The sequence below is a fragment of the Pristiophorus japonicus genome, chromosome 13, assembly GCF_044704955.1.
Source record: "Pristiophorus japonicus isolate sPriJap1 chromosome 13, sPriJap1.hap1, whole genome shotgun sequence".
In the NCBI taxonomy this organism is placed as follows: Eukaryota; Metazoa; Chordata; class Chondrichthyes; family Pristiophoridae; genus Pristiophorus; species Pristiophorus japonicus.
In genome coordinates, this window is record NC_091989.1 from 66,371,239 (window position 1) to 66,515,417 (window position 144,179).

The window sequence follows — 144,179 nt, forward strand, 5'->3', positions numbered from 1 at the left end:
TATCGCTGACAGCAACTTCTAGATTTTACGTTAAACTGCACATGTGTGTACTCCAAAAGTTGCTGTCAGATTTCTTCCATTATAACAGTGAGTGCTGATAGCCTCACCATTATTTTCATGGCAAATGCCAGGTCAATGTGTTTTGTTGAACTTTAATACTGTCCATGAAGACATGGCCCATAATTTGCTGTCAGTAAGAGCGACATTAATAGCGCTCACCATTATTGATATACAAATACTCCACCAACTTCAGACGAGGGCTGAGACGCAAATAAACATAGAAATCCCAAAGTTGCTGACAGAGATGCACCACTTCCCTGTTAGCTTTGCAAAAAACAAGTTTTACTGTCTGCTTCACCAATGAAATGCATTGAATGGCTGAAGTTGCTATATGTGTGCAAACTAAACTTGCCATAAATCTGTGGAATTCACTGCCTCAGAGAGCCGTGAAAGCTGGGTCATTGAATACATTTAAGACAGTTTTTACAGCATAACATTAGGCACAGTCACCGGCTGAAATCTTAGCATTCTGTGTCAGTGTTATTAAATCATGAGTGTAAATGGTGAGTTAATAGGCACCATATGAAAGATAGTAGCAAGAACATACAGTTTCAAATGGAGACCACACCATGAAGTGAAAACAGTGGCCCAGAATTAGCGGTCGGAGGCTTCCCTCCGGAGGCCTCTGACTGCAAAAATGTCTTCGAAAGTACCTGTTGTTCCCGGAGTTTCAGAGACTTCTGGTCCTTGGTCTCTATGCGAAGGCCTGCATAGAGGCCACTCAGTTGTAGCAAACGAAAAACAGTAAGAATAAAACCAGACAGACCACCCGGCATCTACCTCGGCACCAGTTATGGACACGACAACGGCACACCCTGCCCAGTCGATCCTGCAAAGTCCTTCTCACCAACATCTGTGGACATGTGCCAAAATTGGGAGAGCTGTCCCACAAACTAGTCAAGCAACAGCCTGACATAGTCATACTCACTGAATCATACCTTTCAGCCAATGTCCCAGACTCCTCCATCATCATCCCTGGGTATGTCCTGTCCTGTCGGCAGGACAGACCCACCAGGGGTGGTGACACAGTGGTATACAGTCAGGAGTAAGTGGCCTTGGGAGTCCTCAACATTGACTCTGAACCCCATGAAGTCTTATGGCTTCAAGTCAAGCATAGGCAAGGAAACCTCCTACTGCCCTCCCTCAGCTGATGAATCAGTACTCCTCCATGTTGAACACCACTTGGAAGAAGCACTGAGAGTATCAAGGGCACAGAATGTACTTTGGGTGGGGGACTTCAATGTCCATCATCAAGACTGGCTTGGTAGCACCATTACTGACTGAGCTGGCCTACCCCTGAAGGACATAGCTGCCAGACTGGGCCTGTAGCAGGTTGTGAGAGAACCAACACAAGGGGAAAAACCTACTTGACCACGTCCTCACCAATCTACCTGTCGAAGATGCATCTGTCCATGACAGCATTGGTAGCAGTGACCACTGCACAGTCATTGTGGAGACGAAGTCCTGTCTTCGCACTGATGACACCATCCATCGTGTTGTGTGGCACTACCACCGTGCTAAATGGGATCAATTCAGAACAGTTCTAGCAGCTCAAAACTGGGCAACCATGAGGCGCTATGGGCCATCAGCAGCAGCAGAATTGTATTCCAGCACAATCTGTAACCTCATGGCCCGGCATATCCCACACTCTACCATTACCATCAAGCCAGGGGACCAATCCTGGTTCAATGAAGACCGTAGAACAGCATGCCAAGAGCAGCACCAGGCATACCTAAAAATGAGGTACCAACCTGGGGAAACTACAACACGCTAAAAAGTGGAAGTAGCATACTATAGACAAGGCTAAGCGATCCCAAAAACAATGGATCAGATTAAAGCTTTGTAGTCCTGCCACATCTTGTTGTGAATGGTGGTGGACCATTAAACAGCTAACAGAAGGAGGAGGCTCCATGAATATCCCCATCTTCAATGATGGCGGAGTCCAGCATGTGAGTGCAAAAGACAAGGCTAAAGTATTTACACGCATCTTCAAACAGAAATGCCGAGTGGATGATCCATATTGGCCTCCTCTTGAAGTTCCCACCATCACAGAAGCCAGTCTTCAGCCGATTCGATTTACTCCATGTGATGTCAAGAAAAGGCTGAGCGTATTGGATACAGCAAAGGCTATGGGCCCTGACAACATCCCGGCTGTCTTGCTAAAGACGTGCTCCAGAACTAGCTGTGCCTCTAGCCAAACACTGGCATCTATCCAATAATGTGGAAAACTGTCGACAAAAAGCAGGACAAATCCAATCCGGCCAATTACCTCCCCATCAGTCTACTCTCAATCATAGCAAAGTGATGGAAGATGTCATCAACAGTACTATCAAGCAGCACTTACTCACCAATAACCTGCTCACCGATGCCCAGTTTGAGTTCCACCAGGACCACTCGGCTCCAGACCTCATTACAGCCTTGGTTCAAACATGGACAAAAGAGCTGAATTCCAGAGGTAAGATAAGAATGACTGCCCTTGATATCAAGGCAGCATTTGACAGAGTGTGGCATCAAGGAGCCCTAGTAAAACTGAAGTCAATGGGAATCAGGGGTGAACTCTCCACTGACTGGAGTCATACCTAGCACAAAGGAAGATGGTTGTGGTGGTTGGAGATTAATCATCACAGCCCCGGAGTTGCAGGAGTTCCTCGGGGCAGTGTCCTAGGCCTAACCATCTTCAGCTGCTTCATCAATGACCTTCCCTCCATCATAAGATCAGAAGTGGGGATGTTCGCTGATGACTGCACAGTGGTCAATGCCATTCGCAACTCCTCAGATAATGGAGCAGTCCATGCCCGCATGCAGCAATACCTGCAAGACATTTAGGCTTGGGCTGATAAGTGGCAAGTAATATTCGCACCATACAATTGCCAGGCAATGACTATCTCCAACAAGCGAGAGTCTAATTACCATCGCCGAATCCCCCACCAGCAACATCCTGGGGATCACCATTGACCAGAAACTTAACTGAAGCAGCCACATAAATGCTGTGGTTACAAGAGCAAGTCAGAGGCTGGGTATTCTGCAGCGAGTGTTTCACCTCCTGACTCCCCAAAGCCTTTCCACCATCTACAAGGCACAAGTCAAGAGTGTGATAGATTACTTTCCACTTGTCTGGATGAGTGCAGCTCCAACAACACTCAAGAAACTCGACACCATCCAGGACAAAGCAGCCTGCTTGATTGGCATCCCATCCACCACCTTAAAAATTCACTTCCTCCATCTCCGACGTACCATGACTGCAGTGTGTACCATCTACAAAATGCACTGCAGCAACTGACCAAGGCTTCTTCAGCAGCGCCTCCCAAACCCGCAACCTCTACAACCTAGAAAGACAAGGGCAGCAGGCGCATGGGAACACCACCACCTCCACGTTCCCCTCCAAATTACACGCCATCCTGACTTCGAAGTATATCGCCATTCATCCATCGTCGCTGGGTCAAAATCCTGGAACTCCCTCCCTAACAGCACTGTGGGAGTACCGTCACTACTCGGACTGCAGCAGTTCAGGAAGGCAGCTCACCACCACCTTCTCAAGGGCAATTAGAGATGGGCAATAAATGCTGGCCTTGCCAGCGATGCCCACATCCGAGGAGCGAACAAAAAAAAAAAAGCCAAAATATTCCAGCAGTGTATGCACTTTGTATGCATCACTGGGATCACGTGGGCTGGCCCCACCTAACAAAATAGCGGTATTCCTATTCATAGTTACGGTGATTGATTCACCATAATTATGAATGGGAATACCCCCAAAACACACTAGCACTTGATACATTTAAAAAAACTTCACATATTTAAAATTAATCAAAAATTGGATTTAATTAATTATTTAAAACAAAAATTTAATTTTTTGATTTTTCTTTTATATACTTTAAAGGGTCTACAAATAAACTTACCTCAGTTAATAGGATTTTAAATGTTTAAATTATTGAAAAAATGTCTTATTCTGTGTTTTAAAAGTCTTACATTGATAAAAGCAGGTCTTAGGCCTGCCTTTATCAGTCTCAAGAATTTCAAGGGCATTCGCTGGGCAGGAGTTGGGTGAATAGCCTGACTCTCTGCCCACGGAGGCCCTTTACTTCCGGATGTATGCGGTCTGTCGGGGATTCTTGACAGATTGCAAGTTCCGGGTTTAGGCGCATGTGCTTCGCGTGACTAAACCCAGAACTTGCGCACCTCGTATGTGCCCGTAGGGACCGCAAATTCAGGGCCAGTATTTTCATAATGGGAATTTGGCTAAAGTTAGTATTCGGAGCAGAGAATGCAGAAGGAGTAGATTAGTTTAATTGAAATTTAAATAGATAAACATAAACTTACTATAAATGTTAATTAATTTATAGTTAGGAATGGCAGGAAGGGACAATGATGTATGGTTCCTGCAGGATGTGGGAGTTTTGAGTCACAGATGTTAACTTGGGAGCATACACAGCTCCTGGGAGGACAGACGCACCAACGTTAGCGTCCTCGACCAGGCCAACATCCCCAGCATCGAAGCACTGATCACACTCGACCAGCTCCGCTGGGCAGGCCACATTGTCCGCATGCCTGACACAAGACTCCCAAAGCAAACACTCTACTCGGAACTCCTTCATGGCAAACGGGCCAAAGGTGGGCAGAGGAAACGTTTCAAGGACACCCTCAAAGCCTCCTTGATAAAGTGCAACATCCCCACCGGCACCTGGGAGTCCCTGGCCAAAGAACGCCCTAAGTGGAGGAAAAGCATCCAGGAAGGCGCTGAGCACCTCCAGTCTCATCGCCGAGAGCATGCAGAAACCAGGCGCAGGCAACGGAAGGAGGGTGCGGCAAACCAGTCCCACCCACCCTTTCCTTCAATGACTGTCTGTCCCACCTGCGACAGAGACTGTAATTCCCGTATTGGACAGTTCAGTCACCTACGAACTCATTTCTGGAGTGGAAGCAAGTCTTCCTTGATTTCGAGGGACTGCCTCTGATGATGATGATGATGATGATGATGACACAGCTTTGGAATGTATCTCCAACTGAGATTATTTGAGCTGGCGACTTCAGAACTTGAGGCGGATTTGGAGACAATCTGACACATCGGGGAAGGAGAGCAGTTTCTGGAGCAAGTGTTTCAGAGTGCAATCATCTTACTGAAAGATAAGGTGTGAGCAGTGGTAGAGGACGGAGTGGTGACTATCCACAGGTCAGGGAAAATGAGGAGCACGCAGATCAAATTACCCTCTCCAAAAAGTTTGAAGCACTGACTTCCTGGGAGGAGGATAAAGACTGGACAGGACCACCAAATGGATTACAATAGCACTGATAAACACATGATGGCACAAGGGGATGCAGGTGATATTAGCAATTTAGTTAGTAGTGCAGTAGTAATAGGAGGCTCAATATTTAGAGTAGTGGACACTACCTTTTGCTGTCCAGTCTGAAAGTCCTGGATGCATTGTTGCCTCCCAGGTGCTTGGATGATGGGACATTTCAGAAAGACTGGAAAAGTTTATGGAAAAAAAGGGAGATCAGCCAGTCACTGTTGTCCATGCGGGAGCCAACAATGTTAGAAGGGAAAGTCCTGAAGCCCTTCCCAACGGATTTAGGACATTATGAAGCAAGTGTAGGAGTAGGACTTAAAGGGTGGTAATCTCGGAATTATTCCCCCAACCACATGCTAGAATAGGAAGACGAGGGAGTTCAACACATGGCTAATACAGTGGTCAGGAAGAGGGCTTCATTTTTATACAGTATTGACACCAATCTAGGGAGATGGGAGATGTTCCCCAAGGATTTGACAACATATGAATATTAAGGAGGGAAAAGGAAATCTGTGGACAGATTAGGGAAAATAATTATTGCTCTCAGAAATTTTACTTAGCAACTCATTGATTGGGACAGGGAGGGAGTAAATGGAGAAAAGTGAATGAAATTCCTAAAATCGAGCAGTATGTTCAAAGGTGGAGGGGTTGCCAGGCTGGTGCAAGTAATGAAACAGATCAGGAAGATGAATTAAATGTGGGTGACCACAATCTGATTAAATTTAAGGTCCAAATAAAAAGGGAAGAAGTTAGTACAAAAACAAGAGAACCAGACTGCAATAGGACAATGAGCTAGCTCAGGTAAGGTGGAAAGAGAAATGTTTCACAAAGGTCTGTGGATTAACAATTGGATATTTTTATAAAGGAGGTTGCAGGATACATGCTTGCTATTTTTTTTAAAAAAGGAGACTACTTTGAGACGTCAGAGTGCCATGGATAAATAGAGGTTAGAAACAAACTGAAATTGAAGAAGAGGGCATAGTTTAATTTTCTAAAGTAACACTGACTACACGTTTGATAAAAATAAGAAAGAATACGAGAAAGTAAGAGAAGAGGTTATGAACTGGATAAAGAAAGCAAGGGTGTGTATGAAGAGACAATCTCACAAATGTTAAATATATGCTTTAAAAATATGAAATATATCCTTAAGAGTATCTCATGAACATCAACCCAAACAATAACTGACAGGTGTATATTGTTTAAAGCATGTTTACACAATGTAATATGTAGCTTTCTTTACAAGTTATTGATAGTTTAAACTTAAGGAGTAAAGGTACACTGTCACACACTTTTACTTTTCCGGTGTACCATATAAAAAGTGCATTTTTCTCTTTAGTTTTCAAGGATTTTATTCATGCTGTTTCTTTTTTATTCATAGTGAGTTTTATTTATAAATTAACTTTTGTGTTCCTACTGGAAAACCATATTGAGAAGTACTCCATTTACCAATATTCTATATATTGTTTATAATATATACAAGGAGTTACTATAGAAATTGTAAATGCTTGTTTCATTGAACAGCACTGCAGTTCTAGATTGCTTACTATTGCCAATGAAAGTATCTGTAAACATTAACCGTCAGATTCTAGGTGCGTCACTACCAATATCCTTTCGGGATCTGCAAAGGTCAACCCTAATTGTATTAGCTTCAGAGAGGTACATTTCTGTCAAAACATGAGTTGACGCTACAGTTTTCTAAAGTAACATTGACTACCTTGCCAAGTTACGCAAATATAGAGTACCTCAATGTCTGGGATATAAGGTTATACTGGCATCACAGTGTGCTCATCAAATGTATGGGCTCATTTACAGGGATCAAAGTGTCAAACCAACAGAAAGATTTCCTCACATATTAGAAGCAAAAGGTTAAATAATATCTAATACTTGGGCCATTATTTTCAAGAAAACGCTGGTAAAAAAGCAAAAGTATTAGTTGGCCAGGACACTGGGAGAACTCCCCTATTCTTCTTCTCATAATAGAATGCCATGGGATCTTTTACATCCACATAATAGGGCAATCTCAGTTTAACACCTTGCCCAAAAGATGGCACATTCGACAGTTCAGCACTCCCTTAGTGCTGCATTGAAGTATCTGCCTTGATTATGTGATCAAGTCCCTGGAGTGGCCCATGATCAACTAATGACACTTTTCTCCTAGTTAATTTTCTCCCCTTCTATTCTCTCTTGATAATAACTTGCTGGATTACGATTCTGTGGGTATTGTCCACCCTACAATATCCTAACCAAATGGTCATCATTCACATGTGAAACCCGATAGCAGGCTATTCCACCACAAGAGCTCAATATGCCTCTCACGTGACGCCCACACATGCACACTTTCAGATGAGCTTGCTGGATAGCAATGAAGACTGGAAGCCCTGGTCAAGCTGCCCTACCCTAATCCAAAGGCACTGAGGCCAGTTGTCATGTCCCTACATAGTTCAGCTACTTCAATACCAAACCTATGACTCAGTAATTCATCGGATAAACTCACAGAACCATCAGAGGAATTCTTGAAGTTTTCTTGTTTGGAGCAGGGCAGATCCTGACCAACATGGTCCATCTGCACATCTCAGCCAAGAGCTATAGAAATTCGCTTAATTGACTTCTACCATCAGTCCAGTCTCAGATTCAATCCCAGGTACTCTGGTCAGAAATTGCAAGCTTCCAATGCTTATATTTGCCATGGAGCTAAAAACAAATACTTTCCCACCTTGGGGCTAAACAGGCTATTTATCCCAACCAGACCATGTTGGTGTCTATCCTCCACATGAGCAGTAATCCTAATTCCATGTGCCCGCCCTGTTTCCATATCCCTTTATTCAGCTTTCCTTCTATCATGTTTTCATGTATTTATATTTGTGTTCATGTTTTGGGCTGGATTTTAGGGCATCTGCCACCCGTTAGCACCCTGGAGGGATGGCAATGGTGACGGTAAGCACTTCTGGGCGGGTGGTCAGCTTCCAGCGCCCCGCCGGGACTTTCGGTGCCGCTTTCGATGGGGCACGGAGCAGTACCGCCCCGAAGAGGTGAGCCGGTGTGCAACGCCCCTGGTTGCGACACCGGCTTGATTTTTGGTAACCGCCTAACCCTTAGCACTCCATGGAGCACCCTGCTGGGACCGCCTGTGTGCACAACGCCTCCCTTAGCGCCGTGCCCCACATTCAGGGCCCAGCTGATGAATTTTGCGGACTTAGGCGCAAACTGTTCCTGGGTGCAATCTTTACCGCCCCGCCGTCATTACCGCCCCGAAATGAGCAGAACCGAAATTCCAGCCCAAGTTTGGGTAGAAACATAGAAACAGAAAATAGGTGCAGGAGTAGGCCATTCGGCCCTTCGAGCCTGCACCACCATTCAATAAGATCATGGCTGATCATTCCCTCAGTACCCCTTTCCTGCTTTCTCTCCATACCCCTTGATCCCGTTAGCCGTAAGGGCCATATCTAACTCCCTCTTGAATATATCCAATGAACTGGCATCAATAACTCTCTGCGGCAGGGAGTTCCACAGATACTAACTGTTAGAAGGGGATTCCTTTTATTCAATTTTTAACGCAGAATAAAAGGTAACATTTGATCAGACATGGGAACTCCACTCATCATACAGCTGGAAGTTTCAATTTCATACAACTGCTTTAGGGAGCATGAAAAGGCTCTTGCAAAACTTATTTGACAAATCATGTTTATTGGAACTTAATGCGATTGACAGGAAATGAGTCTAAATCTTAAAGAAGGAAAGATTTGCATTTATGTAGCGCCTTTCATGACCACCGGACATCTCAAAGCGTTTATAGCCAATAAAGTACTTTTGAAGTGCAGTCACTGTTGTAATCTAGGAAACACAGCAGCCAATTTACACACAACTAGCTCCCTCAAACAGCAATGTGATAATGACCAGATCATCTGTTTTTGTTCTGTTGATTGAGGGATAAATATTGGCCAGGATACTGGGGATATCTCCCCTGCTCTTCTTCGAAATAGTGCCTTGGGATCTTTTACATCCACTTGAGAGAGCAGATGGGACCTCAGTTTATCATAGGCAGTCCCTCGAATTGAGGTTAACGTCACAGGTGTTTCAATGTAGGACCTAAAATTCCAGGTCCAAACTAAATCTTGAAGATGGAAGATGCCTGTGCGTGGATTTTTTTTAACATGTGGTGGCCGTTGCACCCCAGCCACCTCATGGGCTTGACAAAGCTAGGTCTTGGTCCAGTGGCAAGGATTAACCAAGACGACTGCAGACCAGCTCTGCTGCACGGATTTAATGCACACACATATCGCAGTGTGGGTTGCCCCTGGGCCCTCGCCACTTCTGGGCCCCGAACTCACACTTCTCCTGGGCCCCGATCACATCACTCTACAATCTCTCACTTCTCCTTCACCCCGACCTCGCCGCTCCTGCTGTACCTGCCCATGTTTCAATCACCGACCTGGATCTTGGTGATGTCCCTCTTCACTGCCGTTGCTCTGCTGCTCCGGCACATGCTGCCCTGGAGTGGTATGCCACCACATCTCATCTGAAAGACAGCACCTTCGACAGTGCAATACTCCCTCAGTGCTGCACTGGAGTGTCAGCCTAGCTGAAGTCTCTGGAGTGGGTCTTGAACCCACAACCGTCTTAACTCAGAGGCGAGAGTGCTATCCACTGACACTCCGCAAACGATAGGGACAGTTTAAGGCCCTCCTACCACTGTACACCGAGGGGCTCGAACCAGTATAAAAACCCCCTCAAACTGTATATTAAAGATTTGCTTTAACGCATAAAAGTTAATCTTGTACATCCCTGCAGAATCTGTGAATCAATGAATACATTCTTCTGGCTGAGGATAATAGCCCCCTAGGCAGGCAAAGCAGACATAGATCCTGGTACACGATATGTGAAAGTTGGAATAACATACAGATACGAGACACTACTTGGATTTTCTGTACAATTCACGCACTTATGACAGAATTAGAGATAAAATCAATTATATATTACATAGAATCACATTAAATTTACAACACAGAAACAGGCTATTTATCCATGTTGATGTTTATCCTCCACATAAGCAGTAGTCCGAGTGCCACTTGCCCATCCTGTTTCCATACCTCTTTATTCACCTTTCCTGCTATCATCCACCTAACATTGCTAAATTTTGGCATGATCCCTACTTCTGTCACTAATTCACAATCTTGGGTGTGAAAAAAAATCTATACCATTCCCGCCGCACCCCCCTCCCCCATCATTGAAAACAGTCTGTTTCTACTCTGTCCCATTATCATAGTGTGGATCCCCTAACTGCTCACAATACTCATAAGGTTTAGTATTTGGATCACCATTATATATTGACTATTATATTTTATACCTCTTGCCATTAAAAAAACAATATTTCATTAGTGTTTTAAGGTCTTTATCCACTTGAAGTACTGCTTTTAATATCTTATGAACCTGAATCTTCAAATCTCGTTGCTCTTCCACTTCACTCAGCCTTCTCCCTTTCAAAGTATAATTATTACTTTTTTTTAACTAAAAAGTGCCACCTCACATTTATTGGCATTGAATTCTATCAGCCACTATTTGCCCATTCCATCATCTTATGTATATTAGTGTCAGCCGTGGCTCAGTGGGCAGCACTCTCGCCTCTCGGCCAGAAGGTTGTGGGTTTAAGTCCTACTCCAGGGACTTGAGCATATAAATCCATACTTATACTCCAGTGCAGTGCTGAGGGTGTGCTGCACGGCAGATGAGACATTAGGGCAGATGGGGCCCCGGTTTATCAGGTGGATGTAAAAGATCCCATGGCACTATTTCGAAGACGAGCAGGGGAGTTATCCCTGGTATCCTGACCAATATTTATCCCTCAATCAACATAACAAAAACAGTCCACTAACCACTCTGAGTAACTCCTACTCTCTATTTCATTTCTTCTAACCAGTTTTAATGAAGTTTTATACCCTTGCACTAATACCACACCCCTTAATTTTCTCCAACAGTCTTCTACATGGTACTTTGTCAAAGGCTTTCTGAAAGTCCATGTACATCACATCCACTGCATTTCCCCCATCCACCATACCTGCCATGCCCTCGAAGAAATCAGGTTTGTCAATCACATTCATCCTTTCTGAAATCTGTGTTGGTTGCTTGTATTTATTTTCTCTTCATCTAGATATTTCAAGTTTTGTTTTTATTTGTATTTTGTGTGTCAATCCCTATATGTTGAAAATTCTATGCATGTGAAGTATCTAGATTTCCAAGAATATAATTAATGTAAAAAGGAACACAATGATATCACAAAATAATGGTCTCCAGTAAGGTAAACCAATAGTAGTACTAATACAAGCTATGTGCAACCTAAAACCCAGACATTCTAATGCTTCCTAACATGGTCATTTTATGCATTGAAGACATATAAGCTACATTAGAAACTGCTTCTTAAGTGATTTTACAAATGCATTTGTACAACAGCTTGCTTGATGCTAAATGTTGGCTCTTTTGACCAATCATGTGCCTAAAACATGTGTGAACTGATCACCATGTTTAAGAGTAAGTATAATCTCTGTTTGTCCAGTATGGAGTGCAGTGTCTCCTCAGATGGACACTACCCAGTTCAACATAGATAAATGTGAGGTATTACATTTTTGTAGGAAGAATAGGGAGGTCACTTATTACTTGGAGGGAGCGAGTCTAGGTGGGGTGGAGGAGCAAAGGGATCTCGGAGTACAAATACACAAATCACTCAATGTTGTGACACAGGTTAACAAGGCCATAAAAAAGCAAACCAAGCACTAGGGTTTATTTCTAGAGATATAGAATTCAAAAGTAGGGAAGTTATGCTAAACCTATATCGAACCTTGGTTAGACCACACTTAGAGTACTGCGTACAGTTCTGGTCGTCATATTATAAAAAGGATATAGATGCACTGGAGAAGATTTACAAGGATGATACCAGAAATGCGAGGGTATACATATCATGAAAGGATGAACAGGCTGGGTTTCTTTTCTCTTGAAAAAAGGCTGAAGGGTGACCTAATAGAGGTCTTTAAAATTATGAAAGGTTTTGATAGAGTGCATACAGAGAGAATGTTTCCACTTGAGATGAAGAGCATAACTAGAGGCCATAAATTTAAGATAGTCACCAAGATATCAAATAGCAAATTCAGAAGAAAATTCTTTACCCAAAATGTGGTGAGAATGTGGAGCTCGCTACCACAGGGAGTAGTTGAAGCGAATAATATCGATGTATTTAAGGGGAGGCTAGACAAGCATATGAGGGAGAAGGGAATAGAGGGTTATGCTGAAAGAGTTAGATGAGGAAAGATGGGAGGAGGCTCGAGTGGAGCATAAACATCGGCATGGACTGGTTGGGTCGAGTGGCCTGTTTCTGTGTCATATATCCTATGTAATGTAATCCTATATAATCTCATTCCAGAGAGGTTGGGCACAGGTTGGTAAGAACCAAGGAATAGGCACCTTCGGCACACTGCAGTGTTAATGCAGCTGTTTCATTAGCTAAAGCCATACAGCTTGTATATTAATATATATATTATTCCTCTATATTGATATAGCGCATAGTACATCACTTGATAATGTAGAACAGTCAATGTCATATACCTTTAGGTCCTTTATCACCAATTACCTTGTTCTTCATCAATTTCAAAGTATAAGAAGAATGCCAAATGTGTCTTTGTCAAACTGAGAGTACATAATGAAAGGTTAATGAATGCTTGGCACTAAGCTTCAGTAGTAACTCAGTCTTGCCTTTCTTGAGATTTATAAACAGTTGATCATATTTTTCTTTCCTGGGTTATAATATTTAACCACTTCATTTAATTAAGCAACCTATTTGCCAACTATCTCTTATACTTAGTATATTTTTGAGATAGAACATTAATTTATAAATGCAGCATCTTTTGTGCACTGCACCTCAATCAATATTTGAAGTGACATTACTTGATCCAAGAGGTATAAACTCTATCAGCTGTCAGTCCCTCTGGTGGAATTTCAATCCAGCTGCCTGACACCCCTATTGATTTGACGTCAAATGATTAATAAAAAAAACCGCACTTGAAATGGTTTGAGAAATGCCAGAGCGTTATCCAAATAGTTCATTAACTCGCGATGACCAAGAGACCAAAAACTGGATCAATATAAGTCTTGGATCAACTAATTATTTCTGCTTTTCAGTGCCGATTTCAATACGTCTACTCACATTATAACCGATTTAATTCATGGGCATATATCCTGATAAGTGTTTACCACAGACCTTTAATATTTAACAAGTCCTAGTGTGTTGTGGTATAATATAATTTAGTCTTCTCCTGATATGGTCAGTTCAAGGGCGATTAACCAAGGACACCTGTATATCTTGACCAGAACAAATTAGGACACAAGTTAAATCCAAATATATTACAGTTACAACATCGTAACCACATTCAATCTGAAATTAAGCCTGAAAATCAAGTCCCGCTTATCAGAATTGATCTGAAACTTGAACATACCAACACAATACAAAAAATAACACGGGTTAAAATATATTTTGAAATGATGATGCAATTATTTTAATTAGTCCAGTTACAACATCGTTTCAGCAAAATTCAACATTGCAAAGGAGACTAAAATCAAATAACCTTTCTTTATAATACTTTCATAGTTTGAGAGTTGTGTTGTGTCACAGCATTTCAGTAAAGCATTATTATAGTATAACAAGTAAAAGTAGCATTTCACTGGAACGTCCTGCATAATATTGAACTTATTCTGAAGTGTGCTCGCAATTCTTCATTTCCGAACCTGCTCTCTCATCTCTTTGCTGCTTTTTTAGGAGACAAGGCATTGACGTCGTTGAGCAGATTGAAACGGTGATGCTGACATGTTGAGAAAGTTGCCGGGTCAATGGGGTTATCTCTGGTTAGTCCATCATTTCCCCGACGCTGTTCTCCTCGTGTGTGCCTTTGTGGTTTCAACTCTTCTATCTCCAAGACTGACAAGTGGCCCCTTTAGAATCACCCTTCCTGCCAGAGGGACTTCTCGCAGAGCATTTAAAGAGTGCAAAGATCAGGACCAGAGCATACCACAAGAAAGAACAGCCACTTGCTACCAGACCTCCAAGTGGAAGTTGAGGAGATAGAGATGAAGGTGAGTGAGCCTCTAACTCGCTGTTATGGACTGATTCATTGAACTGAATGGTCGGCTATGACTTACTGAAAGCTGGCTCGGACTGATTTAAACAGGGGAAAACTACGAATCGTTCTGTGTTTAGATCACCTTGCTGGGCAGGTTTTGCAGAAAGTACAAATGACTCTCTCCAGACTAGATTTCCTTGTACAAAAAAAAAACAATAGGGGATTCAATGATAAGAGACTGAAGAAGTAGATAGGTTTACTAAAACTGCAAAAATCATGTTGCGTGTTTTATTTTTTACTTTGTTAGAACGGTGTAGGAAGTAGTGTGGAAAATCCCCGCGATGTTTACTGAACCTTTCTCTCTTCCTGCACAGGGTCTGGGGGCTGTCACAGCTCATACTCTCCTGCTCTTCCTTGTGTCTTCATTCTTTGTACAATCCAGGAGCGCCCCACAGGTACAGAGCCAACAGTTAACCGCGCAGATGCTCAATTATTTGAAATCAATTCGTTTTCACGGTCACACTTCATGTTCCAGTCTCTGTATGTATAGCTGACCAGGTTGTACTTCTTGTTTTGGATAGGGTCACTTTCAGAGACGTAACTGGACACCTCAGGCAATGTTGTATTTAAAAGGAGCACGTAAGTTATCGTTGATATCTTATTGACCGACTCTCTTCACAATGGCAGTCTAGTGCTCCAGAGTCTAGTGCACGAGTTTGTATTTTACCTTTAAATACTTGTTTAACGGGGATTTAAATGTGTACATTGTACGTGTCATTCATTTCTACTCTAGGAGATAGATGAATGAAAAGATAAGCTACAGAGACGAATAAGTGTAGGGCTATCTAGGTAATTAAAATATTGCACAGTTCCCATGCCTTAATATTGTGAAATGTACAGTACATTAACCAAAAATCAATCAAAACCAAACCATTAGAACTGATAGTTTATTCATAGCTATGCAATATTGGGATCTTGAGATGGGAGGATAATGCCTTTTTCAGAATGAACTGAAATGTACAGTTTGAGGTTGTTTATATTAACTTTAATTTTTAAACACATTAATTTAGTCAATTTTAGTTAACTTCCTATAATAAATGATTGTAGATGTTTTTGACCTTGCTGAGTATAAATTGGCTGCCGCGTTTACCTACAGAATAGCGACTGCACTTGTAAAGTAACTCAGTAAGTAACCTGAAGTGGTTTGCAACCGCCCAAGAAGCTGAAAGGTGCTACATAGATTTAAATTCATTTCTAACCAGGCTCTGCCCTGCCCGCATCAAGCTGCGTATACCTGACTGAATACAACTGACCAAAGAGACGGGTAACTGGGAGTCAAGTCTTAACATTTCTTGTCGAAATTGTCCAGTCAATATTCCTAAACTCTTGGCTAATAGAATCTTTCACAATTCACATAATCAAGTTCCACCGTTGAAAGCGCGCCTTCGTTCGCGATAAAACAGTCGAGGTCACACTCGAGAGGATTGTAAATTTCTAGAGAAACAACAGGAAATAGCAAAATTGATCTGCGTTTCAAACTTGCTTTCAAATTATCATTCCAGAGGGACGTCGCTTCATTGCGGATGATGGAAAAGATGGAGACCTCTATGAAAAAATAGGTATTGGTAAGCGCCAAGATAGAACTAGAGAAGTATTTGGTGATACATGTCATAACATTTTAATGATGCTTCATGGTTTACATATTGGCATTGCTCAGGTATTATCCTTTCGTCCCCGCAGTCCCTTTACAGGTCAATAACAATTCTTGTCTTTTATCAGAAACTAGAAGCCAAAACACCAACCCATTAACCCTATCAGAAGCAACGGCTATACTCCTGGCTTCCATCAGTCAGGCACAAGGCGGCAAGTATTTTTGCAACTGTCCTCTAATTGGGGTATGTCGGCTTACAAACCTGTAATATATGAACTTACCCAAAGACCAGCAGACCATTCACTTGGGTGTGCCATCTGGGGTAGTACATTCCCCAACCACCAGTGATGCTAATTCCTGGGGAGTTGGTATTTCATTAGAAAAAAACATTTACAACGATCGGTTTACCAATTCACGATTGGGTGTCGGTACAACAGCTATGAATTCTGAATGAAGTAATCTGATACTGAAGTCATTCTAGTATTTTGCTACTGTTTCTAAATGGAATTTAGTACGGGACACTTTACAATGATCAGTAAAAAGGGATACACTTCAGGTTGTGCTTGGATCAGGGATTATAAATTAAGTGAACAGTGTTTGGTATAATGACTTATTATGAATCAGATAGACACCTGAATTTGGGAATGGTCATTTTGTGATTTCATTTTTGATAGAAATTCATCTTGGGACTATACCTCAGCAAAAGACCCAACTAAGCCCATGAGAAAACACAGGGTAAATTTCAGCAGGGAGCTATGCTGAAAGGGAACAAGGGTTTGGCGAATGGTAATAAAGGGTAGGAGCACTATCTCTATCCTGCGCTTCCTTGAAGTGGGTGTCTGCGCTAGAGGCAATAGATTGACCTTTTGGAGTATTTCTCCGATACTTTCTTCTTCTCACTCAAAGACGGTGACTCATACTGGGATATGGTGCCACAGCTGCCAATAACTCTCCAGTATCTCATGTGAGCCGAGGCGATTGTTGTCAGACCCTTTGACAATCACTGCAGGGCCTAATTCTGACCTCCAAATACTCACACACACACACTTTCCAGCAGAGTAAATCAGACTAAAATCAGAGACACACAAACTGTTGCTATCCCCTCACCCCTTCCTCATCCAAGTCCAAGAGCAAAGAAAGAAAGACTTACATTTATATAGTGCCTTTCACGACCAATGGTCATCTCAACGCGCTTTACAGCCAATGAACTATTTTTGAAGTGTAGCCACTGTTGTAATGTAGGAAACATAGCAGCCAATTTGCACATAGCAAGCTCCCACAAACAGCAATATGATAATGACCAGATAATCTGTTTTTGTTTTGTTGATTGAGGGATAAATATTGGCCAGAACACAGGGATAACTCTCCTGCTCTTCTTCAAAATAGTGCTGTGGGATCTTTTATGCCCACTTGAGAGAGCAGACGGGGCCTTGGTTTAACATCTCATCTGACGGCACCTCCGACAGTGTAGCATGCCCTCAGCACTGCACTATCAACCTAGATTTATGTGCTCCAGTCCCTGGAGTGGGACTTGAACCCACAACCTTCTGACTCCGAGGCGGGCGTGCTACCAACTGAGCCACAACTGACTAATTGTAGTGCCCCAACTGATGCCCTAGATGGCTAGCTAACTCATCACAAACCAGGAGTTAAACCTGGCATCTTCCTGATCTGTAAGCCACAGCATCACACTGGCCAGTACATTCACCCACTGAGGCATTGAGGAAAAATGTATGAAACTATAGATTTAAAAAGACCCCATGGCACTATTTGAGAAACAACAGGGAAATTCTTCTGGTGCCCTGGCCAACTTTTATCCCTCAACCATCAGCAATACAGATTAACTGCTCATCGATCTTATTTGGTGTTTTGTGGGACCTTGCTGTGAACAAATTAGCTGCCACATTTACCCACAAAGTAGTGACTGCACTTGAAAAATAATTCATTGGTTCAGAAGTGGTTTGGGACAGCCCAAGGACCTGAAAGGTGCTACATAAATTCAAATTAATTTCGAACCATTCTTTGTAGGCAAAGTCTGAAGAATGTCTGGCCTACTGGTGGAGTGTTGAATATCACAGATTGAATGCTTAAAAGTCAGCAAAACAGTTATATCCTTTAATCTATTATTTACTTTCTTTAATGTGTTGCTTAATTTGTGGTCTTCCCCACCCCAGTTTATCTTACTAAATATTGGCTCGATCCCAAATTTTTTATACAAATATTTTTTCAAAGCACAGTGATTTTTTTTTTACAGCCTCAATTTTAAAACAAACCTGTTTTTTCATTTTATTTGAACACTTACATTTATTAGTTATAAAAATAGTGGAGATGGGGAAAAAAGGCTGTTTGAGTCAAGAATCATCCAAATGGGTAACAAAAAGTCTGCTCATTTTCCCAATTGGCATGGGAAGGCAGGGCTCTGTGAATATGGCCATGTTCGCTGACCAATGGCGGGAGCGGAGTGGCTAGAGGCAGGAGGTAATGTGATGAAATCTCTAGGAATACATCCAAAGTTGGCAATACTACTTCACATTCTAATTGAGTTAAACACAGACTCCTGTAAATTGTCACTTGTATGTCCTTTTTTTAAAAAATTACAGATGAGGACGAGGAAGGTGAACAGCAGCATTTTTGGCAAGAGAACCGAAACTGGAGAAAATTGCTCTTCTAAACTCTTGACGCACTTCTAGAAAGAGTTTTTTTTTTCCATTGAGCCATTAGATTTCATCTTTGTGCAATGCGTCCCTGTACCAAATGGTTACACAAAAGTGTGTGTAAGTTATTGATTATATTGTACATGCTAATAGATATTGCATCCTTTACACAACCTGTTTGAAATGTAGAATTGTTTAATGAATTAAAAGTCCTTTAGCTTCTTGAATGCTAATCATTACTGTCGAATAGCAGGGCTTTCAAAGTTACATTTTCAACTCTATTTTATCCTCATTTAGATCAAATATCTGGACTAGTAATTTAGAAAAAAAAACATGTTTGTTCTCTAAAATGGTCAGCATTTTTGATACTGTTTCAAATGACACTCAAATCTTTTGTTCGCAATATGGAGCCTGGTTTTGTATAATAAAGAAAGTCTGATGACATCCACACAGACTGCCATTTTGATATAGCATAACCACAAAAACTAAAAATATGTGCGAGGATAGTTTTTAGAATTACCTGATTTTTTGGCACGGTGTAATTTTTAAACAGTTGCAGAGTCAATGTGCACTTTAGTGGAGGTCAAAAATCTAAGTTAAAGAATAGTCATAGATTGGTTACTGCACAGAAGGCAGCCATTCTGCCCTTCGAGTTCATGCTAGCTCTCTGTATGAGCACTTCAGCTAATGCCACTTCCTTGCCCTTTCCCCGTAGCCCTGCATTTTTTTCCCGCTTTTTTTTTAAATAAAAAAGGTACCAATTCCCTTTTGAAAGCCACAATTGAATCTGTCTCCACCACCCTTTCAGGCCGTGCATTCCAGATCATAACCACTCGCTGCATAAAAGTTTTTCCTTCATGTTGTCTTTGGTTCTTCTGCCAATCACCTTAAACTTGTGTCCTCTGGTTCTCAACCCTTCTGCAAATGGAAACGGTTTCTCTCTATCTACTCAGTCCCAACCCCTCATGGTTTTGAATACCTCCATCAAATCTCCTCTCAACCATCTCTGCTATAAAAGGAGAACAACCCCATCTTCTCTAGTCTATCCACATAACTGAACTCCCTCATCCCTGGAATTAATCTTGGAAATCTTTTTTGCACCCTCTCAAAGGCCTTCACGTCCTTCCTAAAAAGTGCAGCACCCAGAATTGGACACAATACTCCAGTTGAGGCTGAACCAGTGTCTTATAAAAGGATCATCATAACTTCCTTGCTTTCGTACTCCATGCCTCTATTTAGAAGAGCAGTATCTGGTATGCTTTTTTAAACCGCTTTCTCAACTGGCCCTGCCAGTGATTTGTGCAGAAATACCCCCCAGGTCTCTGTTCATGCACCCCCTTTAGAATTGTACCCTTTAATTTATATTGCTGCTCCTTGTTCTTCCTACCAAAACGTATCACTTTGCATTTTTCTGCATTAAATTTCATCTGCCACTTGTCTGCCCATTCAACAGCCTGTCTATGCCTTCTTGAAGTCTATCACTATCCTCCTCACTGTTCACTATACTTCCAAGTTTTGTGTCATCTTCAAATTTTGAAATTGTGCCCTGTACACACAAGGCCAAGTCATTAATATACGTCAAGAAAAGCAGCGGTACTGACCCGTGGGGAACACCACAGTATACCTACCCCCAGTCCAAAAAACAATCCTTCCCCACGACTGTGTTTCCTGTCACTTAGCTAATTTCATATCCTTGCTGCCACTGTCCCTTTTATTCCATGGACTTTGCCGATTCACAACCTCAGGACATCCCAAGGCACTTTGCAGCTGATGAAGTACTTTTGAATTGTAGTTACTGTTGTAGGCAATGTGGCAGCCAACTTGTGCACATCATGGTCCCACATACAGCAATGAGGTGTTGGTTGGCCAAGATAGTGGGGAGAGATCCCCTGCCCTTCTTTGAATTAGCCATGGGATCTTTAACATTCATCCGATTAGGGCAGATAGACCTTGGTTTAACATCTCATCCAAAAGACGGCACTTCCGACAGTGCAGCACTCCCTCTGTACTGGAGTGTCAGCCTCAGTTGTGTGTTCATGTCTCTGGACTTGAACCCATAACCTTCTGGCTAGCAACTGAGCCATAGCTGATAACTATAATAGGTTATCAAATACCATTAACTGTAGACAAGGCTGGGAAAAATGTGTTTAATATTGACATTTTATCATAAATGCAACAGCTTAAACATTTCATGACAGTTATTGCACACTGAAGTAATACATCGTCTGTTACATCTGATTAATGTCTTCAATCTTGTAACAATATAAACTAGCTATCCAGTCCAAGTCTTGATGCTTTGTGCCAGAACATACTATTTTTTTTTAAAATAGTAGCATAAGCCTTAATGTGGTTTCTGCACATATTTCAGTAATATTTAGTAACAATAACACCAACCAACTAAATCAATAATAAAGCTACCAAGATAAAGTCAAGGGGCAACTGGATATAGTAATAGAGGCACTAGGGCATTGGGTTAAGAGATGATTCATATAGGTCCTTCAAATTCTGATCCAGAGCTGGAGACACATTAGAAATATTGAACAGAATGCTAAAATTACAAAACATTAATTTGCAGTCACTGTACTTTCCAAGTCAAGATTATGGGAACTAGTCAACTTTAATAGAATTCATCAAAATAACTCTGAACACTTCACTATATCTAGGTGGATTTAAAACAAAAACAGCTACGAGAGAAACTACTGCATTGGGTATATTAAAATGGTGCTTGTAAATTAAACTGGTTCCATATCTGAAATCTGATTGCGGTATTAATGATCCATTTTGCACAAATATAAAACAGCAGCCATTAAAAGCCATCTGTATACACCATCTGTATGTTAATCCCATTCCTACTGAATCACCTTTGGATTTTCACACGTCAGTCAGATTCCTAGAAATAGAAAAAAGGGACCAGCACCAGTGATTACATGGCTCATTGAGAATTCTTATTGCCTTTTGCACTGCCCAAAGTACAGTAGCACATTTAGAATCTAATTCTAGAATAGGAACCTGGCGCTTTTGAATATAGTTAGAGCCTGGGGGTGACGATTGTGCTCGAGGCATCTGCCCACCTAACTCATGACTGAGCACATTTCCCCTTCTATCCTCTAACGGACAGAAAACGATTTCACAAAATCGGGTTTATTTCTCTTTATTCTACACATGTGCGTGTTGTAAGTGAGGGAGACTATTTCCCTGCCAAGTACATCTCAGAACGAATAAGCCAAGAGGTGACTTTCTGTTTAATGCCGACAGGATACAAACAGGGCTTTGCCAGACCTTTGATTTTTTAAGATGGAGACAATAAACCGGGTATAAAAAAGCTTCCTCCCCCTTGCAACATAAATAGTACATTGATTGGATTTATTTATGTAACTTTTGTTAGTGCTTGGAGCTTAACTTATTTTAAGTAGTCATATTGGGTAGCAGCAGCAATGAATGCTAGTTTGAACAAAGTGATTAGTATCTAAATAACACACTTAAATGATACTGATGCATGAATGTTGGTTATTGAATGAATTTTTGTAAACAGATAATTCACAGTTGCTGTATTGTTCTTGGAATGAAAGGTCTATAAACACACCATTCACCATTTAATACTTTTCAGTGATGGTGTTCATTGAGGTGAAGGATCTTTAAATTAAAATTGAACACTGCCTTATTTCAGGCATCATTAGCTCTTCTCTACTGTGCACTATCGTACAGCCAATTACATTAGTATAGTATTTTTTATTTCCCACATCAATTATCCTATGCCCCAAGGGAGATGGCCAGTTTGGTGTTAAATTAGGAGGATTTTTTTTGCCTAGTTGGAACTGTGTTGAGTCTGACAGACCAATTTCACATAGGGCCTTACAGCCAGATGAGCGAAATATTCAGCCTATCGGTCTGCGTTGTATCCAAACTCCGATTAACTTCACTGCAAAATCCAATCCCCAGCATTGCTCTTGATTAAATTTTAAAAAGAGTTTCGCTTCTCACCTCTTGCAGCACAGCTGAACTGACCTTTGATAGTTTTGTGGCTAGGGTTCAGACGGAGTTGAAACACTACATATTTTTAATTGGATAAATTTCTACCAAAAGCTACTTTAATTATAAATTCAGCTACAAAAAAAAGATTCTAAAATCACAAGTTGGAAAGAAATAGCTTATATAAAAAGTAGAAATGTTCCTTAGTAAAAGTACTAAGAACAGATGTGACTTGTTGGACTGAAATGCTTTACTTGGTTTTAAGAACAGGATCAATATAACCATTTAGTTTTTGCAATTGTAGGAATATTACCTTTTGCAACTATTTTTCTGCATTTTCTCAAACCAAGTGCAATATATTTCAAAACTTTCAAACTGAAATTCCCAAGTTAGAGAATACATCCTTGGGTTAAAAAAGTGGAAGGTCTATCCAATCATCTTGGTGGATGGTAGCAACTACATTATTGTAGAGGTGCTCATTTCAAATTGCATTTCTCCCATTATAATCAGCAGTAGTGTGATTGAAGTCAGTGATAAAAGATGTGATGAAATCAGTAAAAGTACAAGAGCAGATGGCCTTCAATGAATAGGCCAACCTGTACACACGCCACAACAATGATTATTAATGACATTAGCATCAAGGAATAAAAGCAGCGTTTCCAATTACAAAAAGTACAAAATTACAATCTAGTTGTCTTTTCTAGGACTGTGTAAAATAGTTAGGATAAACTCCAACCTCAACAATGAAACACCAGCTCAAATGTCAGATGCTGGAAGTCCTTTGGTGCACTGGAGACGGAGGCCGTTTAGTGAGAAACAAGCATGATCCACCACACCTATATTTCTGAAACATTAAATCACAGAAAACACGATTGCCAATGAGAACCATGAACGAACTAAGGGAACATGACTTAATACAATTATAAAATTCTATATTGTATAAATAGTCTAATAAAATGATCCATATTTATAGAAATTATATATGTGTGTTACAGAAATCAAGGGGTGGGTTTGCAAGTTCACCATTACCTTAAAGTGGAAATTCATTACCAGAAATAAGTTCTAAAGGAATGAAAGCTGGATGAAGTGACCAGATGTATAGGAGGAAAGAATGTTTGGTCCTTTCAGCACCAAATCAGTGTATTGTGGCAGGGGAGGATATTTATCTAATATTCATGGCACCAATCTTTTTTTTAAAGCTACGATAATAATTTGAAAATTTACAATTTGTTATACACATTTGCACATAACTTTCCCCCTCAACAAAATTCCAGCCTCAATACTGTTGAGTGTGTGACCGCTGGCTTAATCACGGGGTATAGTATAACCAGGCTATGTGGATTTAACTTGCCACTCTTGCATCTCTATTTTCCATCATCAAGGTATTGTAAACATATTCCAAATGGTAAAGTTAGCCATCTACTCAGTCTTGGTACTCTTCTTGTGACTGGTTCTTCCCTATAGGAATTGAACCAAGGGAAACTGGTGCTTTAATGTTTCTTCGATCCTTTTCAGCCTCCTCTTCCTCATCGTATCGCTCGTCATCATTCTCCTCATCATCACTCTGGTGTGGGCTTGAATGCAAGGACACGGAAGGGGATGGGGGCACAGATGCTGGTCTGGGATATCTGAAACCTTCAGTCTAGTGTGGAAAACAAAACAAATAAAAACAAACAAACAAGTCAGCCTATGCCATTATTGTTTTTTTTTTTAAAATGAGGTCGATGTGGCAGGTAGTTCCTGGAACACTGCCTTATTACAAATTCAAACTATACGCAACCGTACAAAAGTCAGACTTACCAATGGTGGAGCAATTGGGTCCATCTGGAACTTTTCTGGGAAGGCTTTGCACAGCGCAAGATGGCGGGCATGCATGTAGTACTGATGATTAAAAGAAATTATACAGCATCATCATTGACTGCTAGAAAATGTAACAAAGATTATGGAACCCAATACCACAAGTGCTGTGCATGTTAAATTACCTTGTATCAGAATGAGTTATTTCTCTATAACTTGTGTGAATACCAAATAACATTTTGAAAAAAACTACATTGCAATAACTCTTCGAGTACAATGGTTAGGGTTTTAGGGATCAACTGTAATCAGTTTTGAAAATGCAAGGCTGGAGACAAAAATTTACATTTACTAAATTCTACAACAGGTTTCATTTTTTGCCCCTCATGTTAGCCTCTTTAGTTGGGAAATTAAGACGATCAAACTAATCTCTACTATTTTTTTTTTAAAAACAATGCTAGAAGAGCACTCTGACCATTTTTTTTTATTCTTCCAAAAGGCCCAGCCAAGGTCAACAATTTCCCCTCCACTTCCTAGAATAGGTTGCCTTTAACAATCTTATGTCCTCTGGTCTTGCTGCCCTGGCATATCTGAAAGCACGGTTCCAGATTTTCTCCCTTTGTCCTGTGAAGTATCCTCACGTAACGGCCCAGAAATTGCCTCCGACCTGAAAAATGTCTCAGAATTTACCCGGTAGTCCCAGAGGTACGGAGACTTGTGGTCCTGGGCCTCTACATAAAGGCCCACGTATCCCAGGCAAGTAAGCGCTTCATACATGTCCCTGTGATCATGTGGGCCGGCCCATCCAATCAAAGTAGGGGATCCCCATTCACATTTATGGCGAGTTCTGTATATACGGAATCACCATAAGTATAAATACACAAGCAATTAATTTAAAAAATATATATATATAAAAAATTTTTTATATAATATATATATATATATATATATATATATATATATATATATATATTCTCTAATAGAATTTAATTTAAAATAAAAGTTAATTTTTTGAAAAAGATGCACATATTTTAAAGGGTCTGAAAACAAACTTACTTAATAGGATTTTAAATGTTTACATTATTGAAAAAAATGTCTATCTTTTAAAAAGTCTTATGCTGATAAAAGCAGGAAAGGCCTGCTTTTATCAGTAACAAGAATTTCAAGGACATTCGCTGAGCAAACGGCCCAACTCTCCACCCGCGAATGCCCTTTACTTCCAGATGCGTGCAATCTATCGAGAGGTTGGGCCTATACACATTGGAGTTCAGAAGAATCAGAGGTGATCTTATTGAAACTTAAAATAGAGAGGGCTCGACAAGGTGGATGCAGAGAGGATAGTTCCACTCATAGGGGAAACTAAAATTAGGGGACATAGTTTTAAATGGGCAGCCATTCAAATGGGAGATGAGGAGGAATTTCTTCTGTGAGGGTTGTAAATCTATGGAATTCTCTGCCCCAGAGAGCTGTGGAGGCTGGGTCATTGAATATATTTAAGGCGGAGATAGACAGATTTTTGAGCGATAAGGGAGTAAAGGGTTATGGGGAGCGGGCAGGGAAGTGGAGCTGAGTCCATGATCAGATCAGCCATGATCTATTGAATGGCAGAGCAGGCTCGAGGGGCCAAATGGCATGGTCTTGTGTTCTTAATTCATTTCAGATATATTAGGAATAGGTGGGCACCTTATTGAATATCCTCCATTTCCATCCAATCTGGATCTCCTTACAGTTTGCCTTGTGCTTCCTTCTCTTTAGCCGGTCACTAATTCACATTATTACCCATCACAGGCACTGACCTTATTTTGTAAATGAGTCTCATGCAATATTTTACCAAAGGTTTTTTTTGGAAGGACTTCATAAACTATATAGCAAGGCTTGTGCTTTCTTTCATCAACCTGGGATGTCACCTTCTCAGGAAAGTCTTGAGGTTGATCAGGCAAGATCTATCCTTTCTACAGCCATGTTGGCTGTTCTTTATTATTAGGTTATTTTCATACAGATACTCTATTTTGTTTCTGATTATGAATCCCATTAGACTCACTATTATGGAGGTCTGGCTAATGTGTCTGCATTTTTCAGGAATGGCTCAGTAACCTGTCTTGAGCATGGGAATTACATTTATTTGTTTACAGTCCATCAGAAACCTCCCCAGTATTATCAACTCCGTTAGAATCACTGACAGTGCTTCACATCCATTGTCTCCAAGCACGAGAAGATTTATTGGTTCAGTCACTTCAGTCTATCGGCAATCTCAGCTGCACTGATCAGACATAGCAGATCAATATCAAATCTCCATCCAGCATACATCATGTGCACTTCCAGGGCACAGGAAATTGGGGTTACAAAGCCATCCACATCAAGTGCAACACACACACACACACACGGCCCCCTCTCCTTCCTAAATGCTCATGGCGTTAGCTGTGAATACTTACTCTGACCAGGTATCTCCAGTCTAGGAGCTCTGAAAGTCTCTCAGTCCGATTTCTCTGGATAATTCTCTGGCGACGTGACTGCTTGCAGAAGCCAAACATGAACTGGGTCAACTGGTTGCAGGATTCATCGAGAGATCGGAATCTACGATCGACGATGTAAATCCCTGGACACAAAGACAGCGCGAAAGTTAGAGGAAGCGCAAACCTGCTTGGAAAACTAAATGTAGAGCATCTTGTGGGTGCAGCATTTAAGTTAAAGGACTTACCATAGGCATTTGGATCTGCCACGTGTTCCTGCATAAAACAACCAAAGCCAGAGAGGTTGGTAGTCACACTGGGAATTCCCATCACTGTGCACTCAGCTACAAAAGCAAATAATTCAGAGCCATTGGAGTAGCATATGCTGTTTTATACTAGTCAAACTTTATCTTTCACTAATTATCATAAGCAAATACTGAAATTTAAACAAGCCTCCATCCCGCCCTCTAGCGACTCCCTACCCCCAAATGATGTAGGTCTTTTGGCTAGAAATCAGTGACAGTTGCTCTGTGGGTAAATCACACACACACACACTGTTCTTCTTTGAATAATGCAACAGGAACTTTAAATGTCCACCTGAAATCACCCAGAAGGGGCATCAGGTTACCATCTCACATGCAGGACAGAACCTTTGACAATGTAGCACTCTCTCTGCAGTGGAGTGTCTAGGATAGTTCAAGTTCTGGAGTGAGGATTGACAACACAACCTTTTGATTCAGGAGCGAGTGTACCACCAACTGAGCCAGACAACAAGTATAAATGTGAAAATAAAGTCTAAACAGAATTGAAAGATGAACATTTGGAATAATCCAGTAGTTAAAATAGTAGCATCAAAAGAGATACGAGAGGGCTGGGCGAGTTAGATTACTAGAGGACCAAGCTTTGATGGGCTGACTGGACCTTGACTTTAAGTTAATTTAAAAATAAATATTTTAATAGGCTGATTATTCATTAGGAGATTGAGGATAATTATATCCACAATCTTATTATTCATGGGTTATGAGATGAAGGGTGTAATATATGCACCTGTGAGTATGCTCACCGGTTTAGAGCTGTTACACTGCGAGTGGCTTAGCCAGTCACGTGATGTTCACAAGACTCAATAAAACCCCAGCTAGTTGGGTCTGGGTCATCCATGACGAGGTATGCAGTTGTGAGCCTAGTGGATGAATTGTGGTTTAACAACAAAGTTTAGCAACTAGTTCTTAATAGCAATGTGTTGCTATGAATTCTTAAGCAAAGAATCCATGAAGCCAATACATTAAAAAAGATTCTGGGGTGAAAAAATGGCAAAGAATAGGAAAGATTGCTTACCTTGTAGGGTTATACTTCAAAATGACAGAATCCCCCCATACACAAGAAATTAACTAATCATGATCGGATCTGAGAAAATCACTCATCTTTCTGGTCCAGATACCTTTGGAATCGGGGTGGTAGGTAGCAGAGTCAAAATAGCTATGCACCACTTACCACTCCACTGCCATGTTTACTGGGGCTGTCCACAGGGTAGCCCAGGGGCCTGCCTGAATCAGGTAGGGAGCCTCATCAAAAAAAAAATTGAGGTCCTATGATGTAAATGGGATGCTGATGCAATTGAGGGACAACCGGACAGAGTGTGCATCATCATGTATCTCCACCCAGTTGAAGCAGGCAGTGAAGATGAAGAGGCCTTCATCAATAGTCCCTTTTTGTGGATATAAAGCACCATTGTACTCTGGAACAAAGAGAGCAAGTTTACTTCAAACAGAATCCCAAGCTTCAGCATCAGAAGGACAGTTCCAAGGCAAGTTGGCAGTTCTTGGCAGAGTTCTCTTTTCCCTTATCCCATCACCCTTCCCAGGAGTAACCCAGGAGTAGCTGTCCACATCGACTGTCTTACCATTGAGCTAACTTTTCTGCATTAGTGACTACACTTCAAATGTACTTCATGGTCAATCCCGAGATGGTGAAAAGTGCGATATAAATGCTAGTTCTTCATTTTTACACAATGTGAAGTCGATTCCCTCCCGGTGAACTGGCTATCAAGACCTTCAACCGACACTGCACACTCCCACAGGCTTTTCCAATCTCTTCCAATTTTGGGGAAAAAAAGTCTCAAACAGTTTCAAGTGGGACACTTACCAGGTGTGTATCCCCAAGGTTCATAATAGGATGGGAAAACACCAAGATGACAGCCTCGAACAAACTCTTCATAATCCATTGGCAAAAGTGGGCTTGTGGATGATAGAAACTCGGGGTGGAAAACAATCTAGAATATTAAAAAGTGATAGGATTTGAAAAGATTAAAAACAAATATTTGTTGGAAGAGAAACACTTATGTTGCTATTCAGAAAACATTTCTGAAAATAGTCCTAAATGGCATTTTGGTTTATACTGCAACTTTAGTACCACAGCAACGCAAACATTGCAATACTCCACCAGTTGGGTCCTGCCTGACTCTGGAGGGAAGCAGTGAAAGACTTCCAGCTGCACACCACTTGGGTTTGACTAAGACAGTGGGGTCTAGAGTGAGTGAGGCCATAGATACACAATTAAATGCAAATGATTTGCAACTCCTCAGATAATGGAGCAGTCCATGCCCCCATTCAGCAAGGCCAGGACAACATTCAGGCTTGGGCTGATAAGTGGCAAGTAATATTCGTGCCACACAAGTGCCAGGCAATGACCATCTCCAACAAGTGAGAATCTAACCACCGCCCCCTGACATTCAACAGCGTTACCATCGCCGAATCCGCAAACATCAACATTCTGGGGGTCAACATTGACCAGAAACTTAACTGGACCAGCCACATAAATACTGTGGCAACAAGAGGTCAGAGACTGGGTATTCTGCAGCGAGTGTCTCACCTCCTGACTCCCCAAAGTCCACCATCTACAAGGCACAAGTCAGGAGTGAGAGAGAATACTCTCCACTTGCCTGGATAAGAGCAGCTCCAACACACTCAAGAAGCTAGATATCATCCAGGACAAAGTAGCCCGCTTTATTGCTGCCCCCCCCACCCCGCCCCATCCACCACCTTAAACACTCACTCCCTCCACCATTGGCACACCGTGACCTGCAGTGTGCACCAGCTACAAGATGCACTGCAGCAACTCGTCAAGGCTTCTTCAGTAGTACCTCCCAAACGCACGACCTCTACCACCCAGAAGGACAAGGGCAGCAGGCGCATGGGAACACCACCACCTTCAGGTTCCCCTCCAAGTCACACACCATTCTGACTTGGTAGTATATCACCGTTCCTTCATCGTCGCTGGGTCAAAATCCTGGAACTCTCTCCCCAACAGCACGGAGAATACCTTCACCACATGGAGTGCAGCGGTTCAAGAAGGCGTCTCACCACCATCTTCTCAAGGGAAATTAGGGATAGGCAATAATGCTGGCCTTGCCAACAATGCCCACATCCCATGAACAAATTTTAAAAAAAGATTTAGAACAGGGACCAAGAGAAACCTCTGCACAGATTTTCAAGCCTGTGGAATTCACTTCAAGGGTTAGTGTTCAAGGCAGAAACTGTTAACATTCAAGATTAGATTGGATAAATGGATGGAGAGAGAGATTAAGGGGCTTGGGAACACAGTTGGTAATGATGATTAGGACTACTTGCTCATTTGGCAGGTAATCATCATCATGGACTTGTTGGGCCAAGTGGTCAGTTTCTGCATTGTAACTTTTATGTATGTCAAGCTCCGACATCCAAGACACCAGTTAAAACTTGTGGAAGATGAGCATGTTTGCATAGACTTCCCTCTGGGACCTGGCAGACCAAAATCATAGCCAGCCAGCATCAAGAAGCTATTGCCGAATGACAACAGTTACTGCACACATGCCAAATGTCAGCATCTTAAATCATACGGTTAAGCATTTGAACCCAGGTGCCAACTCAGCATTTCACTCACCCAATTAGATACTGACCACCTTCAATTCCAATTATCAGCTGGAAGGCAGGACTGGAACCCTTTAGAACAAAATATTCATTTCTTCCACTGTTGGCTATGTGTGAATTTGAGGGAGAAAAGATCAAGATGAGCTGATGGTTTGAGAGTCATGGTTACTAGTATGTTTTAGTCCTGGTCTCCAAGAAGGTATACACAAGATTCTATAAGGCAGCTTTTAAATATTGTGTCCTGTTGCATGTACAATCTATTTGTGTACTCAGGAGGCCACTATTCAGCGTTATTTTTAAGCAGTTAGCTGTTTCGGAAGTCGTAGATTTTGCCAGTTTTCTAGGTTGACCAACGTGGATATTAGTTGTTACTGGTCAGAGATTGGCAGCTACAAAGTAACTATGTCTAACTAATCTCCTGTATAAAACATACAACTGATTAATGACAGTAAGTACAGGGTACGAGTGAGCAGACTTCTGCACCCCTGGTCTAAGATTTAGAAAACTATGAATATGGATCTGTGCAAGAGTTTCAATTATGAACAGGGTAAAAAATTTTCAATTCCATCAATTTATAAATCACATGAAATTGTTTGTTTTTCAGAAACACTACATGACTAACTTGACAAAGCTCAGTGGAGGCAGGACATGATCAATAGCTGTGAAAGCTAAATGAAAAACCACAACATTTAATTGCACTCATCATGCAGAACCATTATTGGATGAGGGAGAAGCCAAATCTTCAGCCATCTGTACTCATTAAAACAATACACTTCACTTTCATTAAAATAATTACTGACCTAAACAATATTCACATTCCTCCTCAAGATGGAGGCCTAGTTTAGTTTCAACTTCAGGTTTTCCAAATTTATCTTTTCCCCTCCACTAGGCACCTCGCAGACCGATTTTTATACCGCTGTAAATTACAGTTATATTGGCCCAACTCTAATGATACTTGTCCCAATCAGTGAAGCCAAGAACATCACAGTACATTAATGAATATGATGTTCATTTATCTGTGATGTGTAAAGCAATGATGGGGGATAGCAGCATACAGCATGCTTGGTAAAGTATTAAAGCTCAACATACCAGGTTTAAAAACCTCAGAAGTAACTTTTCTGAACTATGTTGAGAAATAATTACTTCTTTCTGCAGGGCAAACATTCTGGTGTTGCTAAACTTTGTATATGCTGTGAGGAGACTTCCAGAAAGACCACGTTGCTATGCAAGACAGAGCAGTTCACTTGATTGGCGTCGGTCACTGGACTCAATTTCCCGCTTGTCCACCATTGGCACCCTCTGGCTGCAACATGTACAATTTTAAAGGATGCACTCCAGCAACTCACCATCAACATAGGCAGTCCCTTGAACAAGGATGACTTGCTTCAAAAGAGTTCACAAATGTTTCAATGAAGGACCCGATGTTCCAGTCTTGAACTCCAATTGAGGGGGTGGAAGATGCCTGTGCGTTTTTTTTTTTTTTTAACGTGGGGTGGCCGTTGCACATCAAGCAACCACACGGGCTTGACAGAGCTAGGTCGAGTGGCAAGGGTTAACCAGGACGACTGGAGACCTGCTCTGCTGCACAGACCTAGTGCACACACATATCGCAGTGTGGGCTGGCCCGTGCTGCCCCTGGGCCCTCGCCTCTTCAGGGCCCCGTGCCCTCATTCGCCGCACCTTCGCCCACCATGTTTCAGGGCCCGGCGCTCCAGCTCGATTTCCAGCCCCGACCTGCGGTGGTGTTCTCAGAGGTCGGGGCGACCCACGATGCAACTCAACAGGGTTAGTTTAAAACCGCCTTCTCCCTCTATGACCTCTACGATTGCGAAGGACAAAAGCAGCAATGCTGTGGGTACACCACCTCCAAGTCACACACCTTGATTTGGACATACATTGCCATTGCTTCATAGCCACTGGAATTCTCAACACAAAGACTGCAATGGTCCAAGGTGGCCCACCAGCGTCACCACCTCAGGGCAACTAGAGAAGGGAAACGGCAGCCTTGCCAATGTCACCCACATTCCAAAATACCCCCCAGAAAATGCTAATTCTTATGCAACATAAACAGCTATCTCGAATCAGCAACAGCCAGGCAGTGAAATGCTTAGGTCACGCATTGCCTCGCATCCAGCTGTACAGTGCATTACTACACCACCATGTCATTGCTGCCTGATCTCTACCAGACACTAAAAGCAGGCCAGGCCCATCCCGGAAAGATAGAGAGTCAGAACCAGGAGTATTCTGCTTTGTGCCTTTTGCTGTCCAGAAGTATTGGTCTGGGAAGTGGTTGCTTGGCTGCCAATTCAGCAGAGAATGTTTACATGAACATGGAGGGGAGACAATAACATCACATTATAACAAGTTTAGCAATATCTGCTGGATTCAAGTTTTTACAATAGATCATGTGCATGAACACAAGTATGAAACTAATTAGTCTCAAGCATGGCTGGACAGGAGAAGAAAATGATCCCCCACAGAGATATATACAACATTGATTGCCAACCAAAGCAACCAATACTTCATTGATTAAGTTGATAAATAAATAGAAGGATTTTAGTTTCTAAAGCACCTTTCATGACCTCAGAATATCCTAAAGTGCTTTACAGCCAATGAAGTACTTTTGAAGTGCAGTCACTATTGTAATGTGGGGAAACACAGCAGACAATTTGCATATAGCAAACTCCCACAAACACCAATGTGATAATGACAAATGGTTGAGGAATAAATCACTGGGGAGAACTCCTTTGCTGCTCTTTGAATAGTGTCATGGGATCCTTTATGTCCACCCTTGGGGGCAGACATCTTGATTTAACATCTCATCCGCAAGACAGTGCAATACTCCCTCAATACTGCACTGGAGTGTCAGCTTGGATTTTGTGCTCAATTCTCTGGAGAGGGATAAACCCACAACCTTATGACTCAATAACAACTTTTATTTATATAGCGCCTTTAACATAGTAAAACGTCCCAAGGTGCTCCATAGGAGTGTTACAAGAAAAAAGATAAATTTGACACCGAGCCACACAAGAAGAAATTACGTCAGATAACCAAAAGCTTGGTCAAAGAGGTAAATTTTAAGGAGCATCTTGAAGGAGGAAAGAGAGGCAAAGAGGCAGAGGGGTTTTAGGGAGGGAGTTCCAGAGCTTGGGGCCCGAACAGCTGAAGGCACGGCCACCAATGGTTGAGCAGTTTTAATCAGGGATGCTCAAGAGGGCAGAATTTGAGGAGCGCAGACATCTCTGTGGGTATTGGGGCTGGAGGAGATTACAGAGATAGGGAGGGGCAAGGCCATGGAGGAATTTGTAAACAAGGATGAGAATTTTGAAATTGAGGTATTGCTTAACCAAGAGCCAATGTAGGTCAGCGAGCACAGGGGTGATGGGTGAACAGGACTTGGTGCGAGTTAGGACACGGGTTGCCGAGGTGAGGACTCAGGAGAGAGAGCTACTAATTGATCCACAGCTGACATACTAGGGACAGGGATAAGTACAGGTGATCAAAACAGCCCATGGAACGCAATGGTTGCAGTGCTGCTGGGTGCATAAAGTGTCTGCTGTGGAAATCAGCAGGCTCACTTCAAAGAACGACAACAAGTGCAGACAAGATGAAGAATTTGTGTGACTGTGTGGGCCAGAGAAATTTTCTGACACTATCCCCAAGTAGAATAAATAACTGAGGTAAAAGTCATATGAGGGATAACAACAGGTACTGTTTGTATAGGCAATGGTGAGAAGACATGAATGATGTGGACTGTGTATGAGCAATGAGGGAGTCACCAGCGGATTCAAAGATCCCCATGATCCAGAAATGTGCAGCGACCAATGGGCAGGCTCCTGAGTGCGGGGAATTTGATTCCACTGATGTAACTGGAAATATGGATAACCAGGACATTAGCTTCCAGCAGTGAGTGTAGAGGCAATTGGCAGGTTTAGTGGTCTACATCAACAATTGGTGGGAGGGTGGGGTTGAATGAAGAACATTGATTTCTTCACACACACACACACACACATTGTTTAAATAAAGACCATCATTCAAAATCCCAACAATGTGATGTATTATGAAAATGGTAGGTTTCACAAGCAAAAATAAGTTTCACAAACCATTCACTTCTAAAGGAGACAGTAACCAGAACTACAGGAAGGCCTTCAGCTCTCAGTGCTTCACACAGGGGATGAAATATCTCGGCAAGGGCAGGTTCTGGAACAGGCCAGTCAGCAGCCTGCGCCACCATGTTTACATTTGAACAGAAATGGGGATCGATGGAAAATAAAGGGAATGCAAAGGTGGACTGGTGGCCAGCAAGTTCTGGCCACATGTGCGTGCCCCATCGGAGAGTAATTCACCCTTAAACCAGTGTCTGTGGGAAAGGCGGAGCGGCAGTGTCGGGAGGCCTAGAAAAGGCCAGCCAATGCAGCTGCAGCAGGGAGAGAAAGCAAAAAAGTAAAAAGAAATCGAAGGGTGACATCACAGCCAAGGGGGCAAGTGATTGGCGAGTAGTTTTTCCTTTTTCTTTTCCTTTATCGGCAGGTAACCTTTATCATTGTTGTTGCCAAATTAAGTTAATCTAGGGGATAAGTCATGGCAGGAGAGCTCAGACACGTGTCATGCTCCTGCTGTGCTATGTGGGAACTCGGACACTTCTAGTGTCCCTGATGACTACATGTGCAGGAAGTGTATCCGGCTGCAGCTCCTGACAGACTGCATTGCAGCACTAGAGCTGCAGGTGGATTTACTCTGGAACATCCGCGATGCTGAGGATTTCGTGAATAGCACATTTAGTGAGCTGGCCGCACTGCAGGTAAAGGGGATGGGTGACCAACAGGAAGAGCAGTGGAAGGAAGGTAGTGCAGGGGTCCCCTGCGGTCATCCCCCTGCAAAAAACAGCGCTTTGGGTACTGTTGAAGGGGATAACTCATCAGGGGAGAGCAGCAGCAGCCGCCAAGTTCATGGCACTGTGGGTGATTCTGCTGCACAGGAGGGTAGGAAAAAGAGTGGAGAGCTATAGTGGTAGAGGATTCTATTGTAAGGGGAATAGATAGGCGTTTCTGCAGCCACAATTGAGACTCCAGGATGGTATGTTGCCTCCCTGGTGCAAGGGTCAAGGATGTCTCGGAGCGGCTGATGACATTAAGGGTGGGTGAACAGCCAGTTGTCATGGTGCATATAGGTACCAACGACATAGGTAAAAAAAAAAAAAACAGGATGAGGTCCTACAAGACGAATTTAAGGAGCTAGGAGCCAAATTAAAAAGTAGGACCTCAAAAAGGTAGTAATCTTAGGATTGCTACCAGTGCCACGTGCTAGTCAGAGTAGGAATCGTAGGATAGCTCAGATGAATACAAGACTTGGAGTGGTGTAGAAGGGAGGGATTCAAATTCCTGGGCCATTGGAACCAGTACAAACCGGACGGTCTGCATCTGGGCAGGACCGGAACCAATGTCCTAGGGGGAGTGTTTGCTAGTGCTGTTGGGGAGGGGTTCAACCTATACGGTAAGGGGGATGGGAACCTATGCAGGGAAACAGAGGGAAGCAGAATGGGGGCAGAAGCAAAAGATACAAAGAAGAAAGGTAAAAGTGGAGGGCAGAGAAACCCATGGCAAAAAGCAAAAAGGGCCACATTACAGCAAAATTCTAAAGGGGCAAAGTGTGTTAAAAAGACAAGCCTGAAGGCTCTGTGCCTCAATGCGAGGAGTATTCGGAATAAGGTGGACAAATTAACTGCACAGGCAGCAATTAACGAATGAGATATAATTGGCATCACGGAGACATGACTCCAGGGTGACCAAGGCTGGGAACTCAACATTTAGGAAGGATAGACAGAAAGGAAAAGGAGACGGGGTGGCATTGCTAGTTAAAGAAGAAATTAATGCAATAGAAAGAAAGGACATTAGCTTGGATGATGTGGAATCAGTATGGGAGGAGCTACGGAATACCAAAGGGCAGAAAACACTAGTGGGAGTTGTGTACAGACCACCAAACAGTAGTAGTGAGGTTGGGGACAGCACCAAACAAGAAATTAGGGATGCGTGCAATAAAGGTACAGCAGTTATCATGGACGACTTTAATCTACATGTAGATTGGACTAACTAAACTGGTAGCAGTGCGATGGAGGAGGATTTCCTGGAGTGTATTAGGGATGGTTTGAGACCAATATGTCGAGGAACCAACTAGAGGGCTGGCCATCCTAGATTGGGTGATGTGTAATGAGAAAGGACTAATTAGCAATCTTGTTGTGCAAGGCTCATTGGGGAAGAGTGACCATAATATGGTAGAATTCTTTATTAAAGATGGAAGGTGACATTAATTCAGAAACTAGGGTCCTGAACTTAAGGAAAGGTAACTCCGATGGTATGAGACGTGAATTGGCTAGAATAGACTGGCAAATGATACTTAAAGGGTTGACGGTGGATAGGCAATGGCAGACATTTAAAGATCACATGGATGAACTTCAACAATTGTACATCCCTGTCTGGAGTAAAAATAAAACGGAAGGTGGCTCAACTGTGGCTAACAAAGCAAATTAAGGATGGTGTTAGATCCAAGGAAGAGGCATATAAATTGGCCAGAAAAAGCAGTAAACCTGAGGACTGGGAAAAATGTAGAATTCAGCAGGAGGAAAAGGGTCTAATTAGGAGGAGAGGGGGGGTAAAGAGAGTATGAGAGGAAGCTTGCTGGGAACATAAAAACTGACTGCAAAAGCTTCTACAGATATGTCAAAAGAAAACGATTAGTGAAGACAAACACAGGTGCCTTGCAGTCAGATTCAGGTGAATTTATAATGGGGAACAAAGAAATGACAGACCAGTTAAACAAATACTTTCATTCTGTCTTCACGAAAAAGACACATATAACCTTCCAGAAACACTAGGGGACCGAGGGTCTAGTGAGAAGGAGGAACTGAAGGAAATCCTTATTAGGCGTGAAATTGTGTTAGGGAAATTGATGGGATTGAAGACAGATAAATCCCCGGGGCCGGATGGTCTGCATCCCAGAGTACTTAAGGAAGTGGCCCTAGAAATAGTGGATGCATTAGTGATAATTTTCCAAAAGTCTATCGACTCAGGATCAGTTCTTATGGACTGGAGGGTAGCTAATGTAACCCCACATTTTAAAAAAGGAGGAAGAGAAAACAGGTAATTATAGACCAGTTAGCCTAACATCAGTAGTGGGTAAAATGTAGGAATTAAAGATGAAATAGCAGCGCATTTGGAAAGCAGTGACAGGATCGGTCCAAGTCAGCATGGATTTATGAAAGGGAAATCATGCTTGACAAATCTTCTAGAATTTTTTGAAGATGTAACTAGTAGAGTGAACAATGGAGAACCAGTGGATGTGGTTATTTGGAATTTCAAAAGGCTTTTGTTAAGGTCCCACACGAGATTGGTGCGTAAAATTAAAGCACATGGTATTGGGGGTAATGTACTGATGTGGAGAGAGAACTGGTTGGCAGACAGGAAGCAGAGAGTCGGGATAAACAGGTCCTTTTCAGAATGGCTGGCAGTGACTAGTGGGGTGCCGCAGGGCTCAGTGCTGGGACCCCAGCTCTTTACAATATACATTAAATGATATAGAAGGAATCGTGCGCAATATCTCCAAGTTCACGGATGACACTAAGCTGGATGGTGGTGTGAGCTGAGGAGAATGCCAAGAGGCCGCAGGGTGACTTGGACAGTTTAGGAGAGTGGACAAATGCATGGCAGATACAGTATAATGTGGATAAATGTGAGGTTATCCACTTTGGTGGCAAAAACACGAAGGCAGCAGATTAGGAAAAGGGGAGGTGCAACGAGACCTTGATGTCATGGTACATCAGTCATTGAAAGTTGGCATGCAGGTACAGCAGGCAGTGAAGGTGGTAAATGGTATGTTGGCCTTCATAGCTAGGGGTTTTGAGTATAGGAGCAGGGAGGTCTTACTGCAATGTACAGGGCCTTGGTGAGGCCTCACTTGGAACATTGTGTTCAGTTTTGGTCTCCTAATCTAAGGAAGGACATTCTTGCTATTGAGAGTGCAGTGAAGGTTCACCAGACTGATTCCCGGGATGGCAGGACTGACATATGAGGAGAGACTGGACCTGTATTCAATGGAGTTTAGAAGGATGAGGGGATCTCAGAAACATAAAATTCTGACAGGACTGGACAGGTTAGATGCGGGAAGAATGTTCCTGATGTTGGGAGAGTCCAGAACCAGGGGACACAATCTAAGGATAAGTGGTAAGCCATTCAGGACTGAGTTGAGGAGAAACTTTTTCACTCAAAGTTGTTTACCTGTGGAATTCCCTACCGCAGAGAGTTGTTGATGCCAGTTCATTGGATATAATCAAGAGGGAGTTATATATGGCCCTTGTGGCTAAAAGGGATCAAGGGGTATGGAGAAAAAGTAGGAAAGTTGTACTGAGGTGAATGATCAGCCATGATCTTATTGAATGGTGGTGCAGGTTCGAATGTCCTACTCCTGCACCTATTTTCTATATTTCAAGGGGTTATGTATTTAATACTCTTATGAATGACTCCACGAGGTCGAGTATTGTACTTGAGCTGTTGTGACCTTAGTCCCATTTATTGTAACTCCAGAGTGAGGCACAAGCATGGTGGGCAGCCTTTTATACTGGGCCATGCACACCTATGCAAGTGACCCTCAGGTGGCACACCTTGTGACTATACAGTTAGTATACATGGTCGACATACATGATCCTCCTCGCAAATTGACGGTGACCTGGGCTTTGCTCTTCCTGGTTGACCATTGGAGGGTCGTTTCTAGCTTTGGTGGGTTGGTAGTAAGATTTGTTGCCAGTGGATCTCGCTCTCTCACGCTCTCGCTCTCAATGGCCCGTTACATGCAAGTTGCATTCAAGTTCATCACATGAGTTTTACATTTACATCTTGGTACATTTGTTGGGTGGATTACAGTTGCGTTTCTTTTTGTGTGGTACATTTACCTGATCAGTACAGGTATACAAAGACAGTCTACTTCCAGCACAGCCGGATGAGATCCAAGTTGTCTGGTGGTGGCACAGCGCCCCATGCTAGTGAGCGAGGTGAGCTCATTTTGCTCAAGTTGCCGGAACTCAGGGCTCTTGCCATTACTCCTAGTGTCGGGCAGACCCAAAGACAGCTGATGTGTCTGTCACCTCCCTGTCCTTTTCGGTTGCACAGTGTCGCTGCTGCTCCCTGGGAAGTGGTTTAAGCGAGTAAACGTTACGTCAAAGCGATGGTGGGGCTGCCTCGTCTTGTCTAGCAGTTCGCAGGGGTTCAACTACTCATTTTCCCTTGAGCACAGTTGTGAGCACTCTAGTTTGGGATCCTGGTTGGTCCAGGTCCCGTTCAGAGGAGCTATTGCAGGTGACCCTTCGCTCTTGGGCTTTGCCGTAGTGAGTGGGTTTGTGGTATGGTGACAGTGGTGGGCGATGGTAGCTAACTGCGAGCATAGGCACAATTTACTGTTTCTGGCCCGTGGCGGTTCATGCCATCTGGTGCCTGCAATGTTAAACCAATCTGAGGCAGGGTATCGCTACTCTCCAGGGATCGTTTACTCTGCGGTTTGTCTACTTCTATCAGCTGTGTGGACACTATGATACATCATTCTGGTCCCGGGGACAGAGGCTACAACATTGGGTAACCCGCTGGACCCGTATACAACCATTAGGTGTTCATCCGCTACATTGGACGATTGTAATTTGCACCGGACATTGCTCAACAACATTTTGCTCATTATAGCTGGATTTTTACATTGGTTACCAATTTCAAGCAGTTCATTCAAAAATGGCAGGTTGCTGGCCTTCTTTAAAATGACCTTACTACTGTTACACCAATCGTCTTCCTTGCGTTGAACCACATGTCATTGCTCCATTAGCGCTGCACCTCCTGGTTGGACGTCAACTTTTCCCTATCCATGATGTCGACTGCCACAATCTTCTTTCCCAGGGATTCTGCCACTGAAGCTGGGAAGGCGCCCTCGGATCCAATCTTCCTCCCCAGGAATCCTGCCACTGAAACCGGGAAGGTGCGTTCGGGTCGTCTCGGCCGGATCATCACCACGCAGTCATGATGAGCGGTCTGTGCCTTTGGGGCTGTGCGGATCTGCTCTCCGGTGCCTGGTCCAATCGAAGGTGGGGGCTTGCTCTACCTCTGAGCATGGGGTCGTTGATCGCTGGAGGGATGAAGTCTTCCCAGTTCCAATGAATCTTCCCCATCTATCTTCTTCCAAGTAGCGTTAGTCCATCATCTGAAACAATCCACAATGTTAAATTGTGCACCGCGCCATCATGGGATACACTTACATCCGCACTACCAACAACTGATATCAGTTCCTTGGTGTAGGTGCGTAGCTTTGCCTGAAACGGGACCAGCCTGGGTCATTCAGCTTGATGGTTCCATAGCCTCTCAAAGGCTTCTTGGCTCATTACTGACTGACTCGCCCCCGTGTCCACTTCCATGAAGACTGGAACGCCATTTATTTTTACTTCCATGATCACTGGAGGACAATGTGTTGCAGGTATATACTCCATACACTTCATCCTGGGACTGAGCTGCCTCTCTAGCCATCTCTTCATAATCCGCACTGGATTCACAGCCATCTGCTGACTCCTCTTCCACATGGTGAGTCACAGCTCTTTTGCACATTTGCTGGAGGTGGCCTTTTGTGCTGCAGGCTTTGCACACAGTCTCTGAACAGACACTGATGAGCCCTATGATTACCTCTGCAACGCTAGCATGGTGCTACTCGACTTATGTTTGCACTCCTCGGCGGACTCTGAGCTAACGGACTTGGGGGCCTGTATGCCCTGCCCTGGGCAGATTCACATTAAACAGTTCTGTCTGTGAAAGGCACCATTCTATTTACAGTACTTGCCGGGTTTGAGTCTTGAGAGTGAGTCATCATCTGCTTGGAGCTGCAACTTGAGATCATGAGCGCCTGGCTGATGCTGATGGCCTTCTGCAGATTGACGGTAGTTTCAGCAGACAGTAGTCTTTGAAGGGGGGCCTCATGACCGATGCCAATTACGAAGACATCCCACAACGCATCGGCGAGATACATGCCAAATTCACACGGTCATGCCAGCCTTCTAAGGTCAGCAGCGTACTTCGCGATTTCCTGGCCCTCAGGGTGGTAGTGTGTATAAAATCCATGCCAGGCCGTGAGAATGCTCTCCTTCGATTTGAGTTGGTCCCGAATCAGCTCCTCGTATAACTTGGTCATTGTTTTCTCTGGTGCAAGCAAGTCCCTGACGAGGCCGTAGACCGCGGGCCCACAACTGGTCAACAGGATAGCTCTGCGCTTATCTGCCAGCGTGGCTGGATCATCACCTACCAGGTCATTTGCTACAAAATATTGGTTGAGCCGCTCCATAAAGACTTCCCAATCTTTACCCTCCGAGAACTTTTCAAATGCACCAATGCTAGTCATTTTTGCGTGAAAGTTCATAATCTCGTCACCAGTTGTTATGTCTTTAATACTCATGAATGACTCCACGAGGTCTAGTATCGTACTTGAGCTGTTGTGACCTTAGTCCCATTTATTGTAACTCGTGTGAGGCACAAGCATGGTGGGCAGCCTTTTATACTGGGCCCTGCAGTATAAAAGGTCTCCCACCGCAGTACCCTCTGGTGGCACACCTTGTGTGACTATACAGTTACATGGTCTACATACATGACAAGGTTTGCAGAGCTGTTTGGGTTAAATCTCCAAGCAAGATTTACACTGATTAACTACTATGGCAGGCAAGAGCCAAAGAGACAGCTACAGGAAGCCCAAGTGACCCATATTGTAAATTGAACAGGTAACTAACTGGAAGTCTGTAGATTTAGAGCAGTGGTCATTCCTACCATGTGGACTGGCAGTTATTATCTACTGCTGTTGGATAATGCCATTTCATTCCAAACACACCGATAACAGATGCAACAATGCATAAGAGCGAGGCTCCTCGCACTACGGCTGGGTCCGTAGCTAATGCATTCTCACCTGCGAACGGAAGGTAAAGTGCGTACCTTGACCCGGTCAGCCCGGTTGTTGAACAGCCCAATTCGCCGGATGGTGCTGAGGATGGGGTCGCTGCCATCATCGAGCATGTTATGAGTGGTCACTGGAGGCAATGTGTGGCGCTGAAGTCAACAAGAATAAAGCTCTGATCAGCGGCTGCAGTAACAGCAATGCTAAACAATGGCTCAGTGCTGCACGGTGGGAAAAAAGCCCCAAAATAAAACCTTATGAAATATAAAAAAACAGCTGGTAAATCACATCTAAAATGGACTTGCCACAAACCACCTCAATACATTCAGGGATTTCACTGCAATCAGTGTTCAGAATATAATCGGCTTGTTGATAAGAGGCACCAACTCCAAATCATTAGCATCAACAAACAAATGGCTATAAACAGCAACACAACTCATTTGTTTTGAAAATGGAAATAGATTCAAATATTTTAGGTTAGTGCAAGATTGAACTACTACAGAACAATCTATGCATTTTATTTTTCCCGCCCCACCTCCATTTTTGGAAAAAGTTCTCCCCCCACACAGTTGAAACTTTCAAGATGGAGGTCAATAGATTTTCATTGGCCAAGGGGGTCAAAGGTCGGTAAATGGAGTTGAGGTACAGATCAGTCATGCTCTAACAGGCTCGAGGGGCTGAATGGCCGACACCTGATCCTATGTAATGCACGTAGCAGCATGCGAGTACCTTTAAGTAAAAACACTTAAAATGTGCTTCACGAGTGATGGATTGAAGCGCAGGCATAAGTCATGTCCCAGTGACATCCACTAACCCAATTAGGGGCCGAAATTGCCCCCCGCCCGAAACGGGGTGCGCGCACGCACCCCATTTCAATGGTTTTTGCCGCCGCGGTGGTCGAGGTCACCTCGAGCTAAATTCCGCTCTTTGTTGATTTTTAAAAAAAAAATTCAGATCCAGAAGTCGCTCTTAATGGGGGCGATTATGCGGCGGTGGCAACACTAGAGTTGCAGAAGTTGGGGGTGGTGCAGAGTGGCCAGAGATGCCACGTCACCACAGCTCTCCCCCTTCACTTAGAGAAGAGCCTCTGCGATCTTTAAACTTTGGTCAATTGGGCTACTAGCGAAGGTTTCGGCTTGGCCGAACCCGAGAGCATAATTGTCAGACTGACATGGCAGTCGGCCGACAAAAAAAAAACATGGTGACAGTGGCAGTGCGTTCTCCCCTTTAAGGGAAGTCGCACCACCGTTGCAGAAGGCCACAGCCTCACAACCACTGGGAAATAAAAACAAGTTTTGGCACTGTCAAGCGGGCCAAAGATTGTTATGGCAAAATTTCGCTATCAGGTGGGTGGTTCGATCGGCGGTGTTTACTGTGATGGCGCAACTAACACAGATCAGCAGCAGCAGGGGTGGGGGGGAAAAAGGGGGGGCATTGCTGATACCACAGGAGCAGAATTTTGATAATGGCAGCCATTACACGAAAAGTTGGTGGCCATCCGCCGCTAAGAGGCCTTCAGGAAAGGGGCAATTTCGGGCCCCCTAGAGTCTTATGATGTTAAAAAAAAACGAAACAATGTGAGCTGTAACATTTTAAAGATTTAAAAAAAGGAACATACGTTCGTTGCAATAACTAACTCGATAGAAACTTCTGGACCTCAAATTATGGCCAATCATGTATGTATATGGTTCTTCCTCTCCAGACACTTTTTCCACTCAAAAAGGTCTCAAGAAAAATGTACAATTAAGTGAGACACTACTTGAATTTTCCACAAAAAAAAAAAAATCAGAAAAAGACTTGCATTTATATAACGCCCTTCAGAATGTCCCAAAGCACTTTACAGCCATAAAGTACTAAAAAAGTAATTTTCAATCTGTACACAGTTGTAAAGATTATTCCACTTCCAAGGATACCTGAGTTGCATAGATGGCTCTTTTCATTATGGTCAAATCATCACGATCAAGAAACTTGTTCATATCTGGCGTTTCCCCTCTGCAAACATACAGGATAATTAGTAGAGTATCAGGACAGAAATGGAAGAGATTGCAGCTAGTTTTGGGTGGTTGGTGCACCTTAACACAAAGCTACCCAAAGCCCATGCGGTGAGTTTAGTCAGCATTTTTTGCAAACCATTAAAGCAGCTCTTAATAACGGGTCATATCCTTTCACACGTTCCACAGAAACTTACTGCAGAACAGAATCTTTCGAAACAAATAATCACTTAAAAAGGCACTTATATATGGATACAAGTATCTATCCGTAAACATGATCGAATCCCTGTTTTCCCGACATAACATAAGCTTGTGCAAGTTTAATAGCAGCACAGACTGCAAGTAAAAGTAGACAGCCAGTTTGCGCATATGTAAAAATAATTCAATACAACTTGGCCCAGCTTGACTCTGCTCATTTGTACCATGTCCAAAAGGGTAATTTCATCTAGAGCACGCCAGAGTTTCAAAAAGTATGGTCGATCACAGACTACAGATAATGCGCATATACTTCTTTCTTTTTAACTTTATGTTGAAGGATCGGGGTAACTTACTTTAACAATGCTTCGTACAGCCTCTTTCCAAATTTCTCCTTGACTAAATGGGCAGTATCCCTGCAAAAGAAAAAAAAGAAAAATGAAACATCTTGCAGCTCACTGGTTTATGTATAAAGTTTGCAGTGAGCACTGGATATTGCATTGCCAGGTTATGACAATAGAGAAGCTGACATCCCAGGCATGCAGAAACATTCAGCCCCAACTTTACTTTCCCCTACAATCCTTTCATCAGGCTGTTACAAAGGAATTTACCTTACAGCAAGGAACAACAGTACCCAATGTTGAGTCATGGGACTGATGCTAGCTAGCTACATGCCATTACAAAGTAGCATTCAACTCTGTATTCAAATACAGACAATAATCAAGGAGCCCAACTACTTCGAGAGTAAAGCCTTAAGAGTACATTTTCCAGGGCTCCAGTCTGGTGCACAGCCTCACTTGACTGGAATACAGATCAGAGAATGATGTTCGGAGATTAATAAAATTAGTGACTAGAAAACTGTGCCCTCCGACCTCTACACTTCATTCTGAGTTGAATTCCCATGTGAGACTCTGTGGTATGATTAGAGTCTCACATAGTTTACTCATGTCCCTTTTAGTCTCGTACAGGTACTCAATTCAACCATTAATCGGTCACACTGACAAATTCGCCAGAGAATTGCCAATAGACTTAGCAACTAGCTCATTAACCCCTGAATGCGGACTCCTTGAAGAGAACACCTGCCGTTTTAAGATTGAATAGTGTTATTAAACACAATAAGCTTCTGGTTAGTTAAGAATACTTCATCCAAACAATTTAGCCAGACTTGCATTGAGATCACTGCCCACGGTGCCATTCATGTGCAAAGTCAGAGGGTGCACAGGCTATTTAATTGGGGATGGGGAAAAACTATAACCAAAGCAGATCCGGTCCTCATCCAATAGCCATAATCATTCTATACAGCGGGAGTCACAGGATAGTAAATCAGGAGCAGGAATCCTTGGTTCATTGGCCCGGAATTTGGGGTCGGGATTGATGGGAGTTCGCCAGCATTCCACCTTTGAAACTGACTGCAACTTCAGGATTTGGTGCATGCGCTGGCGCTTGTGGAAATTCCAAAGTTGCAGTCGGTCAATGACAGTTCCGAAATTGGCTGTGCTGTGCCCTTCCTCCAGAGTCAGTGAAATCTTGTAAATCATTGAAACCGACGAAAACTTCGGCTTTTCCCGCAAGTGTCCTGTTAAATTCCTCAATAAGAGTTAGACCTAAAGGGATTTGGTTTTAACTGCATATTGACGGCTAAACAAATGTTAAGGGCCTGGAAAACTAATTTTATTTCTGTGCAGTGTGAAATTTGTCCATTTATTAAAAATTTAAATTCAAGAAAATTCTCAATTTTTTTTTAAGTTTGTCCATCTTTATTTCAGGTTTGCCTTTTCCCCCCCATGCAAGAGCTCCAATCTTTCTTTTTTCTTTATTTTTCTTTAAGTTAGAATTTTAATGACTTACTCACTTCTTTGTTCGCTGTCTGATAATTCTGCCTTTTGATTGGCTGCTTAGACAGCCTGCTGATGTCACAGCAGTTCAAACAAGGGGACCCCCATTAAGTTCCGTTGAATTGAATGTCGGTAAACCCAAAGTTTTTGAAGGGGTTAAAAATCATTAATATTTTCTAAAAGTTTGTGACCAAGCTTAGAGGAGTGTGGGACTGGGAAGTTTAACTCAAGCAGGGAGTATTTGACAGAAACAATAGAAAAACACGCCAGTCTTAGAGAAACTAGGCGAACCAGCTAGAGTAGAGACATTAAATCATAGAAAACCAAGCTGCAAGAACAGCTAGTGCATGGTATAAGATAACGGAATACAAAAGGAGGATTGAGACACTCTAGCTTGTCTGTCAATTAACAAAAAATAGTCAAGGACAAGATAGACACACACGGCAAATAGGTCAGGGAAGGAATTCACAGAAATTGCTCAACTGTAAAAAATAAATATGATGTAGCACATAACTAATCAGATAAGAGGCACATGGAAATGACAATGAAATTCTATGTACCAATGAAATCGTTGTAAATAGGTGAGTACTTGTGACGTGTTAGGGGAAGAACCAATGGAAAACTTCCATGCGTATGCTTCATGATTTTGTATGTATTTTGAATGTATAAAAATAGCAGCCTGAAACGGCTTGGCAAGAACGGCTGTTTGGGGCACTGAGTTACTCAACTCGTGTAGAGCCGTTTCTCCCTTGTTCGAGTTTTTTATAATAAGTGATTCTTTTCTCCAAAACAGACCTCTGTTGAGTATCTTTGTAATACTCCACAACAGTTTTCAACATAGGGATCGAGAGATCCGTGTGTAGAGCAGACTTCAGGACCAGCAGCAAACGCCTTCACTTAAGAACATAAGAAATAGGAGCAGGAGGAGGCCATATGGCCCCTCGAGCTTGTTCCGCCATTTAATACGATCATGGCTGATCCAATCATGGACACAGGTCCAGTTCCCTGCCCGTTCCCCATAACCCCTTATCGGTTAAGAAACTGTCTATCTCGGTCTTAAATTTATTCAATGACCCAGCTTCCACAGTTCTCTGAGGCAGCGAATTCCACAGATTTACAACCCTGCTGACCGCAAATTCTGAGCCATTGTTTTCCTTCCTTGCCTAGGAGCATTGTGGTGTCCCAACAGTGGCCTTGATCACCATCAACTAACAATATAGATTAACAATGGAACCTGGGCTTTCATTTGGCTCATTTTTACACTTGTTGGGTGATTTTACTAACTGGGAGACACGCCTCATCATCTCTGTCCAAGAGTCCAATGAGTTCCCTATTGCAGCTAGCAGCAAAGCATGGACATTGAGGAAGAGGCCTTTTCGAACAAACAAACACACAGAAAGCTCTTAAGTACAGGATTTATTCCATGCACGAAGTTGCCTTCCAAGAGCGATGAGTCCAAATAGCAAGGGGGTTTCTGTTACACCCCCACGTCATACCATCGTACAACTATATACAATGGCAAGTACTGCAGGGCATCGAATATGGCCAGGGTGATCTCCTGGACTAGTTTCGATTGCCTGGATGGGTCGGAGAGGAATTTCCCCAGATTTTTTTTCCCTAAATGGGCCTGGGTTTTTAAATCTAGTTTTTTGCCTCTCCCAGGAGATTACATGGCTCCAGTTGGGGTGGAGTGTAGAATGTTGCGGTGCAAGGGGTGTCGCAGTTGTGTGGAGCAGACTGGTTGGGCCGGATGCTCTTTACCTGTCTGCCATTGTTCATCGGTTTATATGTAACCTTCAGGGCTGCCAACCCAGGGCTGTGTGGCTCTTGTCGGCTGGCACGGACACGCTGGGCCGAAATGGTCTCCTTCTGTACTGTAAATTTTTATGTTTCTAACTAGATATTGGGCAGTACGGGTGAGCTTGAGAGTAAAGGACATGAGGTCCACTAGGGTAGACCTGAAATTTGTAACAGCGACCATGAAGTGGTGTATCCGATGGTTATTCAGTCATGATGCGAGTCTTGAATTATTTTGATTTTCTAAAGTATTATTATAGGCAATTAATTGGACATATTTTGGCAATATGTAAATTTTACTGTGGTAATTTTGTATCAACTGTGTAGCACAAGCAGGTTTAGTTTGTGGTACTGTCATAGAAAAAGCCACTGCAGGTATAGTAGAGAGTTGCTATAGTTACAGCTCAGGTTTTACTGGTGGTGATGGGCAGTAACTGCACATCTGTTAATTCTGTGTCAATTGTCAGCAGCTTGTAGAATAGAACCAGTTGGGCTGCTATCTCACAACATTTATTTATTTTATTTGCACCCTTACTTAAGGGATGTTATTGCTGGGAAATGAAATTCTCCCCATATCAAATACCCAGTATCGGCATCTCGCATTCAACGGACAGAAGCAGCAGAGCAGCCTCAGCAAAATAGTTCAGCACCAACCTCAGAACACACCCGACTCCATTAGTGTGACGTTCGCCTTCCCCTGCCCCCTGTTCCCTCCCATTTCTCATGGCGGTTATCTTTTTTTTTTCCTAATTCATTCATGGAATGTGGACATCACTGGCAAGGCCAGCATTTATTACCCATCCCCAATTGCCCTTGGAGATGGTGGTGAGCCACCTTCTTGAACCGCTGCAGTCCGTGGTGAAGGTACTCCCACAGTGCTGTTAGCTAGGGAGAGCCAGGAGAGATTGTGGCCATGAGAGATTGTCAATTAGTGCCAAATTGGGGTGGTTTTGTGTTGTAGGCCCATAACCACGAACAGGATTCAGACTGCCCTAAACTCTTTACACAGGACCCTTACAGACAGGTAAAGACGACTTTCATTCCATCCATCAGGGCTGTGTTTGAACCAGTGGGCAAGTGCTTAACCCAGTAGACCACACTCCATTCCCCCAACATAGAATGAATATTAAATCAACACCATTGCATGCCTTGTTTAAAGATGTTAAAAAGAACCATGGATCAGTGAGGCACAACACATAGTCTAAATAATAGAAAAGAATTTGCACTCAACTGCTCCAAGAAGAATGCTCTAGCTACTAAAGGTTACAACAGAGAACATTTAAAAATAATAAAGAAATGATTGATTTACCAGAGTTGTTTTCTGACTGCCTGCCCCTTCAATGTTTCAACATTAAAGTTGTGTGTTTTAGCTGGCATTATGAAAAACACCACAACGGTTACATCAGACTTGTGAACCTAAAATAAAATTATGTAAAATGAACCAATTCTTAGTTCCCCGCACAAAAAAAATCTTTGTACACCACGTTTTTCACGCTACTTCTGAGTCAGTCTATTTACATTTGACAACTGGATATAGTTTAATGCTTACAGTGAACATCAGCTACTGTGTGGTTCAATAAGAACAGTTATTACTCAGGTATTGCAGATTTTAAAATTGCTCTTGTGCATAGGAAGACTCCATAATATTGGAGGAAACAAATAACTTTGACGAAGGCCTCATTTACCAAGGCAACTTCTTTTATTCATTAGAAAAAGAACAAATTTTCATTTACAAAGTGGCTTTCACACTCATGACTAAAAGCACTTTACAGTGTCAACAATGGTTGGTAGCTAGATGGAGTCAGAAGGTTGTGGGTTCAAATCTCACTCCAGGGACTCGAGGTTGACATTCCAATTCAGTAGAGAGAGAGAGACTGTCTTTTGGATGAGACATTAAATGGAGGCCCATTCTGCATTCGCAGATGGATGGAAAAGATTCCATGGCACTATTTCTAAGAGCAAAGGCAGCTCTTCCCAATGTCCTGGTCAACATTTATCCCTCAACCAATATCACAAATCAACTGCCAAGTTTCCTAGATTACAAAAGTGACTATACTTCAAAATCATTTAATTGTCTGTAAAGAGTTTGGGACATCCCAAGGTCATGAAAGATGCTACACAAGGACATGCCCTTTCTTATAGCCAATGAATTATTTTGGAAGTGTAGTCACTGTTGTGTAGGCAAGCGTGGCAACCAATTAGATTAGTAAAAGATCCCCTTGGAATGAGCGATCGTAGCATGATGCTGAATTTGAAATTCAGATGGAGGGTGAGAAAGTTGGATCACTAACCAGCATTCTAAGCTTAAATAAAGGAGAATATGAAGGTATGAGGGCAGAATTGGCTAAAGTGGACTGGGAAAATAGATTAAAGTGTAGGACAGTTGATGAACATTGGTGTGCATTTAAAAGGAGATATTTCACAACTCTCAAGAAAAATATATTCCAGTGAGGAGGAAAGGGCGTGAGAAAAGATAGCCATCTGTGGCTAAAGAAATAAAGGACGGTATCCAATTAAAAACAAGAGCATACAATGTGGCCAAAATTAGTGGGAGGACAGAAGATTGGGAAGTGTTTAAAAGCCAACAAAGAAGCACTAAAAAAATGATTAAGAGTAGACAGACTATGAAAGTAAACTAGCACAAAATATAAAAACAGATAGCAAGAGTTTCTATAGGTATATAAAAAGGAAAAGAGTGGCTAGAGTAAATGTTGGTCCCTTCGAGGACAAGACCGGGGAATTAGTACGGGGAACATGTAGATGGCAGAAACTCTGAACAAATATTTTGCATTAGTCTTTATGGTAGAGGAAATTAGTAATATTCCAACAGTCAAGGGGCTATGGGGGGGGGGAAAAGGAACTTAACACAATCACAATGGCGGCGGCACTCTAAGATAATGGGACTAAAGGCAGATAAATCCCCTGGACCTGATGGCTTACATCCTAGGGTCTTGAGAAGTAGCGGCAGGGATAGTGGATGCATTGGTTGTAATTTACCAAAATTCCCTGGATTCTGGGGAGGTCCCAGCAGATTGGAAAACTGCAAATGTAACGTCCCTATTTAAAAAAGGAGGCAAACAAAAAGCAGGAAACTATAGACCATTTAGCCTAACATCTGTGGTTGGGAAGATGTTGGAGTCCATTATTGAAGAAGCAGTAGCAGGACATTTGGAAAAGCAAAATTCGGTCAGGCAGAGTCAGCATGGATTTATGAAGGGGAAATCATGTTTGACATTGCTAGAATTCTTTGAGAATGTAACGAACAATGTGGATTAAAGGGGAACCAGTGGATGTGGTGTATTTGGACTTCCAGAAGGCATTTGCCAAGGTGCCACATAAAAGGTTACTGCACAAGATAAAAGTTCACAGGGTTGGGGGCAATATATTAGCATGGATAGAGGATTGGCTAACGAACAGAACACAGTAGGGATAAATGGTTCATTCTCGGGTTGGTAATCAGTAACCGAATTTTGCTTTTCCAAATGTCCTACTACTGCTTCTTTAATAAGTAGTCCCATTATCTTACTGAGCACCACCTCCTTAGTGAGTGGGCAAATTGGCAGATGGAGTATAATGTTGGAAAGTGAGGTCAAGCACTTTGGCAGGAAAAATCAAAGAGCAAGTTATTATTTAAATGGAGAAAGATTGCAAAGTGCTGCAGTACAGCAGTATCTGGGGATACTTGTGCATGAAACACAAAAGATTAGTATGCAGGTACAGCAAGTGATCAGGAAGGCCAATGGAATCTTGGCCTTTATTGCAAAGGGGATGGAGTATAAAAGCAGGGAAATCTTGCTCCAGTTGTACAGGGTATTGGGGAGGCCACACCTGGAATACTGAATGCAGTTTTGGTTTCCATATTTACGAAAGGATATACTTGCTTTGGAGGTAGTTCAGAAGGTTCAGAAGGTTGATTCCAGAGATGAGGGGGTTGACTTATGAAGAAAGGTTGAGTAGGTTGGGCCTCTACTCATTGTTAAGAATGAGAGGTGATCTTATCGAAACGTATAAGATTATGAGAGGGCTTGACAAGGTGGATGCAGAGAAGATGTTTCCACCGATGGGGGAGACTAGAACTAGAGGGCACGATCTTAGAATAAGGGGCCACCCATTTAAAACTGAGATGAGGAGAAATTTCTTCTCAGAGGGTTGTGGATCTGTGGAATTCGCTGCCTCAAAGAGCTGTGGAAGCTGGGGCATTGTCTTAAGTTTAAGACAGAGATAGACAGTTTCTTAACCGATAAGGGAATAAGGGGTTATGGGGAGTGGGCAGGGAAGTAGACCCGAGTCAGTGATCGGATCAGCCAAGATCGTATAAAATGGCAGAGCAGGCTCGAGGGGCCTTATAGCCTGCTCCTATTTCTTATGTTCTTGTCATGTATCCTACATGGTTACTGCTTGTAATATTACAAGGTGTGCCACCAGGGGGCACCTCAGTGGGAGACTTGTAGGTTACCTGTACAGGCCTAGTATAAAAGGCAGGCCACCAGGTGTGATCCTCACTCTGGAGTTATCAATAAAAGACTAAGGTCACTACAGTTCAAGCACAACACATTGCCTCGTGGAGTCATTATCAGAGCATCTAAAAAGACATAACAGTTCTTATGTTTAAGATAATATTTGAGAAGGACACCTGTATGATGAAGACCAAGATAATAGATTGGAGAAAAGCTGATTGAGGGGCTGAGAATAGAACTCGGGAAAATAAAATGAATATTGACAATGATGTAGAACTACAGTATGAAATATTTAAAATTATGTTCAACAGAGTCCATGAAAAATATATTCTGCTGAAAAACAAGCAGCTAAACATTAATGAGATACAAGGGAAAAATTGATGGTAAGGAAAGATGCATATAAAAATGTACATGGACAACAGGGGAGAGCAAGACAAGAAAGAATGCAAAGTGCTTGGGAGAGAAGTCACAAAATCAATTAGAACGGCAAAAAGGACTGAGGAGATTAAATTATCAAGGAACATGAAACAAAATAGTAAAATATTTTATAAGCACATTAATAGAAAAAAGGAAAGTCAGTATGAGAATAGGGCCACTAAGCGATGGACAGGATAATATCGCAGGCAGCGATAAAGAGATGGCAGAAATATTAAATAATTACTTTGCTTCAGTATTTACCAGGGAGACAGAACAGGTGGACATTGCCTTGGATGATGAAATTAGAATAAAAAGTGGAGAAATATTAAATAAACTAATTAAACTCAGGATAAAACCCCTGGTCCAGATGGATTATAGCCATGCATTTAAAAAGAATCTAGGGAAGAAATAGCAGAAGCTTCACTACACATTTAGTTATTCTTTCGAAAAAGGTGTAGTGCCAGAGACTGGCAGATAGCTAATGTAATACCTATATTTAAGAAGGGAGATGGAACATGTCCAGGAAACTGTGGACAGGTCAGCTTAACATCGGTTGTAGGAAAAATAATGGAATCACTATTGGAGAAAATAGAAAATCTAGAAACCAAAAATATAATAGCCAGCATGGATTTCAAAAGGGAAAGCTTGCTTGACCAAACTTACTAAATGTTTTGAAGAGGTAACAGAGAGAGTAGACAAGCGTAATGTAGATGATGTCATTTATCTAAAAAATTTTTTTAAAAAAGGTCTTTGATTAAAGGTACCACAATAGATGAATGAATAAGGTCAGAGCATGCGGAGTCAGGGGACAAGCATCAGAAAGGATAACTATCTGGCTTCAAGACTGAAAGCAGAGATTAGGGGTAAAGGTTGGCTATTCAGAATAGCAGGTGGAGGAAAGGGGTGTTCCACAAGGACCAGCACTGTTCACAATTTATATGAAATGATTTAGACTTTGGAATAAAAAACAGTTTCTAAATTTGCAGATGACACTTATTTAGGATGATGGGGGTGGTTAGTCAATACTGAGGAGGCCAGCAACAAATTACAAGATGACATTAATAAACTTGAAGAATATGCATATAATAATTGGCAAATGCAATTCAACACAGGTAAACGGGAGGTATTACATTTTGATAAGAAAAAGAGAGAGAGGTCACATATTACTTGGAAAATATTTAAGTAGGGTAGAAGAGCAAAGGGATCTGGGAGTATAAATACACAAATCACTGAATGTAATGACACAGGTTAACAAGGCCATAAAAAGGCAAACCAAGTACTAGGGTTTATATCTAGAGGGATAAAATTGAAAAGTAGCAAAGTTATGCTAAACTTGTATCAGACCTTGGTTAGACCATACTTGGAGTACTGCATACAATTCTGGTCGCCATATTATATATAAAAAAAAAAGGGCACTGGAGAGGGTGCAAAAAAAGATTTACAAGGACGATACCAGAAATGCAAGGGTATACCCATCATGAAAGGATTAACAGGCTGGGTCTCTTCTCTTGGAGAGAAGATTGAGGGATGATCTAATGACGGCCTTTAAAATTATGAAAGGATCTGATCAGAGTAGATACAGAGAGAGCGTTTCCACTTGTGGGAAAGAGCAAAACTAAATGCCATCAATATAAAAGATAATCAACAATTCAAATGGGGGAATTCAGAAGAAACTTCTTTACCCAGGGAGTGGTGAGAATATGAAACTTGCTACCATAGGGAGCGGTTGAAGTGAATAATATTAGATACATTTAAGGGGAGGCTAGACAAGCATCGCAGAGAAGGGAATGGAGGGTTATGCTGAGAGCTGGATGAGGAAAGATGAGAGGAGGCTCGAGTGAAGCATAGACAGGTTGGGCCGAATTGCCTGTTTGTGCGCTGTATATCCTATGTAATGCATTCCAATAGCCTTTTTGATTGTTTTTCTAGATCAGATCATTTTAATGATCTATGTACTTGGACCCCAATTCTCTTTACTGTTTTTTTTTTAAGCTTTTCACCATTTAGAAAGTACCCTGCTCTATCCCTTTAGGTTCAAAGTGGATGACCTCATATTTTCCTTAAATTAGCATTTAACACATGGGAAAATCTAAATTCAAAATGGCCCAATTTGGGCCAAGATTTAAATTTCTCACATTAACCTGAAACAGGCGAGTTTAAACACCTTTGGACTCTAGCTGCTCAGCCTTGGACCATTATAGCACAGTAATCATGGGCAGATCCTGTAGAACTCAATGCTGCTTCAAACCCAAGCTATTGGACCATGACAGCATCATCTGCAAGTTTGATCATGTCCCCATGCAAGGGACCTTGGAGCAGTAGACCTGGCTGACATTTTCTTTATCTCTCCTGGCCAAGTAGGATTTTTCATGCTATATACTGTGTTTTTAAAAATCTATTGAGAAAAGTAACACATTTAGACATAGAAGTTACAACACAGAAACTGGCTATTCAGCCCAATTGGTCTATGGTGGTGTTTATGCTGCACACGAGCCTCCTCCTACTCCATCTCCCCCTATCAACATATCCTTCTTTTGCATTCTCCCTCATGTATTTACCTAGCATTCCCTAAATACATCTACGCTATTTGCCTCAATCATGCGGTAATGAGTTCCACAGTTCAAGTACGGATTTAAATTGAACTCACTGGCCAACTGCTTGTAAAGATTGTAAGGATTTCTTACAGGAAAGCTGGGATAAATGTCAAAAGTTTGGTCAATCAGTGATTTGTAAGTTTGGGCCATTCAGTATAAAGGAAATTCTCTGAAGGTAGAAAATGTACCTTCCACATTTTTCATGCAAGAGCGATTCATTCAGCAGACCAATTTCACAATAAACAGACCTGTCAGGATTGCTGACTTTCAAACGCGGATCACATTGTTGAGAATACACAGGCTCCGTAGCACGGAGTGCAGGTTCAGCTCCAAGCATGGGAGACTGAAGAGATACACTAACAATGGGCCATAATTTGCGGCCCCCATTGGCGCGTACGAGGTGCCCGTAGGGGCAGCGCAAGTTCCGGGTTTAGGCATGCGCCGCACACACGCTAAAAGCCAGAACTTGTGATCCGTCAAGAATTCTCTTAACAGATCGCACAAATCCCCGGGAAAAGGGCATTCGCTGACGGAAAGTTGGGCTATTTTCCCAACGAATGCCCATGAAATTCTTACACCGAGTAAATACAGGCGCAGGCCTGCTTTTACCAGGGTAAGAGTTTTAAAATAAGGAAAAAAAAACAATTTATACATTTTAAAACCTGTGAAATAAGGCAAATTTATTTTTAGCCCCTTTAAAACAACATGTAAATTTTTCAAAAATGTAATGTGTGTTTGAAATATTTATTTAAATGCCATTTTAATTTAGTTTAAATATGTCGGGTTTTTAAAACATTTGAAGTGTAGAGTTATTTGTGGGGTATTCCCATTCAGCACAGCGAGAGCGGGACGGGAGTGGCAGGAGAATAAAGGAGATAGCTGCTGCCTGGAGGTCGGAGCAATGCGAGCTGGGAAAATCAAAGTGCGCCATCACAGGAAATCAGGTCTGTGATTGGTGACTATTTCTCCATTTCTCTTTAACCTTGGGCATTGGTGTAAATTAAGTGCTGCAATTTAAAAAGTAAACACAGACAGGTGATATTTCTAAATTTAACCTCATTAAAAAAATGTAATTTTATTTAAATTAATTTTTTAAAGTTTTTGTCTGCTAAGTATTTCATAGCCTATATATATATAAAAAAAGAGGGCAATAGCTGATTAAAACTTGGCAAAATACAAAGTTTATTTCTGCTGAATAGTTCAGAGTCTATAAACTAGAGGCATAGCAGGGCAGCTCAGTCCCGTGGAGTGCACATCCTGTGCCATGTGGGAAGTCCTGGATGCTTCACGTAGCCTGGACAACCACATGTGCAGGTGTCGTCTCCAGCTGCAGCAACTTGAGCTCCGTATTTCAGAGCTTGAGCGACGGCTGGAATCACTGCAGTGCATCTGCGAGACTGAGAATTTTGTGATAATACATTTCTAGAGCTGGTCACCCCACAGCTTAAGATTGTGCAGACAGAGAAGTGGGTGACCACCAGGCAGAAGAGGAGAACCAGACAGGTAGTGCAGGTGTCCCCAGAGTCCATCTCGCTCTTCAACCAGTATTCTGTTGAGTACTGGTGTGGGCGATGGTGCCTCTGGGGAGTGCAGCCAGATCAAGTCCACAGCACCACAGGTGACTCAGCTGCATTTGGGCAGCTGGGGGGGGTGGGGTCAGGCAGGGGAGAGGAGAGTGGAGGAAGAAGAATGGAAGAGCAATAGTGGCAGGGGAGCAGACAGATGTTTCTGCGGCCACAGACATGACTCCAGGATGGGATGTTGCCTCCCTGGTGTCAGAATCATGGATGTCATCGAGCTGCAAGACATTCTGGGGGGGTGGGGGGTGAGGGGAGAGAAAGAGGATGAACACAGAGAGGTCGTGGTCCATATTGGTACCAATGACACAGGTAGAAAAAGGGTTGAGGACATGCAGGCAGAGTTTAGCAAGATAAGAGATTAAAAAGCAGGACCTCAAAATGGTAGTAATCTCCAGATTACTGCTGGTGCCACGTGCTAGTGAGTACAGAAATAGGGAGGATAGAGAAGATGACTACATGGTTGGAGGGATGGTGCAGGTGGGAGGGCTTTAGATTCCCGAGACATTGGGACCATTTCTGGGGAGGTGGGACCTGTATAAGCTGGACAGGTTGCACCTCAACAGAGCCAGGACAAATATCCTCGCGGGGGGGTTTGCTAGTGCTGATGGGGAGGGTTTAAACTAACTTGGCGGGGGGATAGGAAACAGAGAATAGATTCAGTGGGGAGAGAAACAAAGCTGGTATTGGACAGCAGAAAAGGAGAAAGTGAATTTGGGAGAGGGGAAACAAGGGCTGGAAAATAAATAGGGGAGTTTGGCAATACTAAATACTTCAATGCAAGGAATGTAGGAAATAAGGCAGATGAGCTGAGAGCTCAGATTGACACTTGGGAGTACGATATTATAGCTATTACTGAGACATGGCTAAAAGAAGGGCAGGTATGGCAGCTCAACATTCCTGGTTACAAGGTTTTCGGATGGGATAGAGAGGGGGTAAAAAAAGGAGGGAGGGTGGGTCGCAGTATTGATTAAAGAAACAACTACAGCTGTGAGAAGGGATGATATGTTAGAAGGGTCATCAAACGAGGCTATATGGGTTGAATTGAAGAAAAGAAAAGGGGTGATCACATTACTGGGAGTGTACTATAGACCCCCATAGCAGTCAAAGGGAGATAGAAGAACAAATATGTGGGCAAATTGCTGTGAAGTGCAAAAAACGAGAGAGCTGTAATAGTGGGGGATTTCAACTAGCCCAATATTAACTGGGAAAAAAGTAGTGTGAATGGTACAGAGGATGCAGAATTCCTAAAATGCATTCAGGAGAACTTCTTTAGCCAGTATGTAACAAGCCCAACAAGGCAAGGGGCGGTTCTGGACTTGGTTTTGGGGAATGAAGGAGGGCAGGTAGAAGGGGTACCAGTGGGAGAGTATTTTGGTGCTAGTGATCATAATTCAGATTTAGTATAGTTATGGAAAAGGACAAAAGGTGGACTAGGAAAAAAAGTTCTCAATTGGGTAAAGCCAATTTTGCTGAGCTGAGATGGGATTTAGCTACTTGATTGTAAATCAGTGTCAGAGCAGTGGGAGGCATTCAAGGAGGAGATTCTGAGGGTACAGAGCAAGTATGTTCCCTTAAAAGAAGTGGGGCTAACAAATCTAGAGCCCCCTGGATGTGGAGGCAGAATACTTAGCATCTGTTTTCATTTAAAAGAGAGAGGATGCAGACATTGCAATGAGGAAGGAAGAGTGTGAAATATTAAACAAGATAAATAGTGAGAGGGGAAGTATTAAGGGGCTTAGCAGCTTTGAAAGTGGATAAATCCCCAGGTCTGAATGAAATGTATCCTATAGGCTGTTAATAAGAAGCAAAAGTGGAAATAGCAGAGGCTCTGACCATTTTTCAATCCTCTCTGGCTGGCAGTATGGTGCCAGAGGACTGCTAATGTTGTACCTTTGTTTAAAAAGGGAGAAAGGGATAGAGAGAGTAATTACAGGCCAGTCAGCCTAACCTCGGTGATGAAAAAATTATTGGAAAAAATCCTGAGGGATAGGATAAATCTTCATTTGGAAAGACATGGATGAATCAAGGACAGTCAGCATGGACTTAAGGAAAGGTCACGTCTGACTAACTTGATTGAATTTTGAGAGAAGGTAACCAGGAGGGTCGATGAGGGCTGTGTATATGATGCAGTGTATATGGATTTTAGCAAAGCTTTTGATAAGGTCCCACATGGCAGACTGGTCACGAAAGTAATAGCCCATGGGATCCAGGGCAAAGTGGCAAGTTGTATCCAAAATTGGCTCGGAGGCAGAATGCAAAGGGTAATGGTTGATGGATGTTTGTGTGACTGGCAAGCTGTATCCAGTGGGGTTCCGCAGGGCTCAGTGCTCTGTCCCTTGCTTTCTGTGGTATATATCAATGAGTTGGACTTAAATGTTGGTGGTATGATTAAGAAGTTTGCAGATGACACTAAAATAGGTTGTGTGGTTGATAATGAAGAAGAAAGCTGCAGACTGCCGGAAGATATCAATGTACTGGTCAGGTGGGCAGAACAGTGGCAAATGGAATTCAATCTGGATAAGTGTGAGGCAATGTATTTGGAGGTCTAACAAAGCAAGGAAATACACATTAAGTGGTACGACACTGAAAAGTGTAGAGGAACAAAGGGACCTTGGAGTGCAGGTCCACAGATCCCTGAAGGTAGCAGGCCAGGTAGATAAGGTGGTTAAGACGACATATGGAATACTTGCCTTTATTAGTCGAGGCATGGAATACAAGAGCAAGGTGGTTATGCTTGAACTGTATAAAAAACACTGGTTAGGCCGCAGCTGGAGTACTGTGTGCAGTTCTGGTCACTACATTACAGGAAAGATGTGATTGCACTGGAAAGGGTGCAGAGGAGATTTACAAGAATGTTGGCTGGACTGGAAAATTTTGGCTATGAGGAAAGAATGGATAGGCTAGGTTTGTTTTCTTTGGAACAGAGGCAGCTGAGGGGAGACCTGATTGAAGTGTATAAAATTATGAGGGACCTGGATAGAGTGGATAGGAAGGACCAGTTTCCCTTGGCAGAGGGGTTAACAACCAGGGGGCATAGATTTAAAGTAACTGATAGGGGGCTTAAACCTGCAGCCCTCAAATTTAAGTGTACAAACAGGTTGAGAGATAAATATGTTGACTAGGACACTGGGGAGAATGCTGCTGGGCTTCAGATAGTGGCACGGGATCTTTTTATGTCCATCTGAGAGGGTAGACAGGGCCTCGCCAATGTCTTCTCCAAAAAAGATAGCACCTCCAACAGTGCAGCACTGGAATGGCAGCTCAGATTGTGTGTTCAAGTCCCTGGAGCGAGACATGAACCCACAACCTTCTGACCCAGACAGGAGAGTGGTACCCACTTAGCCAAGGCTGGCACTGTGTAATGCCATGATTCTGCCTCAAGGCCCTTACCATTGGCACTGGAGGGAAGGGAAAAAAAAAAATCAGTAAAGAGGCTTCTGGCAGATTGTCCACCATCACTGACTGGAAATGGGCTAGTCCCTGATTTATGCTGACCGAAAGAACACATTTTCTGATTGGTGTTATTTTAACCCACTTCATGACCCATGGGATAAAAGGAAATACTGGGCCAATAAGTTAAATTCTGTTTTTAGTGCAAGATTCCAGGATTTTTACAGTTTGTTTTAGGGAACAAATTCTATACTTCTAGCAATTTTATTTTCTATGTGAACGCAACAACTCGCATTTAACAGGTCCGATTATCAGGCAAAATTTGACACGAGCCACACAAGGAGATCGTGCAACAGGTGATCAAAAGCTTGGGCAAGGGGGTTGGTTTTAAGAAGCATCTTAAAAGGGTGAGGTTTAGGGAGGGAATTCCAAGCTTCTGGCCAAGGCAGGCTGTCAAAACCATAAATAATGGCCCTGAAACTTGATGTTACCTGCAGATTACCAATCTCACTTACCAGCAGCAGGACCAAAGTAGTAGGTTTGTCAATGTTTATATTTTACAAAACAACTTTATCTGATCTGTAAGATTATAGCCAGTCCGCAATGCTGCTGATTGGACCATATGAACTATAGAGAGTGGTGGACGTCCATGCCCGTCTGTGTACGGAATCCCCAGAATCATAGAATCATAGAAATTTACAGCACAGAAGGCGGCCATGTCGGCCCATCGTGTCCACGTCGGCCGACTAAGAGCTATCCACCCTAATGCCACTTTCTAGCTCTTGGTTCGTAACCCTGTAGGTTACAGCACTTCAAGTGCACATCCAAGTATTTTTTAAATGTGGTGATGGTTTCTGCCTCTACCATCCTTTCAGGCAGTGAGTTCCAGACCACCACCACCCTCTGGGTGAAGTTAAGCCAAATTGGAGATTCATGGCAACCTGGATGGTGTTTAAATTAAAAATGGATTTTTATATAATGCCAGGACATTTCCTCTCACCGTACTCTGACACTGCTGTGGAATGGGCCAAGTACTTATATTAAAACAGACAGCTAAATTAGATCACATACAATAGCTCCTAGTTGGCGATACACTGAATGTTGGCTGGTGTCTAAGTGCCTTGCGATGTTGGTTACACAAAAGATGCTATGGGGAGATTCCGCTGGTCAGCATCATTGCTGAAAGAACAAAAAGAAGGCAGAAGAATTTCTCTAAGCAGAACGCTTTACTGTGAAATGGTGTTTGAGGCAGAGACCAACAAAGAAAGACAGACAGACTTGCATTTATATAGTGCGTTTCACGACCACCGGATGTCTCAAAGCACTTTACAGCCAATGAAGTACTTTTGGAGTGTCGTCACTATTGTAATGCAACAGCATTTAAAAGGCAATTGGATATATATTTGAAAAGGAAGAAATTTGGAGGAAAAAGGTTAGGGACATGGGATTAGAGTGGATCACTCAGTAGCACAAGTATGGTGGCATCCTGGGCTATCATTTCTTTAATTCTAAATACAATCTGTTGGCCACCTGGCCTCACCATTTGGTGCATTCACACTGCAGATAAATGGTGTGGCTTGTATTTATTCAATAAAACCACACACTACAGTGAACCAATAATTCAAACGGAAGTATCCAGAGGAGACTTGCATACTTAAATCCCTTTTATCTGCACACCGAGCATCTGATTAAACTACCAGCTTTGTGCAGAATAGAACATATTCATGACAGAGGATCACAAACTACAGCAAGTTTTAGTGATACTCAAGAAGAACGGTCTTCTGTAAAACTCCCGCATCCTTACCCTGAGGAGGAAGTTCAATCTTGACAAAGCCTCTATGAATAAGTCTGCTCCTTTATTTGTAAATTCATATCTGCCAGCAATGAAGAAGAAGAGGGTCTTTTCCAAATTGAAATCCAGGTGGCTGGAATCAAACAGATTTATAAAAAAAGTGGTCAATTTTTTCACAAAGGGGAGTACTTTAATAACTCGCCCCTTTTTAAAAAAAATGAAAAAAGAATTTCAACTATGTTAAAATATTCTTCTATTTATACAAACGGAGTGTTCAGTGCAGACATATTTGCAGAACTACATCAGTGATATAACAAGAGGACTATAGTTCCAGTGAATGTACCCTGCAGGTTTGCGCTTTGCATATCTTAACCCTTACACAATAGTTATGATATTTCACAGGGATTTGGATTGTTTTGCACACACAGAAATGCTACAAATGAATGCTTTGTTTCAGAAAGTTTAACCAAGTAATCAGGAAACCAAGTACTAAAAGTAATTTGCAGTAGATGGGATTTCTTGCATCATAATGGCCCAATAATGAATCTGGTTTCAGACTAGTTTGCACACTGTAAATGGCAATTTTATCTTTGTTGCAAAAACATGCACTCCCAGTTACCAAAAGCGATGAAGTTGTATCTGAAATTATTATTCAATAGAAGGAACCACACAGCGCTAATGGACCAAGCCACTTGGTAACTGAGAGAAAGAGAGAAACATGAAGATGGATTGGTGGTATTTAAGTTGGTTGGAAACAAAGCATGGGTTTGTGTTTTGTGCATGGAATGCTTGCAATGGTTAAATCAGCTAGTACGTTGGTGTGATGAGTTGAAGTTTATAGCTGGTCAGGACACAGCTCGTTTTTATGGCTGTTAAGCTTTCAAAGGTTGATAAACCTGCTATAGAGGTCTAAAGGTTCCTTTCAAATGGACATAAAAATCTTAGTGTTGCCTCAACACATTCAAAGATGAAAAAGCAGCATGCAATACCCGTAGAAGTGGCCCCGAATAAATTCTTGGATGCGGGACTTGTACAAGGAATGCAGATTCTGAAACTCATGCATGGCAGAGAACTTCTTGATGTTTAACCCATTGGGTGTGATTACATCTAGAACAAAAAGAAAAATAATGAAGTTAAGTTTCGTAGGGATGTCTCTAGGCAGATTTAATTTTCAGCTTTTAACATAAAAATAAAGAGATTTTTGTAATTTGGTATGGAACTACCAAAAGAAATGGATCAACCTGTTAACTGTATCTGGGGGGGGGGGGGTGGGGGAATCCTCTAGCAGGGATAACTGTATTGTCATCAAGGATCAGGTAGTCTGCTCTCCTGTCAATACCTGCTGATAATCATGCTCCCCTGAGTAATGGGCAGTCAAGGCAACAGAAAGCATTCAGGAAGTGGTTAGCAAACCAGCATGGCTGCCTCAGGCACAGCCCTCAGTGCCCACAGCCCATGGAGGTGTGATACCATTAGTATGCTGGCTGGCCACCAAGAAAGGAGAGAGTCATTCAATCATTGGAAACAGTGCAAAGAGCCTCTAGAACAATCCCATATGTTACAAGGAGAGACTGGGACTTTAGTCTTGAATGGCAGAGGTATCCTTGAGACACCAGAGATAGTAAACAAAAGCGATAAATCCAGAAACGACTTTAAATTAATTCTGACAGGAGAACGAGAGCACAGATCCAGAGCAATAAAAGGCCAGTTTTGGACAAGTATTAGGAGGTTCTTCAAACTGAGTGATCAATACAATACAGGAATCAATGCTGGGGCCTCAAATATTTACAATCTATATTAATGACTTGGATGAAGGGATCAAGTGTATTGCAAATATATTTGCTGACAATGCAAAGATAGGTAGGAAAGCAAGTTGTGAGGAGGACACAGAATCTGTAAAGAACATAACATAAGAATTAGGAGCAGGAGCAGGCCATTCGGCCCCTCGAGCCTGCTCCGCCATCCAATGAGATCATGGCTGATCTACCATCTCAACTCCACTTTCCTGCATGATCCCCATATCCTTGGATTCCCTTAATATCCAAAAATCTATCGATCTCTGTCTTGAATATACTCAAAGACTGAGCCTCCACAGCCCTCTGGAGTACAGAATTCCAGAGATTCACTACCCTCAGTGAAGATGTTTCTCATCTCAGTCCAAAATGACCAACCCCATATTCTGAGACTGTGACCCCTAGTTCTAGACACCACAGCCAGATGAAACATCCTCCCTGCATCTACCCTGTAAGAATTTTGTATGTTTCAATGAGATCACCTCTCATTCTTCTAAACTCGAGAATAGAGCCTTAGTCTACTCAATCTCTCTGCATTAGGACAATCCCCCCATCCCAGGAAAGGGAAATAGATAGGTGAGTGAGCAAAAATTTGGCAGATGGTGTATAATGTGGGAAAATGTGAGGTTATCAACTCTGGTAGGAAGAATAGCAAAGCAAAATATTATTTAAATGGAGAGAGAGAGACTACAGAATGCTGCAGTAGAGGGATCTGGGTGTCGTCATACATGAAACACAAAGTTAACATGCAGGTACAGCAAGTAATTAGGAAGGCAAATGGAATGTTGGTCTTTATTGCAAGGGGATGGAGTATAAAAGTAGAGAAGTCTTGCTACAACTGTACAGGGCACTGGTGAGACCACACCTAGAGTACTGCATACAGTTGTGGTCTCATTTAAATAGAAGGGATATACTTGCATTGGAGGCAGTTCCAAGAAGGATCACAAAGTTGATTCCTGGGATGAAGGGGTTATCTTATGAGGAAAAGTTGGGCCTGTACTCATTGGAGTTTAGAAGAATGAGAGGTGATCTTATTGAAACATACAAGATTCTGTGTTTGGCCTTGTAGGGGCATAGTTTCAGAATATGGGGTCGCCCGTTTAAGACAGAGATGAGGAAGAATTTCTTCTCTCAAGAGGGTTGTGAATCTTTGGAATTCTCTACCCCAGAGAGCTGAGGAGAGTGGATCATTGAATATATTCAAGGCTGAGAGATAGATTCTTGCATTAAAAAGGGAGTAAAGGGTTATGGAGAACAGGCAGAAAAGTGGAGTTGAGGCCAAGATCAGATCAGCCATGATCTTATTGAATGGCAGAGCAGGCTTAAGGGGCTGTATGGCCTACTCCTGCTCCTATTTCTTATATCCTTATGTAACAGACTCTCAGATAGTACTAGAGGCAAAAAGCCCTGAAATAATTTAAGAACCATTTGGATGTAATGGGAGGACATTAGGGCCATTCTGGATGGATGAACTAAGATGTCCTTGATCATCTGTAATTACCCAAACTCTGATGGCCCAGAGATGAATCAAAACAGTCCATAATCACTGCAACAAAGCCAGCTTTCAATAGGAGTTAACAAGGCAGCACATGTCCTCTGGAAAATGCTGTTGCCGTAGTATTTCTATGCAACAGACCATGGGGGCAAAATCCAGGGTTTCAGAGACCCGTTAATGCCCGTTTGCAGCGGCCATTCCCGAAAATCGAATGGCCACCGCTTTGGGGTCTACAGGCCGACCCGACCTAATTTCAGGTCGGGGATTTTTCGGCCTGGACCCCATCCCACCCAAGTAGTTGCACAGCCAATGTTGATCAATAAAAAAAAAACGTACCAGCGATTTTCAGCTCAACTGGTCAAACCCCCACCGCGCGGTGCCCCAGACAGGTTTTTCTGCCGGTACAACATCTCCGCACTGAGTGCGGCCCGGCAGCATGGCCGCCCTTAAAGGGGAGAGCCCACTGCTGCAATGGAAAAAATTTTGCCGGCCAACTTGCCGAACAGCCAGCAAAATACTGCCCCCGGGGTCAGCCAGGCCACCAACAGGCAGCCTGGCAACCACTTTTGGGTGCCAGGTCGCTGGCCCGGCTGAAACCCTCCCTGGTGGCCCAGTGGCCAAAGTTAAACAATGATAGAATCTCTCCCCTGTAACAGAGGGGAGAGAGCATGTTGATGCATGTTGATTGACAGCAGCGGAGGCCCCGACCGACCCATTTTCAGCCAGTTAGCCTGGCTTTCAATCGAAGGCCCGCCCCCATTATGATCCCTTTCCTGTAAGACTTTGAAAACATTTCAAAGTCCTGAAAATGGATCTACTTACCATACCAGGTGTTCCAGCAGCAAGTACCACTCCAAAACTCATAGGTGCGCCAACTTCCTAGTGCACCTGACTTTCGACCCTCATATGTTAACTGGTGCAGCCTGTGATTTGCACATTATAATACACAGTGCCTCCCAGCAGCAGTTGGAATGCATACCCAAAGCAGGAATTAATCAAGTGATATAACACACAAACAGCACATATGTTAAGGAGCTTTCACTCTAAGAACTCTCAATAAGAACACGGCAGTGAAAAACAAATAATCGCCATTATTAGAATGTTCCCATCACACAAACCCCATAAAACTAGGTGCACTAAATGGCAGAACAACCAATGATAAACATTTCGGGCATACAGGGTCCACAAAAAAAGTCTACAGGATTATGAAATGTGATCCCCATACACCATGAACAATATGGGTCATTTGATTACTTTTCCTTGGGAGTGTTATAGAACTAAAAAAACATCAATTAAGCTCCACAGAGTGGCATGATGAGGTATACATTTCCCATACTGTTAAAATATACTCAAACCATTTTGTACCTGCGAAAGGGTCAGTTCTCCTAGTCTACTTCCTATGAACCAACAGTTCATAAAGAATACATGGGGACAGGATCCATATCTGAATCAACCCCCCTCCCAATTAAGATTTGTTGGGGGTGTTTCTCAACTCATGTATACACTTCATAGAAACATAGAAAATAGGTGCAGGAGTAGGCCATTCGACCCTTCGAGCCTGCACCGCCATTCAATGAGTTCAAGGCTGAACATGCAACTTCAGTACCCCATTCCTGCTTTCTTGCCATACCCCTTGATCCCCCTAGTAGTAAGGACTACATCTAACTCCTTTTTGAATATATTTAGTGAATTGGCCTCAACAACTTCCTGTGGTAGAGAATTCCACAGGTTCACCACTCTCTGGGTGAAGAAATTTCTCCTCATCTCGGTCCTAAATGGCTTACCCCTTATCCTTAGACTGTGTCCCCTGGTTCTGGACTTCCCCAACATTGGGAACATTCTTCCTGCATCTAATCTGTCGAAACCCGTCAGAATTTTAAACGTTTCTATGAGGTCCCCTCTCATTCTTCTGAACTCCAGTGAATACAAGCCCAGTTGATCCAGTCTTTCTTGATAGGTCAGTCCCACCATCCTGGGAATCAGTCTGGTGAACCTTCGTTGCACTCCCTCAATAGCAAGAATGTCCTTCCTCAAGTTAGGAGACCAAAACTGTATACAATACTCCAGGTGTGGCCTCACCAAGGCACTGTACAACTGTAGTAACACCTCCCTGCCCTTGTACTCAAATCCCCTCGCTATGAAGGCCAACATGCCATTTGCTTTCTTAACCACCTGCTGTACCTGCATGCCAACCTTCAATGACTGATGTACTATGACACCCAGGCCTCGTTGCACCTCCCCTTTTCCTAATCTGTCACCATTCAGATAATAGTCTGTCTCTCTGTTTTTAACCACCAAAGTGGATAACCTCACATTTATCCACATTATACTTAATCTGCCATGCCTTTGCCCATTCACCCAACCTATCCAAGTCACTCTGCAGTCTCAGCATCCTCCTCGCAGCTCACACTGCCACCCAACTTAGTGCCATCCGCAAATTTGGAGATACTACATTTAATCCCCTCGTCTAAATCATTGTTAGTGCTTAAATTTCCCAAGTAACCTACTTCACTATTCATTAACTGCAAAACAATATCGGAGCAGTATGAACACAAAACTATATAGTTTTAAGCTGATCATATTAGGTGAATGATGGCGGTTTTGTTTTGTAATGGCACAATGAACAGTAGCAATCTTCGAAAGAGGGTGGGTTTATTGAAATGCAGAGCAAGCAGAGGGGTTTGCTTCGGCCAACATAAACCTTGCCTGGTTTTCTCTTGATCATGTTCTCCGCCTCGACAGCGGTGATGGCGGAGACCGTTGTAAACACATGCGCGCAGTGGGCGCTAGCACGCTCCATGCAATAGCGGTGGTAAATCTGCCTTTCCCCTGCTTCCTTGTCAACATCGAACTGTTTAATAAGAGAAAAAAAGTGAGGGTATGAGTTTTCCCCCCAGTACTTCAATAATAAATCATAACTTTTAAAGTTTTTGCATCACCGAGGAGATACGATCACGAAATAACCTGCAAGACCACAGATGTAGCAATTCTTGTTCGGCATCTGCATTTACAATTCTGTAGCCAGTATGCAATACAATGAGGTTTGACAAACTAACATTTACTTGGAGATCAGATGTCCTAACAAGGGCTTTCCGGATTATAAAAAAAGGTCAACAGGGCCCAAAAGGCCAACAGAAAAGCACAATTGCTTTCAGTTGCAGTTTGCTCATTAAATTACACTTGATGGGCAGATCCCCAAGGCACAAGCACTCTCTATAAATGTCAGGTTCAAAGGATCAAGCAATGAGCACTGCTGAGGGACAAAGCACATTTTAAAAACAGACTAAGAGACACAATGGCATCTGGATTGTTTTACTTGAAAGAAAGACATTCCTACGCATAAGTCTTTGCTTCTTACAAAGCACGTCAGCAATGGGGCAGATCCAGATGTATGTATTAAAATTGTTTTAAACAACAAATTCTACCATTGGAAGAACTTCGAACCAAGCTGCTCAACAACATTGGGCCTTAACAGTCGAAACTGCAAGTCATTTTTCTTGTAAGCTTTTGATAAATCCAAGTTACAAAATGCATTGTTACAGAATCACCAACACTTAATTGGCTTTTGGTACTCTTTCTCTGCAGAAAGGCTGCATTACCCATTTCAGCTCCAAAGATCATGAATGATTCAGAATTTATTAAACACATTGCACCAACTGACTTGTGCCCAGATTAACTTGGGCATGTTAGAATGTTTTGATCGGTAATGTAATGTTACCCAAATTCCACCCCACCCCAAACATTTCATCTATATACCGAAATAATTCAGCAGAGCAGCTAGACAACGTTCCATACAGTTGGTTGCATTTATAAATTCTGAATCATTCATGACCATTGGAGCTGAAATTAGAGCCTTTCTTTCTGTCTCCTTACCCAAGAAAGGAGATACTTGCCATAGAGAGGTGCAGCAAAGCTTCACTGGATTGATTCCTGGAATGAGAGGGCTGTCCTATGAGGAGAGATCAAGTAGAATGGAGCTATATTCTCTGGAGTTTAGAAAAATGAAGGGTGATCTCATTGAAAGGTATTAAATTCTCAAGGGGTTTGACAGGGTAGGTGCTGAGCAGCTATTTCCCCCTGTCTGGAGAGTCTAGTACCAGGGGTCATAGTCTCCAGATAAGGGGCCGGCTATGAGATGAGAAATATTTTCACTCAGGAGGGTTGTGAATCTTTGCAATTCTCTACCCGAGGGTTGTGGATGTTCAGTCTATGAATATATTCAAGATGGAGATTAAAAATTTGGGGGGCGCATTGAGAATCAAGGGATGAGGTTAGGGCAGGAAAGTGGAATTAATGTAGAAGTTCAACCATGATCTTATTGAATGACGGAGCAGGCTCGAGGGGATGTATGGCCTACTTCTGCTCCTATTTCTTATGTTCTTTAGTATATCTCTTAGCGTCACATCTACAGCAGCAGCAAAACTGACCCCTCACCCCAAGAAAACTGGCCTTCAGAACACTCAAATGTGGTTCTGCACGTGTTGCCTCTCCTTCCCCAAACATTGGAGAAAGGCATCCTGTTCTAATGGAGTCCAAATTATCCTACATGTTGTAATGTTACTACCCCATGATATGTGGTATGCTAGCACTGGTCCACAGGGGAAGGCCCAAGCAGAGACCAAATACTTTCCCCACTCACAGGAGGAAGAGAAGAACTCAGAAGGCCAGACACACCACCGCAAAGTTAGCAGACCAAGATTTCCAGCAGGTCGTCTTGGCCACAGAACAACTGTACTGCAAAGACTAAGGCGGCAGAATTATGGGTGGGGGAGAAAAAGAGCATTGCTTGACTATTTGTCAAGTAAACCTTAACTGTGCATAGGAAGAGGAAAAGACCACAAAACTCCTGGAGCCTGCTCTGCCATTCAATTAGATTATGGCTGATCTGTACCTCAACATCACTTTCCCGCCTTTGATCCATAACCCTCGATACCCTTACCCAACAAAACTCGTGATTGAATTCTGACTGGCAACATTAATTCTTGTTTATAAACACAGACATATAGCAAATGGCAGTAGTAGGACACACACAAAATTGATGGCCAAATTTACAGAATACAATTCTGTTAAATGTCAGTAACCATTTGTTATGCCAAGAAAACTTGCAAAAATCTCTTCAGCTGAGTAAAACTAACAAACCCAGTTGAACAGTTTTAACATTCATTGCCAAATTTGGTGGTATAATGATCATGGGATCAGACAGTTAACAAGCTTACCTTATCAAGTAGGTTGTAAAAGTCAGCATTGCCAGCACATAAGTACCTGCCCAGCAACGTGGCATGGGTGGTGAAGATTGTTGCTATGGGGAGGTTTCGGATTCTGCTCAGTATCAGTCCCACGCCTGACTGCCATTCATGAAACTGGGCAATGAGCTTTGGCTTGTCCTGGAACTGATCAGAGAGCTGGAAAACAAAACAATGGAAACATCTGAAAGATGCACGTTACAAGCTACGAATAGATGGATAGTAGGTATCCGACACAAACAAATACAACTGTATATTGAGCGAGAATCAGTGTTGCAAGATAGTGACCCATTAATCATGTTGGTGCCAAGGTAAAAATTCACCACACCACATTTAAAGTCACAACCAAAAGGAGGAATCTTTATACAATAACTAAGCTAAGAAAGAAAGAATTCCATTTAAAATATACACATCAAACCTATGGTTCTTGCCTCTCCTAGGAGATTGCATGGCTCCGGGTGGGGTGGAGTGTAAAAATGTTGCAAAACATGGGGTATTGCAGTTGTGTGAGGCAGACTGGTTGGGCCGGATGCTCGTTACCTGTCCGCCATTGTTCATAAGTTTATATGCAACCTTCAGCGCTGCTGACCGAGGGCCATGTGGCTCTTTGCCAGCCAGCGCGCGGACAGGATGAGCCGAAATGTCCTCATTCTCTGCTGTAAATTTCTATGTTTCTATGGTATGATGCTAGTCCAGTTTACTCATGGTCCCTGAATTCACAGCTTCCCTCTACCATGTACTCCTTCCAGATGTGGCACAGTTGAATAACAGCCAACATTGATAAGTAGATTGGAAACTGGAGACCACAGTCCCACTCCAGGAACTGGAGCACATAAATCTAGGCCGATACTCCAGTGCAGTGCTGTGGGAGTGCTGCACTGTCAGAGCTGCCGTCTTTCGGATGAGATGTTAAACCAAGGCCCCATCTGCCCCCTCAGGTGGATGTAAAAGATCCCATGGCAGTATTTCGAAGATGATAAGGGGTGTTCTCCCTGGTGTCCTTTCAAATATCTATCCTTCAATCATCATAACAAAGAGAGATTAATTGGTCATTATCACATTGCTGTTTGTGGGATTTTGCTGTGCGCAAGTTGGCTGCCGCATTTCCTACATTAAAACAGTGACTACAATCTAAAAACACTTCATTGGCTGTAAAGTGCTTTAAGACATCTGGTGGTCATGAAAGGTGCTCTATAGATGCAGGTCTTTTTTTCCTTCTTTCTTTAAATTAACTTAAAAATGCCTGGTTGCAACTGCATTGCTCGAGTTCAAAGAGGTGCCAGAGCTCCATTCTCCAAGGTCTGACCCGAATGAGCTGCGTTGGATTTTGAACTGGTCCTTGCACATAGGTACAGGAGGAGGCCATTCAGCCTGCAATTCTTTTCCACCATTTAATTAGATCTTGGCTGGTCTGTATCTCAACATTTGTTCCATGCCAGTAAAGTGTTATTTCTAGTAGTTCACACATTGACCTCACCAGAATGAGGCATATTTGCTCCATTCCCCAGCAGCCTTTGCGACTTTTGGCAGTCAGGAACAAGTTGGGAAAAAAGTACCACTCCCTCCACTGTTCTCCGAAAATGTGCTTTAACCCAACCTCAACAAAGCACCTTTATCACACTGGTGTAAGTTTTCTTTCATTTCACAAATGAGCCATCCTTTTAGCTTCCCTGTAAAAGAGATGGTCAATTTAATCCAGTCATGGACAGTTTGTGCCACAGACACGTGTCAGGAAAGGCACTAAACTCATGTCCTGTGGAAGGGGGCATGGGGGAAGAGAGATATTTGAAGATGTTCTGAAGTCAAAGATATTGGTACGTTCTACATTAGTTAACATTAATAGCTGAAGTACTGAATAGAGTTGCTAACATAGTATTAAAGTCAATATACCTCTTTCAAAAACAAGGCCGTCAAGGACCCGAAAATTAGAGCATCATTTGATTCGTTGTCATGAGGGGGCATGCCAATGTGGCAGGCATCCCAGAATTCTCCTTTCCATCTGTCCAGATTCCAGGCTGCTGAACCAATATCAAATAGCAGCACATACGGATTACCTTCAATCAACCATCTGCCAAAGCAAACCTGGAAACAAAGGTTGCATGAGTCAGGGTGAATTGCCTCTGATCAGAAAAGGCTTTTTTGAACATTTTACATAAAAATTACCACCAATTCTTTCAAGTTTCTGAACTCATAACCAAGACCTTGTACAGGGTACTATCATAAAAATAAAATAGGAGCAGGAGTAGGCCATTTGGCCCCTTGAGCCTGCTCCACCATTCAATATCATGGCTGATCTGATCCTGGCCTCAACGCCACTTCCCAGCCCACTCCCCATAACCCTCGACTCCCTCATCATTGAAAAAATCTGTCTTTCTCCACCTTAAATATATTCAAAGACCCAGCCTCCACAGCTCTCTGGGGTAGAGAATTACAAAGATTCACAATGCTCAGAGAAGAAATTCCTCATTTCTGTCTTAAATTGGCGACCTCTTATTCCGAAACAATGCCCCCTAGTTCTAGATTCCCTCATGAGGGGAAACATTCTTTGTGCATCTATGCTGTCAAGACCCCTCAGAATCTTATATATTTCAATAAGATCACATCTCATTCTTCTAAGCTCCAAACTGCTCAACCTTTCATAAGAACATAAGAAATAGGAGCAGGAGTAGGCCAACTGGCCCCTCGAGCCTGCTCTGCCATTTAATAAGATCATGGCTGAACGAATCATGGACACAGCTCTATTTCTCTGCCCGTTCCCCATAACCCTTATCGCTCAAAAATCTGTCCATCTCCGCCTTAAATATATTCAATGACCCAGCCTCCACAGCTCTCTGGGGCAGAGAATTCCATAGATTTACAACCCTCAGAAGAAATTCCTCCTCATCTCAGTTTTATATGGGCGGCCCCTTATTCTGAGACTATGTCCCCTAGTTTTAGTTTCCTCTGAGCTGAAATATCCTCTCTGCATCCCTCATGATTGTCGAGCCCCCTCATTATATTATATGTTTCTTTAAGATCACCACTCATTCTTCTGAACCGAGTATAGGCCCAAACTATCTTCATAAGTCACCTCCCTCATCACCAGAATCAACCGAGTGAACCTTCTCTGAACAGCCTCCAATGCAAGTATATCCCTCCTTAAATATGGAGACCAAAACTGTACACAGTACTCCAGGTGTGGCCTCACCAATATTCTGTAGTTGTAGCAGGACATCTCAGCTTTTATCCTCTATCCCTCTTGTAATAAAGGCCAACATTCCATTTGCCTTCCTGATTACTTGCTGTACCTGCATACTCACTTTTGGTGACTTTTTTTCCTACCAAAGCAGATTACCTCACATTTTTCCACATTATACTCCATTTGTCAAATTGTTGCCCACTCACTGAGCCATCTATATCCTTTTGTAGATTCTGTGCGTCCTCCTCACAACTTGCTTTCATACCTATCTTTATCAGCAGCAAATTTGGCTACATTATGCTCAGTCCCTTCATTCAAGTCATTAATATAAATTGTAAATAGTTGAGGCCCCAGCACCGATCCCTGTGGCACCCCACTAGTTACAGTTTGCCAACCTGAAAATGACCCATTTATCCCGACTCTGTTTTGTTAGTTAGCCAATCCTCTATCCACGCTAATATATTACCCCCAACCCCGGGAACTTTTATCTTGTGCAGTGACCTTTTATGTGCCACCTTATTGAATGCCTTCTGGAAATCTAAATGCACCACATCCACTGGTCCCCCCTTATCTACCCTGCTCGTTACATCCTCAAAGAACTCCAACAAATTTGTGAAACATGATTTCCCCTTCACAAAACCATACCGACACTGCTTGACTGCATTATGATTTTCTAAATGTCCTGCTACTACATCCTTAATAATGGAGTCCAGCATTTTCCCAATGACAGATGTTAGGCTAACTGGTCTATAGTTTTCTGCTTTCTGTCTCCCTCCTTTCTTAAATAGGGGTGTGTTACATTTGCGGTTTTCCAGTCCATTGGGACCACTCCAGAATCCAGGGAATTTTGGTAGATTATAACCAATGCATCCACTTTCTCTGCAGCCACTTCTTTTAAGACCCTAGGATGTAGGCCATCAGGTCCGGTGGACATGTCCAACTTTAGTCTGGTTAGTGAGGTCCTACAAGATGAATTTAGGGAGCTAGGAGCTAAATTAAAAAGTAGGACCTCAAAAAAAGGTAGTAATCTCAGGATTGCTATCTGTGCCACATGCTAGTCAGAGTAGGAATAGCAGGATAGCTCAGATGAATACGTGGTTTGAGGGGTGGTGCAGAAGGGAGGGATTCAAATTCCTGGGACATTGGAACCAGTTCTGAGGGAGGTGGGACCAATACAGACCGGACAATCTGCACCTGGGCAGGACCGGAACCAATGTCTAGGGGGACTGTTTGTTAGTGCTGTTGGAGAAGGCTTAAAATAATATGGCAGGGGGGAGGGAACCCATGCAGGGAGACAGAGGGAAGTAGAATAGGGGCAGAAGCAAAAGATAGAAAGAAGAAAAATAAAAGTGGAAGGCAGAGAAACCCAAGGCAAAAAGCAAAAAGGGCCACATTACAGCAAAATTCTAAAAGGGCAAAGTGTGTTAAAAAGACAAGCCCAAAGGCTCTGTGCCTCAATGCGACGAGTATTCATAATAAGGTGGACGAATTAACTGCGCAGGCAGCAAGTAAGGAATATGATATAATTGGCATCACGGAGACATGGCTCCAGGGTGACCAATGCTGGGAACTCAACATCCAGGGGTATTCAACATTTAGGAAGTATAGACAGAAAGGAAAAGGAGGTGGGGTGGCGTTGCTGGTTAAAGAGCAAATTAACGTAATAGTAAGGAAGGACATTAGCTTGAATGATGTGGAATCGGTATGGGTGGAGCTACAGAATACCAAAGGGCAGAAAACGCTAGTGGGAGTTGTGTACTGACCATCAAACAGTAGTAGTGAGGTTGGGGACAGCATCAAACAAGAAATTAGGGATGCGTGCAATAAAAGGTACAGCAGTTATCATGGGTAACTTTAATTTACATGTAGATTGGGCTAACAAAACTGGTAGCAATGCGATGAAGGAGGATTTCCTGGAGTGTATTCCGGAAGGTTTTCTAGACCAATATGTCGAGGAACCAACTAGAGGGCTGGCCATCCTAGATTGGGTGATGTGTAATGAGAAAGGACTAATTAGCAATCTTGTTGTGCGAGGCCCCTTGGGAAGTGTGACCATAATATGGTAGAATTTTTTTATTAAGATGGAGAGTGACAGTTAATTCAGAGACTAGGGTCCTGAACTTAAGGAAAGGTAACATCGATGGTATGAGGCGTGAATTGGCTAGAATAGACTGGCGAGTGATACTTAAACGGTTGATGGTGGAGAGGCAATGGCAAACATTTAAAGATCACATGGATGAACTTCAACAATTGTACATCCCTGTCTGCAGTAAAAAAAAAACAGGGAAGGTGGCGAACAAGGGAAATTAAGGATAGTGTTAAATTCCAAGGAAGAGGCATATAAATTGGCCAGAAAAGCAGCAAATTTGAGAACTGGGAGAATTTTATAGTTCAGCAGAGGAGGACAAAGGGTTTAATTAGGAGGGGGAAAATAGAGTATGAGGGGAAGCTTGCTGGGAACATAAAAACTGACTGCATAAGCTTCTACAGATATGTGAAGAGAAAAAGATTGGGAAGACAAACGTAGGTCCCTTGCAGTCAGATTGAGGTGAACTTATAATGGGGAACAAAGAATTGGCAGACCAGTTGAACAAATACTTTGGTTCTGCCTTCACGAAGGAAGGCACAATTAACCTTCCGGAAATATTAGGGGACCGAGGGTCTAGTGAGAAGGAGGAACTGAAGGAAATCCTTATTAGGTGGGAAATTGTGTTAGGGAAATTGGTGGGATTGAAGGCCAATACATCCCTGGGGCCTGATAGTCTGCATCCCAGAGTACTTAAGGAAGTGGCCTAGAAATAGTCGATGATCATTTTCCAACAGTCTATTGACTCTGGATCAGTTCCTATGCACTGGATGGTAGCTAACATAACATCACTTTTTTAAAAAAGGAGGGAGAGAGAAAACAGGTAATTATAGACCGGTTAGCCAGACATTAATAGTGGGGAAAATGTTGGAATCAATTATTAAAGATGAAATAGCAACATATTTGGAAAGCGGGGACAGGATCGGTCCAAGTCAGCATGGATTTACGTAAGGGAAATCATGCTTGACAAATCTTCTAGAATTCTGAGAGGATGTAACTGGTAGAGTGGACAAGGGAGAACCAGTGGATGTGGTTAATGATTTAGATGAGGGAATTGAGTGTAGTATCTCCAAGTTTACAGATGACACTAAGCTGGGTGGCGGTGTGAGCTGTGAGGAGGTCGCTGTGAGTAGGGTGACTTGGACAGATTAGGTGAGTGGGCAAACACATGGCAGATGCAGTATAATGTGGATAAATATGAGGTTATCCACTTTGGTAGCAAAAACACAAAGGCAGATGCAACGAGACCTGGGTGTCATAGTACATCAGTCATTGAAAGCTGGCATGCAGGTACAGCAGGCAGTGAAGAAGGCAAATGGTATGTTGGCCTTCATAGCTAGGGGATTGGAGTATAGGAGCAGGGAGGTCTTGCTGCAGTTGTACAGGGCCTTGAGGCCTCATCTGGAATATTGTGTTCAGTTTTGGTCTCCTAATCTGAGGGAGGACATTCTTGCTATTGAGGAAGTGCAGCAAAGATTCACCAGACTGATTCCTGGGATGGCAGGACTGACATATGAGGAGGGACTGGATCGACTGGGCCTGTATTCACTGGAGTTTAGAAGGAGGAGAGGGGATCTCAGAAACATATAAAATTCTGACGGGACTGGACAGGTTAGATTCAGGAAGAATGTTCCCGATGTTGGGGAAGTCCAGAACCAGGGGACACAGTCTAAGGATAAGGGGTAAGCCATTTGGGATTGAGATGAGGAGAAACTTCTTCACTCAGAGTTGTTAACCTGTGGAATTCCCTACTGCAGAGAGTTGTTGATGCCAGTTCATTGGATATATTCGAGAGATTTAGATGTGGCCCTTATGGCTAAAGGGATCAAGGGGTATGGCGAGAAAGCAGGAAAGGGATACTGAGGTGAACGATTAGCCATGATCTTATTGAATGATGGTGCAGGCTCGAAGGGCCGAATGACCTACTCCTGCACCTATTTTCTATGTTTCTAGTTTCCCTCGTCCTTTATATTTAGTGATAGTTTTAATTCTCCCCCAACCAATAGCTCCTTGTCGATCAATTATTGGGATTTTTTAGTGTATTCTACCGTGAAGTCCGATACAAAATATTTGTTCAAATTCTCTGCCACTTCCCTGTTATCCATTATTAATTCCCCAGTCTCATCCTCTAAGGGACCAACATTCACTTTAGCTACTCTCTTCCTTTTTATATACTTGTAGAAGCTCTGTCAGGTTTTCTATTTATTGCTATTTTCTCTGTCTTTATTATTTATTTAGTCGTCCTTTGCTGGTTTCTAAAAATTTCCCAATGCTCTGTTCTTCACTACATTGTATGCCTTGGTTTTCAATTTGATACCATGCTTTACTTCTTTAGTTAGCCAGTGATGGTCCATCCTTCTCAGAGTGTTTGTTTCTCACTGGAATATAAGTTTGTTGAGAGTTATGAAATATCTCCTTAAAATATTTGCTACTGCTTTTCTACAGTCTTACTCTAATATATTTTCCCAGTCCATTTTAACCAACTCTGCCTTCATACCTTTGTAATTAACTTTATTTAAGTTCTGGACACTAGTTTGAGACCTAGCTTTCTCATCCTCAAACTGAATTTGAGATTCTACCATGCTGTTCCCAAGAGGTTCCTTCACTACGAGATCATTAATTAATCCAGATTTGTACACATTACGAGATCTAGAATAGTCTGCTCCCTCGTTGGTTCCACAACGTATTATTCCAAGAAACCATCCCACATATAGTCTATGAACTCTTCCTCAAGGCTACCTTTACCAATTTGATTTGTTCAATCAATAAGATTAAAATCGCCCATGATAATTGCAGTGCCTTTCTTACAAGCTCCCATTATTTCTTGATTTATACTCTGTCCTACAGTGTGGCTACTGTTTGTGGAGCCTGTCGACCACTCCCACCAGTGACTTCTTTCCCTTAATATTTCTCATCTCCACCCAAACTGACTCTACATCTCGATCTTCTGAGCCAATCTCATTTCTCATTACGGCACTGATCTCATCCCTTATTAACAGAGCTACCCCACCTCCTTTTCCTTTCTACCTATCCTTACGAAATGGCAAATACCCCTGAATATTTAGTTCCCAGCCATGGTCACCTTGCAACCACATCTCTGTAATTGCAATCAGATCATACCCATTTATTTCAATTTGTGCCGTCAATTCATTTATTTTATTACGAATGTTTCATGCATTCAGATAGAGCTTGTGTATGCGCTCTGTCCCTTCCTGTCACACTCTGGTTATTACCCTGATCGCTACCCTGCACTTTTGCCTTTGTAAAGTTTCTGCTCACCCCCTCACGACTATTTCGTTTAAAGCCCTAGTTATTCGATTTGCCAGGAAACTGGCCCCAGCCTGGTTCAAATGAAGTCCATCCCGATGGAACAGCTCCCTCCTATCTCAGTACTCATGAATTGAAACCCATTCTTCCCACACAAATCTTTGAGCCATGCGTTCAATTCTCTGATCCTATTTACCCTATCAAATTTGCTCGTGGCTCAGAGATTACCACCCTTGTGGTTCTGCTTTTTAAATTTAGTCCCTAGCTGCTCATACTACCTACATGGACCACAACAACTGGATCTTTCCCCTCCCACTCCAATTTCCTCTCCAGCCCAGAGGAGATGTCCTTAACCCAGGCACCAGGCAGGCAACACAGCCTTTGGGACTCATGCTCTCGGCTGCAGAAAACAATATCTATCCCCCTAACTATGCTGTCCCCTACTATACTATTACCAACTGCTTTGCTCCACTCCCTTCCTTCCACGAGCTACCTTTGGCCGAGGTCTGGGTCCCTGGTCACCCTCCAGTTCCCCACTCATGATTATTCTTCACACCTCGACAGTGAGTGAGTGTTAACAAGCTGTTTGACTGTGCTGGTATCATAGCTAAGCTCAACTCTGACCAATGTGCATCATCCAGCATGGGACACAATGAACAGCAAATCAGGAATGGAAATCTTTGCCCAAAGCCCCTGCAAAGTGAATTTAAACCAAATGTAGAGGCCCTTCTCAGGTGAAGCACATTTCAATCATCCACATTTCCGACTACTACTTTTGCCTTAATGCGAGATTTAATTTACATCGAATATACTGCACAGAAACAGGCCATTCGGCCCAACCAATCCATGCTGGCATTTATGCTGCACTCGAGCCTCCTCCAGTCTTTCCTCATCTAACTCAATCAGCATAACCCTCTATTCCCTTCTCCCCCATATGCTTGTCCAGCCTCCCCTTAAAATGCATCTGTACGATTCGCTTCAACCACTCCCTGTGGTAGTGAGTTCCACATTCTCACCACTCTTTGGGTAAGGAAGTTTTAAATACTTCTACCATTCAAGTACAGATACTCTTTTCCTTAGATAGGTTTTACTTTAAATTTACTTCCTCATCCATCATGCTCTGTTTATCTGTATGAGGCCCTTCCCCTTCATGTCCAAATTGCGAGATGACACGAGATATGAAATATCATTAAATTACTCATCTACTTCATAAAACAAAGGATCAGTGAAACAGGAAAAAATTTCAGTGAGATACTGGAAGTTATATGCACATTATACATCAATCCAACTTCTGAATATAATTACTATACCCAGATAAAATTAATGCTACATTTCAGGTATTGATTTTACTGTATTACTTTCATTAATTAAAAACCATTTAGCAACTCTCAGAATCTGAATGTACAGGTTAGTCAGCATGTGAAAGGCTACGTTAGAGATGGCCCTTCATCAGACTCTCTGGTGTTAAATCGACCTTTCCCCTTTACCCACTGACTGACCTACTGCACGTTTTAATTTCACATTTCAGCCACCTCCTCCAAATTTGGTCAATTGTTTAGGTTTTGTACTAATACCAAGGTTAATGTTCAAAGGAATTGGGAGCACTCAGGGGAATGGAGGGAATTCCAAAAGTTAGAAATTGCATTACCCAGATGGCCCCTATTTCCAATAAAGCCACAAATCAATGCTCACTATTGAATCGACACTGAACATGTGCAAGCTGCTTCCCCCCAGGCACAGGATAGCCCTTACCTGAAACCCAAAATACCTCATGGAATCCATTGCCTTTCTTATGGCCGAGTTGCTTGGCTCAAACACTTCCACTTGCGTCTTTACATTATGCTCATAATATGGACCTATCAGCACATAGTTTTCTCCCCATTCATCTGCTGTGACTTTAGCCTTCGTCTGGATTACAGTGTAGATACCACCAACTGAAATAAAGCATTTAAAAGCAAGCAATATACTGTTAGAATATATCATTGCTAGAGCACCTCAAGTCTATCCAGATGACTTGTTGAAATGGTCCATCATCTCATTTACACTTTTTGGGATCTGGCCTTGTGAAAATTGCCTGCTGCCTTTGTCTACACAAAACTTCAAGAAGTATTTCCCAGGCAATGAATGGAGATAAATGGAGAATTGATAAAGTGCAACATAGGTGCAAGTTTCCTTCCTTATTTTTCTGATATACAGATCTTAGAATAGCTGAACTGACATTATGCAATAGTACCACTTTTACATGAAATTTTGCATGCGACATTTTAATATTCTTTATATTTATGCGCACATCACCTTGGAAATGCATTGAAGAGTGTGCCAAGTTTTAAAAAAGGAAGAGGACATGGAGTCCTGTCCAAGCTGATGGTGACTCGAGCTATATCCACAATGAAAGTTAAATCAAAATTAATGGCCATTGTTGGGGATGTGAGCAATGGGAATGAATGAGTCACCTGCCCAACATATTGATACTATATGCTTCTGGGAGTACTGACCCCCAACACCCAATTTGTTCTCCTTTCCTGAAGACATTGACTCAGGCTGGTTTACAACCTGCCCGAGAGTACTTCACAGAATGGCCGTTGTTACGAGAGCCTGGGGAGGAGTGGTGATGGGCTGTGCAGCCTCGAGTGGCACCATAACCAAGCTCATTTGCACACATGCACTTTCCAATGGAGACTAATGTTAGCACCCTCAGCTAGTTGATCCCAGTTGAGATCAGCTAAAAGCAAGGATTGAGGCTCAGATCTTGCGGATTGCCTATGTGGAACTGAGCTGCACAATGACACATATCAGCTGGGCCACCAAGGGAGCAAAGCATAAATCAGACTCGGGTGCAAGTTAGATAAGTCCTTTTGCTAGGGAAGAAAATTTAGTTGCCATTTTCAGATCTTCGCATTTCCCTTAGAGAATAGCCTGAAGTAGTGGAAGGATTTTCAGGCCGATTAGCAGTTTGATGTGAACGCTCTTTCCATGACCATAACCATCTTTACACCAGTTGATATGGGTTGTGTACACCCAACGATGAGGGAAAGGGAGGCCACCCACATCCACAGGACACAACTATCCTGCTGGATATCTACCCAGACTTTGGAGCTGGATCTCTGGTTGCCACTCGTTGGGATTGTCTAGAGCAGGGTTTGCATCCTGCTAATGGACTCGAGGTAGGAATGCTAGCACTAAGCCAAATGCTCGCTCCCAACTTAAGGTTTTGGAATAAGCAAATATGCCCCTAGCATTGCCGCCCCCTCCTCGCTATATTTCTATTCCATTTTCCTTTCCATCAATAGTATTTCCTTTTTCCAGCATAATAAGCATTACTAGAATACAAGATGCAGCAAATATGTAAACATCTAAGGTTGGGGTTATGACTGGCATTCACCTGCCCACACAAGTCAACCAAGAAAAAAATAATGTAGTGGTGAATATTGAAAAGAAGAGTAAATTGTTTCATGCCTGACAGATCTTTTGTGGATTGCAACTGACATCGCTTAGTGATGGTTTAAGATTCTTACTGCATCACCTCTATTTATTCAATCTCTAAACTCACGGAAATTGTATATGTTCATTCCACAGCTTAGCACGGGTTAATTTTGACTCGCTTCCCTTTAATATGCTAGTTAGGGTTGGTCACACATTAAGCTTTCACCCAGCAGGCTGGCTGGACATTTCTGAAGTGTAAATCAACACCCAACCTTAAAGATGATGGACCTCTTCCAACAGCCTGTTCAGCCTCAAGACCGAAAGGAGTCTCTAGGTAAACACCAGCAAAATTAAAGCCATTTCCCACAAATGTTTAAGTGTCTCTAGCCTCAGTTTAATTGACCTACCTAGCTACCGTCTCAGGCTTAGCCCAGAGATCTGAAACCTCGGCGTACTGCTCAACTCCAAGCTCATCCTCCTCCCCCACATCTGATCTATTATCAAGACTGCATTCTTCTATCTCTGGAAGATTGCCTACCTCTGCTCGACAGCAAAACCTTAAAAATTGCATCTTTATTACTTCAAATCATGGTTTCTCCCATTGATCTCCTTACGGACTTTCAAAATCTACAGCTCATCTAAAAACACCATGGTCCTCAGTCTTCTCCATTACTGAATCTTCACTCAACTCCACTAGCTTCCTGTGCCCCTTAAAATTGTGAACCTCACCTTCAAACTCCTTCCATGGCCTAGCCCCACCATCCCGCAACAATCTCCTTTAGGCTTGTGTTTCTGCATATACTTTCCGCTCCTCCAAAAGCAACACACTTTTCATTGCCCACTCCCTTTGCAATTGGTGGCTGTTCTTGGTCACTATACACCATCTTGTTTGAGCACCCTCCCATGGTACCTACACATCGTCCACCATCAGAAACCTCCCAAAAGACCCTTCCCGTGAGCCATATTTTCAGCCACTGACCCCCTCAGTCCACTTCCCCCACCGTGAAATTTCCCCGAGATGTTTGTGTGCCCCTGATGCGAGGTATGGAAGTGGTTGCATTTCAATTGTATTTTATGATGTGGAGGCATTAGTATTTTCAGTATTAGCAAATGAAACATGAACACTCGATCTTAATTACTTTTGCTGTCCTTATCCTTTCCCCAAATCAATCACTTTGGACTTGCCAAAAAAAAAAGTGTTAACTCTAATACAAAGAGAAAAATCGAGAAGTAGGATTTGTGGCTAGAGGGAGAATTACCTATCCTGGAGCAACCAATCGGCTATTTGCAGCAGTTTGGTGCCCTCTGTCTACACAAGATAAAAATCAGTTCCAAAAATACAAAAAGCAGGTATTGCAGTGGAATTAATTTTGTAATATCCTTTGATCAAAGGTTAAGATCAGGCCAACAATTTAGTAGTTCCCAGCCCCCACCACATTTGCACATCCAAATCATCACTTCCCCACCCCACCCCCGCTCAGTCTCCAGAACTTCCAAGAAGGGAAAGCAATGGACTTGAGCAAAGACCAGAAGGCAAAGCAGTTCAGAAGAGGCTCGATTTGGAAATACCGTGCAGAGGGGGTTCCATTGTGGGCCTTACCTGCATTGTTCAGTTCCCAGCATTCAGGAACTGCAACTCAAGTTATTGACCGGTATTGTTCCCTCACTTCTTTGCTGCTCCTGCATCTCAAGCCCTCCCCCACCCTCCCAATCGTGGTTGTTGCTCGCTCTCTCACTCGGTTGGTTTATGCCATTCATTGGGGTTTGGGAGAGGGGTGGTGTTGGCTCACTGACCCATCTGCTCTGTTGCTATTCCCAATTATAGGCCGATTGCCTGACCCTTGCTCCACTCGACTTCTCCTGCCACGAATCTTCCAGTCTGGACTCCTCCCGACTGTAAACTCTTCAGTGGGGCAGTCCCCTGTGCTCTGGTCCATATCTGCCAGTGTAAAAGTTCAGCTGGTTGCCAACCCTGCCTTGAGACAACTGCACAGAGGAAGCTGAAAGATCCTCTGGAAACAATCTTCAAGGCAAGACAACAACAGAACTCGCTTTCTTCTCAAATCTTCTCCTTAATCCTGGATTCTACTGAACTCTCGGGTGAACTTCACTGGCTTCTGTGCTCTTTACTGCTCAGTTGGGCAGAAGCCCACTTTCTCACCTGCACCTGGCCCGATTTCCACTCTGGTGCTGGTTTCTGGCCTCCAACATTGTGAAGTACACTGCTCTGCTGGTTTCCTGGATTTATCGCCATTTGCCCCCAGATCTCCTGTGCTGGACTTCAGTAGCAGCACCGCATGGAGGAGCCAGCAGAGGAATGGTTTATTTGGTTGCAATCAGCTTACTCAATGTTTTCCTGGAGCAGTCTCCACACTTCCTTGCCACTGATCCTTGGATCAACTGTATTCATTGGTCCCCTGAATTACTGGCCTATACTCCACTTTTCCACAAGCCCCACTCCAGGGACTTGTGCTCCAAAAAAAAAAAGCTAGGCTGACACTCCAGTGCAGTGTTGAGGGAGTGCTGCACTGTCGGAGGTGCCATCTTTCGGATGACACGTTAAACAGAGGTCCCGTCTGCTCTCTCAAGTGGAGATAAAAGATCCCATGGCACTATTTCAAAGAAGAACAGGGGAGTTATCCCCGATGTTCTGGCCAATATTTATCCCTCAAATCAACATAACAAAAATAACAGATCATCTGGTCACATTGTTGTTTGTGGGAACTTGCTTGTGTGCAAATTGGCTGCCGCATTTCCTACATTGCAACAGTGACTCAAAGTATTTCATTGGCTGTAAGGAGCTTTGCGACGTTCAGTGGTCATGAAAGGCACTATATCAATCCAAGTCTCTCTCTTTTTAGCTCCTGGGCTGCCACATTTCCTAAACCGCAGCCTGGTCCTCCACTCGTCTCCCGGGTCATCACACATTCACATCCTGGATCTTTTTTTTGAATTCGTGAACCGGGTATTTCCAACACTTGTTATTACCACAAACTGCTACTACTTGCTAGATGCAAAACACATGTCGGATATGTTGGGTATAACCAGAACTTAGGTTACAACAAACCCAGGTCCCCTGAATTCTCACTTGGGTTTATAAATAGAGGAATAGAATATAAAAGCTAACGATCATGCTAGAACTTTATAAATCTAGGCCCCAGTTGGAGTATGTAAAGGGTACAGATGAGGCTTAACCGGGTGCTGCCAGAGACGAGGGAGTTCAGTTACGAGGAGAGGTTGGAAAAGTTAGGACTGTTCTCCTTGGAATAGAGAATGTTAATGTGTGACCCAATAGAGGTTTACAAGATGATGAGAGCTTTTGATAAGAGTAAATAGGGGGGGGGGGGGAAACATTCCCTCTGGCGAGTTGTTCAAAAACTAGAGGTGATAGATTCAAAATCGCTGGAAAAAGATATGGAGATGAGGAGGAAATCCCCCCCCCCCCCCCAAAAGAGTTGTCGGGGTCTGGAACGCTCTACCTGAAAAGGTGGTGGAAACGGATTCCATAAATAATTTTAAAAGGGAGTTGGACAGGTACTTGAGAATGAGGGACGGTCACGTATTGGTTATGTTACTGGACTAGTAACCCAGAGACCGGGACTAAAAACTCTTTTTGGAATTTATCTGCAAAACAAAACACATTAAACCGTGCCACCCGACCTGGGTGACACACCAGACATTTACAAGGCCCTTTTTTTTTCTTTTTTTTGGGGTTTTTTTTTTTTTCTTCTTTTTTTTGGTTTTTTTTTGGGGCACTAAAATCACAATTTTTCCCCAGTGCCCCCTATAAAAGGGAAGGGGACACTAAAAACACCGGCAATTAAAACAAATTAAACTTTAAAACGTAAAATCAAATTAAAATTTGGTTGCCGGGCGTGATGATGCACTCCAGTCCCTCCGGTGCCCACCTCTCGCGGAAGGCTGCGAGCGTACCGGTGGACACCGCGTGCTCCATCTCCAAAGACACCCTGGACCGGATGCAAGAGCGGAAGAGAGGCAGGCAGTCAGGTTGAACGACCCCCTCGACCGCCCGCTGCCTGGACCGGCTGATGGCACCCTTGGCCGTGCCCAGGAGCAGTCCTACGAGGAGGCCTTCGGACCTACCCGCTCCCCTCCGCACAGGGTGCCCAAAGATCAGGAGAGTGGGACTGAAGTGCAGCCAGAATTTCAGGAGCAGCCCCTTCAAATAATGGAACAGGGGCTGCAACCTCGTGCACTCAATAAAAACATGGAACACGGACTCCTCCAGACCGCAGAAATTGCAGGCGGCCTGGGAGTCCGTGAACCGGCTTAAAAATTTGTTGCACGGCACTGCTTCGTGCACCACCCTCCAGGCCAAGTCCCCGACGAATAGTGGGAGGACCCCTGCGTAGAGTGCCCTCCATCGGGGACCCCCGCCTCCTCCGGACGGCAAGATGGTACGCCATGGCGTGTCCGGACGGCAGGCGAGGATGGCAAAGTTGAGAGTGTGCAGGAGCAGCCCGTACATGAAACCCCTCCGCGCGGAACTGAAAGGCACGGAGGGGATTTCCCCGAGGCGGCTCAAGTTGTGAGGCGCCGGCCCCCGAGGGAGGTTCCGGGGTTTGGCGCCGATGAGGAATTCCGTCCGGACGGGGGTCAGTTCGGACGGGATCTCCCCACGTGCTTGAGCCTCCTCGATGCACCTAACGGAGTCAGGGCCCAGAGCTGTTTTTAGCGACTCGATGGCATCGGCCGCGTGGCGGACGTTTCTGGCGCCATCCAGCCCGCTCCTCCGCCATCGAGCAGGTCCCTGACCCTGGTCACCTCACCAGCCACAGCCCTCTCTTCCGACCGCCACATAAAACCTCGGTCGTGGAGGTACGGATTCCCGAGCAGCGGCTCCTGCAGGACGGCCGCCACTCCAGCCGGCGGAGAGCTGCGCTTGGTGGAGACTTTGTTCCAGACCCTGATGAGTTCCCTGTAAAAGACAGGCAGCTCCCGGAGGGCGGTCCTAGCACCCCCCAAGTTCACAAACAGGAGCTGCGTGTCATAATTGAGGTCGCGCTGCTGGCGGAAGAAATACCTTGCCAGAGCACACCACCTAGGAGGAGGCTCGACGTAAAGGTATCTCTGCAGGGTCTGAAGACGGAAAGTCGCGAGCTGGGCGCTGACGCACACCAACGACTTCAGAGACCTGGACTAATGATCTGAAGTCAAGAGGCAGCTGGGGAATTTAAATTCAGTTAATTAAATAAATCTGGAATAAAAAGCTAGCATCAGTAAATAGTGATTATGGGCCCAAATTTGGCCCTCCGTTTTTTTCGCCGCATTTACTTGAGGTGTGCCGACTTTCCACACAAAACGGTGCCGAAAAGATAGCCATATTCTCCCCGCTCTGTCAACTGTCCTTGTGCTTGTGCTTGGCGCAGCATGGCAATTACAGTGGGGGGCAGAGCTAGGGCCCTGCGCTCAAGAGTGGCAGCAGCTCAACGCATGCGCACTGGAGGTTTCAAGCATGTGCAGTCGCTCCTCTGCAGCGTGGGACTCGATGTTCCGCCCCTATCCTAGGCAGAGTGGCGTCACGACGAGCGCCGGGCTGCTACACGTCAAGGAGAGAGTCCTGCACCTATCCCGCCCGGCCGAGTGGCCTCCCGCATCAAGTAGGACTTGATTTTTATTTATTGATGGTTGTGCTTTTTAGTGAGGAGATTTGATTTTTTTTGGGGGGGGAAAAAGAACAGTCCACCAGTCCCTCGTGCACTGGGACTGCAGCATGTGTTCTGCGAGCCCAGCTAACTGCGTTCTCTCCCCCGCCCAGGCGCCCCACCCACCCGCACCTATCCCCAATAGAGTGGCCTCTCGCACTGGCAGGCCCGCTGACTTCCCGGGCCGGATTATGAAGGTAGGATTTAAGTTTTATTTACTTATTTTTTAATATATTATTGATGATTTTTATGCTTCTTGAATGTTGTTGAGAAGATGTTTAGTGCTTTGCAAGGTCCTCTCCGCTTCCCCCCCTCACCCATCTCTGTCTACCTGCACTGATTTCTTAACTCTCGCAAGGGTTTTCTGTGTGGCTACATACGCTGGCCTAAGTTAGTTTGCAGCAACTATTATCTGTCCAAACTGGCTTAACTGACCAAAACAGGCATAGGTGGCTGGTAATGCCCCCTTTTGAAAAAAAAACTAAACTTAAAAAAAAACTACTCACTTACACTGGCGCAAATTAAATGTGCAAAATGTGGATTTTTAAGATACTCCAGAAAAATCAAGTTGCTCCAAAAAAAAAAACAGAGCAACTCCTGGGCAAATTTGGGCCCTATGAAACCACTGTATGGTCATAAAACCCCATCTGGTTCACTAACGTCCTTTAATGTCAGCTGTGGCTCAATGGGCAGTAGTCTTGCCTCGGAGTAGTAAGGTTGTGGGTTCAAGTCCCACTTGAGCACATAAATCTAAGCTGACACTCTAGTGCAGTGCTGAGGGAGTGCTGCACTGTCAGAGGTGCCGTCTTTCAGATGAGATGTTACACCGAGGCCCCACCTGCTCTCAGCTGGATGTAAAAGATACCATGGCACTATTTCAAAGAGCAGGGGAGTTCTCCCTGGTGTCCTGGCTAATATTTATCCCTCAATCAACATCACTAAGAACAGATTACTTCATTGACTGCAAAGCACCTTGAGACATCCAGTGGTCACGAAAGGTGCTATATAAATGCAAGACTTTCATTAGGGAAGGAAATCTGCTGTCCTCACCTCATCTGGCCTATATGTCTCTCCAGACCCACAGCATTGTGGTCGACTGAACTGCCCGCAGCAAGTCACTCAGTTGTACCAAACTGCTACAAAGAGCAGCGGTTCAAGAAGGCGGCTCACCACCACCTTCTCATGGGCAATAAATGCTGGCTTTGCTAGTGACATCCACATCCCAGGAACAATAATAAAAATGAACTTACAGGACTATGGACAAAAAGCAGGGATGTGGGACTAAGAACGACAACGACAGGCATGATGGGCCGAACGGCCTCCTTCTGAGCTGTAAATTTCTATGATTCAAACCGCAATATAAAAAGAGCTTTAGGTTTGTTTTTCCAAAGCAAAAATGGTCCCAAATTTTGAACCATGATTCTGAAACATTGCTGAAAATCTTGTAATGCCATGTAATAAAAGAGAATTAACTTATTCTGGTCACAGCAAAGGCCTGTTATTTAAATTGGGAATTAATTTTTTTTTGGGGGGGGGGGGGGGGGGTTTGAGGGTGAGGTTGTGTCAGCTTTTTAAGAGCAATTTGGCAGCTTTTGACCAGAATAAGGGGTGGGGGCAACATGAAAATTAGAGATAGGCCATTTAGGAGTGAAATCGGGAAGCACTTTTTCCCCCACACAAAAGTAGTTGAAATCTGGAACGCGCTCTTCCCCCAGAAGCTTACGGATACTGGGACAACTGGCATTTTCAAAAAAGGGAGATCAATAAGATTTTTGTTAGGTAAATGCATCAAGGGATTTGGCAAGTAAATGGAGTGGCAGTACAGATCAGCCATGATCGAATTGAATGGCAGAATCTCCAGAACAGACTCGAGGGGTTAAGTGGCGTAATACGACTCAAATTGTATCAATATTTAAATATAAAATCAGTCTGAAAAAGGAAAAACAACCATCTATAGCCCAATCTGTGGGAGGGTTAGAGGTCATGGACTCAGTTCCAGGCTCTGTGGACTTTGTTCTATTACATGAAATACCAAATTCTGTACAACTCACAGGAAAAGGCGAACCATGCAACTTCCCACCTTGCAAACCAATCGCGTTGTTTAAACCAACCCCTCACTCAAAGGCAATTCCGAATGTCAACTGGCTCGAAGTTAATGAGCAACTTGTAAAAAGGTCAGAGGTCCAGAGAGCCGATAACAGAGACTGGCCGTGAAATTAAAAGGTTAACACGCCAGTTCTACGCTATTACAACGGGGATGAATCATTCGAAATGGCTCATTTCGAAATTAAGCGTTCTTGTCAAATCCGATAGCAAATTAGCGCCTAATGGTTTGGACACATTTGGGGAACGGGTGGTTAGCACTGCACCAGGGGTTTCTGCAGCTGGAACCGGTTACTGACCTTTGTTGGCGACTTCCCAAGAAATCTCAAAGAACATTAGATCTTCCACGGGTAAATTTTCATCTTCCCAGAGAGGGAGCCCGTTTAAAGAGGTCACCGAAAGTGACCTGACCAGCGGCATTTTTGTGAACCTCCCCCACCTCTCTCTCCTCAGGTCGAAAATGTATAAAAGTTGACTTTGCCTGCTCTTCAATCGCTAGCGCCTGTCCTGGCTCAGTAAAATACTCCCCGAGTGGTGGTGGTGGTAGTAGTAGTAGTTCATTGGCAAGCACAGTAGTGACGTTGCTCAGGTTTAAAGCACCTCCCGGGAGTTCGGCACAAGTCCCTGGCCTGAAAGGAGATAGAAGAAGGGTCCTGAGCCAGGAGTGCACCCAACAGCTGAGACATGCCTTTATCACGTGATTTGTCCCAATGTCCTGCCCATTCCCGGAAGCAACACAACCCCCTCCCTCAGTCTGCTGTTTAATCCAGGTCAAACCACGAGCACCGTGTTATCTACATTGGTTAATAACTTGTCTGAATATCAATAGTGAACTTTGTCTCATTTAGTTTCACTGCAAAATTTAAACAAGAACCACCGCACACGTTCTTGGACAAGTCTCCAAAAGTTCCAAAGTTTGCTCTTTAAAATAATATATATTTTAATCCACGTTAAAACAGATGCTCCCTCCCCGAGACGATTTCAGATGCCCGGGGGAATGACCAGAAACTTACATGAAACTGACACCACTTATCTTTTTTATGGGTGTAACTAAGATTCAGCCTTTCCAAGTAAAACAATCTTTTTCTGTTTTTAAACTATTTCTTTACTTTTTATTTTTGTTCTCCGTTTAAAAAAAAATGCCTTCAGGGCAAGGATTTACAACAACAGCAATAACTTGTCTTTAACGTAGTAAACCGGCCCACGGCGCTTCACAGGAGCGTGATCCAACAAAATTTGACACCGAGCCACAGAAGGAGATATTAAGACGGATCACGAGGTGGGTTTTAAGGATCATCTTAAAGAAGGAAAGTGAGGTAGAGAGGTTTAGGGAGAAAATTTCAGAGCTTGGGGCCCAGACAGCAGAAGGCATGGCCGCCACTGGTGGAGCGATTAAAATAGGGGATGCACAGGAGGCCAGAATTGGAGGGGCGCAGAGATCTCGGAGGCTTGTAGGGCCTACAGAGATAGGGAGGGGCGAGGCCACGGAGGGATTTGAAAATAAGACTGAGAATTTTAAAATTGAGGTGTTGCCAGACCGGGAGCCAATGTAGGTCAGCGAGCACAGGGGTGATGGGTAAATGGGACTTGATGCAAGTTAGGATACGGGCAGCAGAGTTTTGGATGAGCTCAAGTTTATGGAGGGTTGAAGATGGGAGGCCAGCCAGGAGAGGATTGGAATGGTTAAGTCTCGAGGTAACAAAGTCCCAGGTGAGGGTTTCAGCAGCAGATTAGCCAGGATACACACTCCTCATGTTAAAACACTGCCTGTCCCCTGCTGGAATGTGCATTGGTGGACAGTATTTAGCCCCTCGCTGTGGAATATCTGTTAGCAATCACTGTCTAGCAAACCATAAGGAATGGTCAGTTAGTGAGGCCAGTTTCAATAGTGAGCTTTCACTCTGGGGTTTTTGTTCCATGTCAGCTGTAGCTCAGTGGGTAACACTCTCACCTCTCAGTTAGAAGGTTGTGGGTTCATAGCCCCACGCCAGAGACTTGAGCACAAAATCTAGGCTGACACTCCAGTGCAGTGCTGAGAGAGCGCTGCACTGTTGGAGGTGCTGTTTTTTGGATGAGACATTAAACTGAGGCCTGTCTGCCCTCTCAGGTGCACATAAAATATCCCACGGCACTATTCTGAAGAAGAACAGGGGAATTTTTTGAGGTTGTAACTGCCAGAATAGATAAGGGGGAACCAGTGGATGTGGTGTATTTGGATTTTCAGAAGACATTCGATAAGGTGCTACACAAGAGGTTATTAAACAAAATTAGGGCTCATGTTACGTTTAGAATAACTCTACAAGACTGTACATCTTAAACTCAAACTGTTGTGACCTTGGTCTCTTTATTGTAACTCCAGAGTGAGGAGGCAGCATGGTAGACTGCCTTTTATATCTGCTTGCCCAGGTGTGCAGGTGACCCTTGGATCTCCCACAGGTGAGCCCCCTGGTGGCAAGTCTTACACATTGGTAATGTTTAAATACGTAACATCATTCCCCCCCCAAAGTCTTATGTAGAAGTTATTTACAAGTTGAGGCGATCCGGGGCTCTGCGTTCCCGGGTTGATCGCCTGAGTTGAAGTCTTGGCATGGGTGAGTCAGTCGGATCATTGCTGTGTTGCAGTGTGGCTGGTCTGATTGGACTGCCTGCTATGGTGGGTTCATCTTCGTGGTTGACCGCGAGGTCAATTGCAGGTTGGGTGTGTGTGGGTGGATCAATGATGGTAATGGGTAATGTCCTCTTCAAACTGTTCTTGGTTGTCAGTGAACCGTAGTTTGGTCTGATCCAAGTGCTTTCTGCAAGTTTGTCTGTTCAAAAGTTTGACAACAAACACTCTATTCCCCTCCTTGGCTAACACAGTGCCAGCAACCCATTTGGGACCATGACCATAGTTGAGAACAAACACAAGGTCATTAACTTCAACGTCGTGTGATTCCGCCGCACAATCATGGTACATGTTATGCTGGTGACGCCGGGTTTCTACATGATCATTGAGATCCGGGTGGACTAAAGAGAGCCTGGTTTTGAGTGCTCTCTTCATTAACAATTCTGCAGGGGGAACACCAGTAAGCGAGTGGGGTCGTGTGCGGTAGCTTAGCAGAATCCGAGATAACCGAGTCTGCAGGGAACCATCCGTCATGTGTTTCAAGCTCTGCTTGATGGTTTGGACTGCCCGTTCCACTTGACCATTGGATGCATGCTTAAACGGCGCAGACCTAACATGCTTCATGCGGGTCATGAACTCGTTAAATTCTGAGCTGATGAAGCATGGTCCAATGTCACTAACAAGGACGTCGGGCAAACCATGGATGGCGAACATGGCTCGGAGGCTTTCAATGGTGGCAGTGGATGTACATGACGACATTATTATATATTCAATCCATTTAGAGTAAGCGTCCACTGCTAGTAGGAACATCTTTCATAGAAAGGGGCCAGGGAAATCTACGTGGACCCTTGACCACGGTTTGGAGGGTCTCAGTGGGGCCTCCCTCGGTGCATTGCTCAACTGTGAGCAAGTGTTGCATTGGTGTACGCATGACTCCAATTCCGAGTCAATGCCGGGCCACCAAATGTGCGACGTATAAACATTTCCCTGCCTTTTTCTTGGCAAAATTTCATGATTCCCCCATAGGAGGCAGTCCGAATGGATGGACATTTCATCCTTACGTCGGTGGAATGGCTTAATATCGTCTTGCATTTCCCTTGGGACTAGCCGACCAACTCCCATTGAGGACACAGCTTTTTACTAGTGATAGCACCGGGTCCTGGCTAGTCCAGGTCCTGATCTGGCGAGCTGTGACGGGTGAGCGCTTGCTCTCAAAAGCATCCATTACAAGGAGCAAGTCTGCGGGTTGCGCTATTTCCACCCCGGTGGTGGGCATGGTAGCCAACTGAGGGCATCCGCACAGTTCTCAGTGCCTGGTCTATGGTGAATTACATAATCATACGCAGATAACGTTAGTGCCCATCTTTGGATGCGGGACGAAGCATTGGTGTTAATACCTTTGCTTTCTGAGAACAACAAAATGAGCGGCTTGTGGTCAGCTTCAAGTTCGAACCGGAGCCCAAATAGGTATTGGTGCATTTTCTTAACCCCGTATATGCATGCTAATGCTTCTTTCTCAACCATACTATTGGCTCTTTCAGCCTTAAGTAAGCTTCTGGATGCATATGCAACCAGTTGCCGTTTGCCTGAACCATTGGCTTGCTGTAACACACAACCGACCCTGTACGAAGATGCATCGCAAGCTAGTACTAAACGTTTACATGGGTCATACAATATAAGTAACTTGTTAGAACATAGCAGGTTTCTGGCCTTGTTAAAGGCTGTCTCTTAAGATTTACCCCAAACCCAGTCATCACCCTTGCATAGCAATAAATGCAGTGGTTCCAGTAAAGTGCTCAACCCCGGTAGAAAGTTACCAAAATAGTTGAGGAGTCCCAGGAACGAACGCAGCTCCGTCACATTCTGTGGTCTGGGTGCATTCTTGATGGCCTCCATCTTGGAGTCCGTGGGTCTGATGCCGTCCGCCGCAATCTTTCTCCCCAGAATTTCAACCTCTGGCACCAGGAAAACACACTTGGAGCGTTTCAGCCTGAGTCCCACTCTGTCCAGTTGCTTGAGAACCTCTTCCAGGTTGTGCAAGTGTTCGGAGATGTTACGGCCAGTGATCAAGATGTCGTCTTGGGACACAACGGTGCACGGAACTGATTTCAGCAGACTCTCCATGTTCCTCTGGAAGATGGCCGCCACTAAGCAAATCCCAAAGGGGCATTTGTGGTATATGAACAGTCCTTAGTGTGTGTTGATGCACGCCAATTTTTTTGACGGTTCAGCCAGCTCTGTGTCATGTAAGCAGAGGTTAGATCCAGCTTGATGAACGACTTCCCCCCTGCTAGAGTTGCGAACAGGTCATCTACTTTGGGTAGTGGGTACTGGTCCTGTAACGAGACTCGGTTGATCGTTACCTTGTAGTCCCCGCAGATTCTGACCATCCCATTGCTTTTCAATACCGGCACAATTGGACTGGCTCACTCGTTGAACTCGACTGGCGATATGATCCCCTCTCGTTGAAGTCTGACCAGCTCGATCTCGACTTTCTCTCGCATCATGTATGGAACCACTCGGACATGGTGATGAACGGGTCATGCATCAGGGACTAGGAGGATCTGCACTTTGGCACCTGTGATGTTGCCGATGCCTGGCTCGAATAACGACGGGAATTTGTTTTGCACTTGGGCACATAAGGTGTCATCCTCCGAAGACAGAGCTTTGATGTTGTCCCAGTTCCATTGGATCTTACCTAGTTAGCTTCTGCCGAACAGCGTTGGGCCAGCGCCTGGTACAATCCATGGTGGTAAATCATGCACCATTCCGTCGTATGATACTTTCACTGCCGCACTGCCAATGACCGGTATGAGTTCTTTGGTGTAAGTGCGAAGCTTGGTGTGGATTGGGCTTAATTTTGGCCTTTGTGCCTTGTTGCCCCACAGTTTCTCAAAAGGCTCATAATTGACTGACTCATCCCCGTGTTCAATTCCATGGAGACTGGAATGCCATTTAATTTGACTTTTAACACATTGAACGGCTTTTAGTGGTGAAGGTGTTTACCCCATACACTTCCTCTTCAGTCTCGGGTTGAGTTGTCTCTCTTACTCGTTCAGAGTGATCCGCGTTGGATCGGTCATCTTCTGCCGACTCTGCCACGTGGTGAGTCGCAGCATGTCTGCACACTCGCTGGAGGTACCCCATTGTTCCACAGCCCTTGCACACGTAGTGTTTGAATCAACATTGATGGGCTCGATGATTACCCCCGCAGCGCCAATATGGTGCTAATGGATTCGCATTCACGCCCCACGGCGGGCTCTGAGTCATCCTAGGTCTGTCCTCTGCAGGCGTGTAGGCCCTGCTATGTACAGTTCTGCCTGCTGAAGGCGTTATTTTATGCACAGTACTTGCCAGTGAGTTCCGATGCTGCAATTATATCTGTTTAGTGTTATCGTTCGTGGACATAAAAGCCTGGGCTATCGTGATGGCCTTGCGCAGATCTAGGGATTCGGCAGACAGCAGTTTGTGAAGAATGACCTCGTGGCCGATTCCAAGCATGAAAATGTCCCGCAACACTTCCCCCAAAAATCCAGCAAATACGCACGGTCCCGCAAGGCGTCTTAGGTCGGTGACATAGCTCGCCACGTCCTGGCCCTCGGAGCAATGGTGCGTATAAAAGCGATACCTGGCCATCAAGATGCTCTCCTTCGGTTTGAGGTGTTCCCGAATAGCGTGCACAGCTCTTCATATGTCTTCTCCGTTGGTTTCGTCAGTGCTAGCAGATTTTTGATGAGGCCACATATCGTAGACCAGCAAACGGTGAGGAGAATCGCTCTGCGCTTGATCGAGGTTTCTTCCTTTTCCAGCTTGTTGGCCATGAAGTACTGGTCAAGATGCTCAACAAAGGCTTCCCAATCATCACCCTCAACAAATCTCTCAAGAATACCAACAGCAGCCATAATTGTGTGAAAGTTCGTGATCTGTTACTCATCGCCAATTGTTACATTTGGAATAACTCCACAAAAGTGTACATCTTAAGCTCAAACTGTTGTGACCTTGGTCTCTTTATTGTAATTCCAGAGGACGCAGCATGGTAGACTGCCTTTTATACCTGCTTGCCCATGGTGTGCAGGTGACCCTTAGGTCTCCCACAGATGCGCCCCTGGTGGCAAGTCTTACACATTGGTAATGTTTACATACATAATTGGGGGTAATATACTAGCATGGATTGAGGATTGGTTAAAGGTCAGAAAACAGAGAGCATAAACAGGTCATTTTTGCATTGGCAGACTGTATCTAGTGGGGTACCGCAAGGATCAGCTTGGGCCTCAGTTATTCACAATCTATATCAATGATTTGGATGAGGGGACCAAATGTAATATATCCAAGTTTGCTGATAATACAAAACTAGGTGGGAATGTATGTTGTGAGGAGGATGCAAAGAGACTTCAAGGAGATATAGACAGGCTAAGTAAGTGTGCAAGAACATGGCAAAATGGAATATAAAGTGGAGAAATGTGAAGTTATCCACTTTGGTAGGAAAAATAGAAAAACAAAGTATTTTTTAACTGGTGAGAAATTGGAAATGTTGGTGTTCAGAGGGATCTGGATGTTCTTGTACACGAATCACTGAACGTTAACATGCTGGTACAGCAAGCAATTAAGAAGGCAAATTATATGTTGGCCTTTATTACAAGAGGATTTGAGTCTGAGTAAAGACATCTTACTGCAGTTATAGAGGGACCTGGTGAGACCGTACCTGGAGAATTGTGTACAGTTTTGGTCTCCTTACCGAATGAAGGATATACTTGCCATAGAGGGAGTGCAACGAAGGTTCACTGGACTGTGTCCTGGGATGGGGGGATTGTCCTATGAAGAGAGATTGAGTACACTAAGCTTGTATTCTCTAGAGGTTAGAAGTATGAGATGTGATCTCATTCAAGCATATAAAATTCTTGTAGGGCTTGACAGAGTAGATGCAGGGAGGATGTTTCCCCTGGCTGGGGAGTCTAGAACCAGGGGTCACAGTCTCAGAATAAGGGGTCAGCCATTGAGGACAGAGATGAGGAGACATTTCTTCACTCAGTGGGTGGTGAATCTTTGAAATTCTCTACCCCAGGGAGCTGTAGATGCTCAGTTGTTGAGTTGTCAAGATACATTTTTGAATATTGAGGGAATCAAGAGTTATGGGGATAGTGCAGGAAAGTGAAGTTGAGGTAGAAGATCAGCCATGATCCCATTGAATGGTGGAGCAGGCTCGAGGGGCCGAATGGCTTACTGCTGCTCCTAATTCTTATGTTCTTAATTCTCCCCGGTATCCTGGCCAATATCATACAACCGATACAATGAGGAGAGGAGGGACCAACATCACTAAAATAACAGATTATCTCATCATTATCATTTTGCTGTTTGGAAACTGTCTGCTGCATTTCCTACATTACAACTGTCACTTCAAAAAAGATACTTGATTTGCTGTAATGCACTTGGGGATGTCCTGAGATTCTGAAAGGCGCTGTATAAATGCAAGTCTTTCTTTTAGTGATTCCCGCTTCTAAGTCAGAGGGTGCAGGGTTCAAACCCTACTCCAGACAGTCCCGGCGAGTGAAGACCGAAGCTCGGGCTCTGAATTCTGGGATGACATCCAGTGGGGATACTCACATCTGGATGGTGTTGGTGGCCCCCTCGTCATTGTACGGATCTGGTGCCTGCAATTTCTGCTGTCTGGAGGAGTCCGTGTTCCACGGGTATGTACAGGCTGTGAAGTTGAAGCCCCTCTTCCATTATTTGAAGGGGCTGCTCCTCGACTTTTGGCTGCATTTTTGTCCCATGCTCCTGATCTTTGGGCACCCGGTGCGGAGGAGAGTGGGCAGGTCGGAAGGCCTTCTCGTAGGACTGCTCCTGGGCCTAGCCAAGGTGGCCATTAACCGGTCCAGGCAGCGGGCGGTCGAGGGGGTCGTTCAGCCCCGACTGCCTGCCTCTCTTCCGCGGCTACGTTCGCGCCAGGGTGCCCATCGAGATGGAGCACACGGTGTCCACCGGTACGCTCGCAGCCTTCCACGAGAGGTGGGCACCGAAGAGACTGCAGTGCATCATCACTGACGGGAACAGAATTTTAATTTAATTTGGCAAAGTTCCCAGTTCACTTGTAAATATGTGGGTTCTAATGCCTTTTCCAAAAGAGGGTACTTGATTTAAAGTTATTTTTAAATAGTTGTATGGGTTTGGGGAGCCGGTAAAAACCTCCCACCATATAGGATTAACCACAATATCGTGGTTACAGCCATAGAAGGAGTGTTCACATTGCGGCCTGTCAGATGGTTAATCAGCCTTCGTATCTTCACGCTCTCCCCATGGAGAATAGCCTGATGTTTACTCCAAGGGAAGAATGTGAAGCTATAAAAACAACCCACTGACACCACCACCAATCAAACAATGCCATGGACAAAATTCAGCAGCACACGCTGACCCTTGCTGGAGATTAAAAATCCCTTTCCCCACTCGCTCCGGCTCCTCCCATTGACCCTAGACTGCTGAAACATTCCTCACTGCAGTCTCTCGATGACCCTACCCCTCCCCTTTTCACTGGCACACAGCAGTTTTTTTAAGAGCGAGGGATGAAGAGGCCAGACTGGATTGTTCTACGCTCAGCAAGACAGAGTGAGAATTATTAGAGAGAAAGATCTGCATAGTTCTTGAATGTTAAAAGAAAGAAGAACTTGCAATTGTATTAGTTCTTGAATATTCACTGGGCATGTGCATTTGTATTGAATATCCATTAATGAACAAATCTAGTATCTATTTTTAAGAAGCAAAGGTGTGTTATTAAAAGTACCAGCATATATCTAGAGGTGAACTAGTTGGGAATCATTTTACTGATTCGATCATTCTCTTTGGCATCTGTCTGAAGTGGAATCAGACTGTTCGCAACCTTGGTGCCATATTTGACCCTTAAATGAGCTTTCGACGACATATCTGCCTATTTCTACCTCCGTATCATCACCCGTCTCGGCCCCTGCCTCAACTCATCGGCTGCTGAAACCCTCATCCATGCCTTTGTTACCTCTAGTCTTGACTACTCCAACACACTCCTGACTGGTTCTCCCACATTCTATGTAAACTTGAGGTCATCCAAAACTCGGCTGCCTGTGTCCTAACTCGCACCAAGTCCCGTTCACCCATCACCCCTGTGCTCACTGACCGACATTGGCTCCCAGTTAAGCAATGCCTCTATTTCAAAATTCTCATCCTTGTTTTCAAATCCCTCCATGGCCTCGCCCCTCCCTGTCTCTGTAATCTCCTTCAGCCGCACAACCCCTGGAGATATCTCCACTCCGTAAATTCTGACCTCTTGAGCATCACTGATTATAACTGCTCAACCATCGGTGGCTGTGCCTTCAGTTGTCTAGGCCCTAAGCTCTGGAACTCCCTCCCTAAACCTCTCCGCCTCTCTATCTCTCTTTCCCCCTTTAAGACACTCATTAAAACATACCTCTTTGACCAAGCTTTTGGTCATCTACCCTAATTTCTTTACGGCTCAGTGTCAATTTTTTGTCATAACACTGCCGTGAAACGCCTTGGGACGTTTTACTACATTAAAGGTGCTATATAAATATGGGTTGTTGTTGTTGTTGTTCGATGCCGATCATAGCAGGCACAGCTTACTAGAATAAACTAGCTATTCATCTCTTTACAGTCAAGTGGATGAATCTTGTTTTGAACATTTCCCTGTCATTAGACATCAGTCTAGCACAGGGCAGCAGAAAGGACATTAAGGGGTAGAGGGGTGGGGGGCATGAATCAATGGTAGCGGATCGGATCGCCTGCCTGTTATACATACCCGCTGATTTTCCTTCCTGCTGACTTTAATGGAATGGTAAATCAGACGGTGCACAACAGGCAACCAATCCACTACCAACTGTTTTGGGATCATAAAATCATAGAATCATACATAGAATGAGACCATTCGGCCAATCGTGCCTGTGTCAGCTCTGTGAAAGAGCTATCTGTTGTGTTCTTAGATGCTCTAACAATGACTTGATGAGGCATTGTGTTGTACTTGTAGTCATTTATTAGTTAACTCCAGAGTGAGGTTCACACCTGGTGGCCTGCCTTTCATACAAGGCCAGGCACACCTGTACAGGTAACCTACGAGTCTCCCACTGCTGTGCCCTCTCTGGTGGCACATCCTGAGATTGTACCAACAGTAGCCATGTGGAATACATGACATCATTCCCCCCTGAACCCTCAGTGCAAATCGCCTCTGCATTGACTGTGCTCTGGGCTTAGCTCTATGTGGGTTTTATCTGGTTGACCTCTGGCAGGCCAGCTCAAGCCTGGGTGGGTAGTTGGTGCAGTAGCGTGCTGGTGGTTGCTGTTTGTGTGTGTGTGTTCCTGACCACTCCGTTCTCCCCCCACCCCCCCTCCCACACTGATGTGGCGGAGGCTCCTGACATTCATATACATTCAAGTTCAGGTATGTAGATTTTGCATTTTCTTTTGCAATTCCGTGGTGCGACAAGTACGTTAGATGCCTTGTCAATGTGGTGACTGGTGCATGAGGACAAGCTAGTTCTGGAGCTGGTGGGTTGTGTCCCTGCAGTCTGGTGGTGGCTCAGTGCCTGGTGCTGGCAGTAAGAACCTGGTTGGTTCGCATAGCCTGCTCGCAGGGCTGCTGCTGTGATCCCTAGCGTCGGGCGGGTGCACAGATGTCTGTGACCTCCCTCTCCTTTCCTTACACCCTGGGTCACAGCTGCTCCCTGAGGATCTGTCGTCTAGCAGTGCACAGGAAACTGCTGACTTGCTGGCCTGAGCGTCGTTTGGTTTGGAATCTTGGCTGGTGCTTGTTTCCTCTGGGGGAACAATGGCGGGTGACCTACATCTAGGGGTATGGCCTTGGTGCAGTCTGCTCCTTCAGGCTCGTGGCAGTTGGTGCCATCGGTTGCCTGAGAGATGGAGCCGACCCAGGGCATAGTATCAATACCGTTGCTGCTGCCCTGCTGAGGTCGCTTGCTTCGCAGCTCGTGTGTGTTGGCTGTTTGTGGCCACACTCCATGGTGCATGACTCTGGTCCCCGGGACGCAGGCTACAGCATTGAGTAGCTCGTTGGACCTGCGTGCGCCCGATGGGTGTCTGCCCGCTGCATTGGCTGCGTGCAGTGGGAATCCTGCATCGCACAGCGTTTCCTTACTTATGATGGACACTCTAGGGGTCTGAACACGATTGCGCGATTTTTCCTCGCTGGTTGCATATGCACAGTTCAGATCATCAATCACACATTGTACATAATCGCGCAACTTTTCTTCGCTGGTTGCATATATACAATTCCGATTATCAGTTACACATTTTACATGATCAGTTACACACTTTACATAATCCGTTACACCTTTTGTCTCTAACTTACAATTGCTGTTACATTGCTTAAAAGTGTGCATCTGTCCCTTTAATTGTAGTGGGTTGCAGGCCTCCTTTAAGAGAGCCTTGCTTGCTTTACCCCAATCCGCTTCTCCGTTTGGTGCCACGTGTTGCTCCATCAGCGCTGCACCCCGTGGTCTGGCCGCGGCCATCTTTGTCTTCAGTGCATCACCTCGTGGTTCGGGCGTCATCTTTCCTTTGTCCACGATGTTGACTGCGGTGATCCTCTTTTCCCCGGGTTCTGCCACCGAAGCTGGGAAGTCACTTCTGGATCCGATTTTCTTCCTCCGGAGTCCTGCCACTGGAGCCTGGAAGGTGCGTTCGGGTCGTCTCAGCTTGACCATCTCCACACAGTCATGCTGAGCGGTCTGTGTCTCGGGTGTCGTGCTGGTCTGCTCTCCAGTGCCGGGTCCACACTCAGGTGAGGGCTTGCTTTGCCTCTGAGCTCAGAGGGCTTCGATCGCTGGAGGGGCAAAGTCTTCCCACTTCCAATGGATCTTCTCCATCCACCTTCTGCCGAGCAGCGTTGGTCCTTCACCTGCAACAATCCACAGAGGTAACTTGTGCACCGTGCCATCATGGAGTACCTTTACACTACCAACGACTGGGATAATTTCATTGGTGTAGGTGCGCAGCTTTGCCTGAACCGGCGCTAACTCAGGTCGTTCAGCCGGATTGTCCCATAGACTCTCAAAGGCTCCTTGATTCATTACTGACTGGCTCGCCCCCGTGTCCACTTCCATGAAACCTGGACTTTCCTCTATCTCGACTTCCATCTTCAGCGGGAAGCACTCGGTGGTGCAGGTAAACATGCTATGTACCTCCCCGTGATACTGGGCTGCCTCTCTGTCTAACAATTCATAATCCACGCTGGATTCATGCCCATCTGCGGACTCCTCATCGACACAGTGAGTCCTATTTCTCTTACACATTCACTGGAGGTGGCTCTTTGTGCTGCAGCCTTTTGCAATCATAGTCATTAAAACGACACTGGTGAGCCCTGTGATTCCCTCCGCAACGTCAGCATGGTGCTACTCAATTAGCCCCCCTCGGCGGACTCTGAGTTAAGGGACACGGGGCCTGGTCTCTCTTCCCTGAGAGGATTCATGCTCTACAATCCAGCCCCTGAATGGCGCCACTCTGTGCACAGTACCTGCCGGGTTTGAGTCCTGAGGGTGAGACATCTGCTTACAGCCGCAGGTCGAGACCATGAATGACTGGCTCACAGAGATGGCCTTCTGCAGTGTGACTGTGGTATCCGCCGACAGTAGCTTGTGAAGAAGGCCCTCATGGCCAATTCCAATGACAAAAATGTCCCGCAGCGCTTCTTTGAGGTGGGTGCCGAACTTGCACGGTGCCGCCAGCCTCCTGAGGTCTGCGGCGTACTTCGCGACTTCCTGGCCTTCGGGCCGTCGCTGGGTATAGAATCAGTGTCTGGCTGTGAGGATGCTCTCCTTGGGCTTGAGTTGCTCCTGGATCAGGATTATGAGCTCCTTGTACGACTTGGTCGTTGTCTTTGCTGGTGCCAGCAAGTCCCTGACGAGGCCATAGACGTTGGGCCCACAACTGGTTAGCAGGATAGCGCGGTGCTTATCAGCCAGTGCGGCCAGGTTGTCTCCTGCCAGGTCATTTGCTGTGAAGAGGTGTTCTAGCTCCAATCATCATCATCGGTGAACTGTTACAACGTACCAAGGTAGCCATTTCTGTGAAAAAGTTCATAATCTCGTCGCCAGTCGTTGTGTCCTTAGTAGCTCTAACAATGACTCCATGAGGCAGTGTGTTGTACTTGAACTGTAGTGACCTTGGTCCTTTATTAGTTAATTCCAGAGTGAGGATCACACCTGGTGGCCTGCCTTTTATACTAGGCCAGGCACACCTGCACAGGTAACCTACGAGTCTCCCACTGCTGTGCCATCTGGTGGCACACCTTGAGATAGTACCAACAGTAGTCATGTAGAATACATGACACTATCCAAATAGTCCCACTCCCCTGCTCTTTCCTCATTGCCCTGCAATGTTTTACTTTTCAAGTATTTATCCAGTTCCCTTTTGAAAGTTACTATTGAATTTGCTTCCACCGTCTTTCAGATGAGATGTTAAATCGAGGCCCTCTCTGTTCTCTCAAGTAGATGTAAAAGATTCCGTGGCACTATTTTAAAGAAAAGCAGGGGAGTCCTGGCCAATATTTATGCTCCAATCAACATAAAACTCCCCAGATTATTTGGTCATTATCGCAGTGCTGTTTGTAGGAGCTTGCTGTGTGCAAATTGGCTGCTGCGTTTCCCACATTACAACAGTGACTACACTTCATTGGCTGTAAAGCGCTTTGGGACATCCAGTGGTCGTGAAAGGCGCTATATAAATTCAAGTCTTTTTTCTTTTTTCTTTTTCCACCATCCTTTCAGGCAGTGCATTCCAGATCATAACATCTTGCGCCCCTCTAAAGTTCAAATTCATCCCACTCAATACTTTTTTTACCAAGGACTGCGATAGGAAAGGATAATCATGAGAAGGCATAACTGTATTTCATCTTTCTACCTATTAACATGTTACATTAGCACTTTTAATCCATTTACTGCTGATTATACACATTTTATTTCTAAATAATGGCAAATTATGTTTGGAAAGACCGTGGGAAAGGGGGTGTAAAACAAATGAATAAATGTATTTAATGTTGCACATGTAGAATATAAAAGGTATTCCATTTATGCAAGAGAGTATTGTGATCTAGACTGCCCTATTTTCCACAGGCAATAATGGGTTTAAAATTAGCTGTGGAATCTTTCCACCAACCCCCATCAGCATCATCTCCGTGCAAATCGTGAAATGTACTCATGGGCTATATTATCTCATTACATAGTTTAAACATTTATCGGGATCCTTTGCAAACATTTCTGCCATGTTATATCACTCACATTCCCAGTCTAACCCTCGAGATAGAAAGAAAAAAAACATAATTTAATCGTAATGAGATTCCCGGCCATGAAATAACATCCTTGCTCAAATTACTTCCACATTCACTTGCAACATCTCACTTGGCTGTGAGTCCCTCCCTAACTCTGTATTGTCTGTTCCAGTAGTTTGCCACAGAGCCAGTTAAAATCTCCAGCTTCAACTATTTTAGTAAAATGATAAATCAAACACCGCCTTTTGGCAAGGGCACTAGAACCCACAAATTTCAAATTAAACCTTTGCGAAACTAAAATCAAATAAAAATTTGTTTGCCGGGGGTGATGGTGCATTCCAGTCCCTCCAGCGCCCACCTCTCGCAGAAGGCCGTGAGCGTACTGGTGGACACCACGTGCTCCATCTCCAGGGACACCCTGGCGCGAATGTAACCACGGAAGAGGGGCAGGCCGTCGGGCTGAACGACCCCCTCGACCGCCCGCTGCCTGGACCGGTTAATGGCCACCTTCGTCATGCCCAGGAGCAGTCCGACGAAGAGGCCCTCCGACCTACCCGCTCCCCTCCGCACAGGGTGCCCAAAGATCAGGAGTGTGTAAATGAAGTGCAGCCAAAATTTGAAGAGCAGCCCCTTCAAATAATTGAAGAAGGGCTGTCGCCTGACACACTAAACACAGACGTGGAATACGGACTCCTCTAGACCACAGAAATTACAGGCGGCCTGGGAGTCCATGAACTGACTTAAAAACCTATTGTGCGGGACTGCTCCGTGCAACACCCTCCAGGCCAAATCCCCAATAGATAGAGGGAGGACTCCTGCATAGAGAGCCCTCCATTGGGGTAACTCCAGCTTCAATACTCAGTAGGATAGCCTGCTGTTTTTTTTATCAATTTCTCTCTTCTTTTCCGCTCTCCTTTCCTGAAGACTTTGGCTGCTTGCTGGGGCACCATTATGAGACATGATACTAAGTATTAACAGACTACAAAAACAACAACAAGTTTTATTTATATAACGCCTTTAATGGAGTAAAACATCCCAAGGTGCTTCACAGCAGTGCTATATGATACGTTTGCTTATCACTATAATAAATCTCACGTGGCCCATGCTGGAGGTGATCACCTTATGACCTTTAGGTTTAATGTAAACTCCAAAAGTGAGCACTGCAGGGGGAGCCTGTTTTATATAGGGAGGCAGCACGAGGTGCAGTAATATGTGCCTCCCGGGCTTTCCCCATCTGTTGGCTATTACATGTAATTACATGGTACAGAGCATGGCTGCAAATACATCACACTATAAGTCAAAACAGATAAATTTGACACTGAGCCACATAAGACGAAATTAAGGCAGATGACCAAAAGCTTCGTTAAAGAGATAGGTTTTAAGGAGCGTCTTAAAGGAGGAAAGAGAGGTAGAGAGGCAGAGAGGCTTAGGGAGGGAGTTCCAGAGCTTGGGGCCCAAGCAGCTGAAGGCATGGCCGCCAATGGTTGAGCAGTTATAATCAGGGATGCTCAAGAGGGCAGAATTTGAGGAGTACAGACATCTCGTGGGGTTGTGAGGCTGAAGGAGATTACAGAGATAGGGAGGGGCGAGACCATGAAGGGATTTGTAAACAAGGATGAGAATTTTGAAATCGAGGCATTGCTAAACTGGGAGCCAATGTAGGTTGGCGAGCACAGGGGTGATGGATGATCATGACTTGGTGCGAGTTAGGACACGGGCTACTGAGTTTTGGATGACCTTAAGTTTATGTAGTGTAGAATGTGGGAGGCCAGCCAAGAGTGCGTTGGAGTAGTCAAGTCTAGAGGTAACAAAGGCATGGATGAGGATTTCAGCAGCAGAAGAGCTGAGGCGGGCGGAGGCGGGCAAAGTTACGGAGGTAGAAATAGGCGGTTTTAGTTATGCCGCGGATATGTGGCCGGATGCTCATTTCAGGGTCAAACATGACGCCTAGGTTGCAAACAATCTGGCTCAGCCTCAGACAGATACTAGGGAGAGGGATGGAGTCAGTGGCCAGGGAACGCAGTTTATTAGCCCAAATCCTTTCTTCATACAATGTCCACATGTGTACACTGGTTCGAGTCACCAGATAATAATCAGGAGCAAGAACTCTGGCTGATTTTCCTCTCCCCAACTCAGAGGCACTGAGGCTAACTGAAGCTTGCCTACTGCTACCCTGACTGAAAGCAACTAACTGACCATGGGTCTGGGGCAGAACCAGCTTAGCCACTCACTTGACAAACTCATATATTTCAGAACTCAAGTGTGTCAAAATCAAATGCTCCCCCAATTTTCTGAGATTCTGAAGGGGATTGACAGGGAAGATGCTGAGAGGTTGTTTCCCCTGGCTGGAGGGTCTTGAACCAGGGGTCACAGTCTCAGGATAAGGGGTCGGCCATTTAAGACCGAGATGAGGAAGAATTTCTTCACTCAGAGGGTTGTGAATCTTTGGAATTCTCAGCCCCAGAGGGCTGCGGAAGCTGAATCTTTGAGCATATTCAAGGCTGAGAGCGATAAGTTTTTGGAGTCTAGGGGAATCAAGAGATACGGGAATCGGGCAGGAAAGTGGAGTTGAGGTCGATGATCAGCCATGATCTTATTGAAGGGCGGAGCAGGCTCAGCAGGCCATTTGGCCTACTCCTATTTCTTATGTTCTTATGTTCTTATTTCATTAGAGGGTGGATGATCCCAGCCCTCTTTCTTTATCAGTTTATGGTCACTATTTTCCAAATGTATTCCTACTTTCAAATTGCTTACTTGACCTGCTTTGCTTCTCTGAAGCAGATACACCCTTCCTTGTTTGACATGGAACATATTGGGGGGAAAATTGCGGTCGGAGGCTTCCTTCAGACAAACACCTCCAACCCAAAAAAGATCTACGAAAATACCTGGTGGTCCCGGAGGAACGTAGGATTCCGGACGGAGACCTCCGTTCGCTGAGCAGAGCACGGGAACATGTCCTCCAGATACAGATGCATATCCTGGAATCACATGGGCCGGGACCACCAATCACGATGTAGTATTCTCATTGATAATAATGAGAACTCTGATTTTACGAGCTCCCATTACTATTAATGAGAATACCCCCTAAAATAAGAAACACAACAAATAAAAAAAAACCTACATAATTAAAATTAATTGCAATTGAATGTAATTAAATGTTTTAGAAAAATAATTATTTGTTTGGAATTTTTTTTAATGTGTTTTACTGGGGTTAGAAATAAACTCACCTTAATGGACAGGATTTTTTAATATAAAAATGAGTGATTACATTTAATTTTTCAATGTTTTAAAACTCTTACGTTGGTAAAAGTAAACTATACGCCTGCTTTTACCAGGCGCAAGAGTTTGAACGGCATTCATTGGGCAAATAGCCCAATCTCTGGCCCACAAATGTCCTTCCTGCGAGGATGCGTAGGATCTGTCCAAAGACATTTTGACAGATTGCAAAAGCTGATTCTTGGAGCATGCGCATTGCGGGCCGAGAACCGACTTTTGCGAGGCCTCGCCGGGTGCGTGCCCACATCGTACACACCCAGAGAGGCCGCAATTTTCGGCACATTGATTAAGAAAATGGGTTTGCATGCATTCAAACAACTCCTGCCCATTGTGACCACAAACCTTTGTCTTATTGCAGTGTTCCTTCGAATCATTAAAGCCTCCCATTATTGCAGTTGTGTTCACTTGTTATCTTTCTCCATAACACCTCTACTACCTGCCTTAAGATGCAGCGTAGAATGATAAAATTTTACAGCACAGAAGAGGGCATTCGGTCCATCGTGGCTGTGCCAGCTCTCTGAAGGAGTTATCCACTTAGTCCCAGTCCCTTGTCCTTTCATTATACCCTTAAATTTTTTTTTCAGGTTTGGAAAAGAATAACAAAATGGATTCCACACTTTTTATTTATAAATCACATTCATTCAGATGGTTTCTTCATGGAAAACAAATTTGAACTTTAGCTCCAGCTCTGAATTAGTCTGCTGACATACAACACAAATACAGATGTTAATGCAGCATTTACTCAACTAGTCGATTAATACAAGTGAAGAAGGGACAGCTTGGCATTCAACCCTAGTCGCATGTTTATTGACAGAAGCTTGCACTCTCTGACTGCTCTTTGGGGCAGCAATCCTTCCTTCTTCTCATTTTAATTTCATAGTAAGTAAAAATAAACTTACTGAAACTTAGAAAGTCAGAGGAGTAGATTGGTGGAGTTATTGAAAAAGTGGGATTGACACAGGTCAGCTAATAACTCAATTTATCTCGCATATAACTACAACAGTAACTTGCATTTATATAGCGCCTTTAACATAGTAACACGCAGCCAGAAAGGTTAATTATACTACCCACTGGGATTCTCCTTCACAATCCCCCCCACTGCTCCGCAACAGCAACAACAACTTGCATTTATACAGCACCTTTAACGTAGTAAAACGTCCCAAGAAGCATCACAGGAGCGTTATCAATCAAAATTTGACACCGAGCCACATAAGGAGATATTAGGCCGGGTTACCAAAATGTTTGATCAAAGAGATACGTTTTAAGGAGTGTCTTAAAGGAGGAGAGAAAGGTAATGAGGCGGAGAGGTTTAGGGAGAGAACTCCAGAGCTTGGGGCCCAGGCAGCAGAAGGCACGGCCGCCAATGGTGGAGCGATTACAATCGAGGATGCGCAAGAGGCCAGAATTGGAGGAGTGCAACGATCTCGAAGGCTTATAAGGCTGGAGGAGGTTACAGAGATAGGGAGGCTGCTAGGTCGTGAAGGGATTTGAAAACATGGATGAGAATTTTGCAATTGGGTGGGGTCGCGGTGGATAACGTTGGAAAAAGGAGGGTGGTGAGGCCTAATCCCTGCCTCATTGCTCCGACTAGGATTACCTCCCCTTGCTCCCCACCCCTCCTCTGGGACTTCTGTGACTTCCCCCTCCACCACCCCAGGGGTGGGGCCTACCTCCCTCCTCTCCACCCTACTTGCTACCGCTTCCTATGGCCATGATGGGGAAGGTGGCAGTAGGCCCCAGGAAGCTGTAAAGATGATCCTGGGTTCCCCCAGTTGGGACTTGTAGCAACCTTTCTCGCCCTCCCCCATCAATTCCAGACCCCACTCACTTTCTTCTGTAGGCCTCAGTCCTTTCTCAAAGGAAAAAAAAGAAAGACTTGCATGTATATAGCGCCTTTCAGGACCACTCAAAGCACTTTACAGCCAATGAGGTACTTTTGGAGTGCAGTCACTGTTGTAATATGGGAAACATGGCAGCCAATTTGTGCACAGCAAGCTCCCACAAACAGCAATGTGATAATGACCAGATAATCTGTTTATGTTGATTGAGGCATAAATGTTGGCCAGGGCTAACTCCCCTGCTCTTCTTTGAAATAGTGCCATGGGATCTTTTACATCCACTTGAGAGAGCAGACGGGGCTTCGGTTTAATGTCTCATCCGAAACACAGCACCTCTGACAGTGCAGCATTCCCTCAGTACTGCACTGGAGTGTCAGCCTAGATATTTTTGTGCTCTCATCCCTGGAGTGGGACTTGAACCCACAACCTCTGACTGAGAGGCAAGTGTGCTACCCACTGAGCCACAGCTCAAGGTCTATAAGGTAGCCACCACTCCACCTTTGGGGGGTGGAGGGGTGGGGTTTCAGCTGTCTGGCCTCCCATTCTGGTGCCGCAGTAGCAGTCCCGCTGGGATTTCGTAACCAGATAACAGTCGGCTCTCTCATGGCAGTGGAAATTCTGTCGAGAGGCTGCCATAAACACAGGAGAAACTCTGACCCAGGAAACCGGGTGGGGGATCCATTGTTGGTGTTGGTAGGGTGGATGGAAATGCAGTCCCACTAGGCCAGGAATGCTGGGTGGACAATCCCAGTCCTTGTGTCACTGCAGCTTCAGCATCTCAATAAAACCAAATCATAAAATCATAGAAACACACAGCATAGAAGGAGACCATTTGGCCCATCGTGTATGTGCCGGCTTTTTGAAAGAGCTTTCCATATAGTCCCACTGCCCCGCTCTATCCGCCATAGCCTTGTACATTTATCCTTTTCAAGTATTTATCTAATTCCCTTTTGAAAGTTACTGTTGAACCTGCTTCCACCGCCCTTTCAGGCCGTGCATTCCAGGTCATAACAACTCGCTGCGTAACAAAAAATTATCCTCATCTCGCCCCTGGTTCTTTTGCCAGTTGCCTTAAATGTGTGTCCTCTGGTTAATGTAACTGCAACTGAACCATTGCAAATTTGGGGGTCTGCTCTTGGATGGGAACCAACATTGAGCAGTTACTTTCTGCAGCTTTTCAACTTCACACCACCTGCAATATAACTCCCAAGCACCGTGAAATCACCTTTTGTAAGTTTACAGCAGGCCAGATTGTTGACTGGCCTGCCTTCAAACTGCTAATGTTACAAAGCAGCCTGAGAGTGGTGACATTCTGAAAAAGGAGCACAGTTCATGTAGCTTATATCTACCCAAACACTAAAATTAGATCACAACCTTGAAGTCAGTGCTACCACAGGCGTTACTTGACTTTGGGCTCAATTTTTCCCAATGCCGTTTTTTGGCATATTACAAGAGTTATGCCTGTTTTTTTTGGCCCTGACTACTCCAAAAAAATAACTTGCAAGTTTCCCCATTCTATTTTTTGAAATTGGCGCCATGCAGCCCGTCCTTTAGCTTCGGGGGGGGCGGGGTGGAGCCTAATGTCTGCACCGAAAAAATGATCCACCCCCTTCTGCGCATGCGCGAAAAAAAATGAAGTTTTTTACGTGACTACTATGGGTGCGCATGCCCAGTACAGCTCCTGGCCTGCAGTCGGCCATTTTTAAAGAGCCAGTTGTGTGTGAGAACTTTAATTCTCAGTGGAAAGATTGGAGCTGCAATACAATATACAACGCAGCTCAAGGACCAAGAATTTCTTACAGGATGAAGTGGAGGCACTGGTTACTGTAATTGAGGCCAGGTGGCATGAGCTGGACACCAGCAGAGGTCACATAAAAGTTTCACCCATAGAAATGAAGAAACGCTGGAACCAACTTGCAATGGTGACCACCCCGAGGTCTGGAGGCCAGTGCAAAAAGAAGTGGCAGGACCTTGGTCAAGTAGTTAGTGTAAGTAATATTTTAATTTATTCACTGGAATTGCAATTGTAAATGTGACCATCTGTATATGTCCCACCCAGCAGAAAGACACCCTCTCTAAAAAGTTATATTTTCATCTTTGCAGAGGAAGGTGGCACACAACAAAAGGGAAAGAACTCGAACAGGAGGAGGCCCGGCAAATCTGCACTCACTGACACACTTGGAAGAGAGGGTCACTGCTTTGATGGGTCCTGCCTGGAGAAAAACAACCACCACTGCACAAGCTGGGCCCACACTCGAGGGAGAGGGTAAGGCCTGCCAATTCCACAGTCCGGCTTTGCTAAATGTTAAGTACTGCGCGGACTAGCCATGCTTCGGTTCCTGGGGTTGTCGCCCTCAGCTACGCTTCGGTTGATGCAATGTGCTACCATTCATCGTGTCCTTCAAATCAGCCTGCTATCTGTGCTGTGTGAGCCTATCATGCTAACCACCCTGCCCCATCCTCTGCTGCTAACCATTTGTCTGTTCTGTTATATTTTGCAGAACTTGAGGCCAACCCGGACAAGGCTGAAGCCGATGCAGAAGAAGATTCAGATGCGGACGAGCTTGAAGAGAAGAACATCTTCCAATCCCACCTTCCAGACCAAGAGCATGGGGGTGAAGGGGAGGGAAGGGGCAGGGGGAGGGGGAGGATGAAACCCACACTATTGTACACACTCGGGAGGAGGTGCAAGTGCCGCCCACTGAGGTGCTAGCCCCTTTTCTGATTGGTACGAGTGTTGAGACATTCCATGGTTTTTCACCGTCTGAAGCTGGGGATTCCAGTGGGGTACAGAGAGGCACACACAGGGCCCCACCGTCCGAGGCTGCGGGTCCCAGTGGGGTGCAGCAAGGCACATGCAGGGCCCCACCGTCCAAGGCTGCGGGTCCCAGTGGGATGCAGCGAGCCACACCCAGGGTGAGGAGGGGAAGGAGAGCTCGACAGCACTCTCCTGAGGTGCAGGATGTAACAGATGTGGTTCAGATGATGGCAATGTGTGTGGAGAGCATTGACCTTACACGATCACTCCTGGACACCATCAGTGGGGTGGGTGATGAGGTATCGGGACTGTCGGGAGAAGTACCAACACTCTCACGAGAAATGGGAACACTGTCCGGTCACATGAGGGAAGGAATGTCGCAGGCAGCTGATACACTGTCGGTGAACATGAGGGAGGGAATGTCGCTGGTAGCTGATATACTGTCAGGGCACATGTCGGAGTTAGCTGCTGCAATAAGGGAACACGCCAGACAGAATCAACTGCCATTCCCACTCCAATCCCCAGTCCAGCCTCTGAAGAGGCCCAAACCGGGCCCTCCACAATACATTCTGCCCACACTCCCCATCAAGAAGTGCGCATTACCCGAGATGCTCGAAAGAATGAGCTTGGTACCAACCCGAGAAACGCTGCGCCACTGTCTGCGGGCAGGGGTGGAGTCAACAAGACCCAGCGCAGCGGGCGGTCTTAGAATAAGGTGGAGGAGAGATGGGTACAGCCTTTCTTTGATGCTGTAGTTGTTGTTATTATTGTTGTTACTGTTGTAACTGTTCTCACATTAAAAGTTTTTTGTAAGTTATATAAATTTAAAAGTTTAAAAGTTTGTATGTGATCTTAAAGTTTGTAAGTGATCTTAAAGTTTGTACGTGACCTTAACCGAAAACTTTAAAGTTTAATACAAGAATATTTTTTATTAAAGTTAAGTTAAGTGCAAACAAGTGTTTGTTAAACTTTTGAATAAAATATATTTTAAATTATAACTGAATCATTTCCATTATTTGTTCCATTAACACAACACAACATTATGGAACAGGTCCAAACAGTAAACATGGTCCATTTGAAATAGTTGCCGCTGAGCCTTCAGGCAGCAAAGCGTTCACAGATGAGCTGCTGGCGCACAGCTCGAGCAATCGTTAAAGGGGCACAACGGCCCGCCCTCCTCCGCCGTCGTGCTCCGGGTTTAGGTAGTTGCATGGCTTCCTCCTCCTCCTCGTCATCTGCATCTTCCTCCTCATCATCAGCCACTCCCACCTCAGGTGGGTCTTCTACTACCAGCTGCTGCTGCCTCATGATGGCTAAGTTATGCAACATGCAGCACACAGCAGTGAACTGACCGACAATCTCAGGGGAGTATTGCACGTATCCTCCGGAATGGTCCAGGCATAGGAAGTGCTGTTTCAAGATGCTAATGTTCCTCTCTATTATGCTGCACATCGCAATGTGCGACATGTTGTATTCCCAGTCAGCTTCCATCCAGGTTATGCATAGGGACGTCATGAGCCGGGTGGCGAGGCCGCACCCTTTGTCTCCCAGCAGCCAGCTCTACCCTTCTGGCTGCTGCTGAAACATGGCAGATATAATGCTGTCACATAGGATGAACGCATCATGGGTACTCCCAGGGTATCTCGCATCAATTGACATGATGCGATGCATGTCGTCACACACGAGCTGTACATTCATGGAGTGGAAGACTTTTCTGTTCCTGTACATCTTGGAATCCTCCAAAGGTGCTCGCAAGGCGATGTGGGTACAATCAATGCCCTGTACCATTGGGAAGCCAGCAATCCTGGAGAAGCCCATAGCCCTGTCACACATTGCCTGGACGGTCATGGGGAACTTTATGTAGTCATTCTTCCGAGCATATAGTGCAGCAGTCACCTGCCGAATGCAGATATGTGTTGCATGTTGGGAAATGGTGCACACATCCCCAGTTGTGGTCTGAAATGACCCAGATGCATAGAATGAAAGTGCAGCTGTAACCTTCACTTCAACTGACAAAGCAGTCCTCATGACTCTTCTAGGTCGCAGGTCTACTTTTACTAACTCACAGATCATGGTTACACCTTCTGACACAGTCTACATCATTCAGGTGCAGGTATGAATGCCTATCTCGATGCGATAATGTTGAAACAATCGTCTCCTCCACAGCACCATCATGCAGAAGGCTTGCATGAGGTATGGCATTGACAATATTGCCCCCATAATTAAATTGTAGCTGTGCAAGAAGCTCAAAACAGCAGGACAAAGGACTTAAAGCTTCTTTCCTCTCTCTCTCCCTAAGGTTGACATCCTAGTATAAACCACACCCTGGTCTGTGCATGAGCAATAGACTTGCTTAGAAGTGGAATCTAGGCATTCAATGAAGACATTTGGGGCAACGAAGTCTAATGCAATTCTTTAATTTTAGATTTTTTTCAAAGTATCACCCCACCACCAACTGAATGTCTCCTCACCGGGCTCGAGGGTCGGCCGGCAGAATCGTTCCCTCGCCCGGACACAGGGGCTCGGTGTCCTCCCCTCTACACCCGATCCAGCTTCTTTTGAAGCTGCTATATGTCTAAGGGTTCTCATCCCTTCAGGTCATCTTCCAACCCCACCTCCCCAACCCCCGAGCTTCTTTTGAAGCCGAGCCCTTGTGTCTGGGCGAGGGAACAATTCTGACGGTCGACCCTCCGACCCTTGAGCCTGGTGAGGAGACGTTCGGTAGTGGGGTGGTACTTTGAAAAAAATCCAAAATTAAAGAATTGATTAGACTTCCATTTTCTCCCTTTTGACTTTGAAAAGTTTCATGATGCATATTCTTTGTCTTCTTCACTCCCTTGAAAACTTTGCATAAAAACAATGGTGTCTTTCTGTGCCGATTTTTTAATGTCCACTGCTTTTTCTTATCTGCCCGGAAGGTTTTTTGGGAATGGTCACATACGCCATCCTAGGAAAAATGTAAGTTGGTCAAACTTGCTTAAATGTGAAAAACTGGCGCAGACATAAGGTTACATCCCTTATGACTCAGGGGAAACGTGGATATTTTAATTTAGGCCAAAAAAAAGGTGCACGCCAAAAAGACTGCGCAGATAACTGAGGAAAATTGAGCCCCATAGATAAACTGGGTGGGAATAATTCTAACCTCCAGGACACCCAAATCAACTTAGTTTCATTTCTTTTAGCCTTAGCGACAAATACTTTCTCATCTTCTCTTCCTTTTGTTTTGCATTTCGATTCCGCTCGATGCTGCTGTCCTTATTCCCAATTCTTACCCCAGTGTAAATGTGTGACTTCACTTTTATGATTGACATTAGCTTTTGGATGAAATGTTAAACCGAGGTCTCGTCTGTCCTCTCAGATGGATACAAAAGATCCCACGGCACTATTTGATGTGCAGGAGAGGCCTCGCCAATGTTCTCTTTAATTTTTTTGGGTGCGCAGCCCCTTTAAGTTGCTGTGCGGCCCATTCAAAATCCCACGGATGGGCAGTTTTTCTCATTTAAAGCCAGCAAGCTGGCTGCATGGGAGCTCCAGAATCGGCCTATTAAAGGGAACATTGGTCCTGGCTAATATTTATCCCTTAATCATCATCACCAAAAACAACATCAATTTATATTGATATAGCAGCTTTAATGTAGTGGAATGTCCCGAGGCACTTCACTGGAGTATTATGAGATTTTAAAAAATTGACACCAAGTCGCAAAAGTAGAAATTAACGCAAGTGACCAAAAGTTTGGTCAAAGAGGTAGGTTTTAAGGAGCATCTTGAAGGAGCAAAGAGAGCTAGAGAGACAGAGAGGTTTAGGCAGGGAGTTCCAGAGAACATAAGAACATAAGAAATAGGAGCAGGAGTTGGCCGTTTGGCCCCTTGAGCCTGCTCCGCCATTCAATAAGATCATGGTTGATCTGAGCTTTGGGCCCTAGGCAATAGAAGGCACGACCATCAATGGTTGAGCGATTACAATCAGGGATGCTCAAGAGCGCAGAATTATTACTAAAATAGACTATTGGGTAATTATGTGATTGCTGTTTGTGGGAGCTGGCTGTGTGCGAATTGGCTGTCACGTTTCCTCACATTATAACAGTGACTTTAAAAGTACTTCATTGGCTGTAAAGCATTTTGGGCCGTCCTGAGGTTGTGAAAGGCGCTATAGAAATTCAAGTTGGTTCCTCCTTCTTTCCGGTAATTGCCCAGGTTGGTTCCCCTGGTGTTTTGCTGTACAATGCACGGTTATTGTTTTTGTAAGTGTATTTGAATCCCACCACAGCATAATTTAGAATTACATATAAAATAAGTATGTTTTGATATTTGCTGCAGTGCAAATTTTAGTTATTAAATCCATGCAGGAGTAAAATCACACACAAGCTAAACGTCAACCACACTGAAAGGATTAGTTTTAAAATATGCAACATGCCTTGTATCTGCGTTTTGTATAAGGTTCCCAAAAATCTAATAGATGCTCCAGAATCAAATACTCATTTGCTGAAACGACACTGTTCTGCCAGCAGGTGGCCGCCGTGCACTAGCTTAAAGAGACAGCGTTAACTCGTCCCTGGTGAATGAAACGTGGAAGGAGGTGGTTCTTGGGGATGATACAATCATTGGGATCAAAAGCACACAGGAGAAGAGCAGATGCAGCTGCAATGTTGCTGCTGCTACTAATTCTTCATAGGAAGCTTAACATTACTCCACAGTAGCAGATTTACAGTTAAATTTGTAGCAACAGCAAGATTATTACATATTTCACCCATCCTGAGAGACCCCTAGAATCCCCCATTTCAACAACAGCAACATCAACTTGTATTTATATAGCACCTTTAACGAAGTGAAACATCTGAAGGTGCTTCACAGGAGTATTATGAGATAAAAATTTGACATCGAGCCGCTTAAGTAGAAATTAGTGCAGGTGACTGATGTTTTAAGGAGCGTCTTGAAGAAGGAAAGAGTTGGGGAGGCAGAGAGTTTTAGGCAGTGAGTTCCAAAGATTGGCGCCTAGGTAACAGAAAGCATGGCCACCAATGGTGGAGCGATTATAATCAGGGAAGCTCAAGAGGGCAGAATTAGAGGAGCACAGACATCTCAGGTGATTATGGGGCTTACAAAGCTGGGGAGGTGAGGACATGGAGGGATTTGAAAACAAGGATGAGAATTTTGAAATCAAGGTGTTGCTTAATCAGAAGCCAATGTAAGTCAGCGAGCACAGGGGTGGTGGGTGAGCGGGACTCAGTGCGAGTTAGGACACGGACAGCCGAGTTTTGGATCAGCGTCCAATTGTTTCTTAAATGCTTCCAGAGTGTTTGCCTAGCAGTCTATTCCATGTGTTGATCGTTCTTTGGGTCAACTCTATCTCCTGGCGTTAATGAAAGAAAAGAAAGACTTGCATTTATATAGCGACTTTCATGACCACCGGACATCCCAAAGCGCTTTACAGCCAATTAAGTACTTTCTGAAGTATAGTCACTGTTAATGGGCCCGGGGTGTTGGTAACGGCCTCAAAATGAAGTTGGCCCTGGTACTCTGCCCCATTGACAACGGTCAAGAGGCCAGCGACATTTTGATAGGAGCAATCATCAGGTTCAGGCAGTGGGTGCCTTTTAATATGCAAATCTGGGTCCTGGGACCTCATTTTATGGCAGAACTGATTGGAGCCAGCGTTGGGTGCACTCCGAACAGCTCCATGAGCAATGGAGCCGAAGAGGACGGAAAAGGAAAATCTGGAATTGTTTCACATTCACTGAAAATGTGTAACTCAGCTACAGTGGCACAGAACTATTTAGAAAGAAAGACTTGCATTTACATAGCGCCTTTCATGACCACCAGACGTCTCAAAGTGTTTACAGCCAATGAAGTACTTTTGGAGTGTGGTCACTGTTGTAATGTGGGAAACGTGGCAACCAATTTACACATAGCAAACTCCCACAAACAGCAATATGATAATGACCAGATAATCTTTTGTTTGTTCTGTTGATTGAGGGATAAATATTGGCCAGGACAACGGGGATAATTCCCCTGCTCTTCTTCGAAATAGTGCCATAGGATCTTTTATGTCCACCTGAGAGAGCAGATGGGGCCTCGGTTTAACGTCTCATCCAAAAGATGGCACCTCCAACAGTGCAGCACTCCCTCAGCACTGCAGTGTCAGCCTAGATTTTTGCGCTCAAGTTCTTGGAGTGGGACTTGAACCCACAACCTTCTGACTCAGAGGCGAGTGTGTTACCTACAGCGGACACTCGATACACTCAGTTGCATGGATCTATAATGTGAAACTTGCGGAAAGGAAGGGGGGCAAGGGATGTTGAACTGATACTCGAAGAGCTAAGGGAGAAATGCATGACCAAAGAGATAGATTTTGAGGAGGATTTTGGAGATAGGGAGAGAGGTAACAAGGTAAAGGAGATTAGAAAGAGAATTCCAAAGTGCTGGTCTGTGATGGCTGTAGGTTCACTAATAATGGGGAGGATGGGGAAACAGTGGGCCAGCATGGGAATAACTGGAATGGAAAGCTAGAGAAGATTTTAAAGGGAAGGTGATGCAAGACTATAGAAGGATTTGCAAATAAAGACAAGAATTTCAAATCAATACATTGTTGGGCAGGGCGCCAGTGGTGGTTGGAGAGGACAGGGGTGGTAGGGGAACAGGACTTGGTGCAGGATAGAATATGGCCAGCAAAGTTTTGAATGAACTGGAGTGTGTGCAAGGCGGAACACAAGAGGCTGGACGGGAAGTATTGATGTGACGAAGGGCTGGGGGAGAGTTTCAGCGGTGGTGGGGGTGAGGTAGGGACAGAGGCAGATGTTGCTGTGGAGGTGCAAGTAGTCTTCGTGAAGGATAGAACATCGTGTTTGAAACTCAGCTCAGGCCCAAAGGGAATACCGTGTCTGTAAAACAACAGGTTTAGTCGGAGCAATCAATTGAGGCAAGACAATGGTCCAGGGTCCAGAGTCTCTGGCGGGAGATGAACAAGATGGCTCTTTGCGAATGTTAAGCTGGAGAAAATTTTGCCTCATCTATAATTTGATGGCAAACACGCAGTCAGACAGACAGCACAGTGACAGTCATCGAATCAAGAGCAGAGGGTTTTTGATTCTCTTTATTGCTTTAGGATAATCAGAGATAAGATCAACCAAGGTTTTAAACTTTTCAAACTATTATTTTTCTAATATTAAAATACATCATGCTTGACAGATAGAGATTCATACAACCTTTAAATCAGAAGAGCAACTCAAAACTCAGAATGGCCAATTCTTATATAATAGAATCATCGAAATTTATAGCACAGAAGGAGGCCATCTCGGCCCATTGTGTACACGCCGGCCGATCAAGAGCTATCCAGCCTAATCCTACTTTCCAGCACTAGGACAATAGCCCTGTAGGTTATGACACTTCAAGTGTACATCCAAGTACTTTTTAAAATGTGGTGAGGGTTTCTGCCTCTACCACCCTTTCAGCCAATGAGTTCCAGACCCCTATCACCCCCTGGGTGAAAAAATATCACCTCAAATCCCCTCTAAACCTCCTACCAATTACTTTAAACCTGTGCCCCCTGGTTGTTGACCCCTCTGCTGAGGGAGAATCAAGAGGTTTGTTCTATGTTGATGTCCTCCTTGGAGTTCTTCTGCTCTGTCTTCGAGGTCTTCTTCCTTCTTTCACTATAAAATGGCTGTTCTTACACCATTCTCACATGCAACTACATGCTTTTCAGTAATCTTCCTCTCTCATTCTCCCATGGTTACACAGACTGATGCTGCAGAAACAGCACCTATGAAGGGTTCTCAGTCTCTCAAGTCATTACTTTCCTTTAAAATTGGTATTGAAAAGTGCAATATCCTTCAAGAGTGCTGGTGGTGAAGTAACGCTGGTACTCTCAGCTTATACTTGCAAACTAACCCCATGCTTACAGATGTAATGGAAAGTCATCGTGTAGATGAGGAATGGGATGGGAGTGAGGATGGAATCCTCAGGCATCCCAGAGGTGTCCATGCAGGAGCAGTAAGGCAATCCTTTGAAGGAGATATGTTGGCTGTGTTGGGTTTGGTGGGAGTAGATCAGAGGAGAGCAGCACCATGGAGAGTGGAGGAGGGGGACTGGTGAAACATATCACCGGCTGCCGAGGGTTCACGGAGGGACAAGGGTAGGTAACGCACTGGGGTGCAAAGAAGGCTGTTGGTGGGGTAGATGGGAACTAGACCAAAGGGATTTGAGCAGGGTTCGGAGAGCTCAGCAAGGTGTTGAGTGGCAATGGTGCAGTCAATTACCGTAGCAAGGAACGACAGGCCTCCAAGCAGGTTTTCAGGATGGGGTTGATGACAGCAATGTTGAATGTCATCCCAGAAACTCTGGCTGAAGGCCAAGATTCAGCTGTGAATTTGCAGTCTTTCCATTGGAGACCCACGGAACTTATGGTGAAAATCTGCCGGATCCCTCACACATTCACGTCCTTAAGGGGTTGACTGTGGATGGGCAATGGCAGACATTTAGAGACTGCATGGATGAACTACAACAATTGTACATTCCTGTCTGGCGTAAAAATAAAAAAGGGAAGGTGGCTCAACCGTGGCTATCAAGCGAAATCAGGGATAGTATTAAAGCCAAGGAAGTTGCATACAAATTGGCCAGAAATAGCAGTGAACCCAGGGACTGGGAGAAATTTAGAACTCAGCAGAGGAGGACAAAGGGTTTGATTAGGGCAGGGAAAATGGAGTACGAGAAGAAGCTTGCAGGGAACATTAAGGCGGATTGCAAAAGTTTCTATAGATATGTAAAGAGAAAAAGGTTAGCAAAGACAAACGTAGGTCCCCTGCAGTCAGAATCAGGGGAAGTCATAACGGGGAACAAAGAAATGGCAGACCAATTGAACAAGTACTTTGGTTCGGTATTCACTAAGGAGGACACCAACAACCTTCCGGATATAAAAGGGGTCAGAGGGTCTAGTAAGGAGGAGGAACTGAGGGAAATCTTTATTAGTCGGGAAATTGTGTTGGGGAAATTGATGGGATTGAAGGCCGATAAATCCCCAGGGCCTGATGGACTGCATCCCAGAGTACTTAAGGAGGTGGCCTTGGAAATAGCGGATGCATTGACAGTCATTTTCCAACATTCCATTGACTCTGGATCGGTTCCTATCGAGTGGAGGGTAGCCAATGTAACCCCACTTTTTAAAAAAGGAGGGAGAGAGAAAACAGGGAATTATAGACCGGTCAGCCTGACCTCAGTAGTGGATAAAATGATGGAATCAATTATTAAGGATGTCATAGCTGCGCATTTGGAAAAAGGTGACATGATAGGTCCAAGTCAGCATGGATTTGTGAAAGGGAAATCATGCTTGACAAACCTTCTGGAATTTTTTGAGGATATTTCCAGTAAAGTGGACAAGGGAGAACCAGTTGATGTGGTATATTTGGACTTTCAGAAGGCTTTCGACAAGGTCCCACACAAGAGATTAATGTGCAAAGTTAAAGCACATGGGATTGGGGGTAATGTGCTGACGTGGATTGAGAACTGGTTGTCAGACAGGAAGCAAAGAGTAGGAGTAAATGGGTACTTTTCAGAATGGCAGGCAGTGACTAGTGGGGTACCGCAAGGTTCTGTGCTGGGGCACCAGCTGTTTACATTGTACATTAATGATTTAGACGAGGGGATTAAATGTAGTATCTCCAAATTTGCGGATGACACTAAGTTGGGTGGCAGTGTGAGCTGCGAGGAGGATGCTATGAGGCTGCAGAGTGACTTGGATAGGTTAGGTGAGTGGGCAAATGCATGGCAGATGAAGTATAATGTGGATAAATGTGAGGTTATCCACTTTGGTGGTAAAATCTGAATGGTGACAGATTAGGAAAAGGGGAGGTGCAACGAGACCTGGGTGTCATGGTACATCAGTCATTGAAGGTTGGCATGCAGGTACAGCAGGCGGTTAAGAAAGCAAATGGCATGTTGGCCTTCATAGCGAGGGGATTTGAGTACAGGGGCAGGGAGGTGTTGCTACAGTTGTACAGGGCCTTGGTGAGGCCACACCTGGAGTATTGTGTACAGTTTTGGTCTCCTAACTTGAGGAAGGACATTCTTGCTATTGAGGGAGTGCAGCGAAGATTCACCAGACTGATTCCTGGGATGGTGGGACTGACCTATCAAGAAAGACTGGATCAACTGGGCTTGTATTCACTGGAGTTCAGAAGAATGAGAGGGGACCTCATAGAAACGTTTAAAATTCTGACGGGTTTAGACAGGTTAGATGCAGGAAGAATGTTCCCAATGTTGGGGAAGTCCAGAACCAGGGGTCACAGTCTAAGGATAAGGGGTAAGCCATTTCAGACTGAGATGAGGAGAAACTTCTTCACCCAGAGAGTGGTGAACCTGTGGAATTCTCTACCACAGAAAGTAGTTGAGGCCAATTCACTAAATATATTCAAAAGGGAGTTAGATGAAGTCCTTACTACTCGGGGGATCAAGGGGTATGGCGAGAAAGCAGGAAGGGGGTACTGAAGTTGCATGTTCAGCCATGAACTCATTGAATGGCGGTGCAGGCTAGAAGGGCTGAATGGCCTACTCCTGCACCTATTTTCTATGTTTCTATGTTTTCAACCAATTAGAATTTATAAGAATTTTTATGATTTTCAGTGCAGTCACTTATCTAAAAGTTGAATTATTATCCGTTTGTCGTCATACCTACATATATAGAATCATAGAATGGTTAAATCACAGAAGGAGGCCATTCGGCCCGTCGAACCCGTGCCAGCTCTCTGCAAGAGCACTTCAGCCAGTCGCACTCACCTCCCCCCCACCCCACCCCGCCCACCCCCCCACCCGCCCTTTCCCCGTAGCTCTGCAAATTATTTTCCTTCAGGTACTTAACTAATTCCCTTTTGAAAGCCATGACTGAATCTGCCTCCACCGTACTTTCAAGCAGTGCATTCCAGATCCTAACCACTCACTGCTTAAAAAAGTTTTCCTCATGTCGCCTTTCAACCTTCTGCCGATTACCTTAAATCTGTGTTCTCTGCTTCTCAACCCTTCCGCCAATGGGAACAGTTTCTCTTGATCCACTCTGTCGAGACCTGTTATGTATGGAACTATGCAATGCTTGCCACCAGTGGATGCGATTGTTGGAGTCCTAATGGTCACCTGCACACTCGTGCAGGGCCAGTATAAAAGCTTGGCTGCCATGTTGTTTACGCACTCTGGAGTTGTAATAAAGAAGACTAAGGTCACACTAAGTTTAGCTCACAGTACTCAGCCTCGTGGAGTTCTTCTATAAACAACAATTAGCAACAAGTAGCAGAATACGAACCTTCACGCAACCATGGCTGCCATTTGGAATATTAGACAGATTCGGAGAGGGTGATGATTGGGAAGCCTTCGTCGAGCATCTTGACCAGTACTTCGCGGCCAACAAGCTGGAAGGAGACACTAACCCGGCAAGCGCAGGGCGGTTCTCCTCACCTTCTGTGGGCCTAAAATATACGGCCTCATCAAGAATCTGCTCGCACCGACAAAACCAACGGAGAAGGACTATAAAGAGTTGTGCACGCTGGTTCGGGACCACCTGAAGCCAAAGGATAGTATCCTCATGACCACATATCGTTCTTACACGCACCATCACTCCGGGGGCCAAGACGTGGCAGATTATGTCACCGACCTGAGACGCCTCGCGGGACCTTACGATTTTGGAGTTGTGTTGGGGCATATGTTGCGGGACTTTTTCGTGCTGGGCATCAGCCACGAGGTAATTCTTCGAAAGCTGTTGGCTGCCAAAACCCTAGACCTGAGCAGGGCCATTGCGATCGCCCCAGACGATAACACCAAACAGATACCTTCTCAACATTGAAGCTCACCGGCAAGTAGTGTGCATAAAATGATGTCGCTAGCAGACCGAACTGCATATGGCAAGGCTTATACATCTGTGGCTGCAAGATCTGTGATGACTCAGAGTCAGCTATGGGGGGTGAATGTGAATCCATTAGCACCATGTTGGCGCTGCGGGGGTAATCATCGGGCCCATCAATGTCGCTTCAAGCACTACATGTGCAAAGGCTGTGCAGCGAATGTGCAAACATACCACGTGGCAGAGGATGATCGATCAGGTGCAGATCACGCAGCACAGGCAACTCAACCCGGGAAAGAAGTGTATGGAGTACATACCTTCACCACCAAGAGCCCTCCTATAATGCTGAAAGTCAAATTAAATGGAATTCCAGTATCCATGGAGCTGGATACAGGTGTGAGTCAGTCAATAATGAGCCAGGAGGCTTTCGAGAAACTGTGAGGCAATAAAGCATAAAGGCCCAAACTGAGCCCGATTAATGCAAAACTGCGTATCTACACTAAAGCGCTCATACTAGTCATTGGAAGTGCGGCAGTGAAGGTATTGTATGATGGAGCTGTGCATGACCTATCATTGTAGATTGTTCCAAGCAATGGCAGAATGCTGTTCGGCAGAAGCTGGCTAGAAAAGATTAGATGGAATTGGAACGACATCAAAGCACTATCTTCAGTGGATGACGCCCCTGTGCTCAAGTGCTGAACAAGTTTCGCTCGCTAGTTCAACCATGCATCAGCAACTTCACAGGCGCCAAGGTACAGATCCATCTAGGCCCCGTTGCACAGCCCATCTATCACAAGGCTCGGGCAGTTCCGTACATGATGAGGGAGAAAGTCGAGATCGAGCGGGACAGACTCCAATGCAAAGGAACCATATCGCCAGTCGAGTTCAATGAGTGGGCCAATCCAATTGTTCCAGTGTTGAAAAGTGATGGCATGGTCAGAATCTGCGGAGACTACAAGGTAACGATTAACTGAGTCTCACTACAGGACCAGTACCCGCTGCCCAAGGTAGATGACTTGTTTGCAACATTAGTGGGGGTGGGGGGGAATTCGTTCACCAAATCCTCCGCCTACATGACACAGGAGCTGGCTGAATCTTTGAAAAGACTGACGTGCATCAACACACACAAAGGGCTGTTTATATACCACAGGCGCCCTTTCGGGATTCGTCGGCTGCAGCCTTTTTCCAGAGAAACATGGAGAGTTTGCTGTTCCGCGCACCGTTGTGCTTCAAGACGACATCCTGATGACCGGTTGTGATACCATCAAACATCTACACAACCTGGAAGAGATTCTAAGTCGCCTAGACAGAGTGTGTTTTCCTGGCGCAAGAAGTCGAATTTTTGGGGAGAAAGATTGCAGCAGACAGCATTAGGCCCACGGACTCAAAGACAGAGGCCATCAAGAATGTACCCAGACCACAGAATGTGACGGATTTTATTCATTCCTGGGACTCCTCAACTATTTCGGTAATTTTCTACCCGGGTTGAGCACGTTGTTAGAGCCTTTGCACATGTTGCTACGTAAGGGTGATGACTGGGTTTGGGGCAAATCTCAAGACACAACCAGGAACCTGCTATGTTCAAATAAGTTACTTGTACACTATGACCCATGTAAATGTTTAGTGCTAGCTTGTGACGCCTCATCGTAGGGGGTCAGCTGTGTGTTACAGCAAGCCAATGTATCGGGCAACCTCCAACCAGTTGCATACGCATCTAGAAGTCTGTCTAAGACTGAGAGAGCCGACAATATGGTCAAGAAAGAGGCATTACCATGTGTATATGTGGTTAAGAAAATGCACCAATACATATTTGGACTTCGGTTTGAGCTTGAAACTGACCACAAGCTGTTGTTTTCAGAGAGCAAAGGTATAAACACCAATGCTTCATTCCGCATCCAAAGATGGGCACTAACATTATCCGCCTTTGACTATGTTATCCGCCACAGACCAGGCACTGAAAACTGTGCCGATGCTCTCAGCCGGCTACCATTACCCACCACTGGGGTTGAAATGGCACAGCCTGCAGACTTGCTACTGGTCATGGATGCTTTTGAGAGTGAGGGGTCACCCATCACAGCTCGCCAGATCAAGACCTGGGCCAGCCAGGATCCTGTGCTATCATTAGTAAAGAGTTGCGTCCTAAATGGGAACTGGTTGGCCGTTCCCGGAGAAATGCAAGATGAAATTAAGCCCTTTCACCGATGCAAAGATGAAATGTCCATCCAGTCAGATTGCCTCTTATGGGGTAATCGCATGGTTTTGCCAAAAAAAGGCAGGGAAACGTTTATACGCGAACTACACAGTACCCACCCAGGCATTGTCATGATGAAGGCAATTGCCAGGTCGCATATTTGGTGGCCCGGCATTGACTCGGACTTGGAGTCATGCATGCATCAGTGCAACACTTGCTCGCAACTGAGCAATGCATCAAGGGAGGCTCCACTGAGTCTGTGGCCATGGCCCTCCAAACCGTGGTCCAGGATCCAAGTAGATTTTGCCGGCCCCTTTCTAGGAAAGATGTTTTTAGTAGTTGTGGATGCTTACTCCAAATGGATTGAATGCATAATCATGTCATCCAGCAGGTCCACAGCCACCATTGAAAGCCTCCAGACCATGTTCGCCACCCATGATTTGCCCGACGTCCTTGTCAGCGACAATGGACCATGTTTCACCAGCTTGGAATTCAACGAGTTTATGACCCGCAATGGCATCAAGCATGTCAGGTCTGCTCTGTTTAAGCCCTTGATCAGGCAGAGCGGGCAGTCCAAACAATCAAGCAGAGCATGAAACGCGTGACGGACGGCTCCCTGCAGACCCGCTTGTCTCGCATTCTGCTCAGTTAACGGACGCGACCCCACTCGCTCACCGGGGTTCCCTCGGCAGAATTGTTAATGAAGACCAGGCTCTCCCTAGTCCACCTGAATCTTAATGATCACGTGGAAACCCGGCGACACCGGCAGAACATGTACCACGATCGCACGGCTGTTTCACGTGACATTGATGTTAATGACCCTGTATTTGTCCTGAATTACGGTCATGGTCCCAAGTGGGTTGCTGGCACTGTTTTGGCCAAGGAAGGGAATAGAGTGTTTATAATCGAACTGCTAAATGGCCAAACGTGCAGAAAGCATTTAGATCAGACCAAATTGCGATTTACTGACAACCAGGAATGACTTGAAGAGGACATCACCATCAACGAACCAGCAACACACACCTAAACCAGCAATCGACCTCACTGTAAATCATGAGGATGAATCCACCGTTCCTGACAGTCCAGTCAAACCAGCAATGGTCCGGCCAACTCACACACGCCAGGGTTTGAACTTAGAGGATCAACCAGGGAACAAAGGGCTCCGGATCGGTTCAACTTCTAAATAACTTGTACCAAAGACTTTGGGGGGGAGTGATATTGTGTATGTAACTATGTAATACTTGCCACCAGAGGGCGCGACTGTTGGAGTCCTAATGGTCGCCTGCACACATATGTAGGGTCAGTATAAAAGGTTGGCTGCCATGTTGTTTAGGAACTCTGGAGTTGTAATAAAGAAGACTAAGGTCACACTAAGTTTAGCTCACAGTACTCAGCCTCGTGGAGTTCTTCTATACACAAGACCCTTCATGATTTTGATTCACATACCATATGAAAATGAATAAATTATATAACTTCTACACAAAAGGCTGCAAATTGTCAACAGACAATCACAGAGAAGGAGTGACGTGATGTCAGACAATGCTCCTTCAGCTTCTATTTAAATCAGAGGCAAAAATAGACAGAAGATGAGAAGGTACAGAGCTCCAGCTGCTTTAAAGCACATTGCAATAGTAGATGTTTCACAGATTGCCAAGATATAGTTAGTGTTTAGCCCCAAATATTTGTGTTGGGAGTTTTCTAGTTAACCATTTACATATGTGATTGGGACATAGACATGAAGGAAATAATTCCCAAATGTGCTGCTAATGATATCACATTAGAGGGCATGTTAAACCATGTGGAAGAATGCAGGAGGAAATTAACAGATTAGGGGAGTGGCAGATATGTAACAAATGTAGTTTAATCAGTTTAAATATCCAGCAGTATAAGTTGGAGAAAAGAACAGAGAATAGAAAATACTCACAATGATGACATTCGGATGGCATTGAAGAACAAATAGATCTAGGGGCAGATACACTGATCTATGGGGCAGATAATAAGATCTTGGGGCAGATATACAGATCCAGGGGGCAGATACACTGATCTAGGGGCAGATGCACTGATCTACGGGGCAGATACACAGATCTAAGGCACAGATAATAAGATCTTGGGGCAGATACACAGATCTAGGAGGCAGATACACAGATCTAGGGGGCAGATACACAGATCTATGGCACAGATAATAAGATCTTGGGGCAGATACACAAATCTATGGGGCAGATAATAAAATCTTGGGGCAGATAAGTGGCAAGTAATATTGTGTCACACAACTGCCAGGCAATTACCATCTCCAACAAGTGAGAGTCTAACCACTGCCCCCTGACATTCAAAGGCATTCCCATCGCCAAATCCCCCAACTTCAACATCTTGAGGATTACCATTAACCAGGAACTTAACTGGATCAGCCACATAAATACCATGGCAACAAGAGCGAGTCAGAAATCGGGTATTGTGTGGCGAGTGTCTCACCTCCTAACTCCCCAAAGCCTTTCCATTATCTACAAAGCTCAAGTCAGGAGTGTGATGGAATACTTGCCTGAATGAGTGCAGCTCCAACAACATTCAAAAAGCTTGACACCAGCTAGGACAAAGCAGTAACTTGATTGGCTCCCCATCCACCAACTTAAACATTCATCCCCTCCACCACTGATGCACCATGTATGCAGTGTGTACCATCTACAAGATGCATTGCAACAACTCACCAAGGCTTCTTAAGCAGCACCTCCCAAACCCGCGACCTCTATCACCTAGAAGGACAAGGCAGCAAGAGCATGGGAACACCACCACTGCAATTTCCCATCCAAGTCACACACCATCCTGACTTGGAAATATATTGCCATTCCTTCATCGTCGCTGGGTCAGAATCCTGGAACTCCCTCCCTAACAGCACTGTGGGAGTACATTCACCACACGGACTGCAGCGGTTCAAGAAGGTGGTGAGCCACCATCGTCTCGTGGGCAATTAGGGATGGGTAATAAATGTTGGCCTTGCCAGTGATGCCCACATCCCAGGAACAAATAAAAAAAACAGTTAAACTCAAATCCCAATAACTTTTTTATTGGAGAATATTTGGAATGCCTATCATGTTCTCCCATCACCTCAGAATACAGTAAGGTACCACACTGTAGACAGGGGTAGGCCAGTTGGGGAAGACCCTAATAACTTTGATAACTTAATTAAATATTTCTCAATATTAAAGACACTCACCCGTATTAAAACTAAGAATTTACATTATAAGCAGGTTCGAAGAGGTCATATTCAGGACAAGATTAGAACCTGTGAACAGACATTAATGGACTACTAATCAGCAAGGACAGACATGGTGTGGTCTGGACAGCGAGTCAAGTAGTCAGATGATCAGAAGACTTACTGAATACAATAGACTAATAGTGAAGGTATGAGAAAAGAGATTGTAAGGTACAAACCATGAGGAAAGCAAAAATAGTGTTGCGCAGGTGCAATAAAGAGGATTACCTAATTTACAAAATAACTTAGCAGATATTACATATTAAATTAAAAATAACCAGAACATCTTAACATGTTATCATCACATTTGCAAGTCGTTACTAACACTATAAAAGATACCACACACAAAACCTCATGGGTCTTGAAATTCTAGCTTTGAACAGCGTAAGAAGATTAGAACTATGTGTTTACAGCTCTTCTTGGTGAGTCCTCGTCTGTACCAGTTATCTTATAGTCGCTGTATGTAATGGGTTGTGTAATATGAATAAAAATCATTAAACTAACTTCTCATTATTTCTTAGTTTTTGAGTTTGTTTAAAGGGGTCTGGGTACAGATTACTCAGTAAAAACCTAATGTATATTTAGCCTATTAAGGGGCAGTAACCTAACACACACCTTTATCAGAATTGAAAACTAGAAGATATCGGGAGTGAATCAAACACTGAGGGATTTGAGAACCAGACTTGCAAACCATTATCATAAAAGGAGGCAGTTCATTGGTTTAATGGTCCGCAAGCTGGTTTTCTTCGAAAGCATGAGGAGGTGGGAAATTGTTGGACTGTGTAAAAGGATCACGCTAGGCAGGCAGGGAAAGAGCATTAAAAAAGCAAAAAGGTGTATATTAACAGCTCCGTGAGGCAGTGATAGACATGAGATGGAACAAATATTGTAAAACCAGCTCACATTTCAGATTTCTACTGATACCACCAGATTCTATATTGTGAAGTAACCTATTGTGAGGGACCTCATCAAAGGCTTTCTGGAAGTCCAGGTAAAGAATGTCTACCTGATTTCCCTCATCCACTATCCTAGTGAACTCAGAGCACTCTGTCAAACTTGTTAGAAATGACCTGTTCTTTCAGAAGTGGTGTTGTGAATTCCTAATAGCCCTTCTCTTTCCCAGTGATGATAAAGGGCATTTCTTACAATCCCTTCTAGCATCTTTCCAATAATGGATGTCAGGCTGATGGGCCTGTACTTCCCTGGCACCGATTTGTCCCCTTTTTTGAAAATAGGAACTATATGAGCTAGCTTCCAGTCTGAGGAAACTATCCCTGACTCTACAAAACTATTGAAGATACCAGCAAAGGGCCCACAGAGCACCTGTCCCATCTCTCTAATCACTATATTATCCAGACCTGGAGCCCTATCAACTTTGAGCTTTCCTAATCTATCCAAAATGACATTACTCTCTATTTTAATATAAATAATTCTATTCAACAATTGCCACAAAGACATCACAGCAGTAATTACCCCTCCCCAAAAAACCCGCAGCAAACCGACCAGCGAAGTTAACGCAGGCGCAATTTAGTATTTTATATCAGTACAAATAGATTTCAAAGAGGTCTGTTCCTACACAGATATGTCCATGCCTAATTGTTAAAAGTAACTTCATTCCTGGAGTAGCCATTTATTTTAAACCCCGATTAACTCCATGGCAAGACTCCCTTTCATGTAGTCTACTTATTGTCCAATGTCAAAGAAACTTTGAATTAATTAGATGAACAATGCATTGTATTATAGTTAAAAAAAAACACAAGCGGCACCATAACGATGCATTTGTATTTTATAGTTCTGGAGAGTAATTGTCACCTATCACTATTTTTAAAGATGTATGTTTGAGAATACAATCAAAGTGCAACTTAAGACAAGGATATCTCAGGTGCAACAAACACATTAGCAACGGTTTAACTTAAGTGAAGAGCAGTTCAGTTAGCCTTGTTTTAAGTGAATATTGAAAATCTCAAACCCTTTTTGTGTACATCCAGTGCATTAATACGAGAATTGTGACTATAAGTTCATATTAAAAGTGTACTGTGCTGGGGCCCCAGCTGTTTACATTGTACATTAATGATTTAGATGAGGGGATTAAATGTAGTATCTCCAAATTTGCAGATGACACTAAGTTGGGTGGCAGTGTGAGCTGCGAGGAGGATGCTATGAGGCTGCAGAGCGACTTGGGTAGGTTAGGTGAGTGGGCAAATGCATGGCAGATGAAGTATAATGTGGATAAATGTGAGGTTATCCACTTTGGTGGTAAAAACAGAGAGACAGACTATTATCTGAATGGTGACAGATTAGGAAAAGGGGAGGTGCAACGAGACCTGGGTGTCATGGTACATCAGTCATTGAAGCTTGGCATGCAGGTACAGCAGGCGGTTAAGAAAGCAAATGGCATGTTGGCCTTCATAGCGAGGGGATTTGAGTACAGGGGCAGGGAGGTGTTGCTACAGTTGTACAGGGCATTGGTGAGGCCACACCTGGAGTATTGTGTACAGTTTTGGTCTCCTAACTTGAGGAAGGACATTCTTGCTATTGAGGGAGTGCAGTGAAGATTCACCAGACTGATTCCCGGGATGGTGGGACTGACCTATCAAGAGAGATTGGATCAACTGGGCTTGTATTCTCTGGAGTTCAGAAGAATGAGAGGGAACCTCATAGAAACGTTTAAAATTCTGACAGGTTTAGACAGGTTAGATGCAGGAAGAATGTTCCCAATGTTGGGGAAGTCCAGAACCAGGGGTCACAGTCTAAGGATAAGGGGTAAGCCATTTAGGACCGAGATGAGGAGAAACTTCTTCACCCAGAGAGTGGTGAACCTGTGGAATTCTCTACCACAGAAAGTAGTTGAGGCCAATTCACTAAATATATTCAAAGGGAGTTAGATGAAGTCCTTACTACTCGGGGGATCAAGGGGTATGGTGAGAAAGCAGGAAGGGAGTACTGAAGTGCATGTTCAGCCATGAACTCATTGAATGGCGGTGCAGGATAGAAGGGCTGAATGGCCTGCTCCTGCACCTATTTTCTATGTTTCTATAATATGTTTCTATGTATAGTCACCTGCGATGAGGTTGTTTCTTTCTTGGCTGCGAGTTGCTGATGAAAACTTATACATGAGTAACTGTTTCTCAATACAAACTATTTACTTATAAGAATTGCAGCTAGCAAAGTTACAAGCATGTGCAACAAGTACTACCTGCTGGGCTCGAAGACCTGCACTACGGAGGGATTCAGAGTGAATTAAAACATGAATTGGCAATCAAGGGGGAGATCATTGTTTTAGAGTTTGCTTTCAACTAAAACAGACCGTCAACTAAAATAACTCTTTGTATCTACAACGACAGATGTGAACATTTCAGCTTTTTGTATTACTGTGTTTTTACAGTCATTTTAACTATTACTTCGCGTTATTATTTCTACAGTTCAATAGTCTTTACTTGGCGAAGCACAGTGACATCTCCGGTATGCAAAGGTAGCGCCGCTCTTTAACGGTCCAGTTATTATTATGACAATTATCTGGCTGTGTTGACTTCATATTATCACCAAATACCAATGCATTTGCAAACTTAGATGCAGCAAAGGTACAACTTGTTAGACAAGGATATCTCAGGTGCAGCACAACCTGTTAGCATCAGTTCAACTTAAGCGAAGAGCCATTCAGTTAGCATTGCTTCCAAGTGATTAGACCGTGAAAATCTCACAGCCTTTTATGCGTACACCCAGCGCAGCAATTGTTGATGCCAGAATGTTTACTGCAAGCTCCTATTAAAAGCTTATAAGAACCTGCAATGGGTTCCATAATATACTTGTATAAGTAAAATCCAACGAAGTCAATGTTGAAATGTGACAAAAAAGTTGCCAGTTGCTTCATATATTTTTGTCAGCTTTGTTGCTGCCGGAATGTATTTTAAAAGCTCCTCGATCTCTCTCGGTGACTGCCACGCGCAAAGAATAGACAAGATTTAACGATGTATTTAAACACTGTTTAAAAACTGGGTTGTAACAAAGGTTTTGTGGGAGGCGACATCTATTCCATAACCGCGCCTGTCAGCATTCCTGACTTGTTATCCATCAGTGCCCCCCCACCCCCCAGATATGAGTCATACACAGGATAATTTTCAGGAAGTCCAGGTAAACGAGTATCACGCAGAGTTAAAAACAAGGTTCGGAAAATACTGAAGCACAGACCAGAAGAGGCGCCGAGCAGCACATCACAAGAGGGTGAGTCGTTCAATCATAGGAGCAGAATGTAGAAGCTTTAAATATAGCTGGTCAAAATTTAGCGGCAGCAATTTGAACAGAATTATTGTTAGCCATTTCTGAACGGATGGACAATTGGCGCAATAGCATTTGGATCGAGGTTTGCTGGCTAGTTTAAAATGTGATCTGGACTGCACTGCCTGAAAGGGTGGTGGAAGCAGATTCAACAGTAACATTCAAAAGGGAGGTGGATAAATACTTGAATAATTTGCAGGGCTGTGGGAAAAGAGTAGGGGAGTGGGACTAGTTGGAATAGCTGGCTCAAAGAGCCGGCACAGGTGTGATGGCCGAATGGCCTCCTGTGCTGCACTCTGTGATGGAAATAGATCTCTGAGCTGTGGTGTAAAGTGGGAGATATTGAGAGCAACAAAATAGCGCAATTAGCAAATTGGTTTGTAACATGTCTTCCGTTTCATTGTATATAAAATGCGAAATAAGACACGATTCAATTTGTAACCGGAGCAATGTGAAGTCTCGCTCCAATGGCAATATCTGTTGCTTCATCCACTTTATCCGCCGTTCAATAGGTGGCATTCTGGAATATGTTAATAATATTCTCAAAACACATGGGTCCAGCAAAACATAAGGAGGCAACTTTGAAATGTTCTTAAACAAGCATTAGCATTTAAAATCTCGCAGACTGCACGGGGCTTCCCCAAAAAATATCGCTAGTAAAATTGAATTAGACGCACATCAGAAGGTGGGAGATATCAGGACAGAGTTTCATAACAGAGAGGGTACACAACAGCAGTCTTGGCTTTCGAACTGAGCTCGGTGACTGGGTTGACTATGGAGTACCCCTGAGTGAAGTTCCGGTTCAGCACCCCCACCAGCGGACAGCGCTCACACTCTTGGAGTGGGTCCAAGTCCCACTCCACTTACATTTGTGGGACTATTTTTTATTTTGTTCTGAGTCTCACATTGCTCCCTGCTATCAACAGTCGGTATTACAATGCAGGTGAGAGGAACCATAGATTCTGCAGTTGTATAGTTTGGGAAGACTGCTAATTATTTCCAAGCACGAAGCTCTTAAATAGTCTTCATCTCAAATTAGAATGTAATTGTTTGTGGAGCGCAATTAATCAGGAAATGTGTTGAAGTACTTCAATGTTGGGAGAAGCTTACCTCTGTGTGTTGGAAATCCAGTCCGTCATCACATCAACATTTCCAACCAGTTAGGAAATCAGCTGCCTGGTTGGCAGGGAAGATCTCAGTTTGCTCTGTGCCTTATCCTCTCTCTCTGCAGATACGTGACATGACCAGGCTGCTGCTGTTCGTGGTAGTTATAGTAAATTACCAGAATGGATACTTGGGGAAACCGGTCTCCAGTGAGAAATTCGTCTCTGTGGGTAAGTGCTGCAATCTGCTTTTTACATCAAGGTTGGCAAATTATACAGTCGCATCTCAGGTAAGGACGAGTGCGGACAGAAATGCATCCATTAGCGCATTCTCTTATTTTAGCACCATGATTAATACACAGTTATTTGGTACTGCGAAAACTGTTCAACATTTAGTCGTGTTATAGAATGATAGAATGTAGCTACATAAGGCATTCTGGAATCTTCAATGTCTGTATGAAGATACAATTGCAGTCCAAAGCAGTCTGGTTACTGGGCTAGGATCATTTCGTAATAAGCCGGTTAGTAAGACTGGAGTATAGACGGGCTACTGTTTCGTGTAATGTTGTTACAGTGTGTCTGGTTTTTTGCAAACCCTAACGCTGACGTTGGAACAGTGCCTAGTGGTTACTGTAACATCCTCTGCCTCTAGTGAAAACTCTATCAACCAGAGTCCTATCTAATCAATTGTGTTAATGATAAAATGATTCGATAGTGTAAATAAGGTTTAACTACTTCCAGAATCCAGACAAGAGGCATCATCTTAAAATTAGTCAGGCCATTCAGGAGTCCAATCAGGAAGGACTTTTTCACACAAAGGGTAGTAGAAATATGGAACTCCCCCGCTCCCCCCCCCCCCCCCCACCAAGTCTGGGGATGATGGGTCAATTGAAACATTGAAGACTGATATCCATAGATTTTTGTTGGGTAAGGGTATGGAGCGATAAAAAAGAAAGGCGTGCATTTTATATAGCGCCTTTCATGACCACCGGACATCTCAAAGCGCTTTACAGCCAATGAAGTACTTTCTGGAGTGTGGTCACTGTTGTAATGCGGGAAACGCAGCAGCCAATTTGCGCACAGCAAGCTCCCACAAACAGCAATGTGATAATGACCAGATAATCTGTTTTTTTTTGTTATGTTGATTGAGCGTAAATATTGACCAGGATATGAAGCAGAGGCGGGTAAATGGAATTGAGGTATAGATCAGCCATGATCTGATTGACTGGTGGAGCAGGCTCGAGGGGCTGAATGGCCTACTCCTGTTCCTATGTTCTTATATTCCTATTTTAAAATCCCGATTAACACGGTCTGAAGTAAAAGTTGACTCGATGTTTGGCCCAGGAGCAAAATACAGGGGAATATATAATCTCTGAAATATTTGTGTTTCTTGACTCGACTTAGATTCTGAATTTGAAAATATTTAATTGGGCGAAACATTGCACTTCACCAGTGTGTTCTTCATAATCTAAATATCCCGGCTTCGTTTCCCTACAGCTTAATTTTAAATTCTGGATTTAATTTGAGTGCATGCATTTCTTATTTCAATGCCTAAGTACTAATGTGAAGGGATGCAGTTGCAATTATTTGCCTGCCACCTCGCAACTTTGGGATGACATAGAATTAGCTCTGGATGCAAATGCCCGTTATATTCAGCAGTGTTTCCTTGTGCTGATGTATTTTAAATCCTGGCTTCAGATTCAATGTACCCGGCCGGCGAGTCTCAGTTCCCCCGGAACTCCCATGCCTTGGCTCGGAATTTAGATGGCCAGAACTCATCGGAAGAGTCGAGCATGTGCTACTTCATGCAGGAGAGCGACCTGGAGAGCCAGATTTCCTGCAAACTCCGCTTCACCAGGAGTAAATTTAACTTCAATCCCTTTGGACTACGGTTCGGGAAGAGAGACGACGCCGGCTCAGTCAACTGGAAGACTCTGATTGTAAACGGGAACAAGCTGCCTTATCTTTGGAGACACAAGATCCCGAGATGTAAGAATGCCCAAAGCGGCTGCTGAACGCGTTGCGCCGCGTTAGATTTTGTATTAGAGGCTTGTTGAATGTGCAGTGTACTTTTTCGGTTCGATTTAATGCGATGTAAAACTACAGCACACTCGCTGTTATCTGTTCTGTTCCCATGATAAATTCAGCAGAATTGCAACATTTTTGTATGACATGTATAATATCGTGTAAAGCAAGTAAACGCTCGCTACCCTTTCAATAAAGAATTGGATCAATTCGCAATTTTAATAGGCGTGCGCTTTGAATGAACTCATAATGTCAACAGAAATTGAAGAAGTATCGATCTCATTCTGCATCTATTTCTAGCGTGCAGTTTTTTTGGCTCGTGATAAATGAGGCAACAAGGTCATTTTACATTCTGTTATAATATGGGTATACACAACATAGTACTGAGAACTTGTGTATCTTTCCCTAGCTCAAAACATGTCCATTATTTAAGGGCCAAAAATACTTAAAGCTAAACTAGTGACCGGACGTGGAACAGAACAACTGTGTCCTAAGAAATGTGAGAGGTTTTCTTTGGCTCACTGGCGCACGCAATCCCCGCCCCCAAAGATACAAGACCATTTGCCAGCACAGATAGACAATTCATTAACATCATACAGCATACTGAGAATCTATATTCTCCGGTTCACATTCAACCACAATCGCAAGTGCATCTACATATCAAAGGCACTTGGTGCATCCAACCATTTGGAAATACTTCCTTGATATTGACCTGATCAGTGTTGATCAGCAGCAGAATTGTCTCTCCAGGTGGTCTCCACAAGGTCACTGAGGCGAAATTTAAGACGGAAATGATTTTTTGTCAACACACTCCAATCATTGGAGGCAGACAAAGCAAACACCAGATAATTCAAATCTATTAATGCAAATTAAGTTTATAGAAAATGTTAACAGTTTGTCAAGATTTATTAAGAAAAACGTATTGAAAATATACAAGACTGTTTCCTGACTCAACATGTTAATGAAGTAACTAGGGATAATCATATATTGGATGTGATGTTTAGTCCTGAGCCTGACCTCTTTATCAGGCCTCCATGTGAGGGAACATCTGGGCAACAGTGATCACAACAATATACGGTTTCAATTAACTAGTAGAACTAAAGGTACTGGGAACCTGCAACTCTTACCGGATTTCAGAAGGGCAAACTTCTCCAAAATAACAGATGACTTGGAATGGGTAAATTGGCTATCCCTCCTCGGTGGTGGTGTGACCGATGTTGAATATAAATGGAAAGTTTTTAAGAATAAGATTAAAAATGTGGAAAACAAACATGTACCCAAAATCAAAAGAAGGAAATGTGGTAAGAAAAAGCCAAGGTTGCTGACTGGGTATGTACAAAGACAAACAAGATGTAAACAGAAATGTTTCTATAAATTAAAAACATTTAATACTCAAATAAACAGGGTTGAATACAAGGAACAACTATAGAAAACTAAGGCTGCTATTAGATTATCAAAAAAGTGAATGGAAAAAAGGATTGTAGACAACTGTGGCGGTAATGGAAAGAGCTTTTATAGTTATGTGAAGAGTCAGAGAACTATCAAAGACTGTATTGGGACACGGAAGTGTTCAAGGACAGGTTACAAAGTATGGTGGAAATATTAACTGACTACTTTGCATTACTCTTCCACCTTGAAGATGATACTCAAATATTAGAATTTAATAATACTAGTTTTGTTAGTAACACTAACATAGATAAACATATTGTTTTAGATAGAATTAAGAACTTGAAAATAGAGAGAGCAGCCAGGCCAGATGATATCCATCCGTGGGTCCTCCGGGAGATGGGACATGTGCTGTGTGAGCCCCTGGCCTGTATATAGCTCACTGCACTCTGGAATGGTTCCTACAGATTGGAAGGAGGCTAATGTAGTCCCCATTTTTTTTAAAAAGGTGACAAGACAGACCTGGATAACTATAGGCCCATCAGTTTAACATCAGTAATAGGTAAGATGCTTGAAGGAATCATAAGGGATGCAATATATGAATACTTGGATATGGAGGGACATATTGGGGACACCCAACATGGTTTCATAAAAAAGAGGTTATGTCTCACAAATCTAATTGTATTTTTTGAAGAAGTTACAAAGTTGGTGGATGAGGGAAGCCCAGTAGACATTGTATTCTTAGATTTCCAAAAAACTTTTGCCAAGGTACTGCATAAGAGGCTTCTCTATAAGATCGGAGCCTCTGGTATTAGTGGAAATATATTGAGCTGGATTCAGAACTGGCTGGCAGGACACAGGCAAAGAGTAGTTATAGATGGATTTGGATCTGTTTGGAGACTGGTCACCAGCGGTGTCCCACAGGGATTAGTGTTGGGATCGTTGCTTTTTACTATTTTTATTAATGATCTGGATTTTGGGGTTGGCGGCACAATTTTAAAATTTGCAGATGATACCAAGATCTGTGCAAGTGTTAGAACTGTAGAAGATGTTTGCCTGCTTCAGGCAAATCTTACTGTGCTGGGAGATTGGGCTCAACACTGGAAAATGATGTATAACAGATAAGTGCAGTGTTATGCATGTGGGCAGGGCAAATGCTCAACATACATACACCCTCCAGGGAAGGGCATTAAAGATGGTGGAAATAGACAGAGATTTGGGCATTCTAGTGCATACATCCTTAAAGGTACATGAGCAATGCCGTGCAGCAATAGCTAGAGCAAATAGGGTGTTGGGGTGTATCCATAGGACAATTGAGTATAAGACGAGGCGAGACTGTTTTGCCCTTGTAGAAGATCTTAGTCAGGCCGCACTTGGAATACTGTGTCCAGTTTTGGTCTCCTCACACGGTGGGTAATATTGAGGCTCTGGAAAAGGTGCAGAAGAGGGCCACTAGACTAATTCCAAGTCTAAAGCATCTTAGTTATCACAGTAGGCTAAGAGAGTTGGGAATCTATACCTTAGAGCAACGTAGATTTAGGAGGATATGATTGAGGTTTCAGCTGACAATTTATTTCAGTTAAATAGGTTAGGCAGGACCAGGGGGCATGAATTTAAGTTGCATAGGGCTAGATCTAGGTTAGACATCAGGAGGTGGTTCTTTTCCCAGAGAATAATAGACCTCTTGGACAAGCTGCCCTCTCATATGGTGGATGCAGACTCGCTGAATTCCTTCAAGCGAAAGCTGGATTTGTTTCTGGCTGTGGCGGAGATTACTTCTTACAGAAGGTAGGTACTGCAGGGAATTCAAGGCCAGAGTGATTTCCTGGACTAGTTTTGATCGCCTAGATGGGTCGGAGAAAAATTTCCCAGATTTTTTTTCTTTCAAATTGACCTGGGTTTTTTATCTGTTTTTTTGCCTCTCCCAGAAGATCACATGGTTTTGGGTGGGATGGAGTATATTTTGTGATACACAAGGTATCGCAATTGTGTGGGACAGGTTCGATGGACCAAATGATCTTTACCTGTCCGTCATTGTTCGTATATTCATATTCGTCATTGGAACTTATAGAATACATAATACATTTAGTATTTAATAAATGCTTCTTTCCCAGAGATAAGTACTTTGCACATCAAATGTGGATGTTAAATTCCCTTTTATTCCTATATGAAAAGTTTGGTTTGGAACAAAATCACAATAGTAATGTTTAAAATCCTTGCAAATTATAGGCTTCTTGCCAAGAACCAAAATACTCACCTAGGTTAGAGTCAAAGCCCCAGTTCAGGAACAGACAGTTTTGCCAAAAATGATTACAACCGCTTACTTGTTCCAAAAATGAGACACCTGTGCTCATTACAGCTTCCTCCACTTTCACACATAGATACAAAAAGTAATCTGTGCTTGTAATGGCTTTACAATACCATTTCTATTCCAATGTTTAAAATCGGCAGTACTGCAAAGTGACAGGCAATATAACACTCATGTTGCTCTCCATAGCAACTCTTCTCATTCTAATATGAACTATTATAACTGAAAGATGTAAAGTCCTTACACAATACCACAAATCCACACGAGGCACATTCTATGGACAAGGTCACTCTGTGACCTGCACCTTTATTCACAGGACCAAGAAGTAATGACCCTGCGTGGGACCTCCCTTTATATACCTGGATGACCAGGTGAGGAGTGTCTCCCACAAGTTCACCCCCTGTGGTCAAGGTGTGCATTTCTTAAGTATATACAGTATTGCAGTGTTGTTACATGAAGGTTACAAACATGACATCACCTTCCCCCCCAACGTCTTATTGGGATCACAGGTTAACTCTTTCGGGTGGTCTGCGCTCTCTCGTGGAGCGCTGCAGTTGGGGCTCTGGTTGTTGAGCCTTGGTATGCTTGACTGTCCCCTGTGATGATTCCGGCCTGTCTGAGCTGGCCGCAGGGACTGTGCATGCTGCTGAATGTTCTTGTTGCTCGTTCACTGGCGGTGGTGTGAATACCATCTCATGATCTTCCTCAGGTTCCTCAGAATCCATGCTGAACCTTTTTTTTACTTGGTCCAGATGCTTTCAGCATATCTGCCCATTGTTAAGTTTAACCATGATGAACCTATTCCTCTCTTTGTCTATTACAGTATCTTCAAGCCATTTGGGCCCCAAAGCGTGATTGAGAACAAATACGGGGTCCCCAATTTCTATACATCTCCCCCTTGAATTACAGTCATGGTACTCATTTTGGGACTGGCGCTTGCCTTCAACAATGTCGGACAAGACAGGATGAATGAGGGACAGCCGAGCTTTGAGTGTACGTTTCATAAGGAGCTCCGTGAGCGAGTGCGGTCGGGACCTATAGGCCAGCAGGAGCCACGATAGGCGGCATTGAAGGGAGGGACCTTGAATCCTGAGCATGCCTTGTTTTATAATTTGGACCGGACATTCCGCTTGGCCATTGGAGGCCAGCTTGAACGGTGCTGTCCTGACATGGTTGATGCCATTACCCGACATGAACTCCCGGAATTCGTAGCTAGTGAAACATGGGCCATTATCGCTAACAAGGATGTCCGGCAAACCGTGGGTCTCAAAGACCGCATGTAGACTCACCACTGTGGTGGATGCCGTGCACGAATTCAAAATGATGCACTCGATCCATTTTGAGTACGCATCAACTACAATGAGAAACATTTTCCCCATGAACGGGCCCGGGTAGTCTACGTGAATGCGTGACCATGGTCTGGTGGGCCAGGGCCACGGGCTGAGTGGGGCCTCCTGGGGGCATTTCCCAGCTGAGCACACGTCGTGCACCTGCGAACACAGTGTTCCAGGTCTGAGTCAATTCCCGGCCACCAAACGTGTGACCGGGCAATGGCCTTCATCAGCACAATGCTTGGGTGCTCGCTGTGGAGTTCCCTGATGAAAGCTTCCCTGCCCCTCTGGGGCATGACTACCCGGCTGCCCCATAGTAGGCAGTCGGCTTGGATGGAGAGCTCATCCATCCGCCTATGAAATGGTCTGACCTCCTCAGGGCATGCTCTGTGTGCGGGCGCCCAATCCCCAGCCAGGACACATTTCTTAATCAAAGATAGGAGGGGATCTCTGTTGGTCCAGATTTTGATCTGGTGGGCTGTGATGGGGGAGTCTGCGCTGTCAAAGGCATCAATGGCCATGACCATCTCAGCGCTTTGCTCCGCTGCCCCCTCAGTGGTGGCCAGTGGAAGCCTGCTGAGCGCATCAGTGCAATTTTCAGTGCCAGGTCAGTGCCGGATGGTGTAGTCATACGCAGCC

The 144,179-nt window shown here is 44.0% G+C and overlaps 2 protein-coding genes across 3 annotated transcripts; one reads left to right on the top strand and one right to left on the bottom strand.

The window, feature by feature from the left end:
• The first annotated feature begins 14,784 nt into the window (after positions 1 to 14,784).
• spx (spexin hormone) lies at positions 14,785 to 18,765 on the top strand. The gene is made up of 5 exons (XM_070896764.1): positions 14,785 to 14,898; positions 15,025 to 15,082; positions 16,006 to 16,068; positions 16,223 to 16,306; positions 18,695 to 18,765. Exons 1-5 carry the CDS (start codon positions 14,785 to 14,787, stop codon positions 18,763 to 18,765), a joined length of 390 nt encoding a protein of 129 aa, XP_070752865.1.
• Positions 18,766 to 23,960: 5,195 nt separating this feature from the next.
• Positions 23,961 to 91,576, bottom strand: gys2 (glycogen synthase 2). 2 transcript variants are annotated; one of them, XM_070896685.1, is made up of 17 exons: positions 91,420 to 91,576; positions 81,697 to 81,862; positions 80,303 to 80,315; positions 72,040 to 72,063; positions 71,371 to 71,535; positions 68,861 to 69,005; positions 63,856 to 63,973; positions 62,879 to 62,999; positions 49,946 to 50,052; positions 45,361 to 45,420; positions 44,732 to 44,810; positions 42,857 to 42,970; positions 29,104 to 29,230; positions 27,210 to 27,305; positions 26,944 to 27,107; positions 24,518 to 24,598; positions 23,961 to 24,359 (listed from the first exon to the last, which is right to left on the bottom strand). In XM_070896685.1, the coding sequence occupies exons 1-17, from the start codon at positions 91,538 to 91,540 to the stop codon at positions 24,141 to 24,143; spliced, it is 1,920 nt and encodes a 639-aa protein (XP_070752786.1). In that variant the 5' UTR covers positions 91,541 to 91,576; the 3' UTR covers positions 23,961 to 24,140. The 2 variants fall into 2 exon arrangements, with proteins under 2 accessions (XP_070752786.1, XP_070752785.1); XM_070896684.1 differs by lacking the exons at positions 72,040 to 72,063; positions 80,303 to 80,315 and adding an exon at positions 73,288 to 73,479 and having other exon boundaries at positions 71,371 to 71,556; positions 81,681 to 81,862.
• Positions 91,577 to 144,179: the final 52,603 nt, after the last annotated feature.

Coding starts and splice junctions, on each gene's coding strand:
- spx (XM_070896764.1), top strand. CDS start 14,785: ATGTTTACTGAACCTTTCTCTCTTCCTGCACAGGGTCTGGGGGCTGTC. Junction 15,083..16,005: donor GTTGTATTTAAAAGGAGCAC/GTAAGTTATCGT, acceptor TTATCATTCCAG/AGGGACGTCGCTTCATTGCG. Junction 16,069..16,222: donor CTATGAAAAAATAGGTATTG/GTAAGCGCCAAG, acceptor GTCTTTTATCAG/AAACTAGAAGCCAAAACACC.
- gys2 (XM_070896684.1), bottom strand. CDS start 91,540: ATGCCGCTGGTCAGGTCACTTTCGGTGACCTCTTTAAACGGGCTCCCT. Junction 63,974..68,860: donor CATGATCAAGAGAAAACCAG/GCAAGGTTTATG, acceptor TTTTTGTTCTAG/ATGTAATCACACCCAATGGG. Junction 27,306..29,103: donor ACCTTGGGGATACACACCTG/GTAAGTGTCCCA, acceptor TTGCTTTTGTAG/CTGAGTGCACAGTGATGGGA.